Source organism: Mirounga angustirostris, unplaced genomic scaffold (genome assembly GCF_029215605.1).
Source record: "Mirounga angustirostris isolate CCGP_5_RB_7025 unplaced genomic scaffold, mMirAng1.0.hap1 SCAF_9, whole genome shotgun sequence".
In the NCBI taxonomy this organism is placed as follows: domain Eukaryota; kingdom Metazoa; phylum Chordata; class Mammalia; order Carnivora; family Phocidae; genus Mirounga; species Mirounga angustirostris.
Window position 1 is genome coordinate 132,026,039 of NW_026991717.1, and position 144,179 is coordinate 132,170,217.

A 144,179-nucleotide genomic window follows, 5' to 3' on the forward strand; every position below is an offset into this window, starting at 1 on the left:
ATGATACATTTTACTGATCTATTTGTCTGTTCTTATGATGGGTTAAAGGATTAATATTTTTATATTTTTTTCCCAGTCAAGAACATGATGTGTATTTCCTTTTGCTCAAATCTTATTTTATGGGTCTCCGAAAGGTTTTTTTTATGTTTCCCTCATATAGGTTCTAATCTTGTTACATTTACTTCCAAGTACTCAATAGATTTTGTTGCTATTATGAATGGGAAAAAAATCCCCCCATATCTTTTCCTAGGAAATTATTACTAAAATAGAGAACAGTTATTTTGCACATTTAACTTATAAGCCACCTTATGAACTTCGTGAATTTTATGGATTCTAATGCATTTTTCTTATCAGAATCTCTTGGCCTTCCTGGTTATAAAGTAATATCAGCAATAAACAGATGGTTTTTATCTTTGCTTTTCCAGTGTTATACCAGGCCCCTCACTTCCTTGTCCTAGGCTTTCTGTTATAACTTCCAAGACAATGTGGAGTATTACAGTAGTAGTCCTGCTTTGTCTTTTCCTAATGGTTTTGATCATCTGACCAATGTCCACTGAGTGTTTGCTGAGAGTCAGTCAGGGAGGGCTGAGAATACCTGGGGGACTAAAGCAAAGTCCCTGGACACAGAACACTTACATTCTAGGAGGGGTGCCATGGAAGGGGACTTTGAGTACCCTTATTCCACAAATGTTTGTTCATGTTCCTGATTTTCACTGATGGAGATGTACTGTTTTGCCACTTAAAGATATGATTTGCCATTGATTTTTTTCATAACTACTCCTATGTTTTAAAAGGAAGCGTTGCCAAATTTTATCAAATACCTTTTAAGGATTAAATTATATGATTATTTTTCTCTTTTAACATACTGAAGAACTTGTATACAAATGTAGGGATCCGAAGGGGTACGTGCACCCCATTTATAGCAGCAATGTCCACAATAGCCAAACTGTGGAAAGAGCCAAGACGTCCATCGACAGATGAATGGATACAGAAGATGTGGTATATATATATATATACACAATGGAATATTATGTAGCCATCAAAAGGAATGAAATCTTGCCATTTGCAATGACATGGATGGAACTGGAGGGTGTTATGCTGAGCGAAATAAGTCAATCAGAGAAAGACATGTATCATATGACCTCACTGATATGAGGAATTCTTAATCGCAGGAAACAAACTGAGGGTTTGCTGGAGTGGGGGGTGGGGTGGGAGGGATGGGGTGACTGGGTGATAGACATTGGGGAGGTTATGTGCTATGGCGAGCGCTGTGAATTGTGCAAGACTGTTGAATCACAGATCTGTACCTCTGAAACAAATAATACATTATATGTTAACAAAAAAAAAAAAAAAGAAAAAGATAGCAGGAGGGGAAGAACGAAGTGGGGGAAATCAGAGGGGGAGACGAACCATGAGAGACAATGGACTCTGAGAAACAAACTGAGGGTTCTAGAGGGGAGGGGGTGGGGAGATGGGTTAGCCTGGTGATGGGTATTAAAGAGGGCACGTTCTGCATGGAGCACTGGGTGTTAAACGCAAACAATGAATCACGGAACACTACATCAAAAACTAATGATGTAATGTATGGTGATTAACATAACATAATAATAATAAATAAAAATTTACTGAAGAACTTGTAGTGAAATATGTTGATTAGTTTCCTGATACTGAATTCTCCTTGCAATCCTGGACTATAGGACTTGATCACACTGTATTGTTCATTTCTTGCATGGCTGGATTCAATTTACTAATATTTTATTTGGAATTTTTGCTCATTTTTATTATTAGAGGTACATAAACTTTATAAAAAGAATTGGGGGAGTTTCCACTCTTTTCTATGGCGAGTAAATATTCAAATAACATTGGAATTATCTGTTCCTTATAGGTGACGTAAATCTCAGCTCTTAATCTCTCTGATTCTGTTTTTATTTCAGTGGCAGTTGCTTGATACCTTTTTTAATCTCTTTTATGATACTTGGTTTATGCAAACTTTCCATCTCTTCTTGGGTCCATTTTGGTAATTTAGAATTTGTTAGAGAAGGATGCATTCGTCCAGCTCGTTAAATTCGTTTTTTCTATCCAGTTGCCTGGAAAGACTCGTACATCTTTTTATCTTGCCAGCATTTGTAGTTATATTGTCTTTCACATTTCTGTTCTTTATTTTTAGTAGCTTTATTGAGATGTAATTGGAATATAATAAAAGACACATATATGAAGTGTGTAATTTGGTAATTTTTGACAAATGCATATGCCAGGAAAAAACATTATCACAATCGAGATAATGAAGCTATCTGTCACCCCCTAAAGTGTCCCCAGTGCTCCTTCCACTTCTCCACCCCACCCCCAGGCAACCACTGATCTGCTTTCTGTCGCTATAGATTGGTTGGTGTATGGTGTGTACTCTCTTTTGTTTCCTTTGCTCAGCATCATGATTTGGGGTTCATCCCAGTTGTTGATTATACCTATAGTTCATTCCTTCTTATTGCTGAGTAGTATTCCATTGTGGGGTTACAGCCCAATTTGCTTATTCATTGACTTGTTGATGGATATTTGTGCTGTTTCCAGCTTGGGGCTATTATAAGTAAAGTTGCTATGAACATTTGTACGGATGTGTGCTTTCATTTCTCTTGGGAAAATACTAAGGCGTATGGTGCGCAGATGTTTAACTTTTTAAGAAATGATAAGACTGTTTTCCAAAGTGGCTGTACCATTTTACATCCAACATTTGGTATGATCAATCTTTAAATTGAGCCATGCTACTAGCTGGGTAGTGGAACAAGAAATGTTGGCGAGGATGTGGAGAAGAGGGAACCCTTGTGCACTGTGGGTGGGAATGCAAACTGGTACAGCCACTGCAGAAGACAGTATGAAGGTTCTTCAAATATTTAAAAATAGAACTACCCTACGATCCAGTAATCTCACTACTGGGGATTTACCCTAAAAATACAAAAACACTAATTTGAAAAGATATATGTACCCCTATATTTACTGCAGCATTATTTACAATAGCCAAATTATGGAAACAGCTCAAGTGTCCATCAATAGAAGAATGAATAAAGAGGATATGGTGTTTATATACAATGGAATATTATTCAGCTGTAAAAAATGAAATCTTGCCATTTGCAACAACATGGATGGAACTAGAGGGTATTATGCTGAGTGAAATAAGTCAGTCAGAGAAAGACAAATGTCATATTATTTCACTCACATGTGGAATTTAAGAAACTAAACAAAGGAAAAAAGAGAGACAAACCAATAAATAGACTTTTTAAGATTTATTTATTTAAGAGAGAGAGAATGAGCAGGGGGCAGGGAGGGGAAAAGGACAGAGGGAGAGGGAGAAGCAGACTCCCTGCTGAGCAGGGAGCCCGATGCGGGGCTCCATCCCAGGACCCTGGGATCATGACCTGAGCCGAAGGCAGATGCTTAACTGACTGAACCACCCAGGCGCCCCAAGAAATAGACTCTTAACTATAGAGAACAAACTGATGGTTACCAGAGGGGAGGGGAGTGGGGGGATGGGTGAAATAGATAATAAGGATTAAAGAGTGCACTTGTGATAAGCACTGAGCCATGCATAGAATTTTTGTTGAGTCACTATATTGTACACCTGAAACTAATATAACACTGTCTGTTAACTATACCTGATTAAAATAACAAACTTAATTTAAAAAAAGTTATGTAGTAGTGTATTATTGTAGTTTTAATTTTGATATGGGCTTGATTTTGATTAGGGTTTGATTTTGATTCCTGGTTCTAATTCTTCTTCAGTTTGTTTTTGTTGCTTCACAACTCAAACAATTAGAAACAAACCAGGACAATCTACTCCTTCCACAACAACCATAGATACAATACTTGTAAATCTTGTAAAAAAGGGGATATCAGACAATTAAGAAAATCATAAGAGAAAACAATATTGTACTGTATTTATTGAAAAAAATCTGTGTACGGGCGCCTGGGTGGCTCAGTCGTTAAGCGTCTGCCTTCGGCTCAGGTCATGATCCCAGGGTCCTGGGATCGAGTCCCACATCGGGCTCCCTGCTCAGCGGGAAGCCTGCTTCTCCCTCTCCCACTCCCCCTGCTTGTGTTCCTGCTCTCGCTATCTCTCTCTCTGTCAAATAAATAAATAAAATCTTTAAAAAAAAAAAGAAAAAAATCCGTGTACAAGAGAATTTTCACAGTTCAAACCCATGTTGTTCAAACTGTACTGTCTTCCTAACCACTAACTGCTGTAAACTATAAGATGTACAACTTTGGGTTCATTTTTCACAATTTAAAAAACACAAGTCTTGGGGCGCCTGGGTGGCTCAGTCAGTTAAGCATCTGCCTTCGGCTCAGGTCATGATCCCGGGGTCCTGGGATTGAGCCCCGTGTCAGACACCCTGCTCAGTGGGGAGTCTGCTTCTTCCTCTCCCTCTGCCCTTCTCCCTACTTGTGCTCTCTCTCTCTTTCAAATAAATAAATTAAAAATCTTAAAAAAAAAAAAAAGTGAGTCTTATTTCGAAGTTGGGGGAAATTCACCCCAACAGGAGACCTTAAACTGAGGCTCTTTTGATAATGACATGAGACAGACAGCTTTCTCACTGACTTTGGAACAAATAGATGACATCACAGTGGGGTCTGCTTCCGCCCAAAGCTGGAACACAAGTCCCCTGGATTCTCCCACCTAGGCTCCTTCATAGTCTTCCTTCACATCCCTCTCATCATTCTTTCATTGTCTATCGCCCACTTCCTTGAGTCATGCCTTCCCTTTCCTTTTCATTTCTGCCCTCCTTACTACTTCCTTCTCTATTCCTCATCTACCTACAAACATTCAAGGCTTCTGGTTGTTGCACATTTGCTCCCCTAAACCTCCCTGACATGGTAAGCAAGAACATTTGAGATGCTAACCAAGACAGTCATTGCACGACAACCATGGTCCTGACCCACCATCAAAGGACCTCTCCACCCCAATTTCTCGAAACCACTAGATGGGTTCCCACTGGCCTCAAGTCTTGGTTGTGCTTCTTAATACAGCCTCTAACTACCTCTTTTCTCCTCTGTCTTGTAATTATCTTCCCAACCAAATGTCTTGCCTCCCAAACCCTTTCTCAGCTCCAGACCACCATCGGAGCTCAACAGATGGTTTAGCCAGTGCTCCAAGGAGAGTGCCAACAAGGAACTGCTGACTCTCTGGACAGTTTCACCGAGCCTTGACCAAGACCCCACAGAGATTACTCTAACCCCTAAGAGTGTTCTAAGACAAATGATGTCTGTCTTGCACAAGAGGGGGCACTGACAAGGCCAAACACAGGCCGTTCCCCTTTTGACAAGGCCAGACACTGATCCTCCAACTCCCCATTCTTGGTCTCATGATTGATTTGCTAAGATTAAAACTGTCCCCTGAAACTCGCTAACCACAGAGAAAAACATTTCCCGTTCACATAACTGACTGAGACTTCTCCTGCTTGAAAAACAACCCCGACTGTAAATCACCCCATCTGCAACCTGTTTACTCCCCCCTATAAAAAGTCTAAGGCAAAAACATCCTGCTGAGATGCTCTGATCTTTGGATTTCGGATGCTCCACCCATTGACTGAAAAATACCAATCTCCTTACCTGTCTGATTTTTGTCTTTGATATAAATTACATGAAAAAGTGATCAAACCATAGAGCACTAGTGCAAAAACCAACAAATGGACCAAGAAACAAAAATAAATTCACATAATGTGGAAATCTGATATATGATAAAAAAAGGCACCACAAAGGAATGGCAAAAAAAAAAAAATTGTTTAATTGATGGTACTGGGCAAATTAGCTCACTCTATGGAGAAAAAAAATATTAAAAATATAATAAATGTAATATAATTATATTAAAAGGAGGGGGTCTCAGACTAAAGTCCTAAACTCAAAAGTTAAACTTACAAATCAAATTGAAGAAAATGTAAGAAAATATCTATGAACTAGAAGTGGAGGGAAACTTCCTAACCCAGACTCAAATAATGCATGGCTTTGACTACATCAAAATGAAAAATTTCTGATAAACAATGTACCCATTGGCAAAATTAACAGAGACAAGACAGACTGACCAGGGATTACATCAAGGAGAATTGATTTTAGACTCTCATTTGTAAACCATTATTGGGTGATAAATGCAGTGTAGTGATTGCACATGAGCATTAAAAAGATAAAGTAGAATAGAATAGAAAGTATCAGAGATCATAGTAAGTATTAGAGGAGTATACTCATTAACTTTTTAAGTTGTGTAAATAAAATGCAAATTAAAATATACATTATCCACAATGTGTATTGGTGGGGAATATAATATTTACATATACATATCAGTACATAGTAACATATAATTAATCACATTTAATTACATAGACTTAATATATAATTATATATTAATATAATCAACATAAACTATAATTAACATATTTACATAAAATCTTTATATGTACTAATATGATATATATTATAGGTAATGTATATATGTTGTTATACTGTTAAATATATTTTTACTGTCGATTATGATCAAAACAGTGAAAACCATTTGATATTTGCTTGAGCAAATCACAGAGAAAATAATGATAGTCAACAGAAAATTGTGCAAAGTGTCCCAATAGGCAATGAACAGAGAAAGAAGCCTGAATGGCTAACAAGTATATCAAGAGTTGCTCAAACTTATTAGTAATCTGGCAGATACATTTTAAAACTGTGTTACATCAGAATGACAAAAATAAAGACATATGCTGCTAAGTGTTAGGGTACATGGGAACTCTTGCAGTTTTGATGAAAGTGTAAACTGGTTAGGACATTCTAGAAATAATCATTTGGAGGTACTTAGTGGAATTAAGAACGTAAATTCTCTTTGACTCAGCAAAGAGAAATCCACGTCTAGGTGTGTATATCTGGGAGTGGTACATATACCCCCTCTGCTCTTAAGGTGGCATAGAATGGGAGGCTTGCTGTGGTGGTGTTTATGAATTGCAAAGTTGCAGGCAAATCTAGGTTTTATCATTAGGGGAGTGGATACCTAGAATGTGGTAAATGCACATTTGTAATATGAATTACTATGCACTAGTTAGAAGCAACAGCCTCGGTGTACACCAAACAAAATCTTGAGTGATAAAGGGAAACATAGAATGAGGTTTGCAGCATAATACCATCCAAGTCCAATACATATATGCATAGACTGCATATTTTAACAGTTAAAACTAGTTGTCCTTAGGTAGTAGCAATACGGATTTTTTTTCTTTTCTTTATTCTTTGTGGTATTTTAAAAGTTTTCCACAAGTTTATATATATTGGTTTTCATAATGAGAACGTACATAATAAAATTTACTATTAAAAAGTCACCTATGTGAAAGAACAGTCTTTTCAACAAATAGACATTTTTCCGACAAGATATATAAATGGCCAATAAGCATACAAAAAGATTCTCCACAACATAGTCATTAGGCAAATGCAAATCAAAACCACATTGAGATACTGCTTCACATACATTTGGATGTCAGTAGAGACAGACAATATAAAGTGTTGGCAAGGATGTGGAGGAATTGGAACCCTCTGGACTGATCGTGAGAATGCAAAACAATGCAACCACTTTGAGAAACAATTTGGCAGGTCCTCAAAATGTTAAACCTAGAGGTCCTATATGACTGAGCTCTTCTACTCCTGGTATCTACCCAAGAGAAATGAAAACATACGCCCACAAAAACACTTGTAGGAGAATGTTCAGAGTAGTATGATTCATGATAGCCAAAGGGTCAAAAGAACCCAAATGTCCATTAACTGATGAGTGGCTAAACAAAATGTGGTATATCTATATAAGAGGATGCTATCTGGTGGTAAAAAGGAATCAAGTATTGATTCATGCTATAACATGCATGAACTTAAAAGCATTTGCTGACTGAAAGAAGTAAGTCTCAGAAGATCACATATTCTATGGTTCAGTTTATATAAAATGTCCCGAAAAAGCAACTCTGTAGAGACAGAAAGTAGATTAGTGGTTGCCTAGGGCTGGGAGTACAGAATGAGGGGTGACTGCTAATGGGTATGAGGTTTCTTTCTGAGGTGATGATATATAGACCATGGTGATGGTTGCCTAATTCTCTATGCTTTTTAGGCATTGTGATGAGTGCCAGAGCATTCAGCTTATCTGTATTTTCAGTAATAAGGAAACACTGTAACCAGGAATCATCATAATTTTCCCATCATCAATGTCTCCAAATAAAGTCTGATTACCTAGAGGAAAAAAACTATGAAAAATATCTTATATAATATTGTTAAATACACTTGTCTTTTATAAAATTAATACAAGCTCATTGTAAAATTGATAAAACAGAACAAAACTAGAAACAGCTATTATCCTCATACCCAGCATATAATTGCTGTTAATTTTGTGGTCTATATTCTCAGTTTTTATGTTTTAAATAAAAGTTGTATTGTCTATTTGGATTACATAGAATGTAGTATTTTATAATTATTTTATTCTCTTAACTCTGATTTAGAAAACCGAGATCTGGGCACTAGATGCACTTGTCCTTACTGGATTATCACAGCTTGTATGACCTCTCAGAGGGCAGAGATGGGGGAGGGGACACACACTAACCCATCCATATCACTGTCTATCTATTAAATAAACCCAAGTTTACATTTCAGACATAAGACGTCTGCATATTGAGAGTGAGGGGATGGAGAAACATTTATCATGCCAATGGATGTCAGTGAGAACGCCAGAGTAGCAATACTTATAGAAGACAAAATGGACTTTAAAACAAAGTCTGTACATGTCTCCAAAGAAGACATCCAGATGGCCAACAGACACACGAAAAGTTGGTCAACATCACTCATCATCAAGGAAATGCGAATCAAAACTATAAAGAGGTATCACTTTGCACCTGTCAGAATGGCTAAAATCAAAACCACAAGAAACAACAAGTGTTGGCAAGGATGTAGAGAAAAAGGAACCCTAGTGCGCTGTTGGTGGGAATGCAAACTTGTGCAGCTGCTGTGGAAAAACAGTATGGAGGGTCCTCAAAAAGTTAAGAATAGAACGACCCTATGATCAAGTAATTGCACCACTGGGTATTTACCTCCAAAATACAAAAACACTAATTCAAAGGGATACTTGCACCCCCATGTTTATTGCAGCACTATTTACAATAGCCAAATTATGGAAACAGCCCAAGTGTCCATCAATAGATGAATGGATAAAGAAGATATGGCATATATATGATGGAATATTATTCAGCCTAAAAAGAATGAAATCTTGCCATTTGCAATGACACGGATGAAGCCAGAGAATATAATGCTAAGTGAAATAAGTCAGAGGAAGGGGGCGGCTGGGTGGCTCAGTCATTAAGCGGCTGCTTTTGGCTCAGATCATGATCCCAGGGTCCTGGGATCGAGCCCTGCATTGGGCTCCCTGCTTCTCCCTCTGCCTGCTGCTCTGCCTGCTTGTGCTCTCTCTCTCTCTCTGTGTGTCAAATAAATCAATAAAAGCTTTAAAAAAAAACAAAAAGTCAGAGGATGACAAATACCATATGATTTCACTCATATGTGGAATTTAAGAAACAAATGAGCAAAAAGAGACAGATAGAAAGACAGACAGACAGACAGACAAACCAAGAATTAGACTCTTCACTAGAGAGAACAGATAGTTACCAGAGGGGAAATGGGGCGGGGGAAAGGGTGAAATAGGTGATGGGCATAAGAGCACATTTATTGTGATGAGCACTGAGTTATGTATAGAATTGTTGAATCACTACGGTGTACACCTGAAACTAATATTTATCATTTTTTTTTTGAGAGAGAGAGTGCAAGTGGTGGGGGAGGGGGCAGTAGGAGAGGGAGAGAGAGTATCTTAAGCAGGCTCATGCTGAGCATAGAGCCTGATGCGGGGCTCAATCTCACAACCCTGAATCATGACCTGAGCCGAAATCAAGGTTTTAGCACTTGGGGCACCTGGGAGGTTCAGTGGGTTAAGTGTCTGCCTTCGGCTCAGGTCATGATCTCAGGGTCCTGGGATCGAGCCCTGCATCAGGCACCCTGCTCAGCGGGGAGTCTGCTTCTCTCCCTCCTTCTGCCTCTAGTCCACCCCCTTGTGCTCTCTCTCTCTCGAATAAAAAAAAGTCTGACCCTTAACCGACTGAGCTACCCAGGCACCACATACCTGAAACTGACATAACTCTGTATGTTAGTGATACTGAAATTAAAATCAAATTAAAAATTTAAAAACCCCTGAGTTTATACTAATATCTCCCACTTTAATCTAGCATCACAGGGTTCATTCTACCCTCTCTCCCTCTGATTCTTTGTAATTTGTTTCTCTCACAGTGAGAAACTGGGCTCCTATAATCTACACTTTATTTACTTATGTGCTCAACCCTAGAATACACATTAAGTAGTTTCAGGATTTCTATAATCTGTACCCCTTTAAGAAACAAACTTAACATCTAGAGTACAGTATTTATGTCCAGTTCATTTTGTCTTCAGCCGTACAGTATGCAGTCAAGACACTTCTTTCCCCAAAGTACGCAGGTCACCTCCTTTTCCTTCATGCAGTTCATTAAGATCACATCAGACATTTGCAATACATTTGTTACAATGTGCATTCCATCCTGAGATCCCTCAACATCCTGGATGATGTTTTAAAATGGTATACAGTTAACTTCACCCTTCGTGCTATGTATTTCTAAGGATTTTGATAAATGTAGGGTCATATATCCATCACAAAAGGATCAGAGGCAGTTCCATTACCCTAAACACATCCAAGTATGACCCCTTTGTGGTCTGCCTCTCCAACTTCCCCCAATACCAGGCAGCCAGCAATCTGTTTTCTGCCCCTCTAGTTTTGCCTTTTCCAGAATGTTGTGTAAGTGGAATCATACGAGAGCATCAATATAGGCTTTTGGGTTTGGATTCTTTTACTTAGCCAAATACATGTAAGATTCTGCTATGTTGTTGCATCACTTAACAGTCCATTCCTTTTTATCACTGAATAGTATTTGCTGGTATGAACAGGTTGTTTATTTGTACACCAGATAAAAATGTTGAAGAACAGCTTGGTTGTGTCCAGCTTGGGGAATTATGAATGAGGCTGCTATAAACATTTACATTCAGGTTTTGTGCTAATATAAACTTTCAGTTTACTTGGATTAATATCTAGGAGCGGGATTACTAAGTCAAAGTGTATGTGTATGTTTATCTTTCATAAAACTAACAAATTGTTCTCCAAAGTGGCTGTACTGTTCTGCATTCCGACCAGCAGTGAGAAAGACTTACTATGACTTTGGCACCACATGGGTATTTGACATCACCATGTTGCTTCCTCCCCTGCTTCCCAACCCCCACATTATATTAATGCTTATTTGCCATATGTATATCTTCTTCTGTCAAGTGTCTCTTCAGATGTTTTGCCGATTTTAGAGGTTATTCATTTTCTTCTTGTTTAAAGAGTTCTTTATATATTCTGGTCTTTTTTTTTTTAACATTTTATTTATTCATTTGACAGAGAGAGAGAGCGAGAGCAGGAACACAGGCGGGGGAGCGGGAGAGAGAGAGAAGCAGGCTTCCCACGGAGCAGGGAACCTGATGCGGGGCTCGATCCCAGGACCCTGGGATCATGACCTGAGCCGAAGGCAGACGCTTAACGACTGAGCCACCCAGGTGCCCCTGCATTCAAGGTCTTTACTGGATATATGACTTGCAAATATTTTCTCCCAGTCTGGTTTGCCTTTTCATTTTCTTAATAATGTTTTTTGCAGTGCAAAAGTTATTAATTTCAATAAAGCATAATTCATTATTTATTCTTTTATAGATTGTGCTTTCGTGTCATATCTAAAAACTCATCAGCAGGGGCACCTGAGTGGCTTAGTCGGTTAAGCGTCCGACTCTTGATTTCGGCTCAGGTAATGATCTCAGGGCTATGACGTGGAGCTCCACACTGAGCTCTGCGCTCAGGGTGAGTCTGCTTGAGATTCTCTCTCTCCCTCTCCCTCTGTCCCCGGTCACATGCTCTTGCTCTCTATAAATAAAATCTTTTTTAAAACTTCATCAGCAAACTTGAGATCATGCAAATTTTCTCCTATGTTTTTTTTTCCTAAAAGTTTTTTCTATGATACATTTGAGTTAATTTTTGTATAAGATCGGGAGCGTTGAGGTTGATTTTGTTTTTGCATATGGACATCTAGTTGTTTGAGTACTACTTACTGAAAAGGCTTTCCATTCTGTTCCATTAATTGATGTATCTGTCTTTTCCCCAAGACCACACTCCCTTGATGACTGCCAAAACCTACTAAGTCTCAGAATTGGATGGCATGAGCAACCAAATCTGTTCTTTTTGAATTGTTTTGGCTAATCTAGTTCCTTTGGCTTTCCATATGAATTTTAGAATCAGCCTGTGTATATCTATAAAAAATTTGTAGGATTATGATTGGAACTGCATTTAATCTGTTGATCAAATTGGAGAGAGTTGACATCTTAAAAATAGTTTTTAATTCATCCACACAGTATATCTCTTCTGTTGACTTAGATCTTCTTTGACTTACTTCATCAGTGTTTGTAGTTGTCAGCAGATAGATCCTGCATGTATTAGATTTGTTTATATATGTTTCTTTTTTTCTTTGAGAGTAGAAATTGAAATTAAAACAACAGTACCTTTTACAATGGCACCAAAACCATGGTATACTTAGCAATAAATCGTTTAAGTTGTGTGCAAGTCCTATATGCTGAAAACTAAAAAAGACTGATTAGAGAAACTAAGGAAGATCCAAATAAGTGGAGAGAGGTGGCATGCTCAGGAGTTGAAAGACTCAGTACGGGTAAGCCTTCAACTCTCCCCTAATCTAGCTATTGATTCAACACAATCCCAACCAAAATCTCAGATTTTTTTTTGAAATTACACCAAAACATGTACACAAATGTTCACTGAACATTTATTCCTACTCGCCAAAAACTAGGAACAACCAAAATACACTCTCATTGGTAAATGGTTTAACAAACTATGATTCATCTATAGATTACTACTCAGCAATAAAAAAACAAACTACTGAGACATGCAATATAGATGAATATATATATATATAAATAGATGAATCCTAAGTGCATTCTGTGCAGAGAAAGATGCCCAACTTACAAGATTACATACCATACGATTCCACTTATATGACCTTCTGGAAAAGAAAAAAGCTGCAGAGTCAAAAACATACCCACGGTTTCCAGGGAGTAAGAGTGGGGGAGATGTTAACTACTACGGGTCAAGAGAACTTTTTGGAGTGATGGGATCTTGATTGTGATTTTGGTTACGTGAATGTTTACATATGTTTCTCGAAAACCTTAGAACTGCACACTAAAAAGGGTGAATTTTACTTACATATAAATTATGTCTCTCTAAACGTAAAAAAGAGAGAAATCAAAGTAACAAAATTAGACAAGTTTGAGTTCCAGACAAAATATATCAAATGAGACAAAGTGATATAATAATAACAGAGTTAAATAGTTATAATACAAAATAAAGCACCAACTATTATGAAACATTTATAAACCAAGTCAAAATATATGAAGCAAAAACTGTAGGAAATACAAAGGAAATTAAAAAGACAATATTATCAGGTGATTAACTTACCATTTTCCACATAAAGTAGGGAAAGTAAACAAAAATAGGAATTGGGAAGATCTGAAAAACATGTTTTTCTTTTTAAGATTTCTTTTAAATTTGTAAGTAATCTCTATACCCACTGTGGGGTTCCAGCTCACAACCCTGGGATCAAGAGTACCATGTTCTACCTACTGACCCAGCCAGGCACCCCTGAAAAACATGGTTTTCTAAATAAAAGAGACACGAGGCATACAAATCAAATGATATTACTCTCTGGAAATGGAAACGATGTCTTCCTTTCAAATGTTATTTGAAATCAATCTCTTTATTGTTCCACACAGAGATGCTGAATTAAAAACATTTGAGCAGAACAAATTAAAATAGTATTAGGAAGTTAGGTTATGTGACACATTCCTAGTAGATACACTGTTGTAATAGTATTTACTAAGAATTTTTTTTTTGGTCTGAATTTTTTAAGTGTAATATTACAAAGTGATTAAAACCAATTGTTAATGTTTTTATGAACTTCAAAATAGTTCAATTCAAAAATAAGTCTCTGTACTAGTATTATTACCTACTTGTAAGAGAAATAATACGAATCATGGGGCCTGGTACACAGAACATGTAAATGAATGAGTGAATGAATGAATGAATGCGTGTGAATTAACAGATATTAATGCTCTCCAATTAGGAAAGAAAACAAGAAGGAAATTATTTCTATTAAATTAAAACAAACTAAGAATCCAAAAGCATGCTATATACAAACTCTAAAATGAAAGAAAATGAGCACCTCAAAGCTGAAATATATATTACTGTATTAGGGGGAAAAAGAGGTATCTTTAGTATCAAATTAAAATAAAATTAAAGACAGAAGAGCCACAGATAAACATATCTGTTCTTATATACACAGGTGCTTGACTAAGGAACAAAATGTCACTTTCATCACTAAAGGAAAAAGATCTATTGCTGGAAGGGAAAAGATTTGCTCTTTATCCCTTATAAATGTCTATGCAGATTAGTGGGTGCCCAGAACAAGTGCCTGACACTAAATAAATATTTGTCAAATAAGTGAATCATATCAAATCAAGAAACTCAATATATGGGAATAACTGGTCAAACTGATAGCTGAGGAAGAGAGTGATAATTTGGAAGATCAAGAAAAGAAACACTCTTAGAAGGCATTAGGGTAGAAAACAGGCATGAAAAAAAATAGTAATTAAAAATAAATAAATCCAGGAGGTTGTGTAAAGAAGAGTGAAGCCTAGCGAAGCCTACCATTGATATAGCTTTACTAGTGAGTTTATAAAATCTTTATGGAACAGATAATCCATACTTTAAAGGAACACTTCCATAAGAGAGGGAAAGCAGCCAAACTCCTTTTCTAACAGAACTAGAATAAAATATTAGCTAGCCAGACTCAACAGGGTATTAGAAAAAGAAAACATCACGGTGAAGTAGGGTTTATTCTAGGAATGCAAGAATGGTTCAAGTAAGGTCAAATTACAAGTCTAGAAGGCAGAATGACTTGTGGTTATAACTTTTCCTCTGCCAGAGAAGAACTTTTCCATCCAACAAAGAAGACATTCCTTCCACATGCCCAGGAGCCTACAGTCAGTGTAATTAACCAGTAACCTCTCCAAGGTCAAAGAAGAGGCCCCCCTCATTACAGATACTGGAGCATGATGCAGCGCAAGGAATCACCCCGAGGATCACTAGCTGCTATTCTGATTCTCTAGTGCATTCACTAGGTCTTGAGTTGAGAAGGGAAGAAGATTTTGCCATTCCAGAAAGGAGAGTGCTGGTTGCCACAACTGGAATAAGGTTAGCCATCACCAAATTGAATTATATCATTACTATTATTACTCTGAAGTCCTACCATTACAGTAAAAACTTAAACATATCTAAATACTAGATATTTGTCTACTTTCCCCATGGCATTAAGGGTGTTCTTATGATGTGAATATCTTTTACCTAGAGTGTCAGTAATCAACAAATCATAAATGAGAACAGTTTTGAATAAGGAATGAACCAGAATTATTCATAAAATATAAGTAAGAAAGCCCTCGCAGGTGATGACTTTGTCTGATTTCGTTAGTTTCTCCTGCAGACACCAAAGGGTCTGATGCCCAAGGGTCTGATAAGTACTTGTTAAAATTGACTGAGTTAGAGGATAAAAATTGAATAGGTTTCTATGAGTAAGACAGCAGCCGCTTTATTAGGAGGTTTAAATGTATGTGTCCTCCTAAAAATGTCGAAGTCAAGGTCCTTGACCCCAAGCGAACATTGAAGGTGTTGTAGTGTGATTTTTCATTCTCATGGGAAAAGTACCAGATCACTGAGCACAGAGCCTGTAATCATTGACTCCCTTATTTCAACAATTAAGTTTTTTGTTTTTTTTTTTTTGAGAGAGAGAGTGCAGCACAGGGGCAGGGGCAGAGAGAGAGGGAGAGAGAATCTTTAGCTCAGCAGGGAGCCAATGACACCAGGCTCGATTTCACAACCCTGAGATCATGACCTGAGCTGAAGTCAAGAGTCAGTTGCTTAACTCACTGAGCCACCCAGGAGCCCCTGACAGTTACTCTTTCCATAGCCATTCAGCTAATTTAGATTGAGGAGGGGAAACTAGATACAAACAGAAAGAAAAGTATAGAAGGGTCTTCACAAGATTGTTAACATTTATAATAGACGCAGGGAACTGCAGGCAGAAAAAAAAAGGCTGGGCCTTAAAAAACAAATCACACTATTTTTTTTTTTTTAAGATTTTATTTATTTATATGACAGAGAGAGACACAGCGAGAGAGGGACCACAAGCAGGGGGAGTGGGAGAGGGAGAAGCAGGCTTCCCGCCGAGCAGGGAGCCCGATGCGGGGCTCGATCCCAGGATCCTGGGATCATGACCAGAGCCGAAGGCAGACGTTTAACGACTGAGCCACCCAGGCGCCCCACACTATTTTCATTGTTGGAAAACCTTAGATCCTTTTGTCATTTTCTTCTTTCAGACATGCAAACTGAAAGTAAAGAATGTCTTTAACAGGGGCGCCTGGGTGGCTCAGTTGGTTAAGCGACTGCCTTCGGCTCAGGTCATGATCCTGGAGTCCCTGGATCGATTCCCGCATTGGGCTCCCTGCTCAGCAGGAAGCCTGCTTCTCCCTCTCCCACTCCCCGTTTGTGTTCCCTCTCTCGCTGTGTCTTTCTCTGTCAAATAAATAAATAAAATCTTAAAAAAAAAAAAAAAGAATGTCTTTAACAGATGCAAATCTGTACACAACCCGAAATGATTTGCATACATCCTACCATCTTCTATACTACACGAGGCTACTCAACGTTCATTTATTTCTCTGAATTTTTTTCTTCCATTTCTTTGTTACTGCTTCTTTTTGACTTCTCAAAACCTTTATCATCCTTCGAGATCCAATTTGGCCATTTCTGCTTCACATGAGACCCCTCAAATGGCAACCCTTTTTCCTGGGCTCGCCACTGGCCACCCCAAAACAAGCGACCAACCAACCAACCAACCAACCAACCAACAACGGGCACTGTGCTTACTGAAGGTGCAGGAACCATTACGATGTCAGGCCCCTATGCAAGGATTATTCTAACCAAGCAAAACATCAACATAATGGCCATTAGTGCCAACGAACACATTTCATAATTTTAAGCATCTTTAACAAAAGTCACACTGAATAAATCTAGACATGGAGGGTTTTGTTTTTGTTTTTTTTTAACTAGGAGAAACCTACATATAGTAAACTACAGATGTCATTTGGCAGTAATGTTATGTAATATACACATATATACACACAGATCCCAAACTTAAAAGATTAAGAAAATATGCCAAAACTTTAAGTGGTATGATTTTAATTTTTCTTTCCTAGACTTTTCTAAATTTTCCTGTTACTACTCTTAAAATCAGAAACAAAAAAACCCCACTCCTTTTACTTTTGTTAAACTCATATCCCATCATAAATTAGAACACATCAAAATCATAAGGATTCCCCGAAGCTTCTTTTGAGTCCTTTCTTTGTATTCATTTATTAATTTATTAATTTTTCAACAAATATTATCTACTTTGTGCCTGTGGGATGCTAGGTATTTTGCTACTTTATCTGAACTTCTCTTGTAACAGGATGCTCTTGTGTTGTACTTATGGTTTCCTTTGCTGCCCTGAATTTGATAATAAAGTGTTTTTATTCCTCAATCATTTATTGAACACCAGGTATGCAGTAGTCACTATACTAGATGGGCATATCAAGGAAATGTGACAGCAGATTAGCACCACACCCAGTGCAGGGGCAGACAAGTGTGTAAATAGCAGAACCGGGCTAATAAGCATGATAATATAGAAATGAGCACATAAAATCTGACTGCTTCACTCAGCCAAGCAAATACCGTCTAAAGTCTTCCTTCAGTGAAACCTTGACAGCTTCCTGATGGGCCTCCCTTGCAGGCTGAATCTCAAAATCCCTCCTGTGCCTCACTCTTTGGTGGATTCTGACTCAAAATAAACAGGAAGGTGTTAAACAGAAAAGACTTACATCCCAGAATTGCAGTGCTCCTTTTATTGTCAAAACCCTGGGGAAATTTTTATGGGCCAGGAGTTTTGAGGTGTTTGACCAAAGACTGAAGAACATAGTGCTGATTATTCTCAATCTGTTGTCATACTGATGCTGTATTTGGTATGCTAGCTGAGGCTGCTAGCTGGGGTTCTAAGGGATTGGATTAACTAATGCAAATCGGGCCCAATATGTGCACCACGCCAGGTGACACTGAAAGGCCATATAGCACCTGACCAGTGGAGAGGAATTCAGACCGATGACACCTGGATGTCTCTTTCTTTTTTTCTTTTTTTTGGTCATTAAGAGTGGATTGATAAAGGAAGAATTTGAATCTTTCAAGGCATGCTCCCTGACCTTCCCGGTACATAGGTAATGTTTCTACAGCCCTTTCTAAGGGCCAGGCTCTGTTCTAAGCACTTTGTGTATTAAGTCCTTTAATTCCCAAGCAATCCAATGAAGTAAGTCACATTATTATATTAACAAAGAAACTGAGACACAGAGAAATTGGCTTCTCAAGATAACACAGCTAGAAAGTGGCAAAGACAGCATTCCAACCCAAGTGTTCCTACCTTGCAAGCCAAGCTCTTACCTGCCATGCTGTATAGCACGATTGGATGAGGGTGGGTAGGGCTGCAGTTAGAGCTGGATGCCTGGTCTTGATGGAGATGGGAGGTGCCAAGGACCACCATGTCCAGCAGGCTCATAATGACAGCAGAGTAGGCACGTGATCGTGGTACAGGGGCAACCGATGAAAATCCTGGAACTTGGCATATTGCTCTAGTTCAAGCTCAATCCTTCCCTTGGCAGGGCAGCAATGTACCTCTATTGTTCTGCCACCTCTGGCCCTGTGCCCCAGTCCGGTGGGAAGCAAGTTGACCACCTCACTATGCTATAGAATAGTAGGTTTCATGGACCTGAGGAGCATGTAGAAGCAACTTCTTAAGATATCTTGATATGGTACATGTGTGATGGAGTAGAAAGTCAAACTCAACAAGAATACACTTTAGCAAAGTTTGGGCTAATTCAGGATTCTGGAGCCTGTGGGCGCCTCCTAATCCAGCGTAAAGGACAGGCAAGGGCACCTTGCTTTCCCTACCACATAGAAGGACAAACAGTACCCAGTAGGTCGTTTGGGAAACATGAGGCAGCACACATCACCTACCATTTAGAATATTCTGCTCTAATGCATTTTGGTTCTACAAGTGGCAGCTTTGAGTGGCATCTAGTCCAATAGAGGCTGTAGTACAGATCTGGTTACTCTCTTCTCATGAACCAGCAGACCCATGAACAAACCTAAGTCTTGTTTGTATCAATCTCTGTGAAGAGTCTGAGATTTTATCCTACTTGCAAACTTACAAGGTAGTTCTGGGTGCCGGGTGAAGACACCCAGCCTGCCCATTCGCTCCGAATGCCTTATATGCTTCCATGGTATTCTTCCATCTCTGCCCTTTTATGCCCCAACACAAGGAATGGGGCAACCCTTGCCCCCCAAAATGCGAGTAGTAAAGCCCTGATGAATTTTTTCAGAATTTTCTAATCAGAAAAATCTAGACAGAAGTTATTCTCACTTCCACATATGTTGAAGTTTTGTGTTACATCAACATTTTATTTTAATTACGCATGGGGAGACACAATCATCTTTTCAGCGCGTATGGACTCTTTTTTTTTTTTTTTAAAGATTTTATTTATTTGAGAGAGAGAATGAGAGAGAGCACATGAGAGGGGGGAGGGTCAGAGGGAGAAGCAGACTCCCCGCTGAGCAGGGAGCCCAACGCGGGACTCGATCCAGGGACTCCAGGATCATGACCTGAGCCGAAGGCAGTCGCTTAACCGACTGAGCCACCCAGGCGCCCCCAGTGTGTATGGACTCTTAAGTGTTTTGATCTCTCAGAGGCAAATTTGCCGCTGACTCTGTCCTCAACTTCACAAAAACAAGTGAGGCAATGCGTTGATGTTCCGGGATTCACTGCATTATTGTTACTCTGTCACCCAGAAACAGGTGGTCTTATGATAAGGTCTGTTGAAAGTGCATGCACAATGGCCCCTTGGACACTGGCAATTTCCCTGGCTGGCTGGAATATATGTCCCGTGCCATAATCCCCAGTACACAGGGTGGTTTCCTATAGCTACAGCACAGTCACTTGGGAGACAAGGGATGGAGAGTGAATGGTTTCACTTAATAAAACCCTACTGAGATTTCTGCTTTCTGTGTCCTGAACAAGGGGTCTCTCTAGCCAGTGTAGCAGAGCTTCTACCCGTCAACATGATAATGATTCTACTGAATTGGGAACCAAGACTGCCATGTGGCTTTTCTTGGCTCCCGGCGTATGAGGAAAACACACTCCTCTGGACTACATACTTAGCTTCTCCTTACATTGTCAAAGCAGTGTGCCACCCCTTCAGAGCTTTTCCAAGAGACGATAGCTCTGATCTCGGAATGTATTGTCATCTTCTGGCTATTTGGGAATGGGTGCTCTGAGAGAGCACGCAGAGGTACATCTTTTGGAATTCCACATGCTTGTATGTAGGTTTGTAAACCAATACCTTGCCCTGTGTTCTTCCAACACCCCCATAATGGAGGTCACATTTCCCTCTTTTTAGGTGCTACTATCTGGCTTTGAAGTTCCTTCAAGAAACCCAGATGGCTTTCCCTTTAATTCCCATGAAACTCTGCCAGCACACTTGCAGATGAGCCTCCCCCACACCTGCCTTTCCCTGGCATGACTGCATTCCACCCATGTTCCTTCTCGAACAGAGCAAGGCTCGGGTGTCCTGAGCCCACAGCATGGGCTCTGGCCAATAAAAGCCAAAAACTACCAAAAACCCACTCCAAGCTAAAAAATACAGAAAACCCAGTCCACACAGAGATGCTTATTCATTTTATAGTTTTGTAAAAACCTCAAGGAAGATCTTCTATGTAAGCTTTAACAGAAGAAAGTTTCCACGTATTTAAAATAAGAAAACAGAATGGCAAACATATTTGACGAGTAGCGATTTGAGTTATAAATGGTCATCCTGAAGTATTTTATCTTGTTTTTATATTAACATTTAAATATATTGTTCTAGAATTGTCTCATAAAGCCAGCACATTAAGAGAAAATTGTGATTATCATTGGTTCCCTATTCAGATTCTCATCTGTGAGCCATCTGATTCATGCTGAAATTTGACAAGTTCACTTTGTTCCTCCTCATAAATTTTTGGCATATATCACTTGGGTGGATGTTACGTATTTGAAACATAAATGTCGTGAAAATTAATCCCCCCAGCACTACAGCCGCTGCAACAGCTATGAGTGTGTGTCCTGGAAAAGGCAATGGTACTTCATCAACATAAATCTGCAACAGAAAAAGCACAGTCTTTTAGCTTTCTGAGTCTAGTCATTTAAGACGCTGAACTTTATATGATTTCCATAACAGTGGAGCCACTATTCATCAATTTAGCAAACTTCTGCTCAGATACATACAGATATTCAGCATCCACAAAGCCTAGAAACAGTCTCTGGACAATCTGGTAAGGAACAGTTTGCACGCAATACAGAATATAAATTCTATTGTCCTAGGTCTTTAACCACAGAGGTCGGCAGGATACTTAGATGGCAGGAAAACACTCTGTGTTCAGTTACAGAGGAACGGACAGAGTGCCCTGGAAACACAGTTAGGAAATGCCTAACTGCCGAGGGTGACCAGGGAATGTGCTTCCTGAGCTGCATCTTGAAGAATAAGTGCGTTCACAGACAAGGAGAAGAACGGGCATTCCACGGAGAGGGAATAAGCATGTGCTCCTTCAAGCTGTCATCTTTTTAGAAAATCCTCTATGTGCTAACAGAGGGAAACTTCTGTATATTCAAAATGCTTCTTACACCTGAATGGATAACTAATAAAAACAAGTGCCTAGAAGAGAGACAGGATTGTTGACAGAGAGGCACAGAGGTGTCTTTTTTCTCTGAGACTTGAGGCCAGGATGGGTGCCATATACGTTAATTCTAGAAGCAGGGGCATACAGAGAGAGAGTAAGATGGTTCAAGCCCAGTGACTTGGGTTTTCTCTGTGAAGTAGGAAGCTAGATCATATTTTGAGGTAGAAGAAAGTAGAGATGAGTGGAAATAGGACACTGGAGAATGTGGGAAAGTGCTAAGGATGGGTAAGCTGCTTTAGAATACAGCTCAAGTTAAAGGTACCACCATCCTCCCAGTGACCAAAGGAGGTATGCCTTTTCTTTGAAACAACCCTCGTATGCCATCAAATCTTTTACAATTTCTCTCAGATTCATTCTTTCCATTCCATTTTCAATCCTGCTACTGTGAGCTTTATCACCTCATTTTGTATGAACAAACCACTCAGCCTCCTCTCTGTGCTGTCAATCCATGTTGACATAATAACATTGCCAGATTCATCTTTGTAAGACACCCGTTTGTCTAAAAAACACTTAAAAAAAAAGTGAAGTTGCTTTATTTGCAACGAAAAGAATTTTGACGATACAGAACTGGTACCAGAAGTGGGATGTTATAAGCAGCAGAATTGAAAAGGTGGTCCTGGCTAAGTGGTGTGGAAAGCAGTGAGAAACCGTTCTTTCCCATCTGGGCAGATAAGTATCCTCGTGGTGATGGATCAGCTGGCTTAGCCATCTCCTGTTGTACTGTAGAGCCAATGGTGTGTGCCCAATGGTACTGGAATTATTGGGAATTTGATAGAAAACGTTAGATATTGGATGTGATATTCCACTTGTGGTCTTCAGGATGGTACTACAAGAAAACAAAAATCTTCCTTCTAAGCAGGACCATCAGAGGAGTATGGATGATTAGCTTTGTTAAGAAAGATCTAATCTGTTTGTGGCCAATGAGAGAGACAATTGTATGCTACATGTAATCACAAAAGTGAATTTTCTTTTCCATGCTGAAAGAGCCAGAGGAAACAATTCATTGTCATCTTGGTCTATTTGGCTTTTGTTTGCATCTTTCCATTCTGCTTCCTCAGTGTTGGATATCTCCCCTCTTAGTCTCCACAGCCCTCATGGCTGACAGCAGCCCTTGGGGCCACAAGCTGTTTTGTTCAATATCATCAAGAAAGAGCAAATCCATGTCTCAGCATTTGGTGCAAAAATCCTGTGATTCACTCTGACTGGACTGCTGTAGACCATGGTCTCCATCCCTGAACACCTTTTTTCAAAAATGTTTAATAGCTTCTTCTTGCTGACAGGAACATTCTAAAGTTCTTATTGTGAGCTTTAAGGTCTCCCACAGTTTGACCCTAACCTACCCACTTTCTTATACAGAACCTTACATTCCAGCCAAATGGATAGAAGCCGTTCAAGAGATAAGCTTGATGCTTTCTCTTACCTGTGTTTTTGCTGCTGCTGTTCCCTCTACCCAGAATGCCTTCCTTACCCATTTCTTACATAAAATAAAATTTTAGTCACCTTACTAGACGCTAGAAACATTTCACTTGTTCAGTTAAGCCATCCGTTATTTTTTAAGAGTAGAAGGCTGTATCACCTCTGAATTCTGTATTCGCCAGCTAAACGGCCACCTCTAAAGTTCTTGAAAACAGTTTTTCTTCAAATGTTTCCCTTCCACTCTTCTTTGACTATCCAAATATTCCACACCATGTCTAAAAAAAGGTTAAACGCCAGAATCAAAGAAGTGTGTCTCCTAGACACAATATCTCTTTACTGCCAAAATACTTAAATTTGTATTTCTTAAACACAAAGAATTCACTTAAATAGCCACAGTGTAATTGCCAAAATCAAGGCATTAACACCGAGACAGTGCTGTTCTCTAATCTACAGACGTTATTCAAATTTTGTCAATTATCCCAATGATGTCCTTTAAGGTGCACAAAAATCCTCATTGTTTCAGGATACTTTCAAAAGCAGGTGTCGACAGTCCCAAGAAACTTACACTCTTTTTCTACTGTTGTTTAATGATTCTCCCTTGGTTAACTGTACAATCACTTCCTGTCTTTCTTTTATTTTTTTGTGGTTCCTCCTTCATTCCAGAAGCTTTGTCTCCTTCTGTTGACACTTCTTTTCAGCCTGAAGAAATTCTTTATATGTTTTTTTAAAAAGAGAAGTTCTGCCAATAGTGGATTATCTTTGTTTTCCTTCATCTAAGAGTGCTTTTATTTTTCCTTCATTCCTGAAGGATATTTTCACTGAATACAGAATTCTGGATTGGCAGTCCTTCCTCCCATGTTGGGCAACTTTCTTCTAGCTTCCATAGTTTCTGAGGAAAAATCAGCAGTCATTCAAATTATTGTTCACTTACATGGCTTTGTTGTTGCTGTTGTTTTGGCTGCTTTCAAAATTTTTTTCTTTATCTTTGATTTTTAGTAGTTTGGTCATGATATGTTTAGGCAGAATCTCTATATCTTGCTCTGGATTCACTAAGCTTCTTAAATATGTAAATTTACGTCTTCACCAAATTTGGGACATTTTCAGCCTTTATTCTTTCCTCTTTTCTCCTCCTTCTCCTTCCCCTCCCTTACCCCTTCCCTCCCCTGCACTCCTCCTACCACCTCCCTCTCCTCCCATTCCTCCTCCCTTTCCTCCCATTCCTCCTCCTCCTCCCCCTCATCGTCCTTCTTTTTTCTGCATCAATCCCTTTTTCCTGTCCTGCATGGACTCTGGGGACCTAAAGGTCAGACTTTCAATACTATCACATAGATCCCTGAGGCCATTCTTTTTAAAGTCTTTTTTTCTTCAGAGTGGATTTCTATTGATTTGTTTTCAAATTCACTGTTTTTCTCTGCATATTTGTTCTGCTAGCAAATCTATCCAGTGATTTTTAAATTTTAAATATTGTATTTTTCAGTTCTAAAATTTCCATTTGGTTTTCTTTTTTATAGCTTCCATTTCTCTGCTGAGAATTTCTCCCTTTCCCTTTTCAACTCATTTACTTTTACCTCACACAGTCTGGTTATCATGGCTGGTTTAAAACATCTGTCTAATCATTTCATTTGCCATCAATTGCTGATTGTCTTTTCTTTTGAGAATCTATTATATTTTCTTAGTTATTGGCATACTGAGTAATATGGGATTTTATCCTGGACATTTAAGATGTTTCTGTTGTGAGACTCCGAGTCTTACTAAAAATTCTCTGGAAAATATTGGGGTTTTGTTTGTTTTAGCAGTTGGGCTACACTGGTTGAGTTCAGATCAAGTTATGCTTTACTCTCAGTGGTGGCTCCGGTGTCAGTTCAGTTTCAAAACTTTGGCTATGCCCTTGTGTTTTTCTGGTTCCTGTGTCACTCAGGGGTTATTCCAGAACTTAAGTGAGGTGTTTATATTGCAGGTTTATTTTGAAGCCTTTGCTATGCTTCTTTGTTTTTGTTTTTTGAATGACTATATTTTCACCAATTTTATTTTATTTTTTAAGTTTTTATTTAAATTCCAGTTAGTTAACACGCATTTACAGCAGTGCAGATCCATTGCTGGGGCTGGCCTTAGGCAGGGTCAAGATAGAAAAAGGCAAGGGGTGGGGGAAGAGGGAGGAGGGGGAGAGGGAAAGAGGAAGGAAAGGAGGGAGGGGAGAGAGAGAGAGAGATCTTGTTTTTGATAATGTGGTAACAGTATTTGATAATGAATGAGTCATTAATCAATTTAATCAAATCCTCATTCCTTCTCATCCTGGTAGCAATTGTCGTTATGTGAAGAAGCATAACTTAATTATTGCACATCATGGGGTAATTTGGGGAGATTGATTTTGGTTCCCAAAACTTTCAGATCTTGATGGCTTTTGGCGTATTAAGACTCTACCATTACAATGAAATAATCAGGAAGATTGTAATGGAAACTAAAATGTTATAGACATATGTTTCTTTGGGGACATAGGGTGAGAGGAAATGTGGTAAAAGTCTGAAAAGGAGTTAAAAATGGAAGATGGAGAGAGAACAAAAACAAATACAGGCACTTATTAAAATTTTCCCACCTCTGATGGGTCCTGTTATGTGTCATACACTCTACCTTCATCATTACTGACAATGTCACCCCCCTTTCTCCAGGATCCCCTGTCTCCAGGACCTGTCCATCACACAAATTTTGCCGTTTTTCTCTTTTGTGTCTCTTGCACTGACACTTGTCATGCTACTTCCCCAGCCATCACCCCATTGGTACCTTGTGCATTTACCATACCTGAAATTCTTCAACTAAGTTACAAAAAGTGACCCCCGGAACAACGGACACTCTGAAGTGAAAAAGCTCAGAGCCCTGTGGAAAAAAAACACCTGGTCATTAGCAGCATAGACACATATGTTCCTTTAAGTTAAAATACACACTGGAGCCACTTAACCTATAGATATTGCATAGAAAGATACAATCTCCTTCCTAAGGCATCTACTTCATGTATCAAAATAAAAATGGAGGAAGAAGGACAATAGCTGAAACTTGGTTTTAGAATGAAGAAATATAAGGCGCCTGGGTGGCTCAGTCGTTAAGTGTCTGCCTTCGGCTCAGGTCATGGTCCCAGGGTCCTGGGATCAAGCCCCGCATCGGGCTCCCTGCTCGGCAGGAAGCCTGCTTTTCCCTCTACCACTCCCCCTACTTGTGTTCCCTCTCACTGTGTCTCTCTCTGTCAAATAAATAAACAAAATCTTAAAAAAAAAAAAAAAGAATGAAGAAATATAAACATAAAGCCTAACATGACCTTGACAGGTAATTTGGGCTAATCCTCATATTCATGGTTTTGATATGTCCACTTGTTTTTATCGGCTTTTATAACAATTACCTGGATTATATCAACTTCATGTGTTCTTACGGGCAGCTAGAACCAGAAGACATACCTGTGTACATCCAGATGAAGGATACCAAAACTGTTTTATTCCCTTAATTTTGGAAATACCCTTTCTACTCCATCTTGAAAAATAATCTATTAGTTTTGCCTATCAGCTCAAAAAATAGTAAGTTAATGTTAAATTCAACTTTCAGATACTTTTAGAAATAATAATATCAAGAGAAAGGGAGGAAAAATAAACACCCTCCATATATTTTAAAGATGCAATTTCTACCATTGATGGACACTTATACTTTAAAACTTAAACCAATCTTTGTTTAGACATGTATGTTTTACTTCAATGCAAAACAGGAAAAACAAAAGTGCTGTCAACTCACCTTTATACTTAAGTTGAGGCCTAAAGGATTATACACTGGAGCATTAAGACGTGGTTCTAAGTAATTTTTCAACTTTTTTACATTGTCTGGTACACTGTGTTCTAAAAGTACATGAAGTATATTTTAAGCACACTGATAATATTTTCACATTTTGCATAAAATTTGCTACATAATCAAGGTACAATGAAGGATTTCACTCTGTAACATGACTAAGTTATCCCAGACTTTTGATTTGGCTTGACTATATAGAAAATATATTTAGGAAAAATTAGGCCGTGTAGCTAACATTGCATCTCCTCAGGGACACTATCAAGAAGGATAAGACCTCTGGGGTGCCTGGGTGGCTCAGTCAGTTAAGAGTCTGACTTTTGACTTCAGCTCAGGTCATGATCTAAGGATCGTGAGGTCGAGCAGCACATTGGGCTCTGAGCTGGGCGTGGAGCCTGCTTAAGATTCTCTCTCTCCCTCTGCCCCTCCCCAAGTAAAAAAGATTTTTACTATTTATTTTATTATTATTTTTTTAGTAGGCTACATGTCCAGCATGGAACCCAATGTGGGGCTTGAGCTCATGACCCTGAGATCAAGACCTGAGCTGAGATCAAGAGTCAGATGCTTAACCAACTGAGCCACCCAGATGCCCCAAAGATTTTATTGTTAAGTAATCTCTACACCCAATGTGGGATTTGAACTTATAACCCCAAGATCAAGAGTCGCATGCTTTACTGACTGAGCCAGCCAGGTACCCCTCATTTTTCTTATTTAATAAAGTTTCTGCATCTCTTAAATTATTTTACCATAGAAATTTGAAGAAACTTTGCTTGTAAAATTAGAAGATAGATTCTTTTTTTTTTAAGTTTTATTTATTTAAGTAATCTCTACACCCAACGTGAAGCTTGAACTCATGACCTGAGATCAAGAGTCGCATGCTCTTCGGACTGAGCCAGCCTGGTGCCCCTAGAAGACAGGTTCTATAGGCTCTCTGGCTATACTTTTAGAACTTCCTCTGTAATATCGCAAAAGCAGTCAAAAGAGACAATTAGACCAACATGTAGCACAAACTCAATCATTTTTGCCTCTCATCTACAAAACGGCTTTTCAAATATTTTACCAAAAATGCTTTTATGCCATGAAATCCAGGGCACCGAAAGTAATAATGAAATAAATGGGAGAAAGAGGAGGGGAGTGAATAGCAACATGCCAGTTGATTCAACTTCTTCTCCAAAGAGGGGCACCTGGGTGGCTCACTCAGTTAGGTGTCCGACTCTTGGTTGTTCTTTGTGTAAACAGATTTTATAAGCCACTTACCTAGGTAGTAACAACATTAATTATTAGACAAAATAACTGTAGAAGAAAGCAAACCCTACTTAGTTTCCAGTTTTCCCTCCTATTCACTTCAGTCACGGTAACCAGATATGGAGTTTCCACTGGGATACGTCCATCCTCACTGTAAATTTCCAAAGAAACTGGATATTGTGTAACTGGAAACTTAAAACGAGGAACCTAAAGTTCAAATTCCAAGAATGAATGTCAATTTGGAAAATTCAAGACTAATTTCATTTCCTCATAAAAGGTAAATAAATACATTTCCCCAAGAGTTTGGCCATTCTTAAATGACATGTGCCTCTTAGGATTCCTGCCTTCTCAGCGCATGAAAAACAATCTGTCTTACAGTAGAATGAATGTGAACTCCAAAAGTAATACACAGATATTGTGGTAACAAAATTTGTAACTTTCTTTTGGCCCTTTTCAGGAATTTCTTATGATGGTATTCAAACTTTTTTGGCTAACTCATATATCATAGGGCACTGCATGAATTGGACCTTGACCACCTCCTTTCTGCCTCTCTCCCATCCAGCCATGATCTTTCAGCCACACTCTTGAAGCTCAGGCTCTGGAGTCAGAGTTCAAATCTAGCTCTCTCACATATTGATGATGTAATCTTTGGCAAATTACCTGGCTTCTCTATGCCTCAAATTAAATGAGGCAAATCATGGAGAATGCTTAGAGCAGTGTTTAGTAGATAGTAAATGCTCAAGAAATATTATTGCAATTCAGTGAGGGGAGAGTTGTAGGGGTATATATAACTACCCTCATAACTCACTGCGAATGCTATGCTCGATATGGTATTAAGTGATTTTATCTTTATATAAAGGATATATACATATATATAGAGAGAGAGAGAGAGAGAGGGTCTATAATGCTATTATATAGGCTTACAAGGCCTTGAAATAGATCTACTTAAGCGCACATTTAACTTAGCTAATACAAACACCAATATCCATCTGATAGACCTCTGAATGCTTTAAGACTAACAGAATCAAATATTTGACACAGAACCCATTCTCTTAACCAACATTCTATACTGTCTTCTATTTTGTCAATACTACCAAACTGAACTCCTTGATTACAAGGACTTCAACTTCTATATTCCCAGTACTGATACACATTAGATACTCAGTAATTTCTGAATGAATCAATATCCATCGTAATCTAGTGTAGTGTATGACAGGTTACAAATTGTTTTCATATACACACGTGTGTGTATCTTTATAAGAATCCTGTGAAATGGACAGTGTGGGCAGGTATTATTCTATTTTGCAGAGGTGGTTTGTTACCTTGTTTTGGGATATTTAAATCCAGATCTTCCTAGCTCTGTGTCCTGTTTAGTTCTATGTCATAATAAGACATTAGTTCCACGTCTTAACTTTCATATTTAATCAAAATGCACACTTCAAAATCTTATATTAATATGAAAGTACTTAGTCTTCAGGCAATTAAAAATTACCTTACCTTTTCTCTGCAATCTGAGAAAGCAACAGCATGTGAAAACTTCTGATCGTTTGTGCAGTTACACTCCTCCCGAGTAGACATGTTAGCACACTGCTTGAATTTACCAGATCTCTGCAAATAGAATATAGGTTGACTTGCTTTTTTTGTGGCAGAACATCTGCAAATGGAGTAAATGTTCACTAAATATTTGTTTCCTGAATGAATAAAATCCCTGAGAAGGTAAGAGGGGGGGGAAAGTCCATTAATAATGGACTAAAAGTACAGTATTTCTGAATTTTGTTTCCTCGCTTGGTAATTTGATCTCAAGTATCAGCTTCTTGCCAGGTTGATGATTAACATGCATGAGACCTACAAAGCCTGTGTTATTCTGAATGCAGCACATGAGGACCACCAGACTCCCTGTTCTGCCCCCCCCCCCCCCATTGCAGGCATGAAGACAGAGACCTAGAAGGAGCCAATGTGATATGATGGGACTGTGGACTCTATGGAACCCTCTCCAAGTCTACTGTTTCAAACTGCCTTTCTTCGTGGCATTCACTAATGCCATTTAAAATCTCCATTATATTGGGCGCCTGGGTGGCTCAGTTGGTTGAGCGACTGCCTTCGGCTCAGGTCATGATCCTGGAGTCCTGGGATCGAGTCCCGCATCGGGCTCCCTGCTCAGCGGGGGGTCTGCTTCTCCCTCTGACCCTCTTCCCTCTTGTGCTGTCTCTCATTCTCTCTCGCAAATAAATAAAATCTTTAAAAAAAAATCTCCATTATAACTGTCCATTTGTCATTCATTTTTTATTTGATCACTCTTGCTAGAGATTGGCTTTTGATTTTGATTATCAGCTCTATTTTTTTTTTAAATGTTATTCTTCCTTTTACCTTTTATTTTAGGATTACCATCCCCCCAGCTTCTTTTTTCTTCTTCTTTTTATTGAGATAAAATTCACCATTCTAACCATTTTCAAGTGTACAATTTGGTGAGTTTTGGTACATTAGCAACGTTGTTCAATCATCACCACTGTCTAATTCCAGAACATTTTCATCACCCCAAATGGAAACCCTGTACCCATTAATAGTTACTCCCCACTGGGGCTCCTACTTGGTTCAGTCAGTGGAACATGGGACTCTTGATCTCAGGGCTGTGAGTTCAAACCCCACTGGTGGGTGTCGAGATTACTTAAAAATAAAATCTTAAAAAAAATAGTTACTCTTCATTTACCCTTTCCCCCAGCCCATCTATTCATTCTATTTTCTATCTCCATGAATTTTCCTATTCCAGACATCTTATATAAGTGGAAATATACAATATGTAGCCTTTTGTGTCTGTTTTCTTTTGTTCAATACTGTTTTTGAGGTTCACCCATGCTGTGGCATATGGCAATACTTCATTCCTTTTTATGACTGAGTAATATTCTATTGTGTGGATATTGCCTATTTTGTTTATCCATTCATCAGTTAATGGATATTTGGTTGTTTCCCTTCTTTGGCTATTATGCATAATGTTGATATAAATTTTCTGTTTGAACATACATTTTCAATTTTGGGGGCATGTATATCTAGGAGTAAAATTGTTGGGCCATAGAGTAATTCTGTATGTTTAACTTTCTGAAGACCTGCCAAAATGTTTGCTGCACCATTTCATATTCTCCTCAGCAATGTATGAGGGTTCTAATTTCTCCACATCCTCACCAACATTTGTCATTTTCCATTAAAAATATTATTATAGGCATCCTAATGTGTGTGAAGCGGTATCTCATTGTGATTTTGATTTACATTTACGTAAGGACTAATGATATTGAGCATCATTCATGGGCTTATTGGCCATCTGTATATCTTCTTTGGAGGACTGTCTATTTAGAGACTTCATCTATTTCTGACTGAGTGGTTTGTCTCTTTGTTGTGGAGTTGTAAGAGATCTTGAGAATGTCTAGATACTAGATCCTTATCAGATATATGAATTGCAAATATATCTCTCATTCAGTGAGTGTCTTTTCACTTTCTTGACAGTGTCCTTTCAACTACACACAAAAGTTTTTAATTTTGATGAAGTTCAATTTATTTCTCTGTCATTTCTTGTGCTTTAGGGTCATATTTAACAAATCATCACCTTATCCAAAGAGACAAAGGTATACACTTATAGTTCCCTATAAGAGTTTTGTGCTTTAGCTCTTACGTTTAGGTTTTCAATCCATTTTAAATTAATTTTTGTAGATGGTGCAAGATAGGTGTCCAAATTCATCCTACTGAATGTAGATATTCATTCAGTTGTCACGGCACCATTTGTTAGAAAACCTATTCTCTCTCCTTTGAGTGGCCTTGGCACACAGGTCAAAACTCAGTTGACCACAGACGTATGGGTTTTTTCTGGATTCTCGATTTTATTCCATGGATATATATGTCTATCCTTATGCCATTATCACACTGTTTTGATTACTATAGTTTTATAGTAAATTTCAAAATTGTGAAGTATGGGTTCTCCAACTTTGTCTTCTTTTTCCAAGATTGTTTTGGCTGGCAGAGTCTCTTGAAATTCTTTATGAATTTTAAAATCAGCTTTTACATTCATGCAAAAAGGCATTCAGAATTTTAATAGGGAATGCATTTAGTCTGTAAATCAGTTTGGGGAGTATTGTCATTGTAAGAATATTAAGTCTTCCATTCATGAACATGGGATTTTTCCCACATTTAATTCCCTTTTAACTTCTTCAGCTATGTTTTGTAGCTTTCAGTGTCCAAGTTCTGTATTTTCTGGGCTATATTTATTCCTAAATATTTTATCATTTGTGATGCTATTGTAAATGGAATTATTTTAATTTCACTTTTGTTCATTCTAGTATACAGAAATACAATTTTTTGTGTGTATTGATCTTGTGGCCTGCATCTCTTTTATAAACTCTAAGTTTTTTTGTTTTTGTGGATTCTTTAAAATTATATGTATCTTATTAATATACATATTATATATAACGTATATATAATATCATGTCATCTGTGAACAGAGATCATTTTATTTCTTCCTTTCTAATCTGGATGCTTTTTATTTCTTTTCCTTGCCTAATTGTCCTGGCTAGAACTTCCAGTCCAATACTGGATAGAAGAGGCATGAGCCTTGTCTTGTTCTTGGTCTTAAGGGAAAAGCTTCTAATCTTTCACCATTAAGTATGATGTTAGCAGTGGGTATTTCATAGATGCCCTTTATCAGGTTGAGAAGTTACCCTTTATTACTAGTTTGTTGAGTGCTTTTATCATGAAAGGTCATTGGATTTTGTCAAAAGCCTTTTCTGCATCAATTGAGATGATCATGTATATTTTCCTTTCATTCTATTAATGTGGTGCATTACAGTGATTGATTTCTTACGTTAAGCCACCTTTGTGTTCCTGGGACAAATCTCACTTGGTCACGGTCTATGATCCTTTTATTATGCTGTTGAATTTGGTTTGCTAGTATTGTTGTAGGGTTTTTTTGTCTCTAATATTCATAAGGGATATTGGTTTGAAATTTTCTCTCAATGTGTTTATCTGGCTTTGGTATCACGGTAATGCTAGCCTCTTAGAATCAGGAAGTGTTCCCTTCTCTTCTATTTTTTTGGAAAAGCTTGACAACTATTGATGTTAAATTTTCTTTAAATGTTTGGTAGAATTCACCAATGAAGCCACCTGATCTTTTCTTTGTTGGGAGGTTTTTGATTACTGACTGACTCAATCTCTCTACTTGTCTTGGAGTTATTTAGATTTTCTATTTCATTTTCAGTCAGTTTAGGTCATTTCTGTTTTTCCATGAATGTTTCCATCTCATCTAGGTATCCAATTGTTCATAGTACTCTTATAAATAAATATATATATTTATTTTTGTAAAGTTAATAGTAATATCCCATGTCCATTTCTGATTTTAGTTGTCTTTTCTTTTTTTCTTTGTCAGTCTATTTAAAGGTTTGTTGATCTTTTCAAAGAACCAACTTTTGGCTTTGTTATTCTTGCTACTATTCTTCAATTCTCTTCTTTATTCACCTCCACTCTAATCTTTATTATTTCCTTTCATCTGTTTACTTTGGATAATACCATATTATGTTAATTACTCTTTTTGATCAATAGGAGGACAAATCCCTCATTCATTTCCTGTTCTTCAAATTATTTATTTATTAATACCTATTTTCTTTTCAGTACGAACTTTAGAAAAAGCCCATTCTGTTCCCTCAAACATATTCTGTTGGGGTTTAGACTGTAATTGCACTGATTTTATAGATTAATCTGGAGAGAACTGAGCTTTATAATGGTGAAGCTTCCCATCAAGAACGTGAGACTTCTCTCAATCCAAGGTGTTTTTTATATGTTTCAGCTAAATCATATAATTTTTTCCGTGCCTGTCTTGCACATATTTTTAGATTAAATTCTACATCTATTATTATATACAAATGAAGAGTGAGTTGTTTTCCATTATTACTTCTAATTAGTTATTACAGATATATAGGAACATTACTGATTTTTCTTTGTGATTTTATATCCATTGGGCTACATTATTGATAATAATTATTAGTTTTAGTAGTTTGCCAGTTGTTTCTTCCATATTTTCTAAGTAATTACATGTGGGAATGGTGAGTTTTGTCTCTTTCCTATGTTTGTACTTTATTTTTCTTTGTCACATTGGCTTAGCCTGACTTTACAAAATGAAGTAAAATAGAAGCATTAAAGCACGAATGCTTCTAATATTTAATTTTATATGTTTGCTAAATACTTCTCACAGATTTTATTTATTAGATTGAGTAGTATCACTTCTATTTCTGTTTTACAGAAGTTTATTCAGAAATGGATGTTAAATTGTATCAAACATGTTTTATGGCTTCTAATGAGATTATTTTTCCTTTAATCCATTTATGAAGTGAATCAATTTAAAATGTTTCATATGCTCAAACCTTCTCACATTGGAGAAAGTCTAGTCTCCTGAAATACCAGAGTTAGTATATTCATGCATTTGCCTTACTAGTATTTTAGCTAGGATTTTTCACAAGTCAGACTAGACAAGAGATTTAGGGGTGGGTGAATTGACGATATAGGTGTGTATGCATACACAATTTTTTGGCATTTTTAAAAATTTTAATTTTAATGATTTAAAACTATAGAATATGGACTGTATTGAGCCTTTTTGGAATTCATTAAGACTTTATTACAAAATAAGCAGTCACTTAGTATGGATGTTCCATGTGGACTGAAAGGAATGTACATTCTCTGTTTTATGCAGATACGTTCACTATGCCCCAGGCTTTCTGGTTCTCCTGAGTCATGGAGTCCTTTCCTTTGAATGCCCTTGCGAGAATACCTCCTTGCCTGGGATGCTCTTTTTCTCTCCCTTACCCTCCTCTACACTCCTCCTTTCTTGGTTCACTCCTACTCATCTTTCAGTCTGACTCCCTTGGACTAGGTTCTATACCCCTGATCCACAGTCATATTGTGTGTTTTATGTCTGTTTCTACTACTTGTCTATCTTAAACTTAGGGGCAAGTAAGGATTAACTGGGAGATTTTTTTTTTAATGGAAATTTCAGGATTGCACCATAGTTTCTGATTCAGTAGCTGTGAGGTACAATTGAGAAAGCTACATTGTAGAAATATTCCTAGGTAATTCTGCTTCAGGTTATGCATGGTCATACTGTTCAGAAATAGTTTTGGTTTTTTTTTTTAAGATTTTATTTATTTTTTGACAGAGAGACACAGCGAGAGACGGAACACAGCAGGGGGAGTGGGAGAGGGAGAAGCAGGCTTCCCGCGGAGCAGGGAGCCCGATGCAGGGCTCGATCCCAGGACTCTGGGATCATGACCTGAGCCGAAGGCAGCTGCTTAACGACTGAGCCACCCAGGCGCCCCCAGAAATAGTATTTAATTTGTACAACTTTTTGTTTAACTCCTATTCTCCCCCGTTACAGTAAAGATCCATGAAGGTATCATGCTTATCTTGTTTGTTGCTGTATCCTCAGAGAAAGTCGATTTGTACAATGCCTGATAACACTGGAAATGCTGAAATTAACATATGTTGAATGCATAAAAAAGTGCATTAAAAAACTTATTGACTTAGCTATAAATGAGGTACATTTGCTATTCAACTCCTAAGAGAATCCTGAAAACATAAACAAACAAACTAAGGACTTCCATGTAAATATAGTAAAATCATATTTCAGTAGTGGACACAACAGGGCTTATCTTTGGAAAAGACTGGAATTGAAGAAGAATGCAGTATTATAGCTCGTCATTGCCTGGAGCAGAGCTTCTTACCCCAAAATGCAAGATTCAACAAGAAGTCAACCTCCTCATGTGTTGAGTATATAATAATATATGTACAAATGTGCATTATCAGATTGTTCAATAGTCTGAAAGCACTCCTTGTGTCTGGCACTGTTCTGGGTACGAAAGATGCAGTAAAGAGTAAAATAGATTTCAAAACAATAACAACCCTGACTTAATGTAGTTTACCTTTTTATGAAACACAGTAAATAAATGAGTAAAACGTTAAAATTGTAATAAGTGCACTGAAGAACAAGAAAGGAGAGAAGGGGGACAGGGAGTGGGTACCACTGGGGGTGGGGCTTCCAAGTCTAAATAGCATGGTCAAGGCAGCCCTCACAACGATGGTGACGTTTAAGCAAAGACCCGAAGACAGTGACAGAGTGCACCATGAACTATCTGGCAGAAGAGCATTCCAGACAGAGCAATTTCTTTGGCTTCAAAGGCCCTGAGATGGAAATTTGTCTGGCATATTTGAAGAACTACATGGAGGCCAGTGTGGCTGGAGCAGATTAACCCAGGGGGAAATCAGGTCAGATGGAATGCCAAGGCCAAATCATGAAGGACCTGACAGACCACTGTGAGAATTTGGCTTTAGTTCTGAATTACATGGAATGACGAGGAAGAGTTGTTGTTGTTGTTTTAAAGATTTTATTTATTTGACAGAGAGAGTACATCAGGAGGAGCGGCAGGCAAAGGGAGAGGGAGAGGCAGGCTCCCCGCCAAGCAGGGAGCCTGATGCGGGGCTTGATCCCAGCACCCCAGGATCAAGACCTGAGCTGAAGGCAGCCGCTTAACCAACTGAGCCACCCAGGCATCCCAACAAGGGAGAGTTTTGAACAAAAGAAACAAGCATTTTATGTCTTTCTATGTGTGTGTGTGTACATATACAATGCATGCACATATGGAATGGGTGTGAATGTTTGTGCACATCTATAGGTAGGCAGGTGTGTTCTGGAGAGAGATTCCACAGGCATCTGTGAGGTTTCCTCAAGAAGCTACCCCATCATGTATTCTTCCTCTTAACCTCATGGCTTCTGTCTGTTCTTTCTATCTTGTTCACTCCATACTCCAGAGAGGCGGAGTGCTGCTGGGTTTGGTTGTTTTCTAAGCAGACCATTGGTAGGAGTTTAAATGTGTTGTGTTGGATCAAATTGTCTTCTTTCTATAGGACACCTTTCGTTTCACTGGGCTGGCCATGTGAGATGGGTCTGGGGGCTCCTTTCATCTGAGAAAAGAAGCTGTCACCCCACTAATCCCCTTTGAAATCCAAAGAGGAACCTAGGAGACGTCAGCAGAAAGAAGTCCATTTAGATTTCTTGGCTCCAAAACCACATCCAGAAGTAGCAGTAAGAGGAAAGGGGCTAATGGGGCACCTGGGTGGCTCAGTCGGTTAGGTGTCTGACTTCAGCTCAGGTCATGATCTCAGGGTCCTGGGACTGAGCACCGCATCAGGCTCCCTGCTCAGTGGGGAGTCTGCTTCTCCCTTACCCTCTCTCCTTGCTCCTCCCCATTTATGCTCTGTGTCTCTCTTAAATAAATAAAATCTTTAAAAAAAAATGAAAGGGGGGACTAAAGGAGGAGGAGGAGGAACAAGGTAGTAGGAATAGTAATAAACACTGACATAGCAGGGCAGATGGAACATTATTTTGAATGAACCTTCTCATTTAGTCCCTACAGCTAGGTCCATCTGTAATTTCACTGAATGATTTCTTGAATTCAAATAAGAACTGGTTTGTATGTTCAAAAATTATTTACCTTTGACTTAGGAAATAGATTTCTTGGTATAGGTTTGCTGGGATCCACATGGTAAAAATTGTCTGTGAGTGGAATAGCAATTCCCATATTAGATGGAGGCCTGTAGTTTATCTGTAAGTGATTAAGCAAAGAAAACATGTAATTCATAATTATTTACGAAGTCTTTAACTTAAAAATCTTGGTTTTCCAGAAAAGCATTCAAAGCAAATATTTCATTTTTAGTTCCAGGCATTCGAGTAAATTTCTATTCTCCCTGCACTCCCTACACCTTATTTTTCTGGGATTTCAACAACCTTAGCCCACAGCAATATAATTGTTTGGAACTTGTAAATAAGTGAAAAAAATTTTTAGTATGTAAAATAGCTACCATAAAGTAAATGCGAGAAAGTTTCAACACCTTATAAAAAGTCTTAGTGGTGTATTTAGTAAATAAATCTTCAAGTTCAGTCAGTTGCTTTTTTTGACACAGAGAAAATCATCAGTAATAAGTTCATCAGCAAAGAATAATAATACACATTTTTTAAAGTGTCACAGATTCTGACAAGGCAGAAATTAAAACTGTAACTACATTGAAATGGAACCAGTAAGATGGAACTAGGACAGGTCAACAGAATGGCCAATAACTGTATATAGCACAAAATCCCCAAGATTATGCCACTATAATATAGCATAAAATAATTTTTATGATGGTGAGACTGAGTTACCAGGAAAAGTCATTATTTCAGGAAATGTTAGCATTTTAGAAATTAATAATTGTCACATCCTCAAGATGACAGGAAGATTGAACCATAACTGGAGTGTTTTGTGCATCTCAGGAAAGAAATGCTACGATGGGATGGCCAGCCAACCACACAAAAGTAATATATCACAGGTAACCTTAAAACAATCTGCTTAGGTTTCTTACCGGTAAAGTTTTGATCATATTAAAACCCTGACTGTCTTTGTGAACACCGCTAATCCAGTCTTCTAGTGGGATGAGTTTACTAGGAATGTGATGCATAGATTTGAGATAACTACAGCTGTTTTTCAATGTTGGCACGACTGTCGTGACAAAGCACTCAGTAGATGCTCCCCAGACAACTAACGCCAATGAGGTTGAACCCTGAGAACATCCAAAGAAATTAAGGTTATTGAAAGTAACTGTTAAATTACTATTTCAATTTCCTTGCTGGTTATGGGTGTAGTGATCCAAAGGTGCACCAGCACCCCAATGTCTATAGCAGCAATGTCCACAATAGCCAAACTATGGAAAGAATCTAGATATCCATCAACAGATGAATGGATAAAGAAGATGTGGTATATCTATACAATGGAATATTACTCAGCCATCAGAAAGGATGAAATCTTACCATTTATACCAACGTGGATGGAACTGGAGGGTATTATGCTGAGTGAAATAAGTCAATCAGAGAAAGACAATTACCACATAGTTTCACTTAAATGAGAACTATAAGAAACAACGCAGAGGAAGGGGATTAAGCCTCACATCAGGCTCTGCACTCAGTGGGGAGTCTGCTTGTCCCTCTCCATCTCCCTCTGGCCATCCCCTCACTCATGCTCTCTCTGTGTCTCTCTCAAAACAAATAAATAAATTTTTTTTAATGTAGAAATACTAATAACTGTGATGATGTTGTAGACTCTGGTACCTCTATCCCCATACTCTGTAGCCATTAAAAATGGTATATTTTAAAAAATTTTTACCAAAACACATTGAACCAGAATCTATGCAGGATTCTACTATTAAAGGAAATGTGGCTAGGGGTGGGAGAGGCACAAATTAAGTAAGAGACAAGGAAACAAACATAAGAATCCAAAATGTTAGACAATCTATAACACAGCTGATCTGATTTCTACAATTCAATGGCAAATGAAGAAAATGGACTAGTATCTAAGACACTTAAGAGAAAATAATCACATACCATGTGAATCTTGTTTGGCTCCCAGTTCAAACAAAACAACTATAAAAATATCTTTGAGAAAACTGGGGAATTTGATTATGGACTAGGTTTTGTAGGATACCAAAAAAAAAAAAAGAAGAAGTTTTAGGAACAACAATGGCATGATAATGGTTATATGAGAGATAATGCACATATTTTTTAGAGATGTATACTGAGTCATATAAAGAGTGAAATGACATGATGCTTGCTTTCATTCTAAAATATCTCAGACTATAAAACAAAAACCAAAATGTTGGGGGGAGGATGATAAAACACAAGCAGCAAAATCTTGACTACCGTTTGAGTACTAGGTATATGGAAACTCTACTTTGGTCTATATCTGGAAGTCTTCATGATAAAGACAATTTTGGGATATGCAGAAAAAATATTTAGTGATTCAAAAGGATTAAATCATAATAGAGTTAAGTGGAAGGGGAAAAAATGTTTAAAGTGTATGTACAACGCTCTCCCAGTTTTAGGGAAAAAAGAAAAAAATACTGTCAGTTCATAGTGATTGAGCCTTTTCCATGTGCCAGACATTTATTTTTTTTAAAGATTTTATCTATTTATTTGACAGAGAGAGACACAGCGAGAGAGGGAACACAAGCAGGGGGAGTGGGAGAGGGAGAAGCAGGCTTCCCACGGAGCAGGGAGCCCGATGTGGGGCTCAATCCCAGGACCCTGGGATCATGACCTGAGCCGAAGGCAGACAGTTAATGACTGAGCCACCCAGGCGCCCCTCCACGTGCCAGACATTTAGACGCCCTACTTGAATGATCACGTTGAATTCTCAGAAACTACCCTGTGAGGCAGGTATTGTCATTATCATCTCCAATTCATAGATGAGGAAACTTAACCATAGTAAAGTGACCTTCCCAAGTTCACAGACGGCACCAAAAGTGAGATCTATACCAGGCAGTCTTATCCAAAGCTCATTCATTCTATAATGCTAAGGTTTTATTTATTTATTTGTCAGAGAGAGAAAGAGAGCACAAGCAAGGGGAGCTGCAGGCAGAGGGAGAAGCAGACTCCCTGCTGAGCAGGGAGCCCGATGCAGGACTCGATCCCAGGACCCTCAATCCCAGGACCCCAGGATCATGACCTGAGCCAAAGGCAGATGCTTAACTGACTGAGCCACCCAGGTATCCCTCGTAATGTTTTACTGCCTTTTTGTAATTGCCCAAATGTTAAAAGTGCTTAGTCATTCTTGAGAGGTAGGATTATGTGTGATTTTCCCTTCTTTCTCTTGGCTTATATTGTAAGTTTTCCATAATTAACAGACTTTTTTGTAATTAAAGAAAATCTTACTTGACGTAAAGCTTTGCTAGCTGCAGAAATTTTCATTACGTAACTATCAGTATCATCAAAAGAGCCTTCAGCTTTAACTTCCAACAAATTTGCATTTCCAACAATGACTTTCAGTAGTGGTATTTCGAGTGTTCGAACACCTATGGAAACAAGGCTAAAAGTTAAAATTAAATCATAGTGTGTCAATTATACTAAAAACATCTGGAAACTAAAAAAGAAAAATAATTAAATCATGAAAATTTTAAACAATTTCATAATGTCTAGCTAATCAGGATTCTAGAACAGCTACAGACTCTATTATGAACGCTTCATAATGGCTACAAATATAGTTAGGAATTTATATGGAGTTAACTTTGATGGCTCTTGGAAAAATTTAACTTCACAAATATTTTCTCACAGAAATATTGCTCCCTTCCATTTCTCATTCTTCAGCCAAGGTCTCAAATGCATGAAAAGGTCACTTGGACTGTACTGGTCACACTGAGCTGGATGGCTTAGTGAAGAAACTGAAGGATGCATGCTCAACTTCAAGAGCCATCAGCCCATGGTTGCCAAGACAAAATGAGGCAGGTAACATGACCTGTCATCAGGCCTATTTCTGCCTGCAGGCCACCTGCTTGCAATCGCTCCATACTGAGAAATTTACTAGAAAAAGAGATTTGACAGACTATGTAGTCTATCTGCCATCCTTACTAATCAGTAAATCAGGGCTGAGAAGTAGGAAATTATTTGCCTGAAGTCTCATCTACAACCCTTTCCCTTAAACCAAAGTGAGCTGGTTAGTGCTTCCTAAACAGTCTACTGGGTGTTTCTGTTAGAATGCAGATTCTGATTTACCAGGGTCTGCAGAGGGGACTGAATTTGTACATCCTCTACATTAGCTGTATTCAGGTATAACTGACGAAGAAAATTGTATATATTTAAAGTGTATAACGTGATGATTTCATATATATAGGTATCATATATATATTCATTTATATATATATATATATACACACACACACTGTGAAATGAATACCACAATTAAATTAACACATCCACCACCTCATAATTACTTTGTATGTGTAGTGAGAACATATAAGATCTACTCTCTTAGCAGTATTATTATTATGATGATTTTTTTTTGAGAGCGGGCAGAGAGGAGAGAGGGGGAAAGGGAGAGAGAGAGAATCTTAAGCAAGCCCCAAGTCCAGCACAGAGCCTAAAGCGGGTCTCAATCTCATGACCCTCTATCTCAGGACCCTGAGATCAGGACCTGAGCCAAAATCAGAAGTCGAATGCTTAACTGCCTGAGCCACCCAGGCACCTCCAATACAGTATTATTAACTATAGGTCCCATGGCATATGTTACATCCCCAGAACTTACTCATTTTACAATGAGAAGTTGTATCCACTCACCAACATCTGTACATTTTTTTCTACTCCCTAACCCCTAGCAACCAGCATTTATTCTACTCTCTATTTCTGTGAGTTAGACTTTTAAAAATTAGATTCCACGTCTGAGTGAGATAATATAGTACTTATCTATCTCTATGTGGCTTATTTCATTTAGCATATCCTCCAAGTTCATCCATGTTACTGCAAATGGCAGAATTTCCTTCTCTTTATGGCTTAATAATTAGCCATCTCTCTCTTCTCTCTCACAAACACACACACACACACACACACACACACACACACACACCATGTTTTCTTTATCCATTCTTCCATCAACCGACACTTAGGTTGTTTCTGTATCTTGGCTATTATAACCTGCAATGAACATGGGAGTGCAGATACCTCTTTGAGAAACTGATTTTGTTTCCTTCAGATATATACCCAGAAGTGGGATTTCTGGATCATATGGTAGTTCTATTTTTAATTTTTTGAGGAACTTCCATACTGTTTTCCATAGTGGCTGCCCCAGTTTACATTTCCTCCAATGGTGCATGAGGGTTCCCTTTTTGTCTACATCCTCACCAATGCTTGTCATCTCTTGTCTTTTTGATACTAGTCATTCTAACAGGTTTGAGGTGATATCTCACTGTGGTTTTGATTTGCATTTTCCTCATGCTTTGTGATGTTGAACACTTTCTCCTGTATTTGTTGGCCATGCATATGTCTTCTTCGAAAAATGTCTATTCAGGTTCTTTGCCCGTTTTTTAATTGCATTATTTGTGGGGTTTTGTTTGTTTTTTGCTATTGAGATGCATGAGTTCCTTATACACTTTAGATATTAACCTCTTATCGGATATATGGTTTGCCCATATTTTCTCCCACTCCATAAGCTGTCTTTTCATTTTGCTGGTTCCCTTTGCTGTGCAGAAGCTTTTTAGTTTGATGTAGTCCTACTTATTTACTTCTGTTTTTGTTGCCTTTGATTTTTGTGTCATATCCAGAAAAGTCAGTGCCAAGACCAAAGTCAAGGATCTTTTCCCCTATGTTTTCTTCTAGGAGTTTTATGGTTTTAGGTCTTACATTTAAGCCTTTAATCCATTTCATAAATTTTTGTGAGGGGTGTAAGATAAGGGTTCAGTTTCATTCTTTTGGATGTGATTATCCAGTTTTCCCTACATCATTATTGAAGAGACTATCTTTTTCCCCACTGTGTGTTCTTGGCTCCTTGTCAAATATTAATTAACCATATATGTGTGGGTTTATTTCTGGGCTGTCTATTTTACTCCACTGGGCTATGGTTTTTATGCCAGTACCATATTGTTTTGATTAATATAGTGTTGTAATATAGTTTGAAATCAGGGAGTATGATGCCTCCAGTTTTGTTCTTCCTGAAGACTTCTTTAGCTATTCAGGGTTTTTAATGTGATATATGATATTAACATAATGAAGGGTAAAAATCATTGATCATCTACATCACAATAGATGTAGAAAAAGCATTCAACAACATTCAACATCCATTCATGATAAAAACTCTCCACAAATTAGGTATAGAAGGAATGTATCTCAACACAATAAAGGTCATATATGACAAGACCGTAGCTAACTTCATACTCCTATGTCATCATACTCATCATAGTCAAAGCTTAAAACTTTGCCTCTAAGATCAGGAACAAGACAAGGATGCCTACTCTTGCTAATTCTGTTCAACATGGTACTGGAAGTCCTACCCAGAACAATTAGGCAAGAAAAAGAAATACAATGCATCCAAATCAGAAAGGAAGAAGTAAAATTGCTTCTGTTTGCAGATAACAGGATCTTATATAGAAATAAGTAAAGTTGCAGGATTCGGAATCAAAATACAAAAATCAGTTGTGTTTCTATATACTAACAATGAACTATCCAAAAGAGAAATTAAGAAAACAATCTCATTTACAATAGCATCAAAAAGAATAAAATACATAGGAGTAAATTTAACCAAAGAGGTGAAAGACCTGTACACTGAAAACTATGAGTTTCAGTGAAAGAAATTGAAGAAGACACAAATAAATGGAAAGATATCCTGTGTTCGTATATTGCAAGAATACTGTTAAAATGTTCATACCTATAGACTCAGTGCAATCCATATCAATATTCCAATAGGGTTTTTCAAAGAAATAGAAAAAACAGCCCTAAAATTTGTGTGGAACCACAAAAGATTCTACACTTCTAACAAGCAGCTAGGTGCTGCTGATGTGGTTGGTCTAGGCACCCACACTTTGAGTAGCATGCACTAGGCTTTTCTTCACAAAGAGGCAATTGAGTTGATTTGATTATTACTATTTGTTTCCATCAAACTGAATGAGTAAAACTGTACCATTCAACAATGAATTTGGTATATTTTAAAGCTGAAATATTTAGGACACTGTGGGACTTATAACAGAATATGAAGAGATAACAAAGGAACAGAGTTTTAACAATCCAGAATGGTGAAGATGATAGGTAAATTGTTTACTGTATTCTGAAACCAGTTAAGAAAGATCACACTATTCAAGAAGTGATATTGGAACAACTAGCTAACCACCTACAATATACCAAAGCAAAATCTACATAAATTAAAGACTTAGATGGAAAGTTAAAACTATAAAATTAAAACTCCAAAATTACTTGAAGGAAATATGGACAATTAGTCATATAATCAATGAGAAAGGATTCTAAGAGTTTCAAGAGGAAGTTTTTTTTTTTTTTAACAGTATTTAAGTCTACAATCTTGATTGAAACAGAGAGTTGTCCTCCAATTTTTTTTTTTTTTTTTGGTAATTTTCACTTGTATAAATTGTATTTGATTCTGTTTTTCAAATGAGCCTTTTTAAAAAAATTATGTTTTGCCCTTTCATTATGATTCAAAGATCTTCTTTTGTCTCTTTGAGAGTTTTACATATAGTTGGTTTATAGTGTCTTTCTGATTTTTCTATTGTCTCAAGTCCTTGGAGATTAAAGATCAAGTTCTTGGGGTGCCTCGATGGCTCAGTCAAGCAGCTGACTCTTGATCTCAGGTCTTGATTTCAGGGTCATGAGTTCAAGCCCTGCATTGGGCTCCATGCTGGGTGTGGAGCCTACTTTATAAGTAAGTGAGTAAGTAAATAAAATGAAAATAAAAATCAAGTTCTCTTTCTTATGTTAGGTCATTTCGTTACATAGTTTTAAAATGTTTTCCTCAATTCACGTTCCATGGAGATTGATTTTTCCATGGAAGTCTATATTCCCTGGATTATGGAAATGTTCCTACCAAGGGTTTTATGCTTGCCTATGCTGGAGCCCATGTGTTATAATTATTTCTCAGCTTGGGATTCCTACAACTAGTGTGTTGTCTCTAGGGGTTACACAGTCTTGGACTTTGGGGTTTCACAGGAGATGCTTTTTTTCCACTTTGAGTCTCATGGAGTTGATAATCCCCTGAACTCCCTCTTTGGATTGGTAGAGTTTTCATAATCCCCCTTTCATGATTTAAGCTCCCAGCTTTACTTAATGGTTTTGGTTCCAGCCTTCTACCACAAAGTATATTCTGCCAATGCCTGGGCGTTAAAATCCGTCCCTTTGCCTATATGGCCCATACTTGAGCCTCACATCTTTCAGGGTGCCACAAAGTAGCTAATTTCTTTGGCTTTGAGTTCCCTCTTCATTTCTGGTGACAGGATTTTCTTCTCTTTCCCTCCCTTCCCTCCATCTTTCCCTTCTCTCTTTCTAGCTCAGTTATTTACCAAAATTTTTGTTTTACTTTTCCAGTGTGCCATTTCTCCATCATCTTTTGTAAGTTTAATGTTACTTTTGCAATAAATAAATGCCATGGGAAAATAGAATACTATTTAAAAGTTATTTTTTGGCTTAAAATAAATACTTGAAATAACTACAACAATATCAAAGGAATGAAAGAGTTTTCTTTTCAGAGGACAGTAAAAATCTAAACGAAAATCCTGTGTAAACTTGGACTGCTAACTTAACCTCATTTTTCTCATTTGTAAATGAGGATTAAAATCTAGCCTTTTAGAGTTGCTATAAGCATTAAATTAAAAATACATAAAAATAATTTAGTACAGAGCCTCGCACATAGTAAGTGTTCAATAATTAGAAGCCAATACTGTTATTAACAGAATGCCAGCTACTATGTAAGCCAAAGATAATGGAAATATCAAAGAGTATATTTTACATTCAAGAAAAACAACATCTCCTTTGATGTTTCCCAGTAAAAATAAACTTACCTTTTGTATTAGGTATGATCTTAACTTCTAAAGTACGAGATTTCCCCAGATCAATGTATTTCAGGATATTGAGGGATAGGGAATGATCATGTTGAAACCAATAATTACATGGTTTTGCATATATAGACCACATTCGTCCATTCCTGTGCCCCAAGTTGTATAAGAACCAGGAGTCTTTTGGGAAGGTCATATTGTTGAGCACTCTTTCAGGCATGGTAGCAACAGCTAAAGCATTCTTAGCATCTAAAACGCTTATGATCAGGAAGCTGCTGTAACCAGGAATCACCACAGTCTTCTCTATATCCAGATCTTGAAATGAGGCATTAGTACCCGGAGCTAAAACAGGAATAATTTATTATAAAATAAAATAGCCAATGTTCTTCAAGCATACTGGTGGACATAATTGATGAAAACATTATTTGAGTTTTTAAACTATGGTCTTAACCAGAGAACACAGTGGCCAGATATGAGGGTAGAATTCAAATTATTTTATAGAAAGTATATCACAAATATGTCAAGCACAAACCTATACTTAAACCTTTACTATGAAACTAGTTCTATAAAATCCTCAGCAGAAAAAAAAAAACAAACAACCATCACCCATGTAGGGCTAAGTAATTATAAGAAAGCTGATTTCTCTACTTTAGAACTGCCAAGAGCCTTAATAACTTAGAATCTTTATTGTGATTCTACAAGAGAAGGATAATATAGCTAGTGTTTCCCCAGGATATTTATTGAGTAGATGAATAATTGATTGTTTAGGAAGAGCATGAAGACTTAAAAGAAACTAGACTTTAGGGCAGGACCGTGAGAAACATTCCCACGTAAGAGGATGTGAGAAGAGCCGCAAGAGGGCTCTTTCAAGGAAGGGGAGGTCGCCATAGTCAAATGTCTTTGATAGGTCAGGAAATATACCACCACACCAATGTTCTCCTCATTCTGAAAAAATCAATAGAAGTAGTCAGAAGAGACCATCATAGTTCCATGCTCTAATTCCTCCCACTCCATTATTTTTCTTATTTATTGGAGAGAGAGAGAGAGAAAGAGAGAGTGAGGGGAGAGACAGAGTAGGAGGAAGAGAGAGAATCCCAAGCAGACTCTTCACTGAGCGTGGAGCTGGACACAGGGCTCAATCCCAGGACCCTGAGTCCATGACCTGAGCAGGAACCAAGAGTTGGATGCTTAACCGACTGAGCCATCCAGCCGCCCCATTATTTCTCCCACTTTATACAAACCAACAAAAATCCTTTCCCACATTCCCTCCAACTGCCACATAATCTCTCCTCCCCTTATAGCAAAATCCCTCCCCCCAAAGAGTTGCTTTCATTCACTGTCTTCAATTCCTCTCTGTTTAGAGAAATTCAATTCCTACTGTTTAGAACCTAATCCAATCAGACTTTTTGTCTACACTACTCCACCCAACAAAAGATTTTGTCAAGGTTACCAATGACTTGCCCACAGATCTGCTGGTTGGTTTTCCTTCCTCATCTGACCTCACCTACTGGTTCCCTCCTTCTTGAAAGACTTTCCTCACACTTTCTCTTAATTCTTCTCTGAGCAGACCATCCACTCTCCTGTCCTGTGGGGGAAATTATGGGGCGGCTGGATGGCTCAGTCGGTTAAGCATCCAGCTCTTGTTTTCTGCTCAGGTCACGAATTCAGGGTCCTGGAATTGAGTCCTGTGTCCCCCGTCTTCCTAAACACTAACTGTTGCAATGCCAAGGATTGCAACTTTGGCCTTTTCCTTTCCATATTTATACTCATCTTCCAGGTGATGTCATCTGGTCTCATAGCATCAACTATCATACATATACTGACTGCTCAAATTTCTCTCTCCAGTCCAGATGCCTTCCCTGAACTCCAGGTTTGTCTTACTAAATATGAACCTCATTTCTCCACTTGGGTGAATAACAGTTATCTTAAATTTAATATAATCTCTCCCCTGATTACTGCAATCACAAAATTGATTTTTCTGCTTTCCTTCTTGACTTCTATCACCTGCCCAGCCCATTCTCAACACAGGAACCAAAGTGATCTTGTTAAAACCTAAGGCCAATCATGTTACTTTCTGCTTGAATGCCTCCAATGGCTTCCCATTTACTCACAATAAAAGCCAAATCCTTACAATAAACAATACTAATGTTGGATTTATATCTATTGTATATAATCCTTCAAATAGAAATATCCTACATAATTATTTTTTTAACATTCTATTTTTTAAAAGATTTTATTTATTTATTTAATTGACAGAGAGAGAGAGACAGCGAGAGAGGGAACACAAGCGGGGGGAGTGGGAGCAGGAGAAGCAGGCTTCCGGCCCAGCAGGGAGCCCGACGCAGGGCTCGATCCCAGGACCCTGGGATCATGACCTGAGCCAAAGGCCAGACCAACTGAGCCACCCAGGCGCCCCCCTACATAATTATTTTAATATGTAGGGCAAAATCTACATGGACTTCGTATTTTTTTTTTTTTTGGACTTCCTATTTTCTTTCACTTCTCCTTAATACTGTTTAAGACAAAATAACATTATAGGAATAAATGACAGGCACTACTATTGATGAAATATTAATGAAGTTATAGCTAGATTTTATTATATTAGAAATTAAAAATTCCTCCAGGAACCTAAGTGTATGTAGATTTCAGCAGCTTGCCAATTGGACTAAATTTTGAAATCTACTGTTCTTCTATAAATGAGCATGAACAATCTTCCCAAAAGATAATTCATTTTTTTCTAGCCATCAGAGATGTACCACATTATTATACTTACTTTGTGGTTGAAGAGTAAGTTTATAGAAGACATTTCCAGTTCGATTAATAGAAAGGGAACTAGACAAACAAGGGCTCGTATTCACTTCTTCTATTCCAAAAGGGTCTATCACTTCCGCAATAACAGAGGACAAAAATCCATCAGGAGTGTTATGTTGTAATACCTTTCTTATGTAAGCTGTTCCAGTTTTCCTGAAAACCGAACCAACAAACATCAAGCCATCTGGATAAAACAGTGGTTTAAATGAATAAGCTTGTGAACACATGATTTACAAATATACCACAAACAGCCAACAAATGAATAATTGGTCAACATTTGTTCAACCTCACTAGCAATCAGTGAAATGCCGGCTATAGCCACTGGATACAATTTCCCGCCCATCAAATTAACAAAGATTTTTAACTGACAGGGTTCAGGAGCAGCAAGGATTGAGTGGAGATAGGTACTCATCCACTACTGATGGACCATAAATTGGTACAAGCTTCCCAGAAAGCAAACTGACATTATGTAGTAAGAGCTCTAGCATTATATTTTTTCCCCTCTGATTCCATAAGTCTACTGACAGGGCTCTATCCTAATGCAATAACTTGAATCACAGGGGGAAAAAAAAAGCTTTTCATACATGAGATGTTCATCATGGCATTATGATAAAAATTAAAAATAAATAACAATAGGAAAATTAAGTAAATGATAATATATTATCTACTTAGAACAAATGCAACTATTAAAATCGTATTTAGAAAGTGTTTTTAATTACATAAGGAAAGTGGTCATATTATAATGTCTAAATGAAAGAAGCAATGTGAAAAATGCTAATTAAAAAATTTTAAATGCATATTTAAGAGGTTAATTGGTAATTCATCAAAATGTTAACAGTTGTGATTTTAATTCACTTCTTCATGTTTATCTGATTTTTTTTTAAGATTTTTAATTTATTTGACAGAACAAGTAGGCAGAGCGGCAGGCAGAGGGAGAGGGACAAGCAGACTCCGTGTTGAGTGTGGAGCCCGATGTGGGGCTGGATCCCAGGACCCTGAGATCATGACCTGAGCCAAATCAAGAGTTAGTCACTTAACCCGCTGAGCCACCCAGATACGCCCATGTTTATCTGACTTTTAAGAAATTTGTACAATGAGTAAGTACAAGGAAAAAAAATCTATTTTTAAAATGTTAACTTGGGATATCCACATGCAAAAAAAATAAATAAACCTAAACACAGACCTTACACCCTTCACAAAAATTAGCTCAAAATGGATCACAGACTTAAATATAAAATGCAAAACTATAAAGCTCGTACAAGATTAACACAGGAGAAAACCTACATGACCTTGGTCATAGGAATGACTTTTTAGATACAACACCGAAGGCACGATCCATGAAAGAAAAAAACTTGATAAGCCATACTTTATTGAAATTAAAAACTTCTCCCAAAATAAACTGTAGAGCAGGAAAAAAGCCTTTTTTTTTCTCTACCTCCCTAGATTCTGCACTTGGCGCCCTGGAAGTTAAACTGACAAAAGACAGATTACAAGAGGAAAACAAATAGAGTTTATTAACCTGAGTGTCACGTTCACACATGAGAGACATGTCAGTGACGAGGAACTCAAGGGGATGGTTAGAACCTGGGGTTTACAAAGCATTTTAACAAAGAACAGTAAATTTCTAGAGCAGTGACAAGACAAAGGAAAAGGGGTTGAGGCTTTCAGGAGTGCCAAACTGTGGAAAAGTTAATATACGAGGGACACTAATGAAAGCGAAGTCTTGCTTAGTAAGATTTGTTATGTAGATGCCACTCAGGTCTCTGGGCTGATAGAATCTCTGGAGATTAGGGATCATCTTGCCTTTCCTAGGAGGGAAAGGCTCTTGCTGATACCTTAGAAGCAAGCATTGCTCAGAATACCTCATACCTGGCCATGCAGTATTTCATGCAAGATGGGCAGAGATTTTTTTTTCTTTCTTTTTTATTAAAGATTTATTTATTTATTTATTTTAGAGAGAGAGCTTGAGCATGAGCAGGGGGAGGGACAGAGGCAGAGGGTGAGAGAGAATCTCAAGCAGACTTTGTGAAAAGTAAATAAAAATAGAAGGGCAAAAATACAAAATGCTGACAACACGAAATGTCTACAAGGATGTGGAGCAACAGGTGGGAAGACCGAACGGTACAGCCACCTTGCAAGACAGTTTGGCAGTTTCTTATAGAACTAAAAATGTTCTTACCATGCTCTACAGTTTATTTTGGGTAACAGTCCTTTATCACGTGTGTCTTTTGCAAATAGCCGTGCCTCCACCCCCCAACATGTGGCTTGTCTTCTAATTGCTACAACTATTTGTGGAAGAAACGAGTGAAGGGCTCCCCCTGATCCAAACGCCTGACTCTCTAGAACCTGCCTTGGCCTGTTGCTGACTTCGGGATTTTGGGTCCCCAACCATTGACCTGCCCGGTTGACATCTGGCTCGTCTCCAGTTCTCTGACGCTGGCTCTGTGCTCCCCTTTCCTGACTTGGAGATGCCCATTCCCTAGTTTCTGCCCAAGTAGAGCCAAGTTACGGAGTCTGATCACAGATTGTGCTGTTCCAGTTTGCAAATACACGTACCTCGCTTTTCCAAAGTTCACCTCACCCCACTTGACTTGGACAAAAGACCTACGTTAGCACTTGTTTTTGCTAACTGAAAGAAATCTGAAGAGAATTTTCCCTTTTCCGAGAAAACGCCAAAAGTAAAAACAGCAACCAGCTTTTGTTTTGCAGCGAGCAGATCTGTTATAGGGGCCCCGCCCAGCCTCTTCCCTGCAAACTCCCCGCAGCATCTCAGCATCAAGCCGCCAGAGCGCTGACCTGGGTGAGCACCTGTGCCTCATCCCTACTTATTTTGTGCATCTGTTAGCAGGATGTGTCCTAAGGTATCAGAAAAAGCCTAATAGAGGGTATTTTGTGGGGCCTGGGAATACTCAGAAATTTTTCCATATAAGTTAAGGATAATTGCTTCTTTGCTTTACTCCAGTTCGACTTGTGAAAAGTTTCATAGGCATGCTCTACTTTCAGACAGTGAGGGAAACTTGATTGGGATGCTTAAGAGAATGATCATATGCTTTTAAAAATAATCAGGACGTAAAAAATTAATATTAACATTGAGATTATATTAATCATGTTAATCTTTTAAAAAGTGATTCTATATGGTTTTTTAAAAAGACTTTACTTATTTATTTGAGAGAGAGAGAGAGCACGCACAAACAGGCAGAGCAACAGGCAGAGGGAGAAGGAGACTCCCCGCTGAGCAGGGAGCCCGATGCAGGACTTGATCCCAGGACTCTGGGATCATGACCTGAGCCGAAGGCAGATGCTTAACCTACTGAGCCACCCAGGCACCCCAATTCTATGTTTTCTACAAGGACATACCTACAGAAACTAAGTGGCTTGGAATGTCACCCATACAAAAACCACTGAAAATAAAATACAGTTTTAGAGATTACAGGTACTTTTCTTCAACACAGAAAGCTTTATAATCCTTGTAGAAAAAATAAATAAAACCTACACCAGCACTTTTTCTATCATATCTGATTTCAGTCTTCACCTCCACTTCTGTGTGAGCTGTTCCATGATACATGGAATTGTTGGCTATGGGACAAGGTGCATACTAACAGCCCAGTACAAATATAATAAACAGATATCAACCTGGTGGAACAGGACCCACTGTGTTTGGAATAGGGTGAGTTTAGGGGTGCCTGGGTGGCTCATTCAGTTAAGCGTCCAGCTCTTGATTTCGGCTCAGGCCATGATCTCAGGGTTGTGAGATCGAGTCCTGTGTCCGACTCCGCGCTCAACTAGTAGTCACTTAAGATTCTACCTCTGCCCCTTCCCCCCCTTAAAAAAAAAAAAAAAAGAAAAAGGTGAATTTCTGGTCATCCGAAATTGTTCCTTTTCTGGTTGTTAGATATTTCGGGAGTCATAAAATTCATAATGTTCTTCAAAGAAAGTTTTCAGGCCTTAAAGGTAGCTTTAAGGGTCAGTGGCTCTTGCTGATACCTTAGAAGCAAGCATTGCTCAGAATACCTCATACCTGGCCATGCAGTATTTCATGCAAGATGGCCTTCACTCTGTTAGACGTGTCTGTCTTTAGGACATGTGACAATGGCCATGTGTGTGAACCCTGTGGACCGTGTCCAGTGAAGCCCAGAACATATTTGCTACTCAAGATGACACAGCACATTTCCCGATAGTGCCAACATAATCAGCCCCGTGTTTCTAAGCTTGGGGCATCATTCAAAGCACCTTGGAGTCTGTAAGTGTATTTGGCCTTCTGAGGTATCAAAAAAAGACGTACTCTAGTTCACCAAGAAAACTACTCAAAGAAGTTGCCTCAAAATTTAGAGTTTAGTAACCAGTGGGCAATCTAAATAAATGGGAGGCAAATCAGTAACTACCTGGAGTGTATCACTTTTCCCAGGTGCATGTTGCTGAATTTCTTGGTGTATGTATTTCCTTGAGGTTCACTTGCAGGCACATATGCATAAAAGATCATTTCTTTTAAGGTGACGTACTGTGGCGCAAGGGCAGTTTCAAAGCCCATATCAGGAGCCTGGAGAAGGAAAAGAACAAAAAACATTGCCTTTATACTATTTTATACTTCAATTAGGGCAAAATGCAAATATCAGATTGGTTTCCAGTGCATGTCACAACAGTGCTGCTTTGCTTATCAGTAAGAGTAATATTTCAACATGTTCTGTTCATATATCCATGTGTGTGCAAGGGATAATGCATTTTTCCGTTAAGGAGGCAAAGAAATTCTGGGGAGTAAGGTTCAGTTTTAGGGTTCCTGTGCCCTTGGTAGAAGGCTGGAGTGCAAGGGTGCGTGGAAGTGTGTCTTCCATTGTGTAGGAGGGGTTTGGAGGTGCAGATTTTAGAGCTCAGTTCTTACTGGAGTTTTTGTTGTTGTTGTTTTTTAAGGAAGGGGCTGTGACATATGTCTCCTGACTTGAAAGTGGCTGCCAGTTCTCCTTGCCTTGGGATGGTCCCCAAAGTTCCCAAAGCTGGACGGAATCAGGATCAGAGAAGGGTGTGTTGAAAAGATCATCACGAAGGGGATGTTGGGGTTGACCTGGTGGCCATGACATGAGTAGGTGGTAGATAGTGTAGACTGGTTGGGTGCACAGCCATTCAGTGGTGCCTCCAAGACCCATTTTCAGTCATGCCTTGTCCCCTGGGCTCTTGAGAAGAGGAAAGAGTGGGAAACAGAGGCGAGGAGAACTGGCGTGAGACTGAATCAATGTCCTAAGGCTCTTTGAAGAGCCTCTTGAAAAGGCTGAATGTGCTTTAGAATTCCCAATGCCATTCTAGCCTGGAAGTGACAAGAACATCCCACAAAAAGTGTATACAAGTCCAGCAAAAGGCCACACACGGACAAAAGCACAGGCCTTGGGACCTACTGTCCGGGTAGATGCTTGATCCAATAACCACCCAGTGGTGTGTATAATTTGGGCTTATTTAGCCTTGCTGTGCCTCGTTTCCTCATCAGTAAAATGAAGATAAATAGTTGTTATAAAGATTTAAGAATGCACAACAGCGCCTGGCACATAGAGCCAAATAATGGCTAGTGATCATTTTTATCCAGAGAGGATGCATGCATAGTTAGTTTTGGGGGTTGGGAGGCGAACTCATCTTGAGGCTAAAAAATCCCAACTGGCTTTTTATTTTAATAATTTAAACTTTCACATAAGAGAACTAAGACGTTTTCTACAAATTGCATAGTGAAAAATGTAGGTTTCTACTTTTTTTGATAACTCCCACCCTCCCGCTCACGTCCTTTGGTTTGTGTCTTCGCAGAGCCCACATAACAGACGGCAAACACACGGCAAGTCACGTGGCCGCACTGGACGGTCACGGGGGAGTCACGTGGCCTCACTGGACGGTCACGGGGAGTCACGTGGCCTCACTGGACGGTCACGGGGTGGGGGGAGTCACGTGGCCGCACTGGACGGTCACGGGGGAGTCACGTGGTCTTACTGGACGGTCACGGGGGAGTCACGTGGCCGCACTGGACGGTCACGGGGACGTGCCCACCTCACTATGCGTTTCTCAGACGAGAGTGAAAACAGGATCTTTTCAACTCCGGTCTTGGCCTGGTTAATTTGGAGTGATCTTTTAAAACTGGAGCCAGCGTTTATTCTATTTCCTTTAGGACAAAGGGAGGGTTTTATTAAGCCCCAGTTTAAAACAAAAAATCTGATTCTTTGCTGACACACTGAGGAAAGTCCATTTTCGCGACTGTGTGCCCAGTGATGAGTTCTTAGGCAGATATACCTTCACGAGTGGCACGTTATACATTAAAATTATTAGAAAAACCTGTGTGTATTCTCACCTAGGAAGAAGATAATATCTCCTTTCCATATCGGCATTAGAAAAGGAAAAAATGAAGGGGCAGGGTGAATACAAAAGAGGAAGGGTAAACCAGTGGGAAAAAGATAACTCGTGTGTCTTGGTCAACCTTGGGAGGTAGAAAAATCAAACCTACCATGAACCTGGGTTGGAAGTAATAGGTCTAAGTAATAGCTTAGAATATCTAATGGTGTTGCTGTGAAGATATTTGTAGGGACATATTCTGGGTGGAGTAAAATCTATAGAACCCTGTATGGAACTGGGAAGAAGGCTTTGGAGATGTTCTCTGGTATATGGAGGTTTCTCCTATAGTCAAACGGAGCAAAATGCATTGATAAGAGTTTGTCCCAAGCAAAACACCTTCTCCTTTCCCCATAATTCTGTGTGTAGAGTGTGGCATCTATTCTTAAAACAAGGCAAACAGCCTCAATGCATTATATCACTAACCTGTCCAAAAATACCTTTAGAATTCCCAAAGGTTCTGAGTGACACATCAGCTTCAAAATGGTCTGGAGTCAGTTTATGTATAAAGCCCATGTGGTCGTAGTACAATGTGAAAATCTTATCGGAAATAGATCCAATTTTACTGTATCTTGTTAATCCTATTAGGAAAGAAACAGAAGTTTCTTGATACAGTACATAGACAACTTTCAATACCATACCTTGGGGGGGAAAAACCCTTCACTTAAACTAAGGGGTGGGAGTAGGGCTTCGAGACTCCAGAATTAGTAAAACACATATTAGTCTTTGTTAAGTCCCTGGGAAGTCCTTTCCAGGCTGCATCTCATTACAGAATCTGTTTGCTAAGAGGTGAAGGACCGAGGCGGACGAGGTAGAGGCCTAGAGAAGGGGAGGTGAGCGCCCTCTGGTGGCGGCTCCTCTTCCTGATCCAGGAAACCGGACACCTGCATAGGTAGGAGGCAGTAAGAAAATAACCCCGAGAGACGCAAGGAGAATTATCCGCAGAGACCATTAGGTCATTAGCTATCCTAGGATAAATATGTTGAGCCAGATTTGGTGTTCTGTGTTTCTCTCATGCCTTAGGGCAACATGTTAAGCAGGACTGGCAGTAATCTGGTAGTACATACAACAAGCATGCACTGAACCAGACACAGTCCAGAGAGAGAGCCACCTCCCCTGACTGGAGCCAGAGAAAAAGCTCACGTCTTGAGATGCAAAAGGCTGATTTCCACACCCCCACCCCAATTTGGCCAGACTCTCCTGGTCTATTCTTCTGTCCCTGACCCCTGAACATTGGAGCACCCTAGGACTCAATTTTTCGATCTCTTCTCTCACGATCTCTGGAGATCTCACCCATTTTTATGTGAATGATTCGCAAATTTAAACCTCCTCTCTCATCCAGATTTGCATATCTAGCCTCCTGCTGACAGCTCCAGATCCATGGCTGTCAGGCACCTCACACCAAACTCATCCCAGACTGAGTTGCCAATCCCCAGGCAAACTCCTCCACCCTAGTCTTCCTCATCTCCATCACAGCAATTGCCATTTTTCCTGTTGCTCAGTCCAAAACCTTGGTGTCATTCTTAACTCCCCTCTTTCTCTCACACCCTACATCTGATCCATCAGCAAATCCTACTGACTCCCCCCTCAAGATAGAGAACCCAACTTCTTCTCACCACTTCCTCCTGTCACCCTGCACAAGCCAGTATGATATGGGAAGAGGTTTATTATGAGGAATTAGCTCATGCAAGCATGGAGGCTGAGAAGTCCTGTGATTGCTGTCTATAAGCCCGAGAACCGGGGGACTGGCTGGCGGGAACTCCCAGTCTGAGGACAAAGACATGAGAACCGAGAACCAGAAAGACGACTGGTTTAAGTCCCAGTCCAAGGACAGGAGAAGACTGATGTCCCAGCTCACAAGCAGGCAGGAAGTAAACAGGGTGAATTCCACTTTCCTTCACCCTTTCGTTCTACTCAGGCCCTCCAGAGATTGGATGATGCTCACCCACACTGGGAGGGCAGTCTGCTTTACAGAGCCCATTGATTAAAATGCTAATCTCATCTGGACACAGACACATTCAGAAATCATGTTTCCTCTGGGTACCCCTTGGCCCAGTTAAGTTGACTCATAAAATGAACCATTATAATTGCTGTGGTTCAATATGCCATAGTTCATCTGTAAACATACAATACACTTTTTTCACATTTTAACTTTTATAATTGCTGTGTCTTGCAATCACTGTCCACCAGGTGGCACCCACGCTACAGTGGTCAATTTGCTACACTTGCATGACTTGGTTATCAGCTCTGTATTGTCTGTCGCTTGGAGTTTCCTGAAACACTAGTATAATAAATGTTGAATTTTATTGATGTTTAAAATGCCTTCAAAAATATTATAATTTGGGACGCCTGGGTGGCTCAGTCCGTTAAGCGTCTGCCTTCGGCTCAAGTCATGATCCCGGGGTCCTGGGATCGGGTCCCGCATCCGGCTCATTGCTCAGTGGGGAGCCCGCTTCTCCCTCTGCCTGTCATTCCCTCTGCTTGTGCTCTCTCTCTGACAAATAAATAAATAAAATCTTTAAAAAATATATTATAATTTGGCGTTGAAACAAACTTACTGTCTGTGCAGTAAGAGAGGAAAACAAAGCAGGGCATATATATTGATATATATATATATATCAATAAAGCAAATGACACTGGAAGAATTACTGCAATCTCACATTTCCTTGTACAACCACAACCAAGTGTTTTCTAGGACCTAAGAAAGGAAGAAACTCACAAGTAGATGAAATTGCATTATCTTTTGCTAGTGAAATACATTCAAAATGATCGCCTTATCCCACACGAAGCAATGCAATTGTAGGCAGGGGAAATAATGTCAGAGTAATCCACCCATCACTCAGGATCGCTGTTAAAACGCTGTGTTAAAGTTTAATTGGAAGTTTTTCTTTGTGTTAATAGAACAAAGTCATCTTACAATCAATGAATTCAGATTTGGCTAAATAGAGGTTTTACAACATTCTTCTGTTGGCTTTGCTTATGAATAACTGGTTGAGTTGGTTCCAAATTCTTAGGTAATATTATTTTTCTCTGAAGGTTCTGAGAAGAATATGTGCTTGCTATTCATTGTTGTGGCAGCAAAATCCAAGACTGGCTTGTTTTTTTGTGCCTTTAAAATTGATTTACACTTTCTATTTCAAATAATTCAGATGTGTTTTTTGCTTTTAGTTTAAAAAATAACATAATATTATTGTCAATTTTGGTTTCCTTTATTTTTTTCTATTTTCAGTATTTATTCATATCAGAGGGAATGTGCTAGGAACTGTAGATGGATGAACAGCCACCACCTCTGCTCATCACTGGAAATTCCTCCAACTTGCAGTTTCTCAATCTTTAGCATCTATATTTATTTTTTTTTAATTTTTTTTTTTTAAGATTTTATTTATTTGCGAGAGAGACAATGAGAGACAGAGAGCATGAGAGGGAGGAGGGTCAGAGGGAGAAGCAGACTCCCTGCTGAGCAGGGAGCCCGATGTGGGACTCGATCCCGAGACTCCAGGATCATGACCTGAGCTGAAGGCAGTCGCTTAACCAACTGAGCCACCCAGGCGCCCCAGCATCTATATTTATCATTGGAGATTCTTTCCACTTATTTATTCATTACACATGTGGACGTGTTTCTTATATCTATGATATGTAATAGTTTATCACTTATATGGACAATTTAGTTCCATTTTCTTTGGTGTTATTTTCACTGTTTCCAAAGTAATCTTGCTTCTTTTTGTTTCACAATATGTGCTATTTATTCTCTATTTGCCTGTTCCTCCAGATCCATCCCCAGACTTTCTTTTCTCTGCCTGCTACACTGGAAGGCTGACCCCTATGAATTGTATTATTTGTGCTGTGTTTCCAGATGCCTTCTGATTGGATTTGACCAATGAAAGGCACTAGGAGGAGGTAAGAACAAGGGAAGGAGAGAAAATCTAGGTAGTTCTTCCTGCCTTTCTCCCTACTTTAGTGATGCAGTTCTGACACTAGCTTTGAGCCTCTTACGCTATACCTCTTGCAGGGTGGCCCCTGTTCCATTCCAGCTTCGACTGGGCGTAGGTGATGCTATTGCCTATCTACTATCTTCTGTCTGTCTATCTGTCTATCTGTCTATCTATCTATCACCTATTTATTAGCATTATCCCTTAAATCAAAGGGACTGTAATGGTTTTTCTCCCATTGCTAATCTCTGGTTATTTTAAGATCATTGTTGGTTTCTTTAACTTGGTCCACTGCTCTGCAAATAGTCCCCTTATAAAGGCTCTCCAGGTGAAACACTTGAGTAAAATTATGTTTCCTGCCAGGACTATAAGTGACACAGATTTTTACTAGAAATATCCCTGGAAGATAGAATATCGAGCCTGGATTCTAGGACTGAGTTGCTCACATATTTAAGGAATACACAGATCACCTCTTTGCCTGGTAGCTACTGTGAACTGGTAATCCACAGCAAGCAAGGGCATCACAATTACTCAGATTATTACTGGTGCAGCATGAGATGGTATGTCTGTGGAGGGCAACACTTTAGATGATCTAATAGGGTGGCTGTACGTGACAACAATGACAGTTACGGTTTTTACAAAGACCGTCAGGTGGTATGACTTGTATGGATGTATTAAAGAGCTTACCAAAAAAACCCCACTACTCATGACCTTGAATTATCAACTCAAGGTCACAGTAGAAAATCTGCCAGCTATATAGGGAGAAAAGAACCCTCACTTCATACCACACACAAAAATAGAAATTTCACACAGACCTATATTAACAAATCTAAAAACAAGCTCTAGAAGAAAACAGGAAAATGCCTTCATAACTTTGGGATAGCCAGGACTTCTCAAATAGGATATAAAAGAAGCACTAGCCATACAAGCAAAGACTGACAGAATGAACTTTTAAAAATTAATAGTTTTGCCCCTCACAGGACACCATAAAGAGAATAGAAAAGACAGGGTATTGGTTGGGCAAAGATGTTTGCAAGTTATGTTTCTAAAAGAGGACTCATGTCCATAATACATTAAAAACTCATAGAAATCAATAAAAAAGTCATTCCATTAAAAACTTGATTAAAAAGAGACTTGAAATAATTTACCAAAAAAAAAAGATGAAAATCGACCAACAAACATATGAAAATGTGCTCAACATCATTACTCATGCAAACTTAAATCTGCAGTGGGTACAATTACATGCTCATCACAACGGCTTACTATTTATTTTTTTTAATTTAATTTAATTTATGTTATGTTAGTCACCATACAATAAATGGTTTACCATTTAAAAGAGTAACAATATGAGGGCGCCTGGGTGGCTCAGTTGTTAAGCGTCTGCCTTTGGCTCAGGTCATGGTCCCAGGGTCCTGGGATTGAGCCCCACACTGGGCTCCCTGCTCAGCAGGAAGCCTGCTTCTCCCTCTCCCACTTCCCCTGCTTGTGTTCCCTCTCTTGCTGTGTCTCTCTGTCAAATAAATAAATAAAAATCTTTAAAAAAAAAAATAAAAGACTAACAATATGAAGTGCTGGTGAGAAGGGGGAGCAACTGGAATTCCTTCATATTGCTGGTAGGGCAGTCATTTGATACAGTCACTTTGGGAAAATGTTGACAGTACTTAATATTTTTTTCCACAAAAAACTAAACAAACGGGCGCCTGGGTGGCTCAGTTGGTTAGGCGACTGCCTTCGACTCAGGTCGTGATCCTGGAGTCCCAGGATCGAGTCCCGCATCGGGCTCCCTGCTCGGCAGGGAGTCTGCTTCGCCCTCTGACCCTCCTCCCTCTCATGCTCTCTGTCTCTCATTCTCTCTCTCGCAAATAAATAAAATCTTAAAAAATTAAAAATTAAAAAATTAAAAAAAAAAACTAGACAAACATATACTTTATGAGGCAGCAGTTCTATTCCTAGGTATATACCAAACAGAAGTGAAAGCTCTTTCCAGCAAAAGACTAATACAAAAATGTCCATGGCTTCTCTATGGTAAGCCCCAAATAGAAACAATTCAAATACCTACTAGGAGTGGAATAGATAAATATAGTATTCAGACAATGCAAGGCTACACAGCAGTGAAAAAGAACAAATTGTTAACACATGCATCAATATGGAGGAATCTCACAGTTATAATGTTGACTGAAAAATAAGTCAGACAAAAAAGAATATGTATACTGCATAATTGTATTTATGTGAGGCTCAAAACCAGATAAAACTAATCTATGGTATTAGAAGTCAGAATAATGGCTACCCCATGAGGGAGCTTTCTGGAATACTGCAAATGTTCCATACCTCACTCTACTTTCCAACCCCTCCTAATATTACTCATAGTCATTTTTGTTTGTTTTGTAATCATATGATGGCTGATCATTAGATTCTTAAATGCTACTTCACAACCATTGTCTTAACAAGTATTCCAGCAAATACACCAAAAGATTAACCTGATACTAATAGAAATTGAATAAAGGTTTTGTTGACAGAATAGAGAATACATAAACACAGTGGTGAAGATCTGAGCAAACAGAGTAGGAATTTGGTGTTTTCTTCTTATCCTTGAACAAGGGAGGACCAATGAGAAGATTTTATGATGATAACACTGAATTCTGCTGGTGGGTGTCAAGGACACAATACTGAGGTCAAGGAAACCTTGCTTTTTGAAGTCATATCAGAAACCTTTAGAAAGCGTGTTTAAAATCATATCAGAGACCAGAAGAAACTAGTTTGAAGCTAAACAGTCAAGAATGCTGACATATTAAAAACAACAACAACAACAACAACCAAAACCCAGCCTCACTCTTGTCTTGAAAACAATGTTTTTCATACTCTGGTTAGACCTAATCAGATAGCTCCAAGTTTAGCCCAAATTCCAAATTTACCCAATAATCTACAAAAGTGCTACTTGAGCATTGTTTGGAGAGACCGTATTTCTGAAGGTAGATCTCCTTGCCTATTAAGTTCCTGAATTTCAGCTTTATTTCTTTACACAACTGATAGATAGCTTCATTGTATTATGAATACCTAACAAAACGGACAAAAAAAATATGTATGAAAACTTTCATCCTCTTTGAAGAAACATAGGAGTAAATCTTCATGACCTTGGATTAGGCAATGAATGGTTCCTTAGATAGGACACCAAAAGTATAAACAACAAAAGGAAAAATAAATTGGACTTCATCAAAATTAAAAATGTTTGTGCATCAAAAAGCACCATCCAGCAAGTCAAAAAGGTAACCCACAATGAAAGAAAATACATCCAAATCATATATATGATAAGGGACTAATAGCCAAAATATATAAAATACTCTTACAACTCAACAATAAAAAGACAACCCAGTTTTAAAATGGGCATAGGATTTGAACAGACATTTCTCCAAAGAAGATGTACAAATGGCCACTAACATGGAAAGTTGCTTAACATCATTAGTCCTTAGTAAAATGCAAATCAAAACCACAATGAGACACAATTTCTCATCCACTCAGGTAACCAAAATAAAAAAAGACAGACAATAACAAGTGTTGGCGAGGATGTGGGAAAATAATGCTCATATGTTGCTGGTGGGAATGTAAAATGGTATGCCACAGTTTGGCAGTTCCTCAAAATGTTAAACACAGAGGTACCATATGACCCAGCAGTTAGACTCCTATGTATATACCCAAGGGAACTGAAAGCATATTTCTACACAAAAATTTGAACATAAATTGTTCATAAAACCATTATTCATAAGAGCTAAAAACTGTTTAAACGTCACCCATCAACTCAAATGTCCTAATAAACGAAATGTGCCATATCCATAAAATGGAATGTTATTCAACCACAAAAAGGAATGAAGTACTGATCCCTGCTACAACACGGATACAACTTGAAGACATGCTAAGTGAAATAAACCAGTATGAGCCTCATACATGGAGCACTGGGTGTTATAAGCCTCATATAAATGTATGATTCCACTTATATGGGGTTCCTAGAATAGTCAAATTCATAGGGACAAAAGTAGTTGTGAGGGGCTGGGGGGAAGGAAGAATGGGGAGTTATTGTTTAGTGGGTACAGAATTTTAGTTTGGGAAGATGGGAGAGAGTGATATGGATGGTGGTGGTTGCACAACAATGTGAGTGCACGTGATGCCACTGAACTATACACTTAAACATGGTCAAAGTGCTAAATTTTGTGCTTAGGTATATTTTAGCACAAAATTAAGTAGCAAAAAAACAAAACCAAAATCACCAGCAACAATCAAAAAAGAAAAAAAGAACAATATGCCAAAACACACAAAAGAAAGCACTAAGGAAAGAAAGAGAAAATTTTGATGTAACAGGTCACACTACTCTACCCCCAGCCCTTTGAGGTCATAATAAGAGAAGGAAGCTAAGTCGACAAAATCCTGAGGACTCTCAGTAGTATGCTCCTAACAAGAGAGAAGTTGGCAATGGATAAGATGGTACTCAAAGGAAAAGAAATCAAGCCCTCTTGAGTGTAGCCAGGTCTATCACCTTCCAAGGCACTGTACTGAGAGAACAGGTTCAAGTGCTACCTTGAGGAGGGGAAGCAAACAGGTCTCAAGAATAATCCATCTACAATACATTAGAGCAAATAGAAGGTCTGACCAGTGCTGCAAACACTGTAATGATGAACTAGAGAAAAAGAAAGGAAGAGCAGGGATAGAAAGAAGACATGAAGAAGGAAATGGGTAAAGAGGTAGGTGGCAGAATAGCAGAGGGGAAGGGGAAAGAAAAGGCAAAGAAGGTACTCATAGCATAAAAATATATAAAGAATCCAGTGGAGACAAAGCCTATCCCAAGAGGAGGTAAATTTTCCCCCATATTTTGCATCAAAGGACCTTAATAAATTAATAGATTCAATAAAACAAGACCTCAAAGACCTAATAATTGAATAACAAAATGAGAACGCAGATCATAGAGATACAGACGTAAATGGAGAACCATGTTCTTTTATCATTCTAGGCTCCAAGACTGATGAACAAAATTCAACCAAATTGGAAAAGATTGGGCACCTGTCAAGAAGGTCAATCAATATGAGCGGTTTCTTTTACTGCACAAATAAATTGAGAGAAGCTATATAGCCTGGATCAATGAAATCACAAAATTAAAGTAGACGGAGAGCCATATATCATTTACACAACGCCACCTCTTACAAGTCATGTGATTTTAGTTGCATCAATTTGATTTGTAAAAGTAGGCTAATATTAGCAATGTCCACAATAGCCAAACTGTGGAAAGAGCCAAGATGTCCATCAATAGATGAATGGATAAAGAAGATGTGAGATAGATATATATATAGATACACACACACACACACAATGGAATATTATGCAGCCATCAAAAGGAATGAGATCTTGCCATTTGCAACGACGTGGATGGAACTGGAGGGTATTATGCTGAGCGAAATAAGTCAATCAGAGAAAGACATGTATCATATGACCTCACTGATATGAGGAATTCTTAATCTCAGGAAACAAACTGAGGGTTGCTGGAGTGGTGGGGGGTGGGAGGGATGGGGTGACTGGGTGATAGACACTGGGGAGGGTATGTGCTATGGTGAGCGCTGTGAATTGTGCAAGACTGTTGAATCACAGATCTGTACCTCTGAAACAAATAATACATTATCTGTTTAAAAAAAAAAAAAGAGGGGCGCCTGGGTGGCTCAGTCGTTAAGTGTCTGCCTTCGGCTCAGGTCATGATCCCAGGGTCCTGGGATCGAGCCCCGCATCGGGCTCCCTGCTCGGTGGGAAGCCTGCTTCTCCCTCTCCCTCTGCCTCTGCTCGTGTTCCCTCTCTCGCTGTATCTATCTCTGTCAAATGAATAAATAAAATCTTAAAAAAAAAAAAAAAGAAGATTGCAGGAGGGGAAGAATGAAGGGGGGAAATCAGAGAGGGAGACGAACCATGAGAGATGATGGACTCTGAGAAACAAACTGAGGGTTCTAGAGGGGAGGGGTGTGGGGGGGATGGGTTGGCCTGGTGATGGGTATTAAAGAGGGCACGTTCTGCATGGAGCACTGGGTGTTATGCACAAACAATGAATCATGGAACACTACATCAGAAACTAATGATGTAATGTATGGTGATTAACATAACAATAATTTTTTTTTTTTTAAGTAGGCTAATATTACCTACTTCAGCCAGTGCTGTGAATATTAAACAAGATGGTATTTGTAACATGTTAAGCACAAATGCAGCTCAGTAAGTAGGAGGTATTATTGTCTTTTGGGAAACTCAAACATCACAGAAATTGTAAATGAGAACATAGCATGATGACCCAGGGTTCTGTTCTTTAGGGCTGTTCACAGGACCCTACTTTTGTAGACCCTAACGCTCCACCACACCTTGGAGGTACTGGGAAGACAGCAGAGCAGGAAGTACCAGGAATCTGTCTGCTCACCTGGACAACAGTTGCACTGGCAGAATCTATCTGATATAATTATTTTAGAATTCTGGAGTCTAGTGAAGGCTTACAACTTCCAGAAGAAGACTTGGATGGTAAATTGTGGTTAATCTCAGCCCTTAGCAGTAGCTACCCATCTTCCACCAAAGGCACCCGGCAGGGCTGTGCACACATTCCTGGGGCAGTTTACAGGAGCCAGGGTGCGCAAGAAGGACCCTGTCCTCCAAATATTGAGGATCTGTGTTCTGATATTTTCATGACAAAAATACTTAACAGACTAGGAATAAAAGGAGATTACCTCAACATAATAAAAGCCATATATGAGAAATCCACAGTGAACTTTATACTCAATGGTAAAAGACTGAAAACTTTTCCTCTAAGATCAGGATTGAGGCAAGGATGTCTGCTTTTTACCACTTCTACTCAATATAGTATTGGAAGTTTTAGCCAGAGCAATTAGGCAAGAAAAAAATAAAAGGCATCCAAATCACAAAGGAAGAAATAAAATTATCTCTCTTCACAGTGCTATGATCCTGTATGTAGAAACCCTAATGATTCTACAAAAAAAAATTATTAGAATAAATGAATTCAGCAAAGTAGCACAATATAAAATCAACACACAAAAATCAGTTGTCTTACACTAACAATGAATAATCAGAAAAGGAAATTAGGAAAACAATTCCATTTATAATATCATCCAAAAAAATACACAGGAATTAACTTAACCAAGGAGATTTAAGGCAACCCACAGAAGGGGAAAAAATATTTGCAAATGTTTGATAAAGGATTAGTATCCAGAATATACAGAGAACTTCTTTAACTCAGCAATTAAAAAAACAAGCAATCTGGGCGCCTGGGTGGCTCAGTTGGTTAAGCGACTGCCTTCGGCTCAGGTCATGATCCTGGAGTCCCGGGATCGGGTCCCGCATCGGGCTCCCTGCTTGGCAGGGAGTCTGCTTCTCCCTCTGACCCTCCTCCCTCTCATGCTCTCTGTCTCTCATTCTCTCTCTCTCAAATAAATAAATAAAATCTTTAAAAAAAAACAAAAAACAAGCAATCTGATTAATAAATTGGCAAAGGACCCGAATAGAAATTTCTGCTAAGAAGATATACAAATGGCCAATAAACACAAGAAAAGATGCTCAATCCTTAGGAAAATGCAAATCAAAACTAAGAGACACTACTTCACATCCATTAGGATGACCACTATCAAAAGAAAAACAAAAACAAAACTGAAAATAACAAGTGTTGGCAAGGATGCAGAGAAATTAAAACTCTCTTATACTGGCAGTGGGAATGTAAAATGGTACAGCTACTGTGGAAAAGAGAATTGTAAGGTCCAAAAAATTAAAAACAGAATTACTGTGCAGCAATTCCACTTCTGGGTATATACCCAAAAGAGTTGAAAGCTCAGGGTTTCAAAGGGATATTTGTACACCTATGTTCAGAGCAGTGCCATTCAAAATAGCTAAAACATGAAAGTGACACAAATGTCCCTTGTCGGATGAATAGATAAGCAAAATGTCATGTATATACAATGGGATATTATTCAGCCTTACAAATGAAGGAAATTCTGATACATGCTACAATATGGATATACCTTGAGAACATTCTGCTAAGTGAAATAACCCAGTCACAAAAGGACAAATACTATATGATTCCACTTATATGAGGTACCTAGAGTAGTCAAAATCGTAGAGACAGAAAATAGAATGGTGGTTCCTGGGGCTGTGGAAAGGCAGAAAATGAGGCTTTATTATTTTATTTTTTTAAAGATTTATTTATTTATTTGAGAGAGAGAGCGTGTGCACGTGCAAGTGAGAGCATGTGCGGGGGTGGGTGGAGGGGTAAAGGGAGAAGAGACTCTTAAGCAGACTCTGTGCTGAGCATGGATCGATCTCACAACCCTGAGATCATGACCTGAGCCTAAACCAAGAGTCAGTCACCCAACTGGCTGGACCACCCAGGAGCCCCATGAGGATTTATTTTTTATGGGATATAGAGTTTCAGTTTTACAAGATAGAAAGAGTTCTGGAGATGGATGGTGCTGATGACTGCAGAAATTTTGAATGTATTTAATACCACCAAACTGTATGCTTAAAAATGAGTAGGATGGTCAGCTTTATGTTATGCATATCTTACCACAATGAAAATAATTTTTAAAAACCTGTCACCTCTAATAGGTTTGAGACGTTAAGATTAGTTGATTAATATGGCAGATTTTTTTCATCTATGTTCTAATCCCTGGCTCACATGTAGTTCTTACACCAATAAAAGTGAATTTCTCACCTGCCTTTGTCAAGTAAACATTTCCACTTTGGGAAACAAAAGTAATATCTGAAGTATAAAAACTATGGTAAGTATTCTTTATGATATCATCATGAAAATCAGCCAATAATTCAAAGGTGTTGCCGCCGTCGATTGAAAGCCATACCTAAGGGAATAAAAAGATAAAACCTCTCAAGAGGCTGCCCTCTGTCGGCATTAACCTGTCAGCCTGATCTTCCTACATAAGAAAAGTCGGACAGCATGGCCTTTCTCATACTCCCACATCCATCACATGCACGCACACACATACAGACTCCTTACCCACTTGGTCAACACTTTCTAGTTCCTTCCTAGAGTTTGGATGACAGTGTATGTGGCAGAGTCTCAGGTCAACACAGTGTGCATGGTGAATGTGTAAAAGAATGAAGTTATCCAATCATCTCCCAAGTGAGGTCCCCTTGGTCATAAAAGGATGAAGTGCTGGGTGTACTTGGATATGAAGGAGAGAGCTTACCTCATACTGACATAAGACTTTATGTTGCAGGCATCTCGAAAATATGTATGTGAACAATGAGCCCATTGACACTTGCAAGAGTGGGTGTCCTGGGACCTTAGTAAATCTTCACATATCCTCCACCACATAAGTTTCTCTATTCCCTCAACTTTCAGTTAAGAGTTGCTTGAAGATAAATCGGATCCTGTATTGGATGAATCCTGCTTGCTTGGTACCTCTTTTAATGGTCTAAGTCTTATTCAGATGAAGATTTCAGGTTTTTAAAGTTCTTTTTAAAAATTAATTTTAATGACAAGTTATACCTGAAAATAGGGTTTTCTTAAATTTAAAACATTGTAAATGCAGCTGAAGTCTCTTTGACCACCATCCAAATAATTTTCCTTTTTTTTTAACCTTATGTTATATAATTGTGGTCTCCTCTGTCCCAGAGGTAACCACTGTTTTATATTTTAAAATTCTACATTTATATATATGTATATATATTTTCTATAACTATGTCTTTCTATATCTGGTTGCCATCCTAGCACTTTAGGCTATCTTTAACCTTGTGCTGGATTGCATGTTTAGGGCACGCATATTACAGAGAAAATGTACTGAACAACACATGGAGACTTCTATCACTCAGAAACTAGTGCTCATTGCTGACCTAGCACAATCCATACTCTTAGACACCAGATACAGGAACCTCCAATTTTACTCTGGCTTTGGCTCCTGCAAATGTTACTAGTGAGCATGGTGGTGGGTGGGTGGGTGGGTGGGTGAGGGAAGGTACTTTGAACAATACATTCAAGATGTCATCATACTGTACCTATTGTTCTATAAGTTACATTTGCCACTCAACAAAAATATCTCAGATCATTTTATATTAGCTCGTGTAGCTCTTCACATTCTTCTATTTTGCTGCTTAGTATCCAATATTATGGATATACCATCCTGGAGATACTCTATTTTCCTACTAATGGACACTTAAACGTTGTATCAAAATGTTCACCGTTACAGATAATACCACAAGCAATATTCATTGACCTGTCTCTCTGTACTAATGTTGAAGTATATCTCTAGAGCAGATACTGAAAAATTGAGTTGCTGAGTTAGAGGCTATGCATATTTGTATAATTTTAATAGAAATGCTACAATGCTTTTCAATTTCCCCGAACCACTTTATATTCCCATTAGCAGTGTATTCCCAAACCTCACAAATACTTGATATTATCAAAAATTTACTTTTAATTTTTACTGATTACCTGAATGAAAACAATGGCATCTCATTGCATTTTTTCAATTTTAAATTATTGATCCATGTACAGCTTACTTTTACTTTTCTTATATTATTTCATAATGAACATGTGTAAACTGACATTCTAACCCAAGAATTAGTATGTTGTTAGTACTTTGCATTTTCTTCTTTCTCTCCAATCCTATCATCCTGCATCTTCCCTCAGAGATGTCCCATATTCTGAAATAAAATTTGTGTTTTCACAATTCTTTTTTAGTTTTAGCAATATATATGTATGCATGTTTAAGTAATATATTGCTTAAATTTACTTTTTGCTCTTTATAAAAAGATATCATCCATATATTGTCTTCTAAAACTTACTTTTCCTCCTCTCAACATTATTTACTTATATTCATACTTGTTGCATATAGCTCAGTTCATTTGCTTTTATATTGCTGTATAATAGTTCATTATGTGAATGAACTGCAATTTATTTATTCATTCTCCTATTCATGGTCATCTGGATTATTTTCAGTTATTTAATGCTATTACTAACAGTGTCATGATGAAAATTTTACGATTTTTCCTCATATATGTGTTTCCCTTGCCAAAAAAGTGAAATTGGTGAGTCATAGCATATGCAACCATTGTAATTTACAAGATAATAATGCCAAATTGCTTTCTAAAATAGTTTGTAGTAATTCACTCTCCCATCAGCAATGGATAAGAGATCTGATTGATCCATATCCTTGTCAACATCTCATGTTGAGATGATTGTGTAGGTTTCCATCTTCCTTCTGTTAATGTGGTGTATTACATTTATTAATTTTCATATGTTGAACCATCCTTGCATTCCAGAATTAAATCCTATTTGTTCATGGTATATATAATCCTTTTAATGCACTCTTTAATTCAGTTTGCTAGTATTTTGTTGAAGACATTTGCATGAATGTTCCTTGGGGATATTGATTTCTAGTTTTCTTTTCTTAGAGTGTACTTATCTGGCTTTGGTATTAGGGTAACACTGGCCTCAGAGAGTGACCCTGAAAATGTTCCTTCTTCAATTTTTCGGTAAGAGTTTGAGAAGGATTGGTGTTAATTCTTTAAATATTTAGAACAATTCAATCAATAAAGCCATCTGGTCCTGGGATTTCCTTTGTTGGGAGGTATTTGATTACTCAAATTTCTATTCAAGTCCTTTGCCAATTTATTAATCAGATTGCTTAGTTTTTTTATTGCTGAGTTGTAGAAGTTCTCTCTATATACTGCATATTAATCCCTTATTCAATCTTGTAACTAGTTTTTGGTCTGTTCAGATTTTCTATTTCCTCATGATTTACTATTGGTAGGTTATGTGTTTCTAGGAAATTATCCATTTCTTCTAGGTTATCCAGTGTGCTAGCATATAATTTTTCATAATCTCATAATCCTTATTTCTGTGGTATCAGTTGTCATGTCTCATCTTTAATTTTTTATTTTAGTTGACTCTTCTCTTTTTTTCTTAGTGACTATAGCTAAGGGTTTATCAATTTTGTTGAACTTTCAAAGAACCAGCTCTTAGTTTTAATGATTTTTTTCTATTATTTTTGTATTCTCTATTGCATTTATTTCTGCTCTAGTCTTTATTATTTCCTTCCATGTGCTAATTTTGGTTTGATTTCTTCTTTCTATAGTTCCCTAAATTGTAAAGTTAGGTTGTTGATTTGAGATTTTTCTTCCTTATTAACCTGTGTATTTATAGCTATAAACTTCCCTATTAGTATTGCTATTGCTGCATCCCATAAATTTGGTGTGTTTTGTTTTCATTTTATTTTTCTTAAGGTATGTTTTAGTTTCCTTTCTTTTTTTTTATTATGTTGTCAGCCACTGTATAGTACATCAATAGTTTTAGATGTAGTGTTCAATGATTCATTAGTTGCATATAACACCCAGTGATCATCACAACACGTGCCCAAGTTTCCCTTCTGACTACTTCTTTGACTCATTGGTTGTTTAAAAATGTATTGATTAATTTCCATATACTTGTGAATTTTCCAGTTTTCTTTCTGCTATTGATTTCTAGTTTCATTCCACTGTGATTAGAAAAGACATTTTGCATAATTTTAGTCACTTTAAATGCGTTGAGACTTGTTTTGTGGCCTCACTTATGTTCTGTCCTGAGGAATGCTCTGTGTGTATTTGAGAAGCATTTATATTCTGCTGTTGCTGAGTGGAGTCATCTGATTACGTCTATTAGGTCTAATTGGTCTACAATGTGGTTCACGTCTTCTATGTCCTTATTTATCTTCTGTCTGGTTTTTCTATCCATTATTGAAAGTGGGGTATTGAAGGCCCCAACTGTTATGTTGCTGCTTCTCCCTTCAGTTCTTTTAAAGTTTGCTTCATATATTAACTCTGATGCTTGGTGCATGGATAATTTTAATTGTTATATCTTCTTGGTGAATTGACCTTTTATTATTATATAATGACCTTGTCTCTTATAACACTTTGTGACTTACAGTTTATTCTGTATGATATTAATATAGCCAGCCCTGTTCTCTTTTGGTTACCATGTGCATGGAATTTTTTTTTTCAATCTTTTCACTTTCAGCTTATGTGTGTGCTTAGATCTGAAGTGAATTTCTTGTAGACAGCATATGGTTGCATCCTGGGTTTTTTTGTTGTTGTTTTTTGTTTTTATGCATTCAGCTCATTTTTGTCTTTTGATTGGGGAATTTAATCTATATGCATCTAAAGTAATTACTGATATGGAAGGATTTACTATTGTCATTTTGTTTATTGTTTTTGTTGGTTGGTTGGTTGGTTGGTTGGTTGGTTGGTTTTTTTGTGTCTTGTAGATTTCTGTCCCTCCTCCTTTCCTCTCTTACTGCTTTCCTTAACATTTCATTGATCATTTGTAGTGACATTCTTTGATTCCCTTATTTTCTTGTGCATATATCCTAAATATATTTTCTTCATGGTAATCATTGCAATTACATAAAATATTTTAAAGTTATAACATTCTTTTAAATCTGATAACAACTTAACTTCATTGCATGCAAAATCTCCTCTTACACAGCTCTACCTCCCCACTTTGTGTTCCTGATGGCACAAATTACATCTTTTTATATTATATAGTCATTAACATAGATTTTGGTTTTTAAAAGTTACCTTCTCATTTAAATTCTATACAAGAATTAAAAGTGAATTTATGCACCACAATTACATTAATACAAAATACTAGATTTGTCCATGTATTTACATTATTGGAAAACTTTTTATTTTCATGGGACTTCATGTTGCTGTCTGATATCCTTTATTTTCACCTTGAAGGACTCTCTTGTTTTTTTTTTTTGTCCACCCAGAACATAATCTTATGGAAGTTCTCTTGTATGGAGTGAGTTACTTTTCTCTCCTTTCTTTCAAGATTCTCTCTTTGTCTTTGACTTTTGACATTTTGATTATGTGTCTCAGTGTTAGTCTTTTTGATTTATTGTGATTGGAATTCTTTAAGCTTCTTAATCTGTGTGCCCATTTCTTTCCTCAATTTGGGAAATTCCAGCCATTATTTCTTTAAATAAGCACTCTCTGCCCCTTTTTCTCTCTCTTCTACTTCTGTAACTCCCATATTGCATTGATATGTCTGTTTGATAGTCCCTATAAATCCCTGAGGCTCTCTTCACTTTTTTTCATTCTTTTTGCTTTTTGTTCTCTGATTTGGTGATTTCAAACAGCCTCTCCCCAAAGTTTGCTGATTCTTCTGCTTGGTCACATCTGCTGTTCAACTCCTCTAGTGAGTATTTCAGTTCAGTTATTCCATGTTTCAGCTCCAGAACTTCTGCTTGACCTTTTCATAGTTTCTCCTTTTTATATTCTCCATTCATTCATTATTTTCTAGATTTCTATTAGTTTTCTATCTCTGTTCTCTTCTAGCTCATTGAGTATCTTTTTGTCAGGCAGCTAGTAGGTCTACATTTCTTTGGGGTCATTCTCTAGGGATTTATTCTGTTCCTTTGATTGGGCCATGTTTCCTTGTTTCTTTGGCATGCCTTGTCATGCTATTATTTTGAGATGTGGGCATTTGATTATACAACCACTTCTCCCAGTGTTTATGGACTGGCTTCATGCAGACCCTTACCAATCAGACCAGCTAGAGGTTCTAGGACTTCTGAAATCTCTTATAAGGATGTGTTTTCTCTGGCTTGTGCTGTGTTTTTAGTTGTCTCAAATTACCTAAGCAGTTTATCCCTCTCCTTTCAGACACCCATAAGCTCTTGCTGCCCCTGGCATGTGGGTGTAGAACTGCAGCTCTGAAGTGCTACAGTGATCCTAACTGTTTTCAACAGATTCTCAACAAGGCTGCCAGTTCCATCAGTGCTCTGAGTCAGATGAAACAGATACCCCCGCCCAGCCAGAATGTTGGACGCTCAGTTAATATTTTGTTTCTATCCTGAGGGAGGATCCCTGGTGGGGGAGATTTCCTCCAAGTTGTGCTGCATTAAGTCGTATAGGAGGAGAGGTGTGGATGGATATGGAAAATGCTGCAAGTTTTCCTACCCCTTTTGTTGGAATCTCTTTGACTTTAGGTTGGTCTGGATGCTGTAGTTTCTCAAATGGATTCCAGAGTTCTTGCAAAGGTATTCTGCTCGGCATTTTGTTAAATTGGTGTCTCTGGAGGAAAGGGAGGGTCTGAACGTTCCTGCTCTACCATCTTGCCAACATGACTCCCCTTGTTTCGGCAGTTTCCAAACAAGTCCTCTCAGTGCTCTGGGTTAGGCAAGATAGAAACCAGTCCCTTGAGTAGCCCTCAGACAAGCCAGAGTGTTGCATGCAAGGTCCACTCTTGTTCCTATCCCAAAGGAGGATCCCTTGAGCAGGAGGACTCCTCCTGGTTGTGCTACCCTAGGGTGGCTGGGGGTGGGGCACAGATGGGCAAATTTTCCTGCCCCTTTTATTAGAATCCCTTTTTGGTTTTGCATTGGTTGGGGTGCTGTAGCTAATCAACTGGTCTCTAGAGTTCTTGCAAAGGTACTCTGATCTGTATATTGTTGCTGACTCAATGTGTGTGGGAGAACAAATGCCTAAACCTTCTTAATCTGCCATCTTGCAGATCCAGAATTCTTTTTAATGAAAGTGATGCTATTTTTTTTTATGGTTACTGTTTTTTTAAAGTCTTGTTTTAAAATGCTTTCCCTACCTTGATTTGAGAAAGATATTCACTTATATTTTCCTTTGGAAGTTTTTATATTTAAATTATTAATCCATTAGGAGTTGGACTTGATGTATGTTGCAGTATGGGTATGTATTTCAACATTTTCCATATGTAACCAATATTTCCCATCCCATTTTGAGCAATCTCTTATTTTTCCCTCAGAAGAGTCAAACAATTTTTGGCTTCTTTCAACATTCTAGATATGATAGGGCTATTCGTGGGCTTTCTGTTTCATTCCGTTGGTCAATCTGTCTGTTCCTGAGTCAAAACCACATTATTATAATTACTACATTTTTTTAAAAAGTGTGAATATCTGGTAATGCAGATCCCTCATCCTTATTCTTCTTTATAAGTGTCTTGGTTATTCTTGGTCTTTTGTTTTTCCATATATATTCTTTTTTTACTTTATTTACATTTTTTAAAAACTGAGGTAGAATTGACATATACCATATATACTTTAGAATTAACTTAAACCCTACAGCAAGCCTTGAGATTTTGATTAAAGTTGTATTAGATATAGATTAATTTGAGGAAGAAATTATAAGACAAGTTTCCTATCCACAAGTATGTTTATATCCATTTCTTTATAAAGTTTTAAATGTCCTTCAATAAAGTTTATAATTTTCTACATATAGATCTTAGGAATCTTAGATTTATTCTTATGTATAGTTTTTTTTAAAAGGTACTATTTTTAAGTAATCTCTACACACAACATGGGGCTTGAACTCACAACCCTGAGATCAAGAGTCACATACTCCACTGACTGAGCCAGCCAAGTGCCCCACTTTACAGTTTTTTTGTATGTCATTTTGCTTTGTTTTGTTTTTGCTATTGTAAATAATGTCATAAAAATTATGCTTTTAAATTTGTTGCAGAGATGAAATTGACTTGCCCTTCCACATTGTTTAACTTTTCTGCTTCTTTTAATAATTTGTATGTGTCTTTTAAATTTTCTATATGGGCAATCATATTTTCTGCAAGTAAATAGTTTGTTAACGACTTTTTAATATTCATGCCTTTGATTTCTTAATTTTTTTCTTTGTCTTATTGCACTCCCTTCCGGATACTCTTTTACTTCTTAATAATTCCTTGGTAAAACTCCAACTGTGGTTAAATACAACTCTCTGTCTTTTCCACTGTGTATGGGTTCCCACAACTGAACACAGAGAAGAATATTCAATAATGCTGAATTGGCCGCACTTGGAATTCATAAGCACAAAGCATAAGCAATCATACTGACTTCCCTCAGTCAATCCACTCTCCCACCCCCCACCCCCGGGCAATTATTTCACTCTGTTCTCTTTTTTCAAATGCCTAACACTCCTCCATCCTCACTCTCAAATAATAATTTTGATTTTTGTTGAGAAAATAAAAGATAAATTCCCACACCCTTCCATTACGTCTACCCAATTATCAGCTTTAGAACCCCAAAACTCCCCCTTCTTCCTTTTACTATAGGAACTCCTAAGACCAACCTGTCTTCTAGTTCATAGATGGCATCTCCTCTCACCTATTTAGAAATGTCACTCCAGCAATTCTTCCTCTCTCTGTCTCTCTCACCTGCACCATCAGTTTTTCTCTCTCTACTGAATAATTCCCATCAGCACAGCCTAATTCCTTCTGTCTCTTAATCTTCTCTTGACCTCCCTTCCTCCTGCTACCATTGCTGCATTTCACTGCTCTACTTTTCACGAAAACTTTGCAAAAGATGTGTTTTTATTTGCTGTTACTAATTCCTCTCCTCTCATTCTCTCTTCACTGGGCCTTTGACCTCCCTGATCATCAGAGTGACTCTGTTCTTTACCTGATGTACAACCACTCACCATAGAATAAGTGAATGATTCACACCTACACTAGAGCATGAAATTTCATGTGTACGCACCTGATTACCATAAGCATAGAGAAAATGGCTTCGTGGATGGAATACCATTCCAACAGGAGATGAGAATGATGAAGGAAATATGAAAAGTGGAAATTTTGGTTTTAACCCTGGTTTGTTATTTTTTAGGATGCTCACAGAGGCAGTGGTGCTTTTCTAGAAATAGATAAGCAAACCATGAACAAATCAGAAGAATATTACCATTAATATTACTAGACTATGTTACAATTTCTTGTGTTTCCTGTTACTTGGGTTTTGATTAAGATAGGGACACATCCATTAACATAGCATAGAACTGGAAGGATTAACAACCATCAATATGTCTTTGTTCTGCCTCCCCCTGCCTTATGTGTCCATTTTGTAAATGTTGAACATGAAGTTCAGAAGATTAAATACTTTGTCCAAGCTTCTATAATAAATGGCATGGGAAAATTTTATTATAGAACCATTGCTGAACTCCAAAGACAGATTCCAACGCCCATGCTTACAACTGTGATGGCAAACTACCTTTTTAAGTGTGGTTGCCTGGGCTACATTCTAGTTCTATTGGATCACGGTGTTGTAGGGGGTCAGAATATGTACCTCAAGATATGCCACTGTGGTATAGAGATTATTGTTAGCTGCAGACATTTAAGATTCAACAGATGCAGAAAAAAAGCCTTCCCTTTTCTGACTAAAAGCAGGAACTTCTGAGAAATAAGGCTACCATTAATTCTTCTTCAGAACAGATCTAATCCCAGAAGGGAGAATGCAAATAAATCCTACCCCAAATCCCTCCTCCTGGGGAGTTTTATGGCCCTGAGGAGATGGGAAAACCACTCATACCTGTATAAACAAACATTACCACAAACTTTCTTATCTCCTATTTGCTCCCTTGTTAACCCATTATCTTTTTGCTTGTTTTTCCTTAAGTGCCTTTCTCAACTGTCCCCTTAAACTACTAAGATGATATATGGCCCCCAAATTCTAACCACCTTTTAGTTTCTCCTCACTGATTTTCACCTACGTGTATGTACACTGCATGCATAAATCGTTTTCTCTTCTCCTGTAGATCTTTTATCAGTTTAATTTGCAGTTTAATTCCCAATCACTGAACAAAGGAGGGTAGAGAACAATTATTTTTTTCTCCCCTAAAATTATAAGTCTAAGGCTAGTTCCATTTTTTGTTCCTTTAAACTATCTAATGGAACCTTTATATAAACCAAGCTCAGCTTATATACTCCTGGAGAATACGGAAAGAAAAGTCACTATGCAAAGAGCATCCGGTTTTCCACTTTCATCAAACTGAATTACCAGCAGAGGCAAGAAATCTCTAGAGTGCCTTAAACTATATTATTAACCATAAATAATTTTGCTGTAACTAATTTTATCAACTTCTACTGCCACAGATAAAAAAGACTTTGGAAATAAATGTTTGCTAAGATAAATTTTCATTGCTGTATCATCAAGAGCAATCACCTTATGGCCTACTTGGCTGGAGAAGAGGTAGATTCCGGCACTATGCTCTTGGTCAACAAGAAATGTTATCACAGTTGAAGGAAAAGATTTCATTCCTTTTAAAATATGAGGTAAGCAAGGTAACCATTCATGAAATGGTTCTTTGGTATAAAAACAAGAGCTTGACTACAAAAAGAGAAGGGAAAGTTAATGCCATTTTTTAAAATGTAAGTTCTAATCAGTTATCTTAAGCAAACAAACTAGCAAACCACTGTGTTGTCCTGACAGACCACAAATAATAGTGATACCTCTTTGATGTCTATGCTTCTCTTCTGGGGATGGGAGTCCAGAAAACGCTGCAAAGCATCTCTTTCTGGCATGGGTTGTTTTTCTAGAACTACTGTGTAGGTCTGGGTTTAACATCACTAGGTAACTGCCACTAAACCCAAGTATAGGCACAACTGGGTGCAAAGAGGGATGAAGTTTTTCAGCCTGTAGAATTGCCATCTTTTAGGTGAATAACAATTCATGAAACAATCCAAGAAGTAAAATTTCTTAACTTTTAAAATATTTAATACCAAGGGCACCTGGGTGGCTCAGTTGGTTAAACGTCTGACTTCGGCTCAGGTCATGATCTCAGGGTCCTGGGATCGAGTCCTATATCGGGCTCCCTGCTCATCAGGGGAGTCTGCTTCTCCCTCTCCCTCTGCCCCTCCCCCCGATTGTGCGCTCTCTCTCTCAAATAAATAAAATCTTTAAAAAATAAAATATTTAATACCATACCTCACTTAGAGTCCTGTTTCTCTCAAAGGTGATAGTAACATAATCAACTATAAAACATAAAGGTACAGAAATTACAAGCAGTATCTATATTTCTAAATGTATCATTAAGTATATGCAAATATAATTTTTTTTGCACTTATAACAGAGCATGCCTATTGTCTCAGACTTAATTTTTCCCCTCAGTTTTAGGCCAGTGACTTATATAAAGCAAGCCCACCTTTCTACTTTATCGTATTTTTATTTTATGTCATTTTATTTAATCTTTATATGCCATCTATGTTGAAAAAAGCCTGTTTATATCTCTTCTCAATTTACCTTCAAAGTGTTCTCTGTTAGCAAAACATTTTTCATTATACCACAATTTTCCTTTGACATAGTCAACCTACACGAATAAATGAAGAAATAAAAACATCATTTAGGGAATAGGTAGACTTAAGGTATAAAATTGAAAAACTTAATAAAAAAATTCTAAAGTATGATAGTTTAGGAATGGGAGGCAAATAAAGGGAGAAAAATTGTATGCCAACAAAAGAAAAGGTTGTAGAGTGAGGGCAAGGGATAAGGATATGCATTTTGAACAACACACATGAAAGGAATAAAAAGGAAAAAAACTTCACATGAATTGGCCTCTGTTAGTGACAGATGCTGGGGTTGGTCATATAAGACTGTCATTCTGGAGCTACCAGAAGCTGTCAGGCAGTTACCACAGTCATGATGGGTCACATGTTTATAGATTGTATATGTTGGATATGAATTATGTGTGAGAGTTTGAAGATGGTTTTGTTATAGCAAGAGTCCTGTGTTCAAAGTATTGTTGAGACAAAAGGAAGACCTTGAGTTTTTATAGACCAGCAATGAAGTCTTTATAATCTGTGCATTAAAAGTCTTTTAAATAGATGTCCTAAAATAGATTATGGTGATGGTTATACAACTCTGTGATTGTACCAGAGGCCATTGAACTGCATACTTTAAATGGGTGAATTTTGTGCTATGTGAATTATATCTCGATAAAACTTCCAAACAAAAAAAGCACTTCAAAATGGAATGGACAACAATTTATTTGAATGGTGCAGTATCTTCAGGCTAAGCTGTTACATCAAATGAACCGTTAGAGTTCTTATGTAAATCTTTAGGTTTGCAGGATACTGTAATTATCATTATAATATCCAGGCAGTTGATCTAGAATTTTTATTGGGCCTTGACTTATTCCTTTTCTTTCTTTTTAGAGTCCTTGTTTTTTTCCTACCTGGAAGCAAACTGGTAAAAGTCCACTGAATATCCTTGGGAATAATTTAAGCTGACCAGGTTGGCCTCATTCCAAGGATGAGCTCAGGATGCAGAGATTGGTCAGGAATGAGAACACGATCCAAGTCAGGTTAATGAGTCGGCCCAGACCTCCCAGAACTCCAGGGAAAGAATAGCTCATTCTCTACTACTAAACTGATGACATCAAAACCTACTGCCTATTCCTACTAACAATTGGAGAAAACCAACTGAGAATGAAGCTAATTTAGAGTAAAACAGACCCAAACGTGGAAAAGACAGCGTCCTACAGACATCTATTAGGCACTAAATCCAGTCTGTCTGGAAGCTGGATCCAGCACCACCTTGAATTCCCTACTTATATGAGCCAATAGCTTCTCCTTTGCTAAAATCACTTTTAGTTTGGTTTCTGTCATTTGCCTTCAGAAGGTTCTGACTAACTGTGTAGGGGCGAGAATCCAACTATTTTTCTAAGTTTGTATCACGGACCGTGCGGAGGTTGTTCTTATGTGATATGACTTAATCACTTCACCCGACAGGTAAGTATTGTTATGCCCATTTTAAAATGAAGCAGCTGAGGTCCAGAGGGTGATAGAGCTGGTTCAAAGTTCACTGTGACATGGCTAATAAGCCAGCGCAAGATGTGGCTCTCAGTCTCCATTTACTCATGCACTGATTCCGCAAATATTTACTGAGACCCCCAATCTGCAAGGCGGCGTGGTACCTTACTCACATACAATGGCAGATAAGACAGTCCTTGACATGACACTTCTCAGGAGGCTGGTCAGTGGGCCACTCAGACAGAGGAGGGTGGTGAATGAGAGGAAGTAGTGTTGAAAGCTTTGGAGATTGCACAGGAAGAGCACCCTTGTGGTCAGGGGAGGGATTCCTGAGGAATGAGGAGAAATTCTCCAAGTGAAATCAAAAGGAGAAGGAGGGAGAGCCTGCTGAGAAGATAAAACATCTTATACAATGGAGTCAAGGTACCGGAAGTGTTGGTTCATCTCATGGAAGGCGAATGTTTACTATGGCTGGTGAGGATAGCTTGTGGTAAGAGCAGATGGGACAAGGCTGAAGAAGGTAAGGAAGGCTCTGACTGGGAAGGCTTCTGTACGTCTCACAAGAGTCTGAATTGTATCCTTAAAGAACTGACCTCAAGTCCCTGCTATGTCCATGGAACAGATTGGGGGGACTAACAGACTTCGCCTCATGACAAGTTCCCAATTTGGGGCCTTCGCACTTCTTATTACCTCTTTCTGAACATGCTTTGTTAAAACCATTCCTTGAGGTCATTTGAGTTTCTGTTTAAACTTCACATCCTCGGAAGGCCTGCTAGAATCACCGTGTTTATTTATTTTTTTTCTTCGAATCACTCTGTTTAAAATACTGTATTATCTCTTCTTCACTCCCTATTTCTCTTCCCTGCTCTCATGTCAACAAGCCCAAATTACAATCTGCAGACACATTATACATTTGTTTATGAACCTGTTTGAAGTCTACCTCCTTCAATAGAGTCGTAGGCCACAGGAGACTAGAGGACTTCATCTATCTCGTTCCACAGATAGAATCCCCCTTGTTGAAACAGGCATGGCGTATAGCAAGTGTTCAGCTAATATTTGTTGAATGAATAAGTGAATGAATAAATCATCAAGTATTAACTCCTTCAACTTCCTGCCCAAATAGCCATATATATTCCATTCCTACCATCTTTCCTTCAATCATTATAAAGAAGTTCTTATCTAAAGATAAATCCCTATGCTTTTAAGAAAAAGTTAGCTTGTTCCCTTTCCTGCCCTGCCACACTACTTTGCTATTTTGGAATACTTGTTTTTCCCCCCCTCTCATCACTACCAAAAACCCCTGAGTTTTGCTGATATATTTTAGTTCAAGAAGATTTATTACAATATCCTTGCAAATAGTAAAAACCTCTATGAAGGGTAATTTGCATATTTATTCATTGTCTAAGTATTTATTAATTGATCTGCCAGTCCAAGTTCTAGAATTGTATTATAACCATATACTTGGACTACAAACCTGCCACGTACAAAATTATTAATGGCAACATTGTTTGTAATAGCAAAAGATTACAAAACTACCCAACTATCCATCAATATGGAACAGGTTAAGTCAACTCTAGGAAGTCCACAAAATGGAATACTTACAGCTATAAAGAAAGAAGGGGGGAAAAGTCCATTCTTTATGTACTAATATGGAATTTTCCCCCCAATATGTTGCTAAGTGAAAACAACAGGTATGTATATATTTAGAATATTAGTGTAAGAGAGGACATTTTATATTCATAATTATTTAAATTTACATTTAAAAATCACTGAGAAGATAAAAGATGGAGGGGACGGGGAGAAGCAGGGTGAATATATACACAGGAGCAAGTGAGACTTCTCAATGTAGATCTTTATACAACCTTTTTGGTTTTTAGCTATGGGGAATGTATTACTATTTGAAAATAATAATCTTTAGATGTTGAAAATTCTAATTTCCCTTACAACATGTTCTCTCTGTTTCAAGATCTTCATCTAGCACTCCACTTTGATCTATATAGACAAAAAACGTAGATATTAGATAAAATGAGAGAAACCATTGCTCATCACTGTTGGCTCATCTCTTTATCTCCCCAATATCTGTGCTCAAGGTTTATTTTGTTCAAGTTCTGTCTTGAGTATTTTCCTTAGCTGGGACAACTGGGTGATGTATTCTCCGAATTCTTTCTCAGTCTTAAAGATGAATAATCTCTTGGCTCGTAATAGGATTTTTGGACTTTGGTCCCTTTGTCTTGATAGTCTGTAGATGTGGGTTTTACCATTTTCCAGCTTCTGTTGTATAAGTGAAATCTAATACCAGTGATATATATTTGCCTTTGTTTTTTCTGTTTGGAAACTTGGATTATTTTCCCCTTCTCCTTCAAATTCAGAAATATTATTAGGATATGCCTATGCATACATCTTTATCAATTTTTCCAGGATTTAGTGGGCCTTTTCAATAGATAGTCTTGGATCTTTCTTAATTTCAGTGTAATCTTTTTCCATTATTTGTGTTATTATTGTCTATCTGTTCCTTTTTTATTCCTTCCAAAAATTCTCTCACCTCTAGACCTGGATTATCCTCAAAGATTTATCTTTGCCCCAGTGATTTTTACTCATCTTTCCTAGATAGTCTGAGAAGTTTCTTCCTCTTCATCTTCTCTGCCATTTATTTGCATTTAAACAGTAGTTATTCTGTCCTTCAATTTATTCCATTTTTCATCGCTATTTGTGGTATTTAGTCCCAGAAAGTATTTTTATGTGGCACTTGAAACCCTAAGCTAATAAATATTAGTGGTCTTTTTTTCTTGCTAATATCTCAGTGCCCAATAACAGGAACCACATAAGAGGTGTTCACTGGATCATTGTTAAAGAAGTTGATTGATTAGGTTCTGCTGTTCTTGTTCAGTTGTTGTCTTCTCCATCAGCAACTCCGGTGTATGTTCTGATTCTAATGATCTTATGCCCTCAGGATGCTGGGCTGGCTTAGATGTATTTTCAAGGGAGTGCTCAGGTCTGGTTTGAGGAACACCTCAGAATGTAGTGATATCGGAGTGACAGAAGGCCAAGAGGTCTCTCCACCTCTGGGCTGTCATTCCCACCTCACCTCAGAACCAGAAAGAGGTCTCCTTGCTTTGGTCTCCTTCAACTTGTTCACCTCAGATGCAGGGAGAATAGAGCCTTCCCATTGGGCTTCTCTCCAGGAGACCAGCCCCTCTCTCAAGGTTGACAGAAACTTTCCCTATGGGGTTCCCAGAGCTCTGCAAGCCAAGCTCTCTCCAGGAGCCCCCACCTTCTAGTCCTCCACCTACATGTCTATGTGGCCAAATGCCTTGTTCTCACATGACCCACGAGAGGAAAGACATGCCAGGTTTCCTCAGTAGGGTTCTTCAAAGCTTGGGCTTCGAGTGGAGTCCATCTGTCCGGCATCCCCAACACCCTTAACAGACAGGTGGACAGGAAATGGAAGTTAGTGGGAGCTGAGGGGTAAGGAACAAAGCTCAGGTTATAGTCTCCTTTGTCCTTTATCTTATCACTTTTTGTGTGATTTAGTTTTAGCCGATATATTTGGATTGCTTTCTGACATCTTACTTTATAGTTGGTTTTCCATTCTTTTATCTTTGCATCTGTTTTCCTTTCTTGCTTTTTGTAGGAACCGATGGATTATTCTTTAATCCTCTTTTCCTTCCTCTGGTGGGTTGGAAGCTTTAGGTTACATTTCTTTTTCTTTTACGGTAATTATGCTTTAAACTTTATCATTTGTGTGGAACTATACATTTTTCTGTCAAATTCCAAAATTATTCTGCATATTGATTCTCCTACCAAACAAGGATCTTAAAATGGGTTGGTGATTCACTGAAAGTTATCTCCATTCCTCCTTGTATTATCTGGAGTTTTGGTTCCACTCAAGTACGAAACACAAAATTTTTAACTGTTGCTTTTTATACCAACTCCATTCTTTGAACAAATATTTAGTAAGTGCCTACCTTGTGCCAGGCTCCATGCTAGACACAGATCCCAGAGTGGAGATCACGGACCAGGTGCCTGCCTCTGTTCGAGCTGAGAGCTCACATTCTAGCTCTGTCACTGTTTCTGGCATCCCGCTCCTTCATGGGGATCTCTGGGTGGTAAGCTCTCCTAATGTCTTATCTGTGCAAATTTCTTTTCTTCACCCTCATTCTTGAATGATAGAGTTGAGCTAGGTTTGGGGTTCTATTTTGACAGGTGCTTCCCCCTGTTCTTTCTAATGTCCATCAATTTTGACTCTCTGGCCTCCCTGGTTCTCTGCTTCACATTTCCTCCAATTAGTATGGCAAGAAGTTGATCCCATTTGCGTCCTAAGACATAAGTGCTCCTTCTTTCTAGATGGTGTGAGTGAGCATTTGTGTGCCCACCTGGGTGTGTGCCAATGGGACTGTATGAGGATGGACGGGGGAAGGGACATGGCAAAAGGCTAGGAAAAATCATACTTTTGTTGTGGTTTACGAATTGAAGCATGCTTATGTGTTGATGGGAATGACCTAGTTGAATCACAAAACTTGACTTTGTAATAGAGAGGAAAGAAAACAAACTGATGGAACAATCCTCCCCCCTCCCCCAAAGGCCAGAAGCAGAGCTATGGCTATCCTTTCTCCGTAGGCACAGACCCACATGGGAGTAGGTGGACTGGGGAGAGCAGTGTTAGCCAAATTTCAGCCTCTACTCTCTTTCCAGCTGGATGCCATCGTGCAGAATACACCTCAACAACCACAACAATCCGGACGGAACATACAAAGAAGGGGTGGGGGCGGCCTCTGAACAAGGAGAGGCACTTCTTCCTTTGAAACAGAAGGGGAGATCATTGCTTAATGTTCGCTGGAAACATGTTTAAGTTCAAACTGTAAATCAGATCATAGTAACAGGAATGATCTATGTTGTGGATTCTTGTCTTGCACCTCATCTCTTAGGTCATCGAGGAAACACCTATCTTCTAACCAACCCTTGGGAATTTAAAGCTTCTTACCCTTTCGAAACCACAAAAGTCTGCCCTTGTAAACTACAAGAAAAAAAAAAAACACTTTAATTTTGGCTTGCATATCAGAAGTCATAACAAAACATAGCAATTTGAATTATACTAAAGGAAATGAGGCTTTTTGTATCCCAGCAGTTCGAAGCATCACACACTAAAACCAGCCTCTAACATAGTTTATATAATATTCTGGGGATTTTATCTTTGGTCTTTGCTTTGTTTCACTATTTTATTAATTTATTTGTACTTGAACTAAATTTCAGAAAGGATCTGAGATTTTTTAAAAAATCATGTAATGAAAGGCACCTGGGTGGCTCAGTCAGTTGAGCGTCCGACTCTTGGTTTCAGCTCAGGTCATGATCTCAGGGTCGTGGGATCAAGCCCTTGTCAGGCTCTGTGCTCAGCGGGGAGTCTGTTTGAGATTCTCTCTCTCCCTCTCCCTCTACCCCTTCCCCTTCTCTTTCTAAAATAAATAAATAAATCTTTAAAAAAAAAAAAAGAACTTTGTGGTATGCATATTATATATCCTCACCAAAATGTATATTCCCCTTCTCTCAATTCCAAAACTAACTTTTTAATTTATGTTAATTTGTAATACTATATTTAGCTTTATAAGTTACCACAAGGTATTTTGGGAACATATGTAACTATAAAATAGATAATCTTTTACATGTACATATTTAAAACTTACTATAAATTTGTATAGCAATAAAACTAGCACCATTTCAAAGGATATATTCAACACTAGAAGGCAAGGGAAAAAATCACTTCCATTTTTTAAATGGAAAAAGCATTTAAATTCTAAGATATACCACACACAGCTCAAGTATCAAGAATCTCCACTTTATGTTACAGAAGATATTTAACAGCAATTCACGTACCATTAAGACAGAGGATGACGGATAACGGAGATCTCCACTTACAAAGAGACCCAGAGAGGTGAGGATAACTAAAAAGTGATTTGTTAAAACCATATCCACCACTGAAAGCTCTGTGTGTTCTAAGGGAAGAAATCATACCAGGGGTTAAAAAGTAAGGAAAAGGTGAGATCCCCAGCTAAGCAAAGACATTTCATCAATACTGATCAAGTGCTGATATATACGGGATACTGAAGAAGGCACAGTTAGAGGAATTACCTTCTCCAACTTGGGAATAGATCGTATCTGTCAGGTTATACCACATGGTATCATTGTAATCCCAAAATCCAGAAAAGCTGAGGCCTATGTAAATACCTAACATGAGAAAAAAGGAAGGTTAAGTCTAGATAACTTTACAAAGCGAGTAACCCACTCCTAAGTTGCTCAGTCTTCTGGGGCCAGACCGCTCATCTGCCCCACCTCAACTCCCCTCCCCTCAGATGGGATCTCACTTCCCAAGCAATGGAAAGATCAAGTGACTCCAGGTTAACGTAGTTTAGCCAACCAACTGATTTAAATTTTAAGGATTTTGTTTTATATCGAAGGGGATCCGAATATGCCACCCCAAAATATGCCACTCTGGCTTAAGGATTACTTTGAGCTGAAGGCAATTGAGAATCAACAGACTCAGGAAGAGTTCTCTGCCCTCTCCTTACCTACCTAAAAGCAGAGCATAATTTTCCCTTTGGGAAATGTGCCTCCCCACCCCTGTACCAGGAAGAAAAGAGCACCAGAGATGGGAGCGGAGTCAGCGCTGAGACAAGTTTGCATAAACAGACTTTACTAGAATAGCTCTTCTCTTTCATTAGTCCCCCCACATATTTCCTAGTCACTTCCCCATAATTTATCATCCCGTGAAGCCCAAACTTATTTCTTTTCTTAAATGGTATCTATGCCCCCAAGTTTAACCCAAGTTTCACTTCTATTCAGTTAACTCTTGTGAATGTAAATATTAATAAAAATTGTATGCCTTTTTTCTTGCTAATCGGCCTTTGTTAATTCACAGACCTCATTCACTGAACATAAGAGAGTAGAGGAAGAGTTTTTTTCTTTTCTGATGGTATTTTTGTAAGCATAAATACATTCCTATTTCAGAAATACAATCTTAGTCAATACTTTAAAAACTTCAAGAAAAAAATTAAAATTCTAAGAGGAAGAACCTATGTTTGATTTACTTTAATATTTGTGATTTAAAAAACAGAAAAAAATATTTGCTAATGCCTCCTGAGAGCCTAGTAAAAGAAAAAGATGGAACACACTGCATATACCTTGATCTTGCCTTTCTTTGGCCATGGCTAGGAATGTTGAGAATCTTTCATTTTAAATACAGAATATTAACCTGAAGTCATAGGCATAAGTATTGAGGGCAGTGGGGGAACCTACAAACGGTTGATAATCTAATGCATATACTCTGTTTCAAAAAGATGAATGTAGAATGTAATGTATGGGGATTAACATAAGAATAAAAAAAAAATTTAAAAAAAAAGATGAATGTAGGACCACTCATATCATGAAGTGTGTATTTTCACTCTCAGCTGTTTTCCATGTAGGGCAAGATGTAGCAGGAAGTGTTGTTATCATTCACTTTTTCCAGGAAGAGGAAAGTTAATGACAAGCATTGTCTTTCTAAGCACTAAGTCTGTTCCACAGATAACACTATCCTATATTCTAAGTAGGGATGACTACCAGTGTCCCGTGTGATATCACATGACCAGACCCCTGCAAAGTTTAGAAATATTTAATTGAGAAGTAAGCAGTGCAATAAATGCCTTATTCTGGTTAATACTTTTAGACTCAAATTAAGTTCCAAGCCACTCTGTATAACAATTGACCACAACTGCACCCAGGCTTACAGAAGCTGATGTAGACCATTGTGAAGAGTTTGGATTTTATTCTAATGGCCAAAGGGAAGTCACTGGGTGTTTGATGCAGGGAAGTGATTTGGTTTATATTTAAGAAGATCACCCTGGTGGCTGTATGGAAGGTGGGTTGTACTGTGGCAAGAACAGAAATAGGGAGACCATTTAAGCTGGGGCGGTGGGGGGTGGGAGGAATGGGGTGGCTGGGTGATGGACACCGGGGGGGCGGTATGTGCTATGGTGAGCACTGTGAATTGCGTAAGACTGATGAATCACAGACCTGTACCCCTGAAACAAATATTATATGTAAAAAAAAAAAAAAAAAGATAGTAGGAGGGGAAAAATGAAGGGGGGGGAATCAGAGGGGGAGACGAACCATGAGAGACGAACCATGAGAGACTCTGAGAAACAAACTGAGGGTTCTAGAGAGGAGGGGAGGTGGGGGGATGGGTTAGCCTGGTGATGGCTATTAAAGAGGGCACATATTGAAGGGAGCACTGGGTGTTATACACAAACAATGAATCATGGAACACTACATCAAAAACTAATGATGACATAATAAAATAAAATTAAAAAAAGAAGTTATGAATTAGTCTCATGGAAAACCAATGTTGATTTAAGATTTCAGTAGAGGGGAGAAGTGGTCACGCTCGGGATACACACTGGGTACAGCACCGTCCTGGAATGTCGTGAGAGTAAGAGTGGTCAGGAATGGGTTTTAGATTTTAGTTTTGAGTAACTGGATATGAACTGGGATGAGGAATACTGGAGAGGAACAGATTTCAGAGGAAGATGAATCAAGAGTTCTGGATCAGACTTACTGTATTTGAGATGCTCATTAAGCATCTCAGTAAAATAGACAACTGAATAGAGGCGTTTGGTCTCCAAGGAGCAGTCAGCACCAGCAATAGAGATTTAGGAATCACAGGCCTGGAGACGGCATTTCTACCCAAGGACTAGGTTAAGTTTCTCAGAGAGAGAAGTAGTTCCCTAAGGAAGGAGAACCTAGGACAAAGTCCTGAGTTCAACAACACTTGAGGGATCACACCAATGAGAAGCCCGTCTAGAAAACCAAGGAATGACTGGTGTGGTAGGATAAAACCAAAGGTGGTATGGAGCAAGCCAAGAGAATAAAGTATTTTGAGGAGAGAGTAGTCAATTGTATCAACTGCTGCTGGGAAAGAAAGTAGAATGAGGATAAAGAATTGGCTGCTGGGGGTGCTTGGGGGTCTCAGTCTGTTAAGCCTCAGACTCTTGATTTTGGCTCATGTCATGATCTCAGGGTGGTGAGATGGATCCCTGTGGGCAGGTTCCGCTCAGTAAGGAGTCGGCTTCCTCCTCCTCCTTCTTTCTCTGCCCCGCCCCCAGCTCATGCATGAGCTCTCTCTCTCTCTCTAAAATAAATAAATAAATAAATCTTAAAAAAAAAAAAGAATTGGCTGCTGGAACTGACCATATGGAGATCATGGGTGATCTTGGGAAGAAACGTTTCAGAAGAGCAACAAGAACCAAACACTGGTCTGTAGTGGAATGAAGACAGAGTGGGAAGGTGGAAAATGTAGCACCATCTACAAAAAGTTCTTTGTGTAAATTTTGCTTTGAAGGAGAACAGAAAAATGCTTAGGATGGGAGATATTAGGGTTTGTTCATATGCTAATGAACCCAATCCAGTGAGGAGGGAGAGCAGGTGATGCAGAAGGAAAGGTGACATTTATAGCAGAGATGCAGGCACGAGGTGCCTTGGATGGTTGCAGGGAGTGGGATCCAGAAGAACAAGGGTTGGGGGTGGCTCTGACAGATGCAGACACTTCTCATGATGCAACAGGCGAGAAGGCAAAGTGTGCAAGTATGAATGCAAGTAGACTGGCAGGTTTGCAGGTGTAACAATGAAGGAGTTCCTTGTGATCCATCATGGTTCTCTACATGAACTATGAGATAAAGTCATAGCTGAGAGCGGAAAGGGGAAGAAGGCAATGCAGAGGGTTGGAGGAGTGGGAAGAGGTCTGAGATAAGGTCATTTTGCAGTTGGAAAACAAACTTACCAGCAAAAAGAGACAGGATTTCTGGGTGGTAATGAGTGCCCACTTGAGATATGTGATTATGAACTGACAGTGAGACCAGTCAGTGGATGTGAAAGTGAGACTGGTGTGCAGTGTTTTCTCTGGCAACATTTGGCCCTTCCAGTGCAGGAGTAGAGGTGGTTTTACCCAGAGTTGGGTCTGCACAGGGACGCAAGATAGAGCAGAACAGGGGAGTTACCGAAGTATCGGTAAGGGTGGGCTATGCAACCTATATGGGGGGTAGAGAGAAAATTAAGGGTGTTGAGAAGTGGAGAAAGTCTCAGTGAAATCAAAGCAGTGCTGGAGTAAGAGCACTAGGAGAGACTGACTGAATGGGGAGGTCGTGGACAGTGTGAGATGCTCATGGCAGAGATTCTGCAGACCTCTCCATTTGAGAGCCTGCTTTTGCTGAACTGGTTTAGTTGGAAATTGTGTCTCGTCCCCCTCTGTGTCAGCCGGATGGAAACTCAGCTCCTTTTCTAACTTTGTTTCATAGATGCCAGGCTAGGACCCCCTCCTTCTCTCTCTCCAAACCTGCCTGCCTGCCCTGAGCCACAGGAGAGGAGACTTCCTCAACGCTCTTGTTCCAACCTGCCACACAGCGGAGAGTCACGGGAGAGAAGGGGCAGCCTCCACTCCTTGGGATCTCACTCAACCTCTTGAGAAAAGAAATAGCTTTAGCAACTCCGCCTGCCCCACTCCCCAGCTGCCGATGAGGAGATGATGGGGGTCCAGAATGTGGCCATAGAAGATGGGGGAAGATCATTGGAGAAGAGGAGGCCTTGAAGCTGAGTATTGCATGGGATGGTGAAGTCACTGAAAATAGTGACAAAAATAGCGTGGAGAGAAAGGCAGGGGTCCAGAGGTTGAAGTCATCCATGAGGGAGTGTGAGTACCAGGGAGGTCAGCATAGGCTAGCAGCCAGGAGGAGTTACAAGGAGGTAGTCTAAGTTCCAAGCAGCTGGGCATTTTGCAGGGAAGACAGAGTAGATACTGAGAAGTAGCCCCAAGGAGCAAGGACGATGACCCCGCCCCTGGGCATGAGACATGCGGAGGCGCGCGAAAAAGGATGTTACTGGGACCAGCCAGCTGACTCTCTAGGGCAGCAAAGGGAAGGGGGGGCCATTCAGAGAAAAGATGAGCAGTACGGGGGAGATTGCTGCTGACAGACCACAAATGCCAACGACTGGATCTGGGTGGATGGACAAAAGCTTGGGTCAAACTCAAGGAAGTCCAGAACCATACGTGGGATACGAACCATAAGTGACCCAGGAAGCTTAGGTTTCTGAGGGTGACAGACAAAACTGGGATGAGAGGCAGGGCAGATGTGCTGGGAGCATCACGGAGGAGGTAGGTGGGTAGCAAGTCTAGACTGGAACCTAGGGGCTCCCGGAGACCTGTTCCCACCATTAACTTCATGTGGTATGGGGGCCGGGGGCTGGGTGCGTGGGATGGGGGAGGTGGGTGGGTGGGGTGGGGACAGACAAGGGCCTCACAAAGGAACTGCAAGTTTAGACAGTGGCAGCTCGATCCTATGGGAACTGCTTTTTTGCTTCAGTAGAGTGGAAGGCAGCTGGGGAGTAGGGCAGGCGGAGTTGCTAAAGCTATTTCTTTTCTCAAGAGGTTGAGTGAGATCCCAAGGAGCGGGGGCTGCCCCTTCTCTCCCGGGACTCTCCGCTGCGTGGCAGGTTGGAACAAGAGCGTTGAGGAAGTCTCCTCTCCTGTGGCTCAGGGCAGGCAGGCAGGTTTGGAGAGAGAGAAGGAGGGGGTCCTAGCCTGGCATCTACGAAACAAAGTTAGAAAAGGAGCTGAGTTTCCATCTGGCTGACACAGAGGGGGACGAGACACAATTTCCAACTAAACCAGTTCAGCAAAAGCAGGCTCTCAAAACTAGAGAACACAAAACAACTGAGCCATTAGGAATTCAAAGACATTTGGGGCAAGGCCATTTGTTTATCCCTATACCAAAGCATACTGTCTGAATCTGTTATTTTAGAAGTCATGGGAGGGCAAGTTTTTGTTCTTCTTTAAAATTATGCTATTCGCATTGTTTCAGTCTCCCATATGAATTTGGGGATTGGCTTGTCAATTTCCAGACACACCAAAAAATACTGCTGTAGTTTTTCTTGGAATTGTATTGAACTGACTGATAAATCTGGAGAGAATTAACATCTTCACAATAGTAGAAGTTCCCGTTCATGCACATAAATATCTTATTTTAGTATTTTTATGACTTTTGTTCAAGTTTTATAATTTCTGTCCAACAGGCCTTACAAGTTTCTTTGTTTATTCCTAGGTACCTTTTGGGGTTTGTTACTTTCTGAGTAGGATCTTTAAAAATTATAATCTTTAGTTTTGGTGGAGTGGTTTTTAGATGTTATTTCATTCCTCAATTCTATAGCACTCCATATTTGTTCTGATAGCTTGGCTACTGGTTCTTTCAGATTTTTGGATGCACATATTATCTGTGAGTAATGAAATTTTGTTTATCTTTTAGTTCTTTTATTTTCCTTTTCATTCATTGGGTTAGGGACTTGAAGGTCACCAATGACCTAGGAAAAGCAACTACAATAATACATTAGTAGTTGAAATGCGTAAAGATGCTATTAAATACTACGGTAGTAATCTAAAAACACATACATAATAAATAAAATAATGTCATGGTGCCTTAGAACATGATACTTATTTACACATAGCAGGAATATGTCATGGTGCCTTAGAACATGATACTTATTTACACATGGCAGGAATAGCAGATGGATTAGAAATGCAGTGAATAATCTTGAAGAGGAAATAGCATATTAAGAGGTGGCAGGGGATACGTGAAATTAGGAGAGACACTACAGTCACTATGAACATGGCCAAAAGTCGCACCTGCAGGTAGACAAGGGGAAGTGACAAAGAGTAAAGTCACAGGTATTTTTAGGAAACGGTTTCACTCCCTTATGTTTATGCATCTAACTTGCTCTGCCAGTGAAAACTCACTGTTACAAAATACAAAACTCCACCTGCAGCTTTCAGTAAAGCCGGTGAACTTACCATTATATGTTGCATTCAAAATGAAGCCAAGTAATGCTACATCATTAGCGCATGGACACTTTGCCACTTTGAGATCCACCACATGTGGATAGACTTGGGTGATATCATTTTTTGTCATTATAGTCCCAAGATCCCACTGAAGAATAGGTTCTGTAGAAATCAAATTTAGGTGTTTCAATTGTGGCAGCAGTCTTGAAAAGGGAACGCTGTTGCTTTCCTTTCAGAGTTTTTTGTTTTGTTTTCCCAAGTTTTTATTTATATTCCAGTTAGTTTAACCTACAGTGAAATCTTAGTTTCAGGTGTCGAATTTAGTGACTTAACACTTCCATACAACACCCAGTGCTCATCACAACAAGCGCCCTCCTTTAAGGGTTTTAAAAGTATTATATAAAGGGTCTATGCCATTATCCCCCCAAATGGGTATATTACCTCACCCCTCATCAGTTAAGAAATAGGTTGATTCTTATTTTCCAGAGTAGAAGGAATGAGGTCTAACTGCCCTTGATGGGGGCTCGGTATGGTCACTACTGCAGAAAAGCATGTGGGAAGGGAGACGCTGCTTTGACCATCTTTGGAAAGTACAAGCGGTCACAGGACCTATCCCTAGAAATGGAATTGTGGGATCACAGGATATTTATAATTCAGAGAACAACTTCTGCTTGCTTCAAAAGCCCACGCCACACATTCACTTTTCCTCCCAATTCCATGAGGGAAAATCAGTCAGCGGGGGACACATTCTACCCTTAAACTCGGCAATCTATTCTTGGATATGCGTGCCAAGGGTTGGAGCTGGATGAAGTTAAATTTTAATGATAAGAAAATGGAGGATTTTTTTTTTCTTCTGAAAAAAGTGAGGAAAGGGAGTACAAAAAGCAAGCCAGGGCAATTTGACAAAATACTGCTGTCTGAATTCCAAAAATAGTCAAAGGACTTTTAAAAAGAAATATATAATAATCAGTTCTTTAGCTGTTTATATTTCTACAATGTAAATCTTCACCATCTCCCCCAAACCTGCTACAAAACCCTAAAACTTGACGTAATATATTTTTCACTTTGTGGAAAGCAAGAAATGGAGCTAAGTTTCCATCTGGGTTGACACAGTGTAACTTAGAACAGAAAGAGATACAATTTATAACCAAACTAATTCACTCTGAAATTCAAAGAAATTTGGGGTATGGCAGCTGACCCCCCAGGGTGTAGCATGTCTATGCAGGCAATTAATAACCAGATCTTAGAGGACAGGGAGATTGGACCTTGTATCCAGGGTATGATCGTATTGAATTGAAAACACCTTTTTAATTATGTACAAGCTCCTTCAAGTCAGATACTGTATTTTAAATGCTTTAGAATGAGGGAGTGATTAAAAGTCTGTGGACTATTACTGAGAAGCCAAGAAGGAGACAGAAAAGTGACCCATATGAAAGGGGATGAGTGTCTGTGATTAGGAAAAGTTGTAGTGGAGTGGTCTAGGGCATGGATCGGAGATTAGGAAATACAGTGATATTTTTAACATCTCTTTTGAGTTAGTAGTGAATAGAGTTCCTACTATAACCCTAACTTTAACCCTTAATTGCCACTTCTCAATGCTTTCTCCCCAATATCTCCAGGATTTCAGGAAATGAAACCATCATCCACTTGATTGCTCAGTAAGAAATCTAGGATTCATCCTGATACCTCTGTCTCCTTCACCCCCAGTCCGCCAGGAAGCCCTACCAGCTCTACTTCCAAAACGTATTCTGAAGACTCTTACTCCTCACCATCTCCACCACTAATCCCCCAGCCCACATCCTCTGGACCACCTCCCGAGTGGACTAGGGCAACAACTGCTAACCAATCTCCCCTCCCCCCCATTCTTGCCATCCTTCTCCAGGGGTCCATTCTCTGCACAGCGCCCGAAATGATCCATTTGGGAAGCATAAATCTGAATTTGCCTCTCCTGCTTAAAACACTAGAACAGCTTTTCATTATAATTAAAATAAACCCCGCACTTCTTGCCATGCTCCCTGCCAGCTTCTCCAAACTTATTCCAAGCCACTCTGTCATTTACTATGCTTCCATATCACTGGCCTCCTTGCAGTTGCTCAAACAGATGAATCTCATTTCTGCACCTGGAACCTTTAACAACAACTAACTTGAGAAGCTCTTTGCTACCACAGTACCTCCATTCATTCTAAATAAGTGTACACTAAAATTTTAATGCAGTATATGATATTCTGGGTACATTTCAATGTGTAAATGACTCACACTTCAAATTTTTTTTGAAAACTGAAATAATTATAAATTGTTATTTTAGTCCTTAAACGTAGCTAGCACAGAACTTCAAAATATCAGTCTCAAAAAGCTTGCAATTGGGCGCCTGGGTGGCTCAGATGGTTAAGCGTCTGCCTTCGGCTCAGGTCATGATCCCAGGGTCCTGGGATCGAGTCCCCGCATCGGGCTCTCTGCTCCTTGGGAGCCTGCTTCTCCTCTGCCTCTCTCTCTCTGTCTCTCATGAATAAATAAATAAAATCTTAAAAAAAAAAAAACTTGCTATTGAATAAATGACTATTTTTTTAAAAATTTGGACACTATGACAAAACAAGAAAGCACAATATTTTGTCATTTTTGTTGCAGATATTTTAATTTTGGTTAAAGAAATAAAACAATATAGATATGACTGAAATTATCTCTGTCCCCTTCATGGCCCCATTCCCAAATCCTCCCCAAATGCAACCATTATCATGAAATTGCTGCATCTACTTCTAATCCATATTTTTTTATATTTTTATACTTTTATAAAAAGTATATTTTATATTTTTACTACAATATATATGTACCCATGAAGGGTATATAGCATTGCTTTCTGTGTTTTCTGAATTTTAAGAAAATGTTCTCCTATTGTATTCTGAAACTTGATTTTTCTTTCAATGCTTTGATTTCTGTTCCTGATAATATATGTGGGTCTATTTCCTTTGTTTTATCAGGTACACTACAGGTATTTGTCTTTTCCCCTACTGATGGACATTTATGTTATTTCTCATTTCTCCTATTATAAATAATACTGCAGTAAATAGATTGTCAGTTGTCTCTTGGCACACGTGCAACCTTTTCTCTAGGGCAGTTAATCCCCTGCACATCAGAATCACCTGTGGGGATTTTTTTTCCTTTTTAATTACAGATGCCCAGCTCTGCTTGTAGAGGTCTGATTTTAATTGGCACATGGTTGGGTGGAGACATCATTACTCTTCTTAAAGCTACCCAGGAAATTCTTTCCATAAAATGTAATATTTCTTGATTTTTGCTCTGCATTCTACATAGCACCAGATCAAAGTGGGAGTAAAAGAATAAAAGTAAAAAGGACCTGAAACTTATATTACATCGTATGTTAACTAACTGAAATTTAAATAAAAACCTTTTTTTAAAAAAAGGAAGGTGAGGAAAGTAAAGATAAATACAAGGTCTGGGAGGACTTTAAAAAAATTTTATATTATATTGCTACAGATGATCCAAAAATCAGACTATAAATCAGACAATTGGAAAAGAGAAGCCTAGACAACTATATCACTCAGTGTTCATAACCTTAAAACAACCAATTTTTCGTGGAAAAAATGTAAATGTTCTAATAAAGAATGAGCAAGAATTTTTGCTGATGGTATCATAAAGAAGACTGTAATGCAATGAAGAGTATCTTTTATAACATGTTTCTAGAAGATGCAAAAACTAACTTTATAAAGCCATTGTTTATCATGACCCCAATATGGGTATAGAAAAAGATATATTTTCATATTTCTGTAGCACTCTTTGCAGATCTCCGTTAACAATTAACCACGTGTATTTAATTCTTTGTCATTCCTGGAAGATAATGTTCATCTCACTCTCTCTCTCTTTAGGACTTAGCACAGAGTCTGGCATATAGTAGGTTACAATGTTTGTTGAAAGAATATTATGGATTCCATTTTACTTTTATCTGTTGGCATTTACCTCGAACATTATCCAATAGTGTTCCTTCAGTAGTATAAATATTTAATCCATGCTGTAAAGTGATCCTTACTAACCATTCTTCTACAGCTGCAATATCTGAAAACAAAAGGCAAATCAGCCATTTTTTTGTATGCCAAGTCGGTGAAATTTAAGGCTATATAAACACGACCAACAACATTACTGTTCATTTCCCAATCAATTTGACTGCATTTATATTTGTTTCCCATGTTTTTTTCCTACAGACCTTTTGATGGTAAAATAAATATAAGAATTATGAAGTGATCTTACTACCACAGCATAAATCCAGATAATATTTAATTTATTTATGTATTTATTTTTGTAGGTAGCCTCCATGCCCAGTGTGGAGCCCAATGTGGGGCTTGAACTCATGACCCTGAGATCAAAACCTGAGCTGAGATCAAGAGTTGGGCACTTAACCACCTGAGCCACCCAGGCACCCCTGGATAATATTTTAGATCATAATTTTTCTCCAAGAGCTGCTGTGGCTTAAAAAGCAAGTGATGACACTTCATGTGCAATGGTATACTACTATTTTAAAGTAGACCATGATTAATTAAAATATATAGTGTAACTCATAGGGCCAACGCTAAAAAAAAATTTAAGGTATAATTAATAAGCCAATAGTAGAGATAAAATGGAATAAAACATAATTAATATTAAGAGAAAGAAAGATAGTGAAAGAGACGGAATAGAAAATAGCCTGATGACAGGTTTCAATGCAACCATATCAACAATCACATTAAATGTAAGTGGTCTAGAAATACCAATTAAAAGATTTCCATATTAGATGTAAAAATCAAGATTGAACTATATGCTATCTATAAGAAACCCACCTTAAATATTTATAAAGGCACTGGTGAGTTAAAAGTAAAAGAATGGGTGGGGCCTGGAGAACCCATGCGTGGTGAACTCAGCCTGGGAGCTCTTACGACATGGGCCAAGGCTGAGGCTGAAATCAGGGCACACTCATGAAAAACATGCCTGACCCAAATGCCTTGGCTGCACAGGCCTTCATGTATACCCAGGCATCTAGTTGAGTCTGTGCACCAATCCAGGGAGGATATGCCTCTTCCAGTGGTTCCAAAGCAGCTGGTACCTGGGTAGATCAAGTGCTATTTGTGTTTTTTGCTGTCACTATTTTCCATCAAGCAATTCCTGGACTTTGGGAAAGATAATGGTGTGAGAAAACATCATATAGGTTTCTATAAAAGGAGCTTCCCATGTGATGGCTAACCCAAGAAAAGAAGTCAATCTTCTGATATATGACTTAACTGGCCTTCAGTGGGACGGGTTCAAAGTTGGTATGCACATAACTATCTTTGACTTTTAAAATATGAAGAGCCCTGAGGATCCACAGGTCTTGGATAACTCTCTGCAAGTTCTGACTGAAGTCAGAAATGGTGTGGTTCCTATGATGGTACATGGAGTGATTGAATATAAGGAAAAGCATGGATTTAATTCTTTATTAACAGTAACATCCAATTTTCTGGATTGGTTTTGTATCAATTGCATCTCTTTCCACTTGTGTATTAGCCAGCACACACTGCTGTTTGGTGGTAATACTAAGCCTGCTCATCCTGAACACACAGGAAATATGAATCCCACCTGCAATGTGGCTAATAGAGTGAAGGATGTATAGGAAGCAGCCAAAAAGCTGTGCAAAACAGGGCTAGCTGGTCGTTGGAAGAGTTCAAGAGCTGGGAGAGGAAGAATTCAATGGCAAAGCTCCAAACAAACCTTGTCAGGTAGTGGATGTGCCCTTACACCTGCTTCAGGTGCTGTGCAAGAACTCAGAAGTTCTAACAGAACTACATGAAGAGTTCTAGGAAACAGGGATGTCTGGCTATGAAGACCCTAGGTGCTTTGGGTGAAGAAGACTTGCCCATTAGATAAGCAACCAAGGCAATGGTATCCCAGGCTGAAAAAGAGCACCATAGTACTCCAGTGCTTGGATGTTTATTTTGGCTCAGACCAGCTCGTTGTTCTCCATGGAGTCCCTCCTACAGCTATAGCTCCTCCATGAAACCAGTGACGGAGTCATTTTTCATCGGATCTTGCCGCCGTGTGATTAGTGCCCGACATCAAAGAGCACAGAGCCCCCTTACAGCTCTTGTGACCTCACACCTCCCCCCTCGTTGTTACAGAGTTGAGTGTCCACAATCTTTACAGCACTGTGAACTTCTTCCCCATTGCTGACAGCGCAGATACCTCCCGCTGCTCTTTGTGGCCCCTGGCCATGCTTGTCTCAAACCTTATCAGTTAGCGCCAGCGGCATCTGGAAGTTAAAGACATCAGCTGAGTCTGCCTTGATAATTCGGTCCCAGGGTCCTCCCCTCCCTACAGGCATCCCTCCTCTACTCTTGGATTTAAAGTTCTGCCTTCCTCCATCTGATTATATTCTCAGTGGGAGGCATCAGTACTTTGTGTCAGACCTTATTTACTGATGCATGGGTTTTATTTCAAAATTCATTTGTGTGCTTCCACTCTGTGGACTAACGTGCTCCGAAGGTTGTCTTGGGAAAACAAGGCAAGAGGGTGAAAAAACACACGTCACGCAAACACTAATTCACAGACAGCTGTAGTGGGCTCTATCAATCTCTGATAAAGGTTTCAGATGAAGGTAGTATCAGGAATAAAGAGGGGCCAGTGCATATGATAAAGGGATCGATTCACTAAAAAGGTGTGACAGCTCTAAACGTGTACGTGCTTAACAAGGGGTTCAAAATACAAAAGTCAAAGGCTGATAAAACTGAAAAGAGAAATTTAAAAAATCCACAACTATAGTGGGATATTTCAACTCTCCTTGTCAGTAATTGACAAAAATCAGTAAGAATCATGAAAAGCTGAACACTATCAACCAACTGAGCTAACCAACATTTATAGAACGCTCTAGCTGAGAAGAGCAGAATAAATACTTTCTTCAGGTGCACATGGAAGATTCACCAAATAGGCCATAGGAAATATCTTAACAAATTATCATACGAAATAGGTTCTCAGAACACAGAATTAATCTAGAAAAAATCGATAACAAAGATATCTGGAAAACCCCCAAATATCTGGACATCTTACAACATCTAAATAACCACAGGTCAAAGAGAAAGTAGCATGGCGAATTAGAATGTATTTTGAATTAAGAGAAAATGAAAACACAACCAAATCAAAATTTATGAGATGCAGATAAAGCAGTGCTAGAGAGAAATATATAGCAGTAAAATATTTATAGTGGCTAAAAGAAAAAAATAACCTATCTGAAGCCAGGGTTGAAAGAGAGTAACGGCCTTACACAGAGTCAAGTAGTAAATACTTTGGGCTTTATGGGCCGTATGGTCTCTGTCACAACACTTTTAACTCTGCCATCAGAGTACAAAAACAGCTACAGGAAACACAGAAATTAATGAACATGGCTGTGTTCCAATCAAACTTTGTTTACAAAAACAGGCTGCAGGCCAAAAGTGTAGTTTGCTGAACCCTAATCTAAAGGTTCCCAATTTAAGGAACTAGGAAAAAAGCAGTAAATTAAACCAAAAGTAAGAAGAACAATGAGAGTAAAGGTCAATGAAATAAAGGACAGGAAAACAATATTCAATCAATGAAATCAAAAGATACTTCTTTGAAAGGGTCTATAAAATTGATGAACTTTTCAGACTAATAAAGAGGAAAAAATGGTACCAATCAGTCATATATTAGAGATGAAACGGGGAACATCACTGCAGACTCCCTAAGGAAAATAAGAGACTATCACAAACAGCTCTTGTGTCATAAATTCAAAACTGTAAATGAAAAGGAAAAGCTCCTTGAAGGATGCAAACTGCCAAAACACACTTAAGAAAAAAAATAGAAAACATGAGTATGCCCATATCTATTAAGGAAATGGATTTTGTGGTTAAAAGCTTTCTCACAAAGAAAACTCCAGGTCTAGATATTTTCACTGGCCTGGAGAATCCCACCAAACATTTAATGAAAGGATGGTACTATAAAATCTTTTCCATAACATAGGAGGAAGTCTTCCTCATATTTATCTATTTATGTACTTGTCTATTTCTCTTTTGGGAAATCAGCTTTACGTTCAGGGTTATTTAGTTCTAAAAGCCTCTGTACTTACTTTTCCTTCTCACCAGGTTTACCCGCAAGTCAGGATTTCAAAAACCACAACAAACACGCAGCTCGGTGCAGGGCGGGGGGTGGGGGTGGGGGTTGTTGATGGTTCCAGGCAGTGATCACCTGTATTTCATTTTGGCAATGACACCAGGACTCCCTTTCAAAGAAACTTCTGTGCAAAGTGCCGTATTTCCTAGAATGAGGCTCGTTGTTTTTCAACCTTGAAATCACCCTCTTGAAAAGCAGACCCAGAAACCCCAGCTTTCAGAAGTTAGTCACAATATCACCATCATTCTAGCAATTATACATTAATAGCTCCCGAAATTACTTTATTTTACAGAGGGCCTCAAGACAAGGCGAAATTTCTCATAGCACTCTCGTCTGCCCCTGCTGACTGTTCTGGGTCTCTCCTCCATGGGAATTTTCACCCTTAAAGTTCTGGGGATGACTCCAGCTGCACTGAGTTGCCAAGCAGAGCCCATCTGGAGGGTGGAGGGGGGATTTTGACACAGGGCCCCTTGCTGGTCTCAGGGGTGCTGTCAGACCCAGCAACAATGAACTTGTTCATTATTCATAAACACTGTCCAATAAAGAGCATGAATCAAAACTAAAAAGCCAACCTTTCTCCCCAGATTCCTGGATGAAAATGATTTTTAAAAATCTGTATAATTTGGGGCACCTGGGTGGCAGAGTTGGTTGGGCGAGGGACTCTTGATTTTGGCTCAGGTCGTGATCTCCCTCTGCCCACCCCCCCCTTGCTCACACACACGGAGCTCTCTCTCTCCCTCCCTCCCTCTAAAATAAGTAAAATCTTTTTTAAAAATCTGTATAATTTGAACCCAAAAGATGGCTATTAAAAATAAACCAAGAAATATCCAGAAACTGGTTTCTAGTGAAAGCTTGACTTCCAATACAATAAAATGATTTAGACATGTTCACAGCCCCTGATTTAAGCCTTCCTGAAACTCCTTAAGTAGACAGCATTTTTTTTTTTTGATGTATTGTTCCATGATTCATTGTTTGCATATAACACCAAAGTGTTATTGTAATTGTAATACGTGCCCTCCTTAAAAGTAGACAGCATTTCGGGCGCCTGGCGGAAGCGACTGCCTTCGGCTCAGGTCATGATCCTGGAGTCCCTGGATCGAGTCCCGCGTCGGGCTCCCTGCTCTGCAGGGAGTCTGCTTCTCCCTCTGACCCTCCCGCCTCTCATGTGCTCTCTCTCAAATAAATAAAATCTTAAAAAAAAAAAAAAAAGTAGACAGCATTTCAGTTCAGAGACCAAAGTGAAAATACCTTTGAAAAGAAAAGCAATGTGGCTGGGAAACCTTGTGCATCTTGCCAAACATTCTCCACCCTGCTCACCCACCCTCCCGCACCCCCCGCCGCCCCATCATGAGCTTGGGCTTTCTGGGAAGGTCAGTGGTTTCCCAGTCAAAAACATTCTTGAAGTCATCAGGTATGGAGGGACGGAGACTCGGCATCTGGGCAGATGTGTTCCTAGTTCCACACCTGGGGCTCAAGAGCCAAACAGCTGGATCCTACAGGGCATCCTGAAGACATTCCCCAGGGTGATGAAGATTCTAAATCATCTGAGGCTCCATAAGAACTCCTGGATGTTATCACCTGTGCTGGGCTACCTCAACTCCTCCACAAAGCACTGTATGTCCCTTTTCAACTTAAAGTTGAGCACCACCCTGGCGTTCATCAGCAGGACCAAACAGCAGAGCAAATCGTTTTATAACAGTAGCATTATCGGATCCCAAAAGGAGATAAGGACCTTAGGAGAAAACTAAACTCCAGGCTGCTAACCACAAGAACCTACTAGCCAAATGAGTCCAACAATATATAAGAAGGATAATACATCATAACCAAGAGTTGTTTATCGTAGGATTGAAAGGCTAGCTCAAAATTCAAAAATGAATCAATGGGGCGCCTGGGTGGCTCAGTCGGTTGAGCGACTGCCTTCGGCTCAGGTCATGATCCTGGAGTCCCTGGATCGAGTCCCGCGTCGGGCTCCCTGCTCAGCGAGGAGCCTGCTTCTCCCTCTAACCCTCCCCCCTCTCATGTACTCTCTCTCTCTCTCTCATTCTCACTCTCTCAAATAAATTAAAAAAAAAATCTTAAAAAAAAAATGAATCAATGAAATCCACCATATCAACAGACTGAAGAGAAAAATTCTTATTTTCTCAACAGACGCAGAAAAGAATTTAACAAATTTCAACACCAATTCATGATAAAAATTCAGCAAACTAGGAATAGAAGGGAACTTCCCTAATATGATAAAGGGCATCTATAAAATACCTACAGTAACATTATACATAATGATGAAAGATTGAATGTTTTCCCCCTAAAATTGGAAATAAGGCCAAGATGTCCTCTTACCATTCTTATTCAACACGGTGCTGGGGTCCTACCACTACAAATAAGGCAAGAAAAAGAAATAAATGAATACATACTGGAAAGGAAGAAATGAAATTATCTCTATTTCTGGATGAATGATTTTTCTATGTAGAAAAACCAAAGAATATAGAAAAAGCTATTAGAACCAATAAGTGAATTTAACAAGGTTGCAAGACACACAATCAATCTACAAAAATCAATCCTATTTCTACATATTAGCAATGAACAGTTGGAAATTCAAATATTAATAATAACCACATACAATACACCAAAACATGAAATACTTAGGTATAAAATTGTTTTTTAATGTGTAAGATCTCTATGCTGAAAACCACAAAGCCCTGATGAAATAGTTCAAAGAAGATATAAATAAATGGAGAGGTATACAGTGTCCATGGATTGAAAAACTCACTAGTAAGATGTCAATTTCCTCTAAACTACAGATATAATGCAATCCAAATTTAAAAACCACAGGATTTTGGGGTGCCTGGGTGGCTCAGTCGTTAAGCGCCTGCCTTTGGCTCAGGTCATGATTCCAGGGTCCTGAGATGGAGCCCCGCATCGGGCTCCCTGCTCAGCGGGAAGCCTGCTTCTCCCTCTCCCACTCCCCCTGCTTGTGTTCCCTCTCTAGCTGTCTCTCTCTCTGTCAAATAAATAAATAAATAAAATCTTTTTAAAAAATTAAAAATAAAAACCACAGGATTTTTTATAGAACGAACAAGTTTATTCTAAAATTTATAGAGAAAGGCAAAAGAAGTATACTAACCAAAACAATTCTGAAAAAGAAGATCAGAGTTGAAGGATTAATATTACTTATTATAAGCTTATTATTTATAAAGGCTTAAGTAATCAAGACAACGTGGTATGGGTGAAAAGACAGAGAACCCAGAAATAGTAATACAATGGAGACAAAATAGTTTTTACAACAATAGTGCTGGAATAATTGAGTATCTATATTCCCCCCAAATAAACTTCAGTCCATATAACATACAAAAATTAACTCAAATTGAGTCATAGACCTAAATACAAAACCTGGAACCATAATCTTCTTGAAGTAAATTTAGGAGAACATCTTTGTGAGCTTGAGTCAGCTATGATGCCAAAAGTCCAACAATAAAATAAAAAACTGATAAATTAGATTTCACCAAAATTAAAAACTCTGATCTGCAAGAGATATTAAGAGATGAAAAATACAAGCCACAGACTAGAAAAAAAAATTTTTTTAAATAAATAAAAAAAAATATTTATAGATCACATATCTGATGAGGGCCTTATATCCAAAATACATAACAAACTTGCAAAAGATTAGCACAGGTAATTCAAATGACAAATAAGCACAAAAAAATGTTCAATGACTAGGGAAATGCAAATTAAAATTATTAAATGCCACTATACACCTATTAGAATTGCTAAAATCACACACACACCCTTATACAAAGTGCTGGCATGGATTCAGATAACCCGATGGTGAGAATGCAGAATGATACAGCTACTTTGGAAAATAGTTTGACAATTTCCTATAAAGTTAAACTTACACTTACCGTATAACACAGCGATCCTACTACTTGGTATTAGCCAAATACAACAAAAGTTTATGTTCGCAAGAGAACTTGTATGCTTGTAGCAGCTTTACTCAAAATAGCTAAAAACTGGAAAAATCCAAATTGCCCTTCAATAAAATTAACTCTGGTACACCCATACAATGGAATACTACCCAGTAAGAAAATGGAAGAAATTACAACATAGATGAATCTCAGATGAATTATGCTAAGAAGCCAGATTCAAAAGGATACATTTTCCATGATTCCATGTATATGACTCTGGAATAGGCAAAATGATAGGAACAGAAAACAGATCCGTGGTGGGGGGGGCTTGGACAATGGGGAGAGGTCTATTACAGGTGGGGTAATGTTGTTGGGTGTCGGAGCAGTTCTGTATCTTGATTGTACTGATTACTCAACTGTACACATTTGTGCAAACTTACAGAACTTTTCAAAAAAGGATACATTTAGGGGCGCCTGGGTGGCTCAGTTGGTTAAGCGACTGCCTTCGGCTCAGGTCATGATCCTGGAGTCCCTGGATCGAGTCCTGCATCGGACACCCTGCTCAGCAAGGAGCCTGCTTCTCCCTCTAACCCTCCCCCCGTCATGTACTCTCTCTCTCTCTCATTCTCGCTCTCTCAAATAAATAAATCTTTAAAAAAAAAAAAAGGATACATTTTACTGAATGCAAATTATATCTTATTTACAAATGATAAAAAAGGACAAATTATGAAGTCTAAATCAAAGAGGAACTCTTTTTACTTTCAACAGTTGTAGGCTGTTCAAATTTCAAACTGCCTTCAGCACTTTTTGGCTATTACTGCATCTCCCTACGGCTCCAGGGGTCTCAGTTAAATCATTTGAAAATGGACATGATGGGGCATCTGGGTGGCACAGTTGGTTAAGTGACTGACTTGATTTCAGCTCAGGTTATGATCTCAGGGTCATGGGATTGAGCACTGTGTCGGGCTCTGGGCTCAGCACGGAGTCTGCTTGGGACTCTCTCTCCCTCTCCCTCTATCCCTCCCTCTCCCCTCAAATAAATAAATAAATGTTAAAAAAAAAAGAAAAGAAAATGGACATCATAATGGTACATAGCACATAGTGAGGGATAGATGAGTTAATATAGGTAAAGTGTTTAGAGTAGTGATGAACCTGCTAGTTCTACTATCATGACAATTTTGTTACCTTTGTGGTTGATGTGTTCTCAACTACCCTTCCCAAGATGTCATGCTTACATGATACAAAAATTCATGGCAGGACAGTAGATAAGATATGGTTAAGGAAGAAAAAAAATGAATGAGCAAGTATGGTCTCCTTCCCCCTGAATATATTTTTTCCTGATTTCTGGCATATTCCTAATTAGGCGCTGGCCTAATTCTTAGTCCTAATTCCTTCCTATAACCTGGTTGCATTTTATCTTTGGGCTCCATGACAAAAACAAATTTCTTCTTTTTTCTTCAGTGAAGCCAAGTTGGTTTCTGCTTTTTGCACCTATCATATTAAAATAATATGCCCTCCGTCATTTTTAAAGTATGAAAATGTATTTCATGCCTCAAGATCTACTAGCTCAGTCCACTAGCTCAGTACTTATAACTCCTGGAACTTTACTTTCCTCCTTTTTCCATCTGAGTATTTACAGTAGCATATAAAGCTATTCTACCACATAACACTTAATAGTAGATTCCATAGTGAATAATATATTTCATATTACAAACTATTTTAAGGTAACCTATTGGTACATGAATTTCTCCATACTACAATTTTTGAGTTCTTTCTAGAAAATGAGTTTACTTAAAGAACAATATAAATGTTATGTGTGTTAAACCAACCTAACTGTAATAGAATTGCCAGTTACACTTGAATTCTAGATGAATTATAATAATTTTTAGTGAGTATGTCCCAAATATGACATGAGACATTTATATGGAACAGCAAATAATTTTTTAATATAAGTCCTTTTTATTTGCTACATTTGGCAACCCAGACGCATGAGTAAAAGTTAAGTCAGATCATTCTTACCTGTATTTTTTGTAATGTTTTCTCTGGGAATATTGATCAACCAGTAAACTCGATCACTGAACTTGAATAAAGAAGACGTCAGTGTTTGACAATGTCAATGGCAACACTTATTTTGCTATATCCCATCCTATCTTTAAAAATGGAAATTAAGCGGCCCTCTTGGCGCAGTGGGCAGCGCGTCAGTCTCATAAAAATGGAAATTAAATAAAAACATCTAATGCATATACCCTTTACCCAGAAATTTCACTGTTTGGAATTTATCCTACATTATTCTCACATATGTGTGAAATAAAATGTGCTCAAGAATATTTTTCATCATTGCTTGTAATAGTAGAAGACTGGAAATAACTAAAATGTTAATTGATTATGTAAAATGCTATATAGTGGCGTATCATGCAACCGTGCTCAGGTAGCACAAAACTGAGGCATTACTGGCTTGATGTGCCAGAGAACAAACAGAGCTTGATGTGGACAGAAAATTGGGAATTTAAGGGGAAAATCTAACGGGCAAGGGAACTGCAAGAGTGGTGAGCTCAGAGCTAAATATAAATTTCCCCAAATCCTGGGCAATGCAAGTGCTGAGGAGACCAATGAAGGCCATGTTAAAAAAAAAAAAAAAAATCAACCATGGAAGCTTAAAAAACTGAACAGAGATAACAGCTGCTGAAACCATAGATAAGACAGTTTACAGTTGCGTCAAGGCAGGAAAGAGCCTTTTACACCACAACCAACAACTCCCCCCGTTGCTACAGCTTATTATCTTAAATGTCCAGTTTCAACCAAAATGATATGACATGAAAAGAGAAACATGTAACTGATAAAAAAAAAAAAAGTTAGATGATAAACTTGATAAACTGACCCAGAGTGAGTCCAGAGAGCAAATGAAGACTTCAAAGCAGCTATTATAAATATGTACACAGGCTTAAAGAAAATGTCCTAGTGAAAGAATGGACAGGGAATCCCAGTACATAAATGAAAAATATAACAATAAAACCAGATGAAAATAATGAGGCAAAAAGTATAATAACTGAAATAAAATATTTACTAGATGAGCAGATTGGTGATGGTAAAAGAATCAGTGAATTTAGAGATACAGCAGTTGAAATTATCCTATCTGAAAAAGGGGAGAAATGATTAAAGAAAAATGACCAGAGCCTTAGATATCTCCAGGACAATGTTGTATATTCTAAAATGTGCATAATTCAAGTCCCAGTAGGAAAAGAGATAGAGAAAGGAGCAGAACATTTTTTAAGAGAAATAGTGGCTGAAGACCTTACAGATTTGATAAACTTATAATTCAAGAAGCCCAGAGAAACCCAATCAGGGTAAATACCAAGAGAAAATCTTAAAAGCATGCAGAGGAAAATGGTACATTACACGTGAGGGACAATAATATAATTAATAGCTGACTTCTCATTCAGAAACAATGGTGTCAGTTGACATATTCAAAATGCAGAATAACATATTCAAAATGTCAAAAGGAAGTGGGAGTCAACCAGAAATTCTGTATCTGACAAACGTATCATTCAAAAATCAAGGTGACCACTAAAAACCTATTAGAATTCATAAATGAGTTCAGCAAGGTTGTAGGATACAAGATCATTATATAAAAATTAAATGTATTTCTACACACTTGCAAAGAATAATCTGAAAATGAGATTAAGAAAGCCATTCCCTCTATAATAGAATAAAAAAGAGGGGCACCTGGGTGGCTCAATCAGTTAAGTGTCTGCCTTCAACTCAGGTCATGAACCCAGGGTCCTGGAATCAAGCCCTGCATCAAGCTCCTTGCTCAGTGGGTAGCCCGCTTTTCCCTCTCACTCTCCCTGCTGCTGCCCCTGCTTGTGTTCTCCCTCTCTCCCTCTGTGTCAAATAAATAAATAAAATCTTAAAAAAAAATCAAAAAGAATAAAATATTAGGAACAAAATTAACAAAAGCAGTATAAAACTTACACTCTGAAAACTACAAAACATTGTTGAAAGAAATTAAAGAAAATCTAAATAAATAGAAAAACATCCTATATTCATGGATGGGGAGATAATATTATTAAAATGGCAATACCACCCAAACTGATCTATAGATTCAACACAATCTCTATCAGAATTCCAGCAGGCTTCTTTGTAAATATTGACAAGCTTATCCTAAAATTCATATGGAAGCCAGCAAATTCATATAGAGACTAGCAAAAACAACCTTGAAAAGGAATAGCAAAGTTGGAGGACTCATGCTTCCTATTTCAAAACTTACTACAAAATAACAGTATCAAGACAACACGGTACTGGCATAAGGATGGATGTATGGATCAATGCAATAGAATTGAGAATCCAGAAATAAACCCTCACCTTTACAGTCAATTGATTTTTCAACAAAGGTGCCGAAACAATTCAGTAGGGAAAGAATAATAGTATTTTCAACAAATGGTGCTAAGACAGATGGATATCCACATATAAACTATGCATATGGACCCCAACCTCACACCACACACAAAAATGAACTCGAAATGGATCAACAACCTAAATGTAAAAAGTAAAACTATGAACCTCTTAGGAGAAAACAGAGGGGCAAATCTCTGTGACCTTGGACCAGGCAATGGTTTCCTACATGACACCAAAGAACAAGGTCAACAACAATGAAATGGATAATTAGGCTTCATCAAAATAACTTTTGTGCATCAAAGGAGACTGCCTAAAAAGTAGAAAGACAACCCAGAAAATGGGAGAAAATGTTTGCCAATCATGTGTCTGATAGGGGACTTGTATTGAGAATATCAAGACAAGAATAAGAAGACAAGCCAATTAAGAATGGACAAAGAATTTAAATAGATATTTCCACATAGAAGATACTCAAATGGACAATAAACATGTGAAAAGATGCTGAACATCATTAATCATCAGGGAAATGCAAATCAAAACCAAATGAGATAGCACTTCACATCCACTGGGATGGCTGTATCACCAAACACCAACAGTAACAACTGTGGGTGAGGATGAACCCTAATACAATGTTGGTGGGAATGTTAAAAGAGTGCAACCACTCTGGAAAACAGTCTGGCAGTTACCAGACTGTTACTCTAGGACCTCACAACTCAATTTGACACCCAAGAGAAATTAAAAAAACGTATTTCCACACAAAGATTTGTACACAGATGCTCATAGCTACGTGAGTCACTGCAGCCCAAAGGTGGAAACAACCTAAATGTCCAGCCACTGATGAATGGATAGACAAAACGTGGTATTGATACACTGGAATATGATTTGACAGTAAAAAGAAATGAAGTCCTGACATGTGCCACCATATGGACAAAACGTGGAGACGTTATGTTAGCTGAGGGGAAGCCAGTCACAAAGAGACACATGTTGTAGGATTTCATTTATCTGAGACATTCAGAATAAGCAAACCCAGAAAGACAGATGTAGTTTAGTGGTTGCCCACATCTGGAGAGCAGAGGGTGGACGGGGAGTGACTGTTAACGGGGATGGGCTGTCTTTTCACGGTCATGAAAGTGTTCTAAAATTAGATAGCAGTGATGTTGGTGCACTCTGTGAATATACTAAACACCATTTAATTGTGCATTTTAAATAGGTGAGCTGTATGGCATGCAAATTATATCTTAATAAAGGTATAATTTTTTTTGTTAACCCCAAAAATGAGGGTGAAAGAAAGACATTTTCGAGGAGATAAATCTCCCAGAGAATTCATTGCCCACAGTCTTGCACTGTAAGAAATGATAAAAATTCTTTGGGCTGAAGAAACATGACACCAGATGGCAGCTCCCATCCCAGGAAAAGAATGAAGAAAGATTCAAATCATAAATATGTAGGTAAAAAGTAAAAAAACCACACGTATTTTTTCTGTAATTTCTTAAGAACTAGCGCTCACTTCAGCAGCACATATACTAATTTCTTAAGAACTATTTAAAGCAAAAAGTTTAACATTGTATTGTTAGGTTTAAAACATAAAACATATATAGATGTAACATTATGGACTATTTAAAAAAAAAACACATCCTATGAGAAAGAGTATATTTCTCATTAATAATATCAAAGAATAAAATAAAATGTTATTACCAAAGTTAAATTAAAGTGGAAGATGCCAGTGTATGTACTATTTATAATTCCCAGGCTGGGAGCAAGTCCTCCTGATGTGAAGACACCTAGAAATTCCTTCGAAGTAAGCTCACTTTCAGATTGGAAAGAACACTCGATTTTCTTTAGGAAAGAGGGGAGAAAAAAAAGTAATGACAACTTGATGGAGAGAAGCATATTTTACATTAATTTAAAAGTGAGGGGAAATCTATGAAAAGTAGATGCTGCTGAAGACTGCTCTCTTCAGTAATCCTCATCTCTAACTAGGAAAAAAAAATCTCTTTTGAAATAGTACACTTCTAGAACTCAGTCATCTATTATGCTAGTATCATAATAGGCTTTAATTCATCGATACAAAAATCTTTGCTGTCAAAAAATTTACGTAAAGTTATTATGTTTAATAAATATAGAATCAAAGCCATCTGCCATCACATGTAGAAATCCCTATTTTATTAAAATCATTATTTTGTGTTAAATTTTGTGTTAAATCCCTATTTTATTAAAATCATTATTTTGTGGTTAAAGGAGCAAATGTATAAGGCAAAACTCATTTTAGTGCATTTTATTGGCTATTTCCCAGCTTTGAGAAGGTAGATGAGAATGCAGCAATTATAGATTGTAGGTTTTACTGAAAGCCAACATGAGATGGATGCTAACAGCTTCCACTCATTTGGTTATCCTAATAGTTAAGACCACTTTGGGCAAGTTACCTGAGTTTCAGTTTCCCTATCTATAACACAGGGAAACAGATTGATTCCAAAAACATTTTCCGAGCTCTTACCACAAATCTGGGCAGTGTTATGGGGGCTGGGGAAACAGAACTGCATAAAACAGACAAAAATCCCGCTCTCAAAGAACTTACATTCTAATGGAGATTGGAGGGAAGATAAGCCCAAACCCCCTTTCCCCTGTCTTGTCACTGATTTACAATATATTGCCCTTTGTGAAGTTGGCATAGAAGTCCCAAATTCTAATTCTCAGCCTTTTGAGTTACTCATCACTGAGTTTTCCTGTGGCTATCCGCAATGCATGTGTAAATAAAGTCTGTTTTTTTTTTTCTCCTGTTAATCTGTCTTTCATCCATTTATTTTACAGGCCCCAGGTACTGAATCTAAGAGGGTAGGTTCAGTCCTCCTCCACTAATCTTAAGTACTATATCTTACAGAAGATTAAATGTCATCATGAACATAAGATGCCTGACACACATAAACATTTTATAAATGTTAGGCATTATTTCTACTAATATCACTTCTAGAACTACTATTTCACAACTATACAAAATGTAGGTTATAGTTAATTCCCTTTCAGGAAGACAAAACTAGAGATGAGAAGGGTTGGGTAACCTGCCCCAGGGCACACAGACCATGTATGTCCATGCATAACTCCAAGATTTGACCCAAGCTCCGAAGGTCTCCCTTCCTCTAAAGCCCATTCTTTTTTCCATAATATGTAATCACAAAGAGGAAAGGCATTTTTGACTCAAAGGGCATGCACTTCACAACAGTCGTGAATAAAAAAGTAAATACATGTTTGGCATATCAAGAAGGAACTGGGAACTAAGTCAAGAAGACTGGGGGAAAATGTATTTGTCCTTGTGGGGTGTTTATCTTTGTTTTTATTATATTTATCATAGATTTCAAACAATCTATACATTTTTTCTTAACTTAGGTTTTTGCTAGCATTTGCTGGATGGCTATCTTAATAGTATATTTTATTTTATTTTGGGTTTGTGTGTGTGTGTGTGTTTAAATGCCACTACATGAATTGTAAAAATCAAATCATCCCTTACCCAAATGACAACCACAATGTGGTACTTGTTATAAAAGGGAAAGATTCTTTCTCTGTGTCATGTGAAGTAAATTTCTCTAACAGGCTACATCTGTCAAACTTCAAAAGGACAAATCAGATCCATAAAAAATAAAGATCATTACAACCAACCTTTTAAAAAGGGAAGGGGGGTTGTAGCTTAAAAAAAAAAAAAAAAAGGTGCCTGGGTGCCTCAGTGGGTTAGGCAGCTGCCTTCAGCTCAGGTCATGATTCCAGGGTCCTGGGATCGAGCCCCACGTCAGGCTCCCTGCTCAGCAGGGAACCTGCTTCTCCCTCGCCCTCTGCCTGCTGCTCTGCCTACTTGAGCTCACTCTCTGTCAAATAAATAAACAAAATCTTAAAAAAAAAAAAAAAAAAAAAGGCAAAACCACCCAGGCTGTTCAATGGCTAAATGCAATATTTCACCTGATCCAAGTGGAATGGAATAGAAAAGATTATTATTTACATAGGATTTTACCTCCCCAAGTCTGAACATAGTAGAAGGCATTTGAAGACTACAGTGTTACTGGTTTTCCATGTGGAGTTAAAAAGACTGTGAGGGGTTGTTGCCTACTATTAGGGGACCTTACCAAGTCATCTGAGGAAAGATACAACTTGATTATTTCATTCTTTTGGGGGAACCCCTTGCTATCACAAGCAAAGTGTATCTCCATATCACCTAAATAATAAAAAAAATACATATATTTGAAGTCACTGATAGAAGAATTTCCATATTTTTTAAACTGACAAAATAATTTTAAAAGAGTAAGAATTATAATTGTATATTTTAAATTCAGAAGTGGTCAAAAACCAGCTCTTGACTTTTTTTTTTTTAATTTTTAAAAAACTTTCAACAAATTTCATTATCCAGATGCAAAGTCAGTAAGAACCTTTTTTCACCGGAAGCATATTTCAGAATACATGGTTCTAAAAGATTTATATAAAACATTCCATCCAAGAAAAATAGAATACACATTTTCCTCAAGTGCACACAGAAGAATCCCCTGGCTCAATCACATAAAAAGAGACATAACAAATATAAAATTGAAGAAGACTGAAATCATACCAAGAATATTTTCTGACCACAATGGTACAAAACTAAAGATCAACAATAAAACAAAGCTGGAAATTTTGCAATGTAAATATTAAATAGTTCTTGACTCTTAAAGCCCTTGGGGAGCACAGAGAAAGGACAGGAGTTGGAGATTGAAGAGAGAATTTGTATTTTAATAGAGAGCTATTGATAGGAAAGAGACTCCTCTCCCAAAAGGAGGTAAAAGGGGTTGGGAGGAAGATCTCTTCCCCTTATCTTGATCTGAAGTGAATCTCTTGTAGACAGCAGAGTTGGATCATGGGTTTTTATCCATTCTGTCAATCTCCATCTTAATGAATTTAGGCTAAAGCTCAAATTCCAGCCTGGCATTCAAGTAATTCCATGACATGAACCAGTTTCCTATCTTTCCAAAATATTTTACTTCTTCTATCCCTTCATTCTGGCCAAACTGAGTATTTACTGCTCCCCTCACATTATATGATTACCTACCTCCATGACTTTACCATCACTTACCCAGATGTTGTCTCCCCCATGCATGCATAGACACACTCATTTTGGGGACCTAGATTGATTGCTCTCTTTTGTACAAAGCTTTCCCTGACCAACCCTCTCAGGTGGAAGTAAACACTCCCTTCTCTGAAATCTCGTTAAGTTGGCCTGTGACCTTCTAATCTTAGATTCTACCCATGTGTGTGTTATATATTCTACAGTAGAACCTAGGAACTGGTCCTGGGTCATCCCAGAAATCAAGCATTTCTGCAACACACCTGTGAATAGAAGACAGCCTGAATCCATCTCTTCATTAGTCAGTCAACAATTTTTTTTTTTTATTAAGCATCTACTGTTCTAGCAGACCCAGTCCAAAATGCTAGAAAATCTAACAATCTGCACAAGTGGAGGTGAATTGCCTTGTCTTATTCCTCTTACAAAGCATTTCCACCATAAAAGTCCTACCGGGTAATTTAATCCATGTATTACTTTTAGAAAATGATCTTCAGTCTCAATCTGTTAGACTTATAATTCAGTTTACAATTCATACCACATGTAACCATGTAGGAAAAAGCAAAAAAAGCTGTTTAAGTAATTAAATAAAGTTTTTCAAATATAAAATGCTCCTTAAACTTTAAATATTCTATGACTTACAAGCGATGAAACACTGTAAAAAAGGTGTCTATGTACACAACTTAATACCAATAGATTCACAGTGATATTCTTAGAAACCTCTAGACAAGAGCACAATAAATAATACCTGGGAAAAATTGGAAGACAAGGTAAAGAAGTACCAAAAAAAAGTATTTCAATTGTTAGTGAGGAAGGGAATAAAGGAGAACTACAAGAAAACAGAGAGTAAGAGAGTCTGAAACTTACCTTTATTATATATTATTCCTGATGAAAAATCAAATATGTTCACAAGTAAAATTATAATATATAAAAGTAGCAATCCCATCTATTGAAAGAAATAAGAATTATTTCTATTCAATCACTCTGAATGTATTTTTCTACAAGTTCCTTTTTCTACAAACAACTAGAAAGTAAAGAAGTCATCTATACCTTGAAGTTAAAAATATTTCTTTTTGTGACAAAGTAAATAATGTAACAGTTGACTAAGCTCTACATTTACTTCCTAGTTGGTATTAAAGATATTTATAAATATCATTATTCAAACTAAAGAGTGGTGGCTCTGGTTTTTCTTCAATGTAGATAACTGTTGGGAGGTGTAATCAATTTTATAGCTGTGTAAAACAGAGCCTGACTTGATAAAGACTGAGGATGATAGAGCTGTACCTTGATCTGATATTTTGACTGCACTGCTTTTGAGAGAGATAATCCACATGGATCCTGAGCATCCCTGCATGTTCTTCCTGTGTGCCAAGCATGCAAAGCCCTGGACACTCTTTACCCAGGCCTTTTTTAAGATTTGTGTTTGTGGCAAGAAACCTTGAGGGATGGGGTGCCTGGGTGGCTCAGTCGTTAGGTGTCTGCCTTCGGCTCAGGTCATGATCCCAGGGTCCTGGGATCGAGCCCCGCGTCGGGCTCCCTGCTCGGCGGGAAGCCAGCTTCTCCCTTTCCCACTCCCCCTGCTTGTGTTCCCTCTCTCGCTGTGTCTCTCTCTGTCAAATAAATAAATAAAATCTTTAAAAAATTTTAAATTAAAAAAAGAAGAAAAAAAGAAACTTTGAGGGATGAGGTAACATCCCCCTCGGACAAGAGCAGGCTTGTTCCCATGGTGAATCTCCCAAGCTCAGAGTTCTCCTATAATGCACCCCACTATGTGTGTAAGCAAGCCTCTTTGACGGGCTGAAATGTGTCCCCCTAAAAATTCATCTGTTGAAGCCCTAACCCCCAGTACTCAGAATGTGGTCATATTTGGAGATATGGTCTTTACAAAAGTGATTAAAATGAAATCATTAGGGTGGGCCCTGATCCAATGTGACTGGCGTCCTTATAAGAAAAGGAAATTTGGGCACAGACATGTGCAAAGGGGAGACGATGTGAAGACACAGGGAGAAAATGACAAAGGAGAGAGGCCTGGAATGGATCCTTCCTTCTTGGCCCTCAGAAGGAACCAACCCTGCTAACACCTTGAACTCAGACTTTTAAGTGTCCAGGAGTGTGAGTCAATAACTTCTGTTGTTTAAGCCACCCAGCCTGCCATATTTTGTTACTGCAGCCCTAGTAAGCTAATGCAGCTTCCAGTGATGGATATCTGCTCCATGGCACTGCGGGGGGAGGGGGGCATGGGGAACTGGAGTGAGCAGTGCGCTGACACTCTGCCTACTGCTTTTCGGTGAGTGATTAAGTCTTTTGTCTCTGACCTAGGAGTCCTGTATCTTTTGCCAGCATCCAAGAAAACAGTAACAGACTGACTTGCCAGATGTAGGTAAAGCATAATCGAGATCCTGCAGGTTCCTGACAACGGCTGAGTAAATTATATTTAACTGATGTTATTCCTCCCTCAAAATTGGTTTGCTTGATTCAATACATTTAACCAACAATATAAAGTTCAAACATTCACTGGATTTTTAAATTCGTCATCTTTATCACATGGTCAGGGAAGAATTGTGGGGTTTTTTTGTTTGTTCTTTTTTTTTTAAGTGCTCTTTTTTGGTCACCTGAGAAAACAGTTTGTTTTCACAAGGTAAGACAAAATAAAAGTATAGCAAAATTGAGCACAGCATGGTGCTATGCTCAATTATATTTTTGGTGCAAGAATGAATTTAACATTAAATGGAGAAGTCATCACAGTCAAACTTTGAAAATAGTGCCTTTGCCAGGAAAATCTTGTAGTATTTCGCTAAACATTCACATTAAATGACATAACACCATTATAAGAACCTATCAGTTTTTCTCCTCCCTAAAAAACGGATTGAAATGTATTATGCTCCTGGGCTCCAGGATGGATGATCTATTATTACGTTATCCTCAGAGCTGTTCCAATTCAGTTCTCTCGAATAAATATAAAATATCTCTCATTTCATTTGAGTGGATTTGGTTGTATCTATCTTTGACCAAAGAACTAAAAACCTACTTTAAAAGGCTTTTAAGTGCTTTCATTAAGGGCAGGAAACCTGAGAGAGCATAATTGGAGGGAGAGATAGCTAAGGAAGGACCTTTGTGCTCTCTGTGGATTTGCTAGTAGTTACACATTCTCTTGTTCTAGTAATTCAGCCCATATTCATTCTTTTTTAATTTAGACATGGAAAGTACTTTAGAATTAATATATGAGACCCAAAGTTACATGTCTAAAGTCCATTACTAGCTAGTAACAGAGTCAGACTTAGAACCAAGATCTCCTGATTTAAAATATTTAGTCAGCATACACAGATGCCACAAAATGAAAATTTAAAAACACAAAGCAATGAAGGACATGATTAGATTTGATCTCTCACCGAAACTACTAACTGTATGCACCATAATTCTGTTCCATACATTCATTCATCTCCTTTTCCCCTTCTTCAGTATTACAAATTTGCTCAATTTCATACTACCTTCTTTCAACAACCAACCATCTCCTGGTTAAAGAAAAATCACTGACTTTGGCCTAAGATCGGCTCTGCCCATTGGGATGTCTGATCTTTGGAAAGTTATTTAACCTTTTCAATTCAGTAAAATAGGGATAATAGCTACTTCACAGCGTTGTTGTGAGAACTGAATGAGTAATAAACTTTACACGTTTAACAGCTGCTTTACATAGACTAAGCAATTGATAAATACTAGCTCTGAATCCATGTCTTGATATACTGAATCAACTTTTTTTTTTTTTAAGAATTTTTATTTATTTATTCATGAGAGACAGAGAGACAGAGGCAGAGGGAGAAGCAGGCTCCCCGCGGAGCGGGGAGCCCGATGTGGGACTCGATCCCAGGATCCTGGGATCATGACCTGAGCCGAAGGCAGACTCTTAACCGACTGAGCCACCCAGGCGTCCCCTGAATCAACTTCTTTATCCTCATCCCACTCCTTACTCACTCTGTTAAGCAGTAAAATTACCTCCAGTTACCAATCCCATTTAATTATTATGAATTTTATATAATGGCCAGGTGTAAGTCACATATCTGGGTATTTTCTATTCTCTAGCAAAAAATATTGAGAATTGTCCTAAAGAAGGAACCTACATTTTCTACCATCTGATTCATTTTTAGTCACTGTTATAGAATAGTGATTACATTATCAATATGTACTAGAGTAGGGCCTTTATTTTAATATTTCTTACTGTGACTGCCTCCTAATAGGATGACCGACTAGTTGCACTTTTCTTTTTTGTATTTTCCCAAGTTTCTTCCATCCAAGCTGAGAAAGAAGACCCAGGTCTGAGTTTTCAGTTTACTGGTTTAGTAGTCCACTAACTTTGGTAACAGCCAATCAGTTGCTACCAAGTGCAGAAGCAGGCTTAGAAAATCTAAAGGGTAGGCAGTTGGAATTTCCAATTAACTGCCTCCTTCAGAGTACCAAAGGTCATTTTCTTTCAAAATCTAAGAGATGGTGTTTCTCCAAACCTATCATCTTTAATACATCCACCAGGAAGGCTCAGAAACCTACATATGACTATTTTTAAAATCCATAAATCCTCATGGGACTACTGAGTGCCTGAGGAAAAACAAATGCTAAAAAGAAATGCCAACTACATACAAGGAGGTTTAAGAGAAGAAAATCTGTCAGAGAGCTTCATGACCATGTCTTCAAGGAAGATTGGGACTTCAAAAAAATAGAGAAGACCTTGTTGACAGGGTAAACAGGATAAGTAAATACACAAAGCAAAAGAATGAGAATGAGCCAGGTATGCATGGGAATCAGTAAGACCAAGTGATATGCTGATCTGTTCTCCAGATTCATCTTTCTGTGAATGTCCTTTGTCTGGTTGATTATATCTACTTAGGCTACCTTTGGCTACTGAGCCCAGACGGAACCTGTCTGACTTACTAAGCACCCCAACAAGTCATGAATGGTCACAGGGGCTAGCAATTTCTTTAATAATGATGATAAAACCTGTGTTATACTCATGTTCTCCTTCAGACATCCTTTCACATGGCCATGTAGAATCTGCTAGTATGTGGGTTTCATCTACTCCTGGAAGAACCTGTATAAGAAACACTTTTCCTGGGGTGCCTGGGTGGATCAGTCAGTTGAGTGTCTGACTCTTGGTTTTGGCTTGGGTCATGATCTTGGGGTCCTGGGATTGAGACCTGTGCTGGGCTCCGTGCTCAGCAGAGAGTCTGCTTGAGATTCTCTCTCTCTCTCTCCCTCTGCCCCTTCCCTCACCTGGCTCTCTCTCTCTAACAAGTGAATAAATCTTTAAAAAAAAAAAAGAAAGAAAGAAAGAAAGAAAGAAACACTTTTCTCTTACCTTTTCCAGTGACCTTGACCTAAAGAAGGAAGTTATTCCTCAATCTGAAATAATGTGCAGAACTCAACAAAATATTTCTTCTGAAACTCAAGTTATCAGAAACTCCTTTTTGTTGCTGGTTTCTGATTACATAAGGTGATGAAGTTTTCGTATGGAAGCAAGCTGTAATTCTCAGTCTCTGTAGCAACACTGTGGTAAGCTCCTTCCCCACACTGCATCAAAATAGGAATGTCTGAGCAGTGTTGTAGGAATACACTGATGGCCTTCAGGAAAACTATGAAGGTGGTGATATTGCCCTCTATTCCCCCAGCAACACCTTTGTTTCCCTTCCTCATTTGTTCTCATGTGATGCTTCCTCCCAGGCTTGAGTAATGGTTTCCTTCCCTAGAAGATAAGGATCTGCATCAGTCAGACTTACTGATGAATTAACTTTGATGCAAATGAGTACCAAGAGAACTCCCATGGCAGATGATTTACCTATAACAGCGCAATGAAAGATGTTCCTCCCCCAAAACACAAGTCAGGCACTGGGTATCTGGTTAGGAGGTTTGGGAACCGGGGAAGGGGCTAATTGGAAGGATGACTTTCACTTTTTTTTTCTTTGTAATTTTTCTCTGACTATAAAAGTGCTCATTATGTGAAATTGGAAAAATACAAACAGGTATAGGGAAATTAATTACCTATAAACCAAGAGTCAGATAGAACCACTGCTAAATTTTGACATATTTATTCAATCTCTTCCCTACATGTTTATATATTTCATGTAGGATCTTTCTATATGTAGTTTTTCAGTCATTGTTATTCTGACCATTTTCTCATGTAATTCAAGTGTTCTTTCAGAAGTTTTCACAATTACACATCTAAAATAACTACACACAATTTATTTAAACATAAGACACTCAGCTGTTTTTGGTGTTTTCATGTTATGAATAATGTGGTAATAAACGGTCTTAAACAGAAATCTGTCCCTACATTTAAAATGTTTTCTTAGGATATGAATATACTGAAGACAGGCTGACAAATTGCTTTCCAGAAAATGCAGCACTGAGAATGAGATGTAATCTATAATAATTTGATAGGCAATAAAGTATCTCATTTAGTTTTACTTGTTTTAGTATTGGTGCAACTGAACATTTACAATATATGTGCTAACATTTTTTCTGTGTGGTCATATATTTTTTCTTCTATAAATTGTTTGGACATATTCTTGATCATGTCCTACTGGAATTACAGTGTTTTGCTTGTGAAATGGTAAAATAATCTCTTTCAATATTTACTGTGAATATTAAACCAAATTTGTCACTTAATTTTGTGTATGATGAGCTTTGATGTAATTCAAATGTGATACAGTCAAATTTATCAGTATTTTCCTTTCTGGTGATTTCCCTCACCTCATGGCTTCAAAGACCACCCCATCCAGAGACAGACTTTGATCATACTTCCTATATAAGAAAACTTAAAGACTCAGAAAGTTCAAAGAATAAAATAACAAGGACATTTTGATCACCCCAGATTAACAATTCTCCCAGTTTTAAAAAAATGTTTTTTTGTGTGGGGTATTTCAAATATTAGAAAAAGCAGGAAGAATGGTATGATTAGCTTCTTTGTATCTATCACCTAGCTTTAGTCCTATTTCATCGATACACACACCCATTCATCTTTCTTCTCCAGGATTATCCTGAAGATATCTTAAACATCCATATATAGTTCAGTATACATTCCTTAGAGAAAATGACTTTTTAATTAAAGAAAACCACAATACCATTTCATGCCTAAAGATGAGAATGATTCCTGGATATCTATCCAGTGACTGTTCTTATTTCCCCAATTATCTCATTCTTAAAATCGTTTATACTTTGTGAATCAAAATCCAATAAGGTTCATACTTTGTAATTAAGTGATAGTATCTTTGAAGTGTTTTTTTTTTCTTTTTCAAGTTTTTATTTAAATGCTGGTTTGTTAACATATAGTGCAATATTAGTTCCAGGTATAGAATTTAGTGATTCATGACTTACACAGAATATACAGTGCTCATCACAAGTGCCCTCCTTAATCCCCATCACCATTTTAATCCATCCTCCCGCCCACCTCCCCTCCAGCAACCCTCAGTTTGTTCTCTATAGTTAAGAGTCTGTTTTCTGGTTTGCCCCTCTTTTTTTGTTTTGTCCCCCTATGCTCATCTGTTTTGTTTCTTAAATTCCACATGAGTGAAATCATATGGTATTTGTCTTTCTCTGACTGACTTATTTTGCTTAGCATTATACTCTCTAGCTCCTTCCACATCATTGTAAATGGTAAGATTTCATTCTTTTTGATGGCTGAGTAATATTCCATTACACACACACACCATTCCATACTATACGTGTGTGTGTGTGTGTGTGTATACACCATATCTTCTTTATCCATTCACCAGTTAATAGACAGTTCCATAATTCAGCTATTGTTGATAATGCTGCTATAAAACATCAGGGTGCACGTATCCCTTTGAATCTGTATTTTTGTATCCTTTGGGTAAATATCTTGTAGTGCAATTGCTGGATTGTAGGGTAGTTCTATTTTTAACTTTTTGAAGAACCTCCATACTATTCTCCAGAGTGGCTGCACCAGCTTGCATTCCCACCAACAGTGCAAAAGGGTTCCCCTTTCTCCACATCCTCGCCAACATCTGTTGTTTCCCGTGTTGTTAATTTCAGCCATTATCTTTGAAGTTTTTAAATCTATAGGCCACTCCCCTCTCTCTCCCCAATCATTTTCTCTCTTTCCCCTTGCAACTTGTTAGTTGAAGAACTAGTTACTGCTAATATGTTTCTCACAGTCTGGATTTTGCTGATTGCATCACCATGGTATCTTTTTACACCGTAAGTCTATCTCATTTGTCCTGTAAGTCATTAAGTTGATTTAGAGGGTTGGTCAGATATAGGTTTAATTTTTTTGGTAGGAATACTTCATAGGTGTTTTTCAGTACTTCCAACAGGAGGCACATAAAGTCTGGTTGTCTCTCTTTTCATGACATAGCAGCCGTCATTTCTTTCCTAGATTTGTTAAATTCATTAGAGGTTGCAAGATGGTGATATTTTATCATTTGATCTTCATTTATTTGCTGGAATACTTCTATAAAGATAAATTTTCCTTCAACAACCATCTGGTTATTCAGAGGTACCATTCCTAAGTAAAGGAAAGTAAATGGTTCATTCTTTCACTTACCAGTTTGAAAATAATGATGTGATTCTCTAGCATCCTCATAGAAGCAATCAATAAGGTTTGTTTTTTAGTATCATTATGAACTCATAGGTTTTGATTTAAATATTTGAGTGTTTCTATCTTTTAGAGTTATTATACTTGGTATTGCTCCAAGTGTGCAAATTTGGGCAGGTGTGGTCTTAAAGTTGGCTCCTGGTCTTTTTGACATGAGCTAGTACTCTCTGATAGCTTCCTTCCTTCTTTCCTTCCTTCCTCATTGGACAAGATATTTTAGGCTCACCTTATACATTTCCTGTCACAGACAGGGAATCAGTCATTTCTGTATGGAATTCTAATTCCTTTTACTGAGAAATGGCATGTATAAACCATACTCTGGGAGCTAGGCAAGACTTTTTTTTTTTTAAATAAATGAATATATAAAAACCTTATGGAAGATAAATGGTAGTTACTTACAACTGAATTTCCTCATATATTCTCCCCCCAAAATCACATAAAGAGAATTAATAAAACAACAATAGAGCAACTAGGAAACACAGATTACTAACAATTTCAATTTGCATATAAGTAGGAAAAGCAACATCCAAAACCAGAAGAATTGGGGCACCTGGGTGGCTCAGTCAGTTAAACGTCGAACTCTTGATTTTGGCTCAGGTCATGATCTCAGGGTCATGAGATCGAGCCCTGCATCAGGCTCTGCACTCAGCACAGAGTCTGCTTGAGATTCTCTCTCTCTTTCTCCCTCTGCCCCTTCCCCGCTTACACACACACACAAACACACACACACACACACACTCTCTCTCTCTAAAATACATAAATAAATCTTTAGAACCAGAAGAACCAACTCCAGAGTCCACACCAGATAAAGGTCAGGTAGAGACTCTATGGAAAAGAACAGAGAACAGCAGGAGTTTGCACAGGTAGAATACAGATAATCTCTCTAATAGAGTCCTACCTAAGAGAGGGGGAATACCAAGAACAGGTTTGAGAACTGGCAGGTTAGAGCATTAGCTTGAAAGTCTTCATGCAGTTTGAGGAGAACAGCACTGTGAAGAAGAGGTTAGATGCTGTGGAAGGGGGAGGAATCTCTCAGATGTATGATGGTGAAGAGAAAAAAGAAAGCAATAGAAATTAAAGGTCTTACAGAAATAAAAGAGAACCACAAAATTGGGAAACACACTGACCCTACCCCCCAAAAGTTTTCATTTACTTCAAAACTGAACAGAAAACAACAGAAGAAGATGCTTTTGAATTACGAAACCTAGCTAGACACTCAACTTGCACCCCCTTCTTGAGACTTGTCCAGATAAAATATGATGTTTGAAAATGAACACAAAGTGGCAGGCAACATCATACAAAGCTGTTAGAAGACAGAACATGAGAATTCAAACATTTCCTCAGATGAAAATATTCTCCCTGCCAAAAGCAACAGACAAGCAAAAAGTACAACGGAGAGAAAACTGTAACACAACACTCTAACCTGAATTAAAATGTTAAAACAAGAATTTGCACATTAAAACAAAAATCACCTTGAATAATAAGTTTGAAATAACCCAGAATAGAAACAGAAAAAACAGGATGGTATGAAATGAGAGTTGACCAAACTCAGGAAATGGAAGAAAAAGATAAAATAATCTCATAAATAAAGATTAATTTCAAGCTGTCCAAGAGAAAACAGTTTTGACCACAAGTATAATAAGGGTCACAGAGAAGAGGAAGGAAAACTATCAAGAGAACAAAACCTAGCTAGACTTTTTAATTTTAAAAAATTTTAATTTTAAAAAAATTTTTAAAAAATGGTAAAATCAATGGAGAAAAAGTAATAAATATAGACAATGTACAAAGAAAATTCAGCATCTCTAAACAAAAGAAAGACACTGGTCTTTTTTACATGAGTCTAGTAATAAGTATACAGACTGAAATGTCAACATGAAAAATGAAAACAGGCTCATATCTGGTCACACTTGATGAAATTTCAGAACAAGGATAAAGATGCTTAAAAACTTTTGGAGAGCAGCCCCTTCTCCCTCCTCCCTGCTCCAGCCCTTCCCGCCCATGGCTTCCCTCCAGCCTCCCTGGCAGCTGCCTCTTGCTGGGGACCTGGGTGTCCTTGGCCACCTGCCATCCAGTTGGGGCAGTCCATGACGAGCGCATCATGGAGACTGAAAGTGGAGGAAAAACCTGTGGAGTACTTGAACTTACCTGTATCAGAAAAGAATCTGGAATCCAAGTGCATGCTGATCTCCCATTGACTTCTGTTCTATTACCGTACCCCATTAAAGAGATGTGAGGGGTTGGCTGACATTCAAATCAGGAATATGTCCAAAGCATCCTTTGACACACCAACAATTGTCTATGCTTCCTTAGAAGGAGTCACCTGACAATTGGGTTGTTTAACAAGATGGTCCTAAGAAAGTATCTTTGGAGGCAGTTGTATTTTTATCAGCCACTGGATTGTTTATTAAACAAAAACCCAAAAAAACTTTGAGAGACATTCCCACTACAAGGGCTGGCATAAGTCCTATTAGCAGTACTGGATGATGGAAGAGACAGAGGAAATGATTTTTCAACCTAAAATTCTATAATCCATCACACAGGGAAGTATGAGAACAGAATAAAGACATTTAAAGACATTTTTACTCAAGTGGAGTATAATGAACATATGTCATATTTTACTCAACAGCTATTCCACCGCTCTTTGCTAATAATTATTTTTTACTTTTGGGGACTCACCCTCCCTGTATAGTCTCATGGGACTGCTAATCAAGATTCCCTGCCTTTCTATAGCCAAGAGGCAAGTTTGTGACCCACATCAGAAAAAACAGGTGCTCCTTTCTTGGACTGGGAATCAGAGCAGAACAACAAGACTGACAATGGTGTGAGTCCATTCTTGAGGTAGGTTGCAAGCAAGATGGATGAGCACTTTTTGCTGTGACCTTCCCTGGACCTGCCTGATCTTTTTCTTTTTCTAAGCCTAAGTCTCCTTGAGTCTCTGAGCTCCCCATTACCCTTCAAATAAATTCCTTTTGGATTAAGTGGGGAGTCTATTTCTACTTCAGTATCTAACTGATCAGCTAGGACTCAGAAATTTATATCCCATGCATCATTCTTAGAAACTGCTTGAGGATGGGGCGCCTGGGTGGCTCAGTTGGTTAAACGACTGCCTTCGGCTCAGGTCATGGTCCCGGGGTCCTGGGATCGAGTCCCACATTGGGCTCCCTGCTCAGCAGAGAGCCTGCTTCTCCCTCTGACCCTCTCCCCTCTCATGCTGTATCTCTCTCTCTCTCTCAAATAAATAAATAAAATCTTTAAAAAAAAAAAAAAAGAAGAAGAAATTGCTTGAGGACATACCCATCAGAACAAAAGACATGGGATCCAGAAAGAATTGGAATCAATCCAGGAGAATAGTGAAAGGTGAATCCTGGGATGACAAGTGGGCAGCAAGCCTGGAGGGTGAGCAGTCCAGACTAGAAAAGGATCACAGAGGACTCCTGCTGGAAAAAAAATAAATAAATAAGAAAGAGGGGTGCCTGGGTGGCTCAGTCGTTGAGCGTCTGCCTTCGGCTCAGGTCATGATCCCAGGGCCCTGGGATTGAGCCCTGCATCTGGCTCCCTGTTCCGCAGGAAGCCTGCTTCTCCCTCTCCCACTCCCCCTGCTTTGTGTTCCCTCTCTCGCTGTGTCTCTCTGTCAAATAAATAAATAAAATCTTTTAAAAAAATTTTAAAAAAATAAGAAAGAAACCCCATGAAGTATAAAGTATGACTGAGCAAGCAGAAAGCCTGCAGATATTAGAGGCACACTATTCTTATCTTTTGTTATGAACGGCAAACAAACTAATGTGTATGGACATAGGTATATAGGTCTATATACAGATAGAGAGCTAGACTGATACCTAATAACCTGATAGCTGGATAGATACAGTCTCCTACTCGTTCTGTTTCTCTGGTTGAACTCTGATATAGTCATAATAATGTAAATGCCATTTATTGGTTTCCACCATTTAAACTGAACTTACTGACAAAACGTAGTTTGGCAAATCAAGAAATAGAGGAATTAGCATATTTTGTAAGGTTATGGGGTGGAGGGGTAATCACTGGAAGAACACAGACATGGTCAAAAGACAATGCCCCACGACGTGGATGGAACTGGAGGGTGTTATGCTGAGTGAAATAAGTCAATCAGAGAAAGACATGTATCATATGACCTCACTGATATGAGGAATTCTTAATCTCAGGAAACAAACTGAGGGTTGCTGGAGTGGGGGGTGGGTGGGGTGGGAGGGATGGGGTGACTGGGTGATAGACACTGGGGAGGGTATGTACTATGGTGAGCACTGTGAATTGTGCAGGACTGTTGAATCACAGATCTGTATTTCTGAAACAAATAATACATTATATGTTAAAAAAAAAAAAGAAGAAGAAGAAGAAGGTAGCGGGAGGGGAAGAATGAAGCGGGGGAAATCGGAGGGGTAGACGAACCATGAGAGACGATGGACTCTGAAAAACAAACTGAGGGTTCTAGAGGGGAGGGGGGTGGGGGGGATGGGTTAGCCTGGTGATGGGTATTAAAGAGGGCACGTTCTGCATGGAGTACTGGGTGTTAAACGCAAACAATGAATCACGGAACACTACATCAAAAACTAATGATGTAATGTATGGTGATTAACATAACATAAAAAAAAAAAGACGATGCCCCTGGAGAAGGGGGCTATGACAAGAACTGACTGAGCCTGGAACTGTAACTTTTCATCATCAGAGTTTCAGTACTACTTTGTTACCGCATGCTTGTGGATCTCCAAATAAAAGAAAGTGAACATTTGGGCAGCTTTCAAAAAGTATACATTCTCCTCCCCACTGGAGACAATATGTATTAGTAAAGACTAGGAATCCTGTGGTTACATTTCCCCCATCTTTATGCTTATGGTCATTGTTATCTGTGTTACTTTTCTTTTTTTTTTTTTTTAATAACTGTGTTACTTTAAAAAGTTACTTAGCCTCTGTAACCCTCAGTTTCCTTGGCTGAAAAATGGGGATAATCATGCTATTTATCGGACACAGTATATGAGAGTGTGTGTATAGACACTTTTCTTTTCCCTTACTTAAAGTAGCTTACTATACACCCTGTTATGCCTTATATTTTTGAGCCTGACTGTATATCTTGGAGCTCTTTCCTTGGAGTTGTCCTATTCTTTCATAGCGCCTGCCTTTTATTCCATCGCGTGGGTCCACCATACTTTATATAACCAGTCACTGCTGATAGACAGTCATTTCCAGTCTTTTTCTATTACAAAGAGTTTTCCTGTCCATATGTCATTTCATATCATTTCACATATGTAAATATAGCTGTAAGATACATTTCTGAGAGTGCAGCTGCTCAGTTAAAGGAAACGTACTCTTAGAATTTTATTATTATCCAGCCGCCCATCACAGCTGTTGTGGAAATGCACACTCAAGCCCAGCATAAGCGCCGGGTTCTCCGCACCCTCACCAACCAAGTGCTGTCATGTTGTGGGAAAGATCATATTGTCATTGCATTTGCACTTCTCTTATTACATTCTTCCCTTTTTTCTAAACTGTCATAGATTTTGCCCATTTTTTCCTGGACTATTGGGTCTTTTTTTTCTTACTGATTTATAAGCATTTTTATATGTTAAGGGAATTAGCCCTTTGTCTGTAAGGTTAAATTACAAAAACTTCCCCCATCTGTCCTTTGTCTTTTGGCTTCTTTTTATGGAGATGTGATTTTTTTTTTCTTGTAGTTAAATAAGTGGATTTTCTTGTTTATCTTTGGTAATTCATGGTTTCATTTTTTTAAATGTAACTTCTTTGATTCATCTGGAAATCATTTTGGTATAATCTCTGCAGTAGAGATCCAACTTTTTTTTTTTTTCCAGATGGCTACTCAGTTGTCCCAATACCATTTACTGAAAAATCCTTTTTTTCTCCACTGTTTTGAAAAGAAGACTTTCATTTAATTGCTGTGTATATTTGGGTCTGTGTCTGGGTTCTCTAGTCTGCTCCTTTGAATTGTTGATTCACCCATGTACCAGTAGTTCATTATTATTACTGCAGAACACATTCTTATTTTTAGTAGTTAGTGCCCTTTCATTAATCTTCTCTTTTCAGAATTCTCCTGGTAATTGTTACTTCTTTGTTCATCCACATGACTTCTAGGATCAGTTTGTCCAAACAAAAAACAAAAACAAAAATACCCTGTTGCAGTCAGATCAACCGAAGGAGAGCTGACACTACACAGATGTTAAAATTTCCTACCTAAATGTGGCAATGCCTTTACATTTCTTTAAGTCTCTTTTTTGTTCTCTCCATGGTTTTTTACAATTTTCTTCATATGGATTCTTCATGTTTCATGCTAAGTCTATTCCTTTCTTTTTATATTTTTCAAACCTCTGCATTTCTTCCATTGCTACTTCTGTTTGTTGCCTGAATATAAAGTTCTATTTCTGTGCTCTTTGTCTGGGTGACCTTACTGAATTATCCCACCACTTGGCCTTTTAGTTGATTCCTGGGGTCTGCAAATATTGGTTTAATCACCTTCATTTGTTTTTTCTTATATTTATTATTTAAATTCAATTAATTAACATATAATGTATTAGTTTCAGAGGTAGAGGTCAGGGATTCATCAGTCTTATATAATACCCAGGGCTCATTCCATCACGTGCCCTCCTTAATGTCCATCACCCAGTTACCCCCTCCCCCTTCCCCACCCCCTCCCCTCCAGCAACCCTCAGTTTGTTTCCTATGATTACTCTCCTTCTTTTTGAAATGTTTATTGTTTACCATTTATTTCTACTTCAGTCTAATTGCAATGGCCCATACCTCCAGAACAAAGATAACTATGATGGATTCATCCTTATCTCACTCCTGGTTTCTTTTCTTTTTTTTTTTTTAAAGATTTTATTTATTTATTTGACAGAGAGAGACACAGCGAGAGAGGGAACACAAGCAGGGGGAGTGAGAGAGGGAGAAGCAGGCTTCCCGCCGAGCAGGAAGCCTGATGTGGGGCTCGATCCCAGAACTCTGGGATCATGACCTGAGCCAAAGGCAGACGCTTAACTACTGAGCCACCCAGCTGCCCCTCACTCCTGGTTTCAATGGGAGTGCTTCTGGTGCTTCTTCATCAAGCATGATGTATCTGTTAGCCTCCTGCAGCTTGTGGTTATTTGATTCTACAGTTGCTGATCTGTTTGTTTTTTTTTTTTTTAAGATTTTATTTATTTATTTGAGAGAGAGAGAGAGAGAACACATGAGAGGGGGGAGGGTCAGAGGGAGAAGCAGACTCCCCGCCGAGCAGGGAGCCCGATGCGGGACTCGATCCCGGGACTCCAGGATCATGACCTGAGCCGAAGGCAGCTGCTCAACCGACTGAGCTACCCAGGCGCCCAAGTTGCTGATCTGTTAACATCATTCAGTTTGGAAAGGCTCTGTTTATCTCAGTTCATTACATCCTCGCCTACTGATTTTATTTTATTATTTTTAAGTTTTTAGTTAAATTCAGTTAGTTAACATACAATGTAATACTAGTTTCAGGTGTACAAATAGTGATTCAACACTTCCATACAATACCTGGTGCTCGTCACAGCAAGTGCATTCCTTAATCCCCATCTCCTATTTCACCCCCCTACCCACCGCCCCTCCCGTAGCCATTATTTGTTCTCTATAGTTATAGTTAAAAGAGTCCATTTCTTGGGGCACCTGGGTGGCTCAGTCAGTTAAGTGTCTGACTCTTTTGGCTCAAGTCATGATCTCAGGATCGTGGAATTGAACCCCATGCTGGGCTCCTTGCTCTGCCTGCTGAATCTCTGCTGGAGATTCTCTCTTCCTCTCCTTCTGCCCCTCCCCCTGCTCTCTCTCTAAAATAAATAAATAAATCTATTTTTTTTTTCCTTTTTAAAGAGTCTGTTTCTTCCTTTGCCTCTCTTTTTTTTCCCCCTTGGCTTGTTTTAGTTCTTAAATTCCACATATGAGTGAAATCATATGGTATTTGTCTTTCTCTGACTGACTTATTTCACTTAGCTTTATACTCTTTACCTCCAACCATGTCATTGCAAATGGCAAGATTTCATTCTTTTTTATAGCTAAGTAATATTACATTACATTTTATAGCTAAGTAATATTACAGTATATATATATATATATATATATATATATATATATATATATACACATACATACACACACACACACACATCTTTATTCATTCATCAGTCAATGGGCACTTAGGCTGTTTCCATAATTTTTGCCCACTGATTTTAAATCCACACTCTTAGAGAGAGAAAGGGCTTGATGGAGAGTCAGCAGCTATGTGGGATGATGGTGGTATATAAGACTTCTGAGAGAGACCACTGAGATCAGGACCTGAGCCGAAACCAAGAGTCAGACACTTAACCGACCAAGCCACCCAGAAGCCCTAAACTGAATGAATTTTACAGATGGGGCAGGACTCCTTGGCTTCTGGAGTCGATATTCAGACTACAACAAGATGACTACTAGGAAATTTACTGGGGAAATATATTTCTAGTAATTTCTAGACCTTCTCAATCAATTAATCTTCAGTTCTTAAAAAGAAGAACTTAAAAGTAGGTGAAAAAGAGATCATCTACAAAGAAATAATTAGAAAAACACTGACTTTTCTTCATGATAATTAAGGCCAGGAGGCAAGGGAAATACCTTCAAAGTGCTAAGAAAAATAACTACCCAGAAAACCTATCTTTCAAAGATGAGAGTGAAATAGTCATTTACAGATAAAAACAGAGAGCACTTATAGGGGACCCTTAAACAACATGGGTTTGAACTGCACAGGTCCATTTATATGGGGATTTTTTAATACAGGACAGTATCGTAAATGTATTTTCTCTTCCTTACAGTTTTCTTAACAACATTTTCTTTTCTCAAGCTTTATCTAGCTTACTAAGAATACAGTATGTAATACATAGAACATACAAAATGTATGTTATTCAACTGTTTATGTTTTCTGTAAGGCATCCACTCCAACAGTAGGCTATTAGTAGTTAAGTTGTGGGGGAGGCAAAAGTTATACACAAACTTCCAACCGTGCAGGGGATCAGTGCCCCTAATCCCTGCATTGTTCGTGGGCCAACTGTACTATGAGGAGTTTCACACTAAGGGAACTTCTGAAGTTTGCACTTCAAGAAAGAAAAGGACCCTGGGAAGATGATCAGAAGTACAAGAAGGAATGATATAAAGAGAAGTCAGTAAAGAAAATAGATAGCATTCTTAGATGCAACTAACTCTGGCTGATTTCAAAATAGGAGTCAACTGAAAGGATATCGTTCGCCCTGCATAATTGCTGGAAAAGCTCACAGGAGCCAAGATCAGAGCCAAATATCAAGCCATAGAAAAATCCATGAACACATAGCTGCAGCTGCAACCCAAACCACTGGCCACCTACTGCTTACCACACAACTTCCACTGGAACTGGACACTGGGTACTGCCTCTGAAACTGGAAGTTACTGAGATTCTCCACTGCCTCTGTTCTTATCAGCACAGGCTCCAGATTCAAAGTCCATGTGGATGTGCCTGACTGATCAAGCCTAGGCCATATGCATGGGACCAAGTTGAAGGCTGAGATACCAACTACATGGGATTTGGGGTTCCATTTCACACCAAGACTCCTATGTAAGGACATCCCAAAACATAGGAATAGGGGGGTCTGGGCAACACAATATATTTGATTTCTACTATAGGCAGATACTTTAAAAATAGTATCAGAGCATTATGGGAAAAAGTAAAAACCAACAGGATAAGACCATAACTAAGGCAGATTGTTTTATTTAAGATTTTTTAAATAACTCAGATTGTAGTGAGTAGGCAGTAGATATAATCCAAGCAAAAGATCTTATTGGAAAAATCACAGCTGAAGGTCCTCTGAAAGTGAAAGACCGTAGGCAGACATCCAGAGTGGAGAAGTTCCAGAGCAAATCCTTCTGTTTTTGCCAAAGTCTTATGCCTCCAAGAAAAGCAGGGGTAAATTATCTGTGGAAGAGCACAGGAATACCAGCCAAGTAACTGCTTGGTCCAGCTTTCAATTCCCCCTAAGGTCTTCAAATCAATACAGTACCTGGGGGCTCCCAACAAGAGCAGAGGCCCAGGAATGTACCTGGAATTTGGAAGTTGATATGAAGCCAGTGATATGGAATAGGTGGGCAGATTGGAGGTAGGCACCAGAAATACAAACAAAGCAGCATGTTGAAGTCAGGCAAGAAGGAGGCTGGAAGAATATGGTTATTAAAGGCCAAGGTTGTTTTAAAAGGTGAGGAACAAGCACAGAACTACAGGTGGTGAGCAGCAGGTATGGCAGGACATGGAAGAGTAGGCAGATGTAGTATAAAGTTTAAGAAATTAACAGAAATTGAGATTAGAGGTGGGGGCAAGCATTGTCACATACCTAGACACCAAAAGGTAATAATGAAAAACAATTACGTATGGTAAGACATTGACATTTGTATAGTGAGAGAAAGAAAAAAGAACTCTTTACATCTCTGCTTAATTTTCAAAATTTTTCATAATCACTTTATTCATTCATTCAAGAAGTATTTATCAAATTATGTGCAGACTGGAATGACATACTGCCCTGTCTTTGTATTCATGGAATTTATGATCCAGTGGAGGAGAAAGACAAAAATTAGTAAATGATTGAATAAATTAACAAGAGATCATGAGTAGTAGTGTGCTGTGATAGAGAATAAGGGTGTAATGGGGTATGTTCTATTGAAGGAATGTCTCTTGAGATGACACCTAACTAAAAGATGAGAGGAGGCCTTCATGTGAAGAGTTGTGCACTTACGGGGGTGGGATTAAGAGCAGAGGGAACAGCATGTGAACTCCTGATGGTTCTTCCCATCATACGATCCTACATATCAACGCGGTAATAAGGACATGTGTAATGAGTACATAGAAGAAGCACAAAATCAGGCTTGTTGGCATAGGGAAGGTTTCCTAGAATTCTCAAATGTTGTGTTTTCATTTCTAAGAAAATGCTGAAAAACTAACAGGGTCATTTTCTGTATCATTTGGATGACCCTATATAACTGAATACTGCATACAATTCTATTGCCCAAGTATGTGTTCATGATCTATAACTTTCCTTATGGTTCTAAGACTGAATAGAAAAAACAAGTCATGGTAATCCCTTCTCTTTCCAACCCCCAGTTTTAATTTTTGTTACATTAACCAAAAGCACTGGAGATAGCCCATCATCTGAGTATCTTTTCCTGGTTCCTCCTCACCTCTCTGTCCTCTTCATATCGGAGAACCTCAGGGCTCAGTCCCTGGTACTCCTCTCTGTCTACACTCGTTCCCTTGATGAAACTATTCAGGTCCTTAGCTTTAAATATCACATGTATGCCAATGACTCCAGAATTTACATTTCCAGCCTAGACCTTGTCTCCAAACCTCTAACTGGTATATAGTCAGCTGCCCACTTTGATCTCTATTCAGATGACTCACATTTCAAATTTGACATGACAAAAATTGCAGTCTTCATGCTGTCCTACAAATCTTCTCCTCCTGGCATCGCCCCACACACACCCTGATCTCAGCACCTACCAGCAGCATAGGTGAAACGCTCGGGAGTCATTCTTGACTCTCCCTCTCTCCTTTCCATCCTGTTGCCCAACTTATCCAGCAGATTGTGCCTCCAAAGTTGATCTCAGCTCTACACTCGTTTCCACTTACAGTGCCATCACCCTACCCAAAGCTATCACCATCTCTCAGCTAGATTACTACATCAGTTTCCTGATCTTGCTGCTCCCGTTCTAAACCATTCTCCATCTAGGAACAACGGTTATGTTTTAAAAACCTAAATCAACTGCTTCCCACTGTACTTTGGATAAAATAAGAATTCCTAACCATGGCCAACGAGGCCATTTATTACAATCTGATCCCACCTGTATTTTGAACTTCTCCACCTATGTTTCATGCCACTTTTTTTTTGGATGATTTATCTTTTTTTTATTAACATATAATGTATTCTTTATTTCAGGGGTACAGGTCTGTGATTCATCAGTCTTACACAATTCACAGCACTCACCATAGCACATACCCTCTCCAATGTCCATCACCCAGCCACTCCATCCCTCCCACCCCCCCTCCACTCCAGCAACCGTTTCTTGAGATTAAGAGTCTCTTATGGTTTCATCTTGTTTCATTTTTTCCTCTCTTCCCCTATGATCCTTTGCCTTGTTTCTCAAATTCCACATATCAGTGAGATCATATAATAATTGTCTTTCTCGGGGCGCCTGGGTGGCTCAGTCGTTAAGCGGCTGCCTTCGGCTCAGGTCATGATCCAGGGTCCTGGGATCGAGCCCCACATCGGGCTCCCCGCTCAGTGGGAAGCCTGTTTCTCCCTCTCCCACTCCCCCTGCTTGTGTTCCCTCTCTCACTGTATCTCTCTCTGTCAAATAAATAAAATCTTTAAAAAATAATAATAATAATAATTGTCTTTCTCGGGCACCTGGGTGGCTCAGCTGGTTAAGCGACTGCCTTCGGCTCAGGTCCTGATCCCGGAGTCCCTGGATCGAGTCCCGCATCGGGCTCCCTGCTCGGCAGGGAGTCTGCTTCTCCCTTTGACCCTCCCCCCTCTCATGTACTCGCTCTCTCTCATTCTCTCTCTCTCAAATAAATAAAATCTTTAAAAAAAAAAATAATTGTCTTTCTCTTTTTGACTTATTCCGCTTAGCATAATACCCTCTAGTTCCGTCCACGTCATTGCAAATGGCAAGATTTCATTTTTTTTTTTTTTGATGGCTGTTTCATGCCACTTTCATCCTTCCCTCCCTCAATCACTATGCTCTGCACACCTAAATTAGCCTTATCTAATTCCTCAAACACATCGATCTCCTCTCCACCTCAGGGCCTTCCCATAATCTGCCTCTGCCTAGAAGGCTCTTCCCCTAGGTCTTCATAGGATTAACTTCCTCAGTGTTTAGAAGAAAATATGAGTATCTTGCCCTCTTCCTATAGGAACCACCAAACTACTGGGCTTTGCTTCTAGTAGAAAGACAATGGGCCCCTGTTTATAGAGCCTTCACATTAGAGGAGTGCACAAACCACTCTGGCAGCCAGGCAGGCTGTTTACTGGAGTTGTCTAAGAATGCCAGCTTCCCTACAAAGTTGCAATCACCTCTGCTGGGAAGACAAACCCACCAGTCCCATAAGAATTTTGCCCAGCCCCTCTTACTGGGAGATGAGGAGCCCCCCCTCTTACTGGGAGAAGATGAGCCCCCGGTTCTCACTGTCTGGAAAGCTCAGAGTGAGGACTCATGGCCATTTTCAAACAACCCTGCTCTTGGAACTACAACTTATTTCTTGTCTTTCTCCTCTACTAGACTGAAAGCCAGAGCCGTATCTCTTCTGTCTCCTCCTGTATTCCCAGCATCTGGCAAAGTGCTGGGCATCTATGAAGTGCTCAATAAACACTTGTTGAATAAATGAATAGCTGGACAGGAGGAAGGGAAACAAGAAAATATGTCCAAGATCACAGCCAAAACATAGTTATTTCCTGTGAGGCAACAGAAAAAATCAGAAACTCTAATCTTGCAGGAATGGTTCCAGGTTATTGAAGTCTTCCTCAAATTGTATTTCTGATCAAAGCAATTCCACAGAGATTAACCTGAGCCCCAGTGGAGCCCCGTGCAGTTCAGGTGCACGGCGGCCCACGCAGGGTGATTCTGGTACTGCTACGGTGGTGCTCGCTGTGACGCAGGTCACGCTTGGTTGAGTCAGTACAGCACAAGTCCTTAAAGGAAAATGGGGCCTTTGTATCGGATCCTTCCTACTGCTCATGTTGATACACGTGTAGGAGGTGACATACGTGTAGGAGGTGACATACGTGTAGGTGGTGATATACGTGTAGGAGGTGATATATGTGTAGGAGATGACATACGTGTAGGAGGTGATATACATGTAGGAAGTGATATATGTGTAGGAGGTGATATACGTGTAGGAGGTGATATACGTGTAGGAGGTGATGTCAGCACTGTGCACACGTCTGCTGGGACTCATTAGCCTTTCCCGCACACTGGCAACTGGTGTGCCTTCCCGCCCCACAGCCGCCACCTGTGTCTGTCTGAAGACTGCTTTCAGGCTGCCCAAGACCACTTTGCCTGATAGCCTCAAGGTCCTGGGAATTCAAACCTCCCCAGGGGCAACCCTTAAACCAGTGGTTCTCAACTGGGGGGTAATTTTGACCTCTGGGGGTGAAAATGTCTAGAGGCACTCTGGGTTGTCATCCCTGGCCGGGGGAGGGGTTGGGAGAATCCTGGCATCCAGCAGGCGGAAGCCAGGGATGCTGCTGGACACCCTACAGTGCAGGGGACAGACTCCTGCAACAAAGGACAAAGAACTAGCCCCGAAATGTCAGTAGTGTCCAGGTTGAGAAACTCCACCATAAACAATGACTGACAGGCAGGGAAGTGTTTACTCCAGGTCTTTTGTGCCAAATCTGGAAAATTCTGAGACAGGATCTATACTCTCTCCAGAGCTCTCCTGTCAGACTGAGCTAAAATTACCTCCTTGGAAGTCTGCCTGCAATTGTGTCCTTATTTGGCTTCCTTCTCCTCCCTGTCCACTTCCCCACTGCCCCACCAATTTTTCCTAAGAACACTTCTGAATAAACCACTTCTATTCAAATCCGCATCTCAGGGTTACTTCTAAGAGGAAAAACCTAAAACAATATGTACACATGGATACTTAAGGACAACTACAGATTTTGTGTACACGGTATGGAATACATTACTAAGTGGTGGTTATGCCCTAACAGAACCCATGGGGTTGCACAAGCCCCTGAGGAGGGCGTCAGAGTATCCTAAACCCAAACCAAGAAAGCATGGTCTGATAGGAAAAGAAACTAAAAAGTTAGGAAACCGGAGTCATCTCTGAGACTAAGGAGTCATGACTTAAGTAAATCACAGCCATATGGAAAATGAGAAAATAGAAACTGGATAATTGCTAAGATCTTTTTCTCTAACATTCTATTTTTTCTCATAACAGTGGTTCTTAACCAGGGGCAATTTTTGCCCCCTAGGGAACATTTGGTAATGTTTGGAGACATTTTTGGTTGTCATAACTGGGGCAGGGATGCATCTAGTGAATAGAGGCCAGAGATGCTGCTCAACATTCTACATTGTACAGGGCAGTCCCCCCAGTCCCACCCGCCCCAACAAAGAATTCTCCAGCCCAAAGTGTCAGTAGTTCCGAGGTTGAGAAACCCTGTCTTACAGAGACAAATTAGATATTAGCTTAAGGAATTCCTGACGGTTACAACTATTAAATGAGGCGATATGTTGAAGGGAACCATACAGCATGGTCTCTAAATACACCTTTAAGAACAGCATAGACTATAGAGGTGCCTGGGTGGCTCAGTTGGTTGAGCGTCTGCCTTTAGCTCAGGTCATGATCCTGGGGTCCTGGGATTGAGCCCTGAGTCAGGCTCTCTGCTCAGCAAGGAGCCTGCTTCTCCCTCTGCCATTCCCCCAGCCTGTTCTCTCTCTCTCTCAAATAAATAAAACCTTAAAAAAAAAAAAAAAAAACCAGCATAGACTACAGACACTTTTCTGTGTAAGATTCTTATTCTAAGCAGAACTTGAAATGTTATGTGGCAGAACTAAGCACCTGTGCATGCACCTAGAGACAGAGGACAGCAGGGGCCCGAATCTTAGCAAGTTGGACATGATTCTGAAGAATCAACTCTCAGGCATGTATGAGGATTTAAATATTCAATGAGTGCACATCCCTCTCCCCTGCAATCACCAAAGAAACCTCCCTCACATGTCCATTCACCTGTGGATACAATTCTGGGGACCAAGTTTCCTCCTCTAAACATGTTCCTTGAGGGGCACCTGGGTGGCTCAGATGGTTAAGCATCTGCCTTCGGCTCGGGTCGTGATCCCAGGGTCCTGGGATCGAGCCCCACATCGGGCTCCCTGCTCGGCAGGAAGCCTGCTTCTCCCTCTCCCTCTCCTCCTGCTTGTGTTCCCTCTCTCACTGTGTATCTCTCTGTCAAATAAGTAAATAAAATCTTTAAAAAACAAAAAACAAAAAACAAAAAAAAACATGTTCCTTGAATGGAGAAGAGAAAGTTTCCCCAAATCATATGCAGGTAAGTGCTAGAGAAAGCTAATTATTTTATAGCTGACTTATCAGTTAATAAAAGATTTTAATATACAATGTATTTACTTATGAGTCTGGTTTATTAATGTGACAGGCAGTAAGATGACATCATAGTTAACTTTGACTTCACATTCCTATTGGTCCAAACCTCTCACGCCCTTCTTAAACAAAGAGGTGGCAGTAAAATCCAACATACTGTGTAACCAGCCAATGTCACATATTACTTAGAAAACTCTACACTCCCAACAGGAAATTCTAGAAATGAAAAGGTTTCTCAGTTTCATTATCAGATAGGTGCCCTGTTCCAGTAACCACAACAGGTAGGCTAAAATGAAAACATTCACTCCTGGATTGTTGGTTTCTTAGAAAGTGATTTAAGAATAAACTTCCTTTTTGAAGTAGGTCTGACATCATGAATTTTCTTTCATCTTTGATAATGATATTTGAAATGTGCATCAGAAATCTGCTAAGGTGCTTAAAATTTTTTTTTATTAAAGACTAGTGGCTGTCCATTGAAATGTAGGGTGGCAGCTGAGTTGGAGCCCAAAGTTTTCATTTGGCTCCAGAGAGGGATGGCCTACACCCTGCACTTCACTCAAGCCTGGCTCATCAGGAACCGGGCAAGGACAGGCATACTCTCCTCTCTCTGGTGTCTTTGGCAGACCCCCTCATCAGGAGAAGGGCCTGGATCCTAAGTACTACAACTCACACCACAAAGCGCTTCAACCACCTGCTGTCAACTGTCAAACGAATACGTGTTTAACAGAAATACAGTCTTTTGGGCGCCTGGGTGGCTCAGTTGGTTAAGCGACTGCCTTCGGCTCAGGTCGTGATCCTGGAGTCCCGGGATCGAGTCCCGCATCGGGCTCCCTGCTCGGCGGGGAGTCTGCTTCTCCCTCTGACCCTCCTCCCTCTCATGCTCTCTCTATCTCATTCTCTCTCTTGCAAATAAATAAAATCTTAAAAAAAAAAAAAAAAAAGAAATACAGTCTTTTGACATTTCAGATCCAAGGTCTCAAAGCTGAATATTTACTCTAATACAACTACCACCCCTGTTTTAGTCAGAAGAAAAGTAAATATGTTAAGCTGTGATTCATACTGCTTATGGTTATTAAATGCAAAATTTTTTTAAAAATGGCAATTTTTTTTTTTACCCATGTTACGCCTTTCATCTCACAGGGATACTGTATATAATCGAAGAAAATGGAATTAACATTTATTGAGATTCAACTCCGGATTTTCCAATATGCTTCAGTAAAATACATTCATTCTTCAAAGTGTGGGGCGACTGAGGGTAGTGTAGTGGTTCAAACGAAGGCTGTTTTACTGCCACTTGCAGTATTTAAGAAATAGTAATAAACTTAAAAACTATATTTTATTTCTTCACAGGTCGACATATCAATCCTTATTTGATGTGGAAACAACAAAAAAATCAAGGCAAAGCACACCCTCAAAGTAAGACATGTTTCCTGTCCAGTCATATCCAAACGAGATAGGGAAGGGAAGTAGTGTTATTCAACTAGGTAAATCTCTATTTGGTTAAATAATAAATAAATTATTTTTAAAGCATACTTATTAAAGGAACAGCTCCTAGTAGCAGACAGAGCAAGTAGAATTAATATTATCAATAACTAAGGCAAAGATATAATAAAATGACTGAACTTCAAATTACACAGACATCAGCCTGAATAACATTTGATATCTCAATATTTCCTCTTCCGTAACTAAAATGGACAGTGACTTGTGTAATAAAGTTGTTATACATTCTAAAACAATTTTGACCAAAAATAAATAAATAAATAAAACAATTTTAACCAAAATATAGCATTTAATACATTACCTGGAGATATAACAGGTACTTGCTGTCTGTTGAATCACTACACTAGGCATCAGTAAACATGAGTCCCTAATTAGCTAATAAATCTATGCCACATTGACTTGGCACCCCACTTTTTTTAAGACTTTATTTATTTATTTGAAAGAGAGAGAGAGGGCTTGAGTGGAGGGAAGGGGCAGAGGAGTGCGGAGCCTGACGCTGGGCTCGATCCCAGAACCCCAGGATCATGATCTGAGATGAAGTCAGACGCTTAGCCGACTGAGCCACACAGGTGCCCCTGGACCCCAGTTCTTTGCTATAAAATGTTCATTTTGCTTCTAGGGTTCCATGGCTCTAAAATCAATCAGATGGGCTAAATAACTAATAATATTTTAAAATAGGAATTATCCCATTGATTCTGTTTCTCCAGAGAACCCTGCCTAATACAGAAGTTTTCCTAGAGAAAGTGATTCCAGGCTGAGACTCTCATAGTATGTAGAAATTAGGTAGGTAAAGTGGAGAAGAAAGGGGAAGGCAGTGGAAAGCAGCATGAGCATAGCCCCAAAGGGCAAGACTGTATATGAGGCATTCATACATAAACTGTAAGACCTGAGCTAATGATACCACGTACTGAGATGTTATCAGAGTCTGTCTCTTATTCTGTGTCCTGAGAAAATAGGAGATAAGCATTCCCAGAGAATATGGATTTACATATTATCAAATTACTTCTCTTTTTCTCAAGAAAGACTATTTGAAGAGACTTCTGGCATGTAATTAATCTCTCTTGGTTAATATTAACTATTGCTATTTAACTTGAGTCACACTCAGTTTGGAAGCTATCTAACCATTAATGATCATTCTGTTACTTGAAAATCAGCTGAGCCTTCCCACCTCATAGACACGTATGTGAGGCAGGATGAAATACATGCTGAATAAATTAAAAATTAAAAATTTTAAATGACTGGCACATAGATTTAGTTATAAAACTTAAAAAAACACAGAGATACAGTCTTCTCTGGATCCCACATATAAGAGATACTCGGTATACATTGGTTGATTTGAAAAGCCACTTCTAGACAGGATTAATTTTAAGTCACATATCTTTATAAGATAAACTATTTCTCATGTACTTATAGTTTATCATTTTCTTTGGTTATGGACATTAACCTCTTCAAACGGACATGATCACACGTAAAACCAACTAGCAATGGTGATAAGTGATGTTTTACTCTTGTTTTTTCCTCCATGCTTGGAAGCTAGAATTTTGTACGTATTTGTTTTCTCACTGGTTCTCCCATCTCCATGACAAAATTATTTGGAAACTTCGCAGATAGTGGTACTCGTAATTGTAGCCATATCCTAAGGACAGTTCATCTTAGAGTAAGTACATTCCTCAGTAGCTTTAGCTCTGAGAACTTGTAACTTCCCTAGCAAACACTACAGTAATATGCCAAACAGATAATGACCTCCCTGCCATGTTGGTTAACAATGCAGATGATAAATTGCTCTCAGGTAACTTTCAGTACCACCACCCCACAAAAGGGGGAAAGACAGCACTGCATGAAGGAATCGCTCTCCTTCAAATGTATGGACATATAAACTAATTTACCTTTGTAAGTATAAAATTTGTAATTTTATATTATGAACTAAATATTCTCATAGTAAGGAAAACTCCTGAAACTTGCAGAAAATATTGTGACAGAACAGGGAATCTCAATCTTTAACACATAATACCAATATAAGACTACATTTCTTTCAAAACAGCTATAAACCATA

At 38.6% G+C, this 144,179-nt stretch overlaps 1 protein-coding gene and 1 pseudogene across 1 annotated transcript; one reads left to right on the top strand and one right to left on the bottom strand.

Moving 5' to 3' along the window:
• Positions 1–21,014: 21,014 nt before the first annotated feature.
• Positions 21,015–116,841, bottom strand: CATSPERB (cation channel sperm associated auxiliary subunit beta). Its single transcript, XM_045902015.2, has 26 exons — positions 116,763–116,841; positions 114,931–115,019; positions 112,517–112,657; positions 108,449–108,509; positions 98,364–98,459; positions 94,404–94,553; positions 87,665–87,760; positions 87,410–87,528; positions 86,523–86,555; positions 80,034–80,100; positions 79,719–79,765; positions 78,957–79,121; positions 77,502–77,654; positions 68,720–68,864; positions 56,492–56,646; positions 54,094–54,248; positions 49,674–49,864; positions 46,907–47,242; positions 41,295–41,434; positions 38,954–39,151; positions 38,050–38,160; positions 30,032–30,142; positions 28,606–28,741; positions 27,242–27,342; positions 26,267–26,341; positions 21,015–21,474 (listed from the first exon to the last, which is right to left on the bottom strand). Exons 1-26 carry the CDS (start codon positions 116,839–116,841, stop codon positions 21,271–21,273), a joined length of 3,354 nt encoding a protein of 1,117 aa, XP_045757971.1. The 3' UTR covers positions 21,015–21,270.
• On the top strand, positions 99,088–100,277 carry LOC123862012 (pyruvate dehydrogenase (acetyl-transferring) kinase isozyme 3, mitochondrial-like; annotated as a pseudogene).
• Positions 116,842–144,179: the final 27,338 nt, after the last annotated feature.

Excerpts from the sequence above, each read along its gene's own strand:
- CATSPERB (XM_045902015.2), bottom strand. The coding sequence starts at position 116,841 with ATGGGATTGCTACTTTTATATATTATAATTTTACTTGTGAACATATTT. Across the intron at positions 77,655-78,956 it reads CCAGCCAAGTAGGCCATAAG|AAAAGCACCACTGCCTCTGT; the intron begins GTGATTGCTCTT and ends ATCTATTTCTAG. Across the intron at positions 49,865-54,093 it reads GGAAAAGTGATACACTCCAG|GAAAACTGGAACAGCTTACA; the intron begins GTAGTTACTGAT and ends TTCGGTTTTCAG.